Genomic DNA, 144,179 nt, shown 5'->3' with positions numbered 1-144,179 from the left:
CTTTAAAGTTTAACTTGCAGGTTGAGTCGATGATAAAGAAGGCAAATGTGGTGTTAACATTCATTTCCAAAGGACTGGAATATAAGAACAAGGATGTAATGCTGAAACTTTATAAGGCATTGGTCAGACCACATTTGGAGTATTTTGAGCACTGGAGAGGGTCCAGAGGAGGTTCACAAGAATGATTCTAGGAATGAAAGGGTTAACATATGTGGAGCACTTAATAGCTTTGGACCTGTATCTGCTGGAGCTTAGCAGAATGAGGAAGGGGGGAACCTCATTGAAACTTAGCGAATATTGAAAATCCTAGATAGAGCGGATGGAGAGCACACAGGAAGTCCTAGAGATATATTTTTTTATTATTATTGTAATTTATTTTTATACTGTATGTATTGCAATACACTGCTGTTGCAACACAACAAATTTCATGACATATGCCAGTGATGTTAAACATGATTCTGATTTTGATGGTGTTAACAATGGTCAAGTGTGTTGGCTCCTCTGGTTCTGCAGGTGCCATGTTGGTGGTAATTGGTCAGGGAGCTCTTCAGTCTGGCTAGGCTGAAATCGCCTGCAATGATTATGAAAGCATCAAGATATACTGTACTGCGACTGCTGATCACAGTGCACAGCTCCTCCAGTGCCTGCCTGACAATGGTCAGGGGTAGAATGCTACCAGGATGACAACAGAAAAGCTCCCTCGGCAGATAAACTGGCCAGTGATATTAAATTGTTCCTGGTTCTGATTCCAGGTAAATAGTAAAGAATCCTGTGTGTTTGGTGCATTGGATGGAAGCGATTAGATTGCATGGATGAGATAGAATTTAGTTAGTGGAAAGTCAAAGGCATTGATCAATCATTGTTTAGCAGGTAAGATAGCAAAGAAAGAATAAGCTCTTTCTTTGTTCTGTGCATTAAATGCACAATGCAGTAATGTATGCACTTTGAATACTGCTTCAGAAATTCAGTTCCATTGATGTTAATGAATTGAAATGTTCAAAGCAGTACGTCAGGCGCATGTAATTTTATTTGGAGCATACAAAAGAAGAATGAATTTCAATCCTCTTTTGTACCTTTTGGCCTAAGTTTTGAATCCAATTCCCTTGTTTCTGAACCTCACACTAATGAGAACAGTTTTCTTCAGTTGAACTTGTCTAAGCCTATCACAATTCTGTTCATCTCTATTCCATCTCCTTTCTGTTTTCTTTAGTCGAAGAAGAATAAACCCAGTTTCCACTCTCTAACGTTGCAACTGACGTCCTTCACACCTTACGCCATTCTTATGTGCTCCTAGCGTTTAGGGCAGCAATGAATTTCTTCTGTCTCCGTCTGTCCTTGGCCATTTTCTCTATTTGTACCCCAAGTGTGGTTCAGTGTCCTGAGTCACACATAGATTTACAAGGATTCTTCATTGCTGTTTCCATAACAATTTTCTTTTGACCAGTCAGAGATTTTACCCCTGAGCTGACACCACGCCCCCAAACCTGGAGGACTCGTGGGCTACTCTTAGTTTGGCCTCTACCCTTTGACCTGTTTGCCATGGGCGACACTACCAAGAGCCAAAGCACATGAGCCTGACTCCAGCCTACATACCTCCCCGGGTCATTGAGGCACACAAGTATCCAACCATTACAACTAGTTTGTGGTCCTCTTGGAGTTTGGACCATTCTAGGACGTTTTTTTCCTTCTCCCTGCACCATCTCTGGGACATTTATATCCTTTCTAAATAATGGTGACATGAATTAGACTCCATATCCTTGCTGTGACTTAACCAGAGAGCAGGAGTTATGAAACACCGTCTTCATCCAAACCAAATTTGAGCCCATATCTGGAAAAAGAAATGATGTCAACCTTCCTCGACAGTACAGGACGCTGCCTGGATTAGACGGCATGTGTGTAACAAGAGTTTGGATAAACTTGGGTTGTTTTCTCTGGAGGCCGGGGGAGAATCTAATAACGGTTTAAAGATTATGAGAGGTGTAGATAGAGTAGGCAGACAGTAGTTGACCCCAGGAACTAAAGGGCATGCATTGAAGGTGGGGGGTGGGATTTATTTCAAAGGAGATGTGAGGGGCAAGTTTTTTTATACAGAGGGTGGTGGGTGCCCGGAAGGCGCTGCCTGGGGAGATGGTAGATCCAGATACATTAGGAACTTAGGTAGGCACATGACGTTGAGGAAAATGGAAGGATATGGACATTGTGTAGGCAGAAGAGACTAGTTCAGTTGGTCATTTGACTACTAACTTAAATAGTTTGGTACAATATTGCGGGCCGAAGGGCCTGTTCTTGTGTTGTAGTGTTCCATGTCCCGTGCAAATACGTGTACAGCTGAAATGGAAAAACATTTTTGTAGCAGCATCACAGGCACAGATCATCATATATACATTGACAAGGAAAACATAAATTAAACATAAGCTCCACACAATGTTTACAAGAGGAACACGATGCTGTGAAATGATGGGTTGATCCAGATGGTGGGGATCTTTGATGCTGCCTTCCTGAGGCAGTACCTCCTCCACAACTGATGGTCAGGGGGAGGGATGAGCCTGTGATGCACTCAGCAGATCTGTTAGAGGTTTATAAGATTATGAGAGCCATAGGTAGAGCAGACAGACAGCATCTCTTTCTCAGTGTTGAAATGTTAATGCCTGAGGGCACGCATTTAAGGTGAGAAGGGGTCATTTCAAAGAAGGTGTAAGGGGCATGCTTTTTACACAAAGTGGTGGCTGACTGAATGCGTCACCTGCAGTGGTGGAAGAGGCTGATGGATTAGGGATTTTTAAGGTAGGTTTAGAGATGAGTACTGAGAATAGCTGAGCACCGCAACAGTTTAAAATGGGATTGGTGAAACGTAGTATGACTTGCTGGCAGCAAACAAAACTACTAACTACTTAATAATCACAATTTTCCTTGTCAACAATCACTGCAGTCCACAGCCTCTAACTTCCCTTTCGGTGGTGAGCTTTTGAACTGCCTGTACGGCCTGGCATTATTGTGGTGTGAACTGAAGTCTTGAAGGTACAGGACAGTTGCAGTGTGGTGTGTATGGACCAAATCGTGATGGCAAGGCCAGGCCCGAAAGAGGGGAATGAGCCATTGCTGGAGCGAACTTGGAGGTGATTCGAAGAAGCAGATTTGAGGCAAGGCAGAGTTGAGGTGGTGAGGCCCAGTCCTGAGAGAGAGGAACAAACCGATGTTTGACCAATTTAAGCACCGGGCCAGACTGGAGAGGTTGGGTGCGAGCTGAATCGAGGCAGCGGGTCTCAGACCTGAGAGCATATTGAGGTGGCAGAGTCTGGGTCTGAGAGCAAGGAACAATCCATTGTTTGGCTGATTCAAACTACAGGCCAGATTGAAAAGGTCAGCGTGTCAGGACAGGAGGTGAGGAATGGGCCAGAGTTCAGCTTGCTGCTCTGTGTTGTTTACTTGACCCAGTGCTGAATGAGGCTGTGGCCTGCAACTGACAGGCTCCTGGATCGGCTTCGTGGCTGTGGACTCACTTTCATGAATTCCAGTTCTCAGTGTTATTTACTTACTTACTCTGTTTGCATGATTCTTTTCTTCCCAGCCCAATGGGTGTTTGATGGTCTTCTCTTTTTAATAGTTTCTATTGGGTTTCTTTGTCTTGTGGCTGCCTGTAAGGGGATAAAGGTCAAGGTTATATATAGTATACTTGGGGTTCCCAACCTTTTTTATGCTATGAACCAATACCATTGAACAAGGGGTCTGTGCTTATTATACTTTGATAATAAATCTACTTTGAACTTTGAACATAGACACGAGGAAAATGGAAGGATGTGAACATTATGTAGGTAGAAGGGATTAGTTTAGTTGGGCATTTGACTACTAATTTAATTGGTTCAGCACAACATTGTGGGCCGAAGGGCCTGTTCCAGTGCTGTACTGTTCTATGATCTATCTCCTATCACATTTACCTCCATTTTTGTTAACTTTTTCTCCTCTCCAATGATAGTTTCCCCACCCCCAGGCGTTTTCCTTTCTTCAACAGGTTTTGAGGTCTGGGTATTACTGGCATTTACTGCCCATGCCGAATAGCCCTTCCATTGAGCAGTTTGTTAACTCTGCCACTTCCAAGGGCACTTAAGAAGCAACCACACTGTTGTGGGTCTAGACTCAAGCAGGACCAGATTTCCTCTCACAGTATCAATGAGTCACAGAAACAGGCCCTTAAACACATTACATCTGTGACAACATTTTTGATCATCTACTCTGATCTGTGCCCCTCAAAATTTGATCTACATATAATAAATGCCCATCTTAATCTTTCTTAAAGAGCGTACTTTTACCAGACTCTCAGAATTGGAATCAGGTTTATTATCATCATTCAGGAACCCCACCACCCAGGACATGCTCTCTTCTCGCTGCTGCCAACAAGAAGAAGGTGCAGGAGCCTCACCAAGTTCAGGAACAGTTAATACCCCCTAACCATCAGACTCATGACCTTCACTCAGTGCCCCATCACTGCACTGCTCCGACAACCTACGGACTCACTTTCATCTCATGTTCTCAATATTTATTGTTTCTTTACAGTATTTATTATTATTATTTCTTTATTTTGTTTGTTGTCTTTTGCACACTGGTTGATTCCCCAACTTGGTGCGGTCTTTTAATTTATCTGGTATGATTATTATTCTATTATGGATTTAGTGAGTATGCCTGCAAGAAAATTATTCTCAGGATTGTACATTGTAACATATATGTACTTTGATAATGAATTTACTTTGAACTTTAAACTTTGAACACTGACGGTATGTGGTGAAATGTGTTGTTTTGCAACAGTAGTACAGGGCAATACATAAAATATATTCATAATTGTCCTTATGTGCTGAGTCAGATGACATGAGTGATCATGGTCTTTCCATGACCATGATTGTTCTTGGCAAACTTTTCTAGAGAAGTGGTTTGCCATTGCCTCCTTCTGGGCAGCATCTTTACAGGACCAGTGACCCCAGCCATTATCAATACTCTTCAGAGATTGTCTGTCTAGCGTCAGTGGTCGCATAATCAGCACTTCTGACGTGCATCAGCTGCTCATACGACCACCCACCACCTGCTCCCATGGCTTCACGTGACCCTAATCAGGGCGGCTAGTGGGTGCTACACTTTGCACAAGGGTGACCTGCAGGTTAGCAGAGCGAATGAATGCCTTACACCTCCTTTGTTAGAAATGTAGCTCCACCCTGCCACCTGAAAATACTCTATTTATTACAGTAGTAAATCAATTTTGCAAAAAGAGAGCAAATAGTGAGGTGGTGCTCATGGGTTCATAGACCGTTCAGAACATGACGGAGGAGGGGAAGAAGCTGTTTCTAAAATGTTGAGTGTGTGTCTTCAGGCTCTTGTATCTGAAGGTGGTAATGAGAAAAGTTATGAGCTGGGTGGTGAGTGTTCTTAATAATTGATGTTGTTTTCTTGAGGCACTGTCTTTGAAGATGTCTTTGATGGTTGGGTTGGTTGTGTTTGTGATGGAAGTAGTGGAGTTTACAAAGTAGTCTACCACCTCCTCTGGCAGATATCATCCACTTTCCCAAAAAGAATCTCACCCATCCAATCCCTTTTAAAATTCCTTTTTCTCATATTGAGTCATAGAACATAACATGTAGGACAATATAACACACTTACAAGCTCAATTAACATTCAAAATACAGCAGGTCAGGCAGCATCTATGGGAAGGAATAAATAATTGATGTTTCATGCCAAGACCATTAATCAGGACTCATATGGTCCATGATGTTGTGCTGATCTTTTAAGCTATACCACAATCAGTCTAACCCTTCCCTCACATGCAAATCATAACATCTGTTTTCCTTAAATCTGTGCACCAATCTAAGTCTATCAAATGCCCTTAATGTATCAGGTACGACCACCTGCCCCATTAGTTGCAGGCACCTACCACTCACTGTGTAACAAACTACCTCTGACAAGTCCGTTAAACATTTCTCCACTCACCTTAAAAAGATGACCTCTGTTATTAGCCAATATTTCCTTGGGAAAATAGTGCTGGCCCTCCTCACTATCAATGCCTCCTATATTTTACATCTCTATCAAGTCACCTCTCATCCTCCACGTCAAGGAGATAAGCTCCATCTTGCCCAGATGAAGAAACTGAATCTTAAACTGAACATTTCCCTCCATAGATGCTAACTGACCCACTGAGTTTTTTTTTGCATCCAATTTCCAGCATCGTCTGTTCGTTGTGTCTCCATTTCAAACCTATTTCCTTTTGTTTTGAGTACCATGGGATAGGCTATTTGCCACATAATCTACCTATGCCTCTTATAATCTCACTGACTTCTATCAGTTCACCACTTGGCCTCCTTTATTGCAGAGAAGCTTGTTAGTGGACCCAATCAGTTTTTATCACAATTAGATAGTTTGATTGTCATCATTATTTACAACAAAACATTTGAAAATCCAGATTATTAACCAAATTCAAATTCCAATCCTTATTCAATTTGATGACTTTGCTTAGCTTTCATTTATTGCTTTTCACTTTGACAGAATAAATTAATTCAGTACCCAGATTCCAGAAGAGAGAAGAAATTTAAAAGAAGAGCCTCTTTGCCAGAAGAATATAGCACTTCTGTGTGATCATTTTGTAGGTTATTGAGATAGGGATGCAGTGAATCATGTGACCTTTCATCAGTAAATAAAAATTAAAAATGTAATGCAGATGCTGCAAAGGGACTATAAAATCCAGGAAACAAGCAGATCAGGCAGCACCCGTGGAAACAGAAAGAAAATCAATGTGAAAGTTCAAAGTTCAAAGCACTGTGGATTTATTATTGAAATACATACATGTGTTCATATAGTATCCTCATGTTCATTTTCTTGTATTCACAATATAACAGAGAAGTATAATAGATTCAGTGAAAAACTACACACAAAGACTAACAACCAACCAAAGTGTAAAAGCAGACAAAATGTGCAAATACCAAAAATAAATTAATAATACTGAGAACGTGAGTTGTTGAGTCCTTGAAAGTGAGTCCATAGGTTGTGGAATCAGTTCAGTGTTAGGGTGAATGAAGTTATCTACGCTGGTTCAGGAGCCTGATGGTTAAGGAATAATAACTGTTCCTGAACCTTGGTGTTGTAGGACCAAAGCTCCTGTATCTCTTTCCTGATAGCAGCAACAAGAAAAATGGATGGCCTGAATGATTGGAGGTCTTGATGATGGATGCTGCTTTCCTGTAACAGTGCTCCTTGTAGATATACTGGGAAGTGCTTTGCCCATGATAAACTGGTCTGTATCCATCATTTTCTGTAGACCTTTCCATTCCTGGGCATTGGTGTTTCCATACCGGACTGTGATACAATCGGTCAGGTTACTTTCCCCCGTGCATCTATAGAAGTTTGTCAAAGTTTTAGATGACATGCCAAATCTGTGCAAACTTCAAAGGAAGTAGAGGTGCTGCCACAACTTTGAAATGGCACTTACGAGCTGGTCCCAGGATAAATTCTCTGATATGATAACATCAAGCTGAAGTTCCTTTATCTCAACTAGTGAAGAGAAAAAGAACTTTTAAATTGTGAAGAGCAAGGGATGAGACTGTATGAGTCAAATGGAATATCTTTAACATTAAGTGAGGTTCCGCCCCAGGTTCAGCAGCTGTCAAAACTATCACTCTTGTTGAAAGTTTGTGACAATCAAAATAATTTATAATATTAAAAATGAAAATGATGTTAGAACATTAAAATATTTCAGTGTTAAAGGACTGAACCATAGAGACAAATATTCACAAGGAATTGAAAACATTCCTGACGAAGGGTCTCGGCCTGAAACGTCGACTGCACCTCTTCTTAGAGATGCTGCCTGGCCTGCTGCGTTCACCAGCAACTTTGATGTGTGTTGCTTGAATTTCCAGCATCTGTAGAATTCCTGTTGTTTGCATTGAAAACATTTACAAGGTTTCAGAAATAGAAGCAGGAGTTCACTAACGTGTCTGTAAGCTTATCCCTACATTCAGCATGGCTAGGGCTGAACTATAACAGATTTAACTCCTCTTCTGTCCCACTTCCCCAAAATCCTTCAGCTCCTCAATCTTTCTAAAATTAATCTACCCCACCTTAAATATATTTAACAATCTGGCCTCCACCACTCTCAGGGGCAGAGAGTTCTGGAGATTTGTTGCCCTGTGACAGAAGACATTTCTAAGTACCTCAATTTAAATAAGGTCCTTTATTTAGCAGTTATTGTATGTCCCCTTAACAGCTTAGGTTTAACCCATATCAGATATTCCCCTTGACCTACACATTCCTCCCCATCCTCCCTGCAGTTTAAAACAAACTTGTTCTCTCTCTTCTCCAGTTTTAATGAAAAGTCTTTGATCCGAACCATCAAGTATTTATTTTTATTTATTTAGAGATATATCATGGAACAGGCCCTTCTAGCCCAATGAGTAGCACCGCACAGCAGCCCACCTGTTTAACCCTAGGCTAATCACAGCACAATTTACAATGACCAGTTAACCTACTAACTGGTATGTCTTTGGACAGTGGGAGGAAACCGGAGATGCTGGAGGAAACCCAAGCGGTTCATGGGCAGAACATACAAACTCCAAGCAACACACACACACAAAATGCTAGAGGGACTCAGCAGGTCAGGCAGCAACGATGGAAAAGAGTACAGTTGACATTTTGGGCCAAAATCCTTTGGCAGGATGTGCAAACTCCTTATAGACAGTGCCAGAATTGAACTCCAAACTAAGAAATGCTCAAGCTGTAATAGCATTGAGCTAATTGTTACACCACACTAATGTTGGTTTGACACGTCATTAGGGTCAATAACTGATGGTAAATTCCTGGATGCTCATATATCAGATGACCTGTCCTGGCCTGGCCCATAGAACTTACCAAAAGGAGAGTACACCAGCACCTTTGTTTTCTTCAGAGGTTAAGGAGGGTCGGTTTATCATCGGACACTCTAACAAACTTCTGCACATGTATTGTTGAAGTTACCCTGACATGTTGGTCCAGCAGTTTGAACGTGGAGGAATGTCAGAAGCTACAGGGAGTCGTGGGTTCTGCTGAATATATCACTGGTGCAAGCCTCCCCCTGACCATCAGTTGTGGAGGAGGTACTGGCCTAGGAAGGCAACATCAAAGATCCCCCACCATCGGGATCAACCCATCATTTCACAGCATCGTGTTCCTCTTGTAAACATTGTGTAGAGCTTATGTTTAATTTATGTTTTCCTTGTCAATGTTGTGTATATGATGGTCTGTGCCTGTGATGCTGCTACAAGACTGTTTCCCATTTTTCCTGTACGTGCATGTGCAAAGAACATAGTGAAGTTGACTTTGAATACTATGTATTCTTAGAAGGTGAAACATACAGGTGAAACGTACAGCACAGAAACAGACCTTTCAGCCCACAATGTTGTACCAAGCCAATTAAATTAGTAATCAAATGGCCATACAAATTAAGCTTTTCTCCCTGCACAATGTCCATATCCTTCCATTTTCTTCACATTCATGTGTCTATCTAAATGTCTCTTAAAATTCCCTGATGTATCTGTCTCTACCACTACTCCGGGCACCCACCACTCTGTATATATAAAATAAATTGCCCCTCACATCTCCTTTGAAATTACCCCCTCTCACCTTAAATTACCTTCTGGTATAAGATATTTCAACCCTGGGAAGAAGAAACTGCCTACTCTAACTATGCCTCTCATAATTTTTTAAACTTTGCAGCAGTCTGAGAAGCTTGAGGATGTAAATATTAAGAAAGAGGATGTGCTGGAGCTTTTGGAAATCATCAAGTTGAATAAGTCACTGGGACTGGAAGAGATGAACCTCAGGCTACTGTGGGAGGCAAGGGAGGAGATTGCTGAGCCTCTGGCGATGATCTTTGCATCATCAGTGGGGACGGGAGAGGTTCCAGAGGATTGGAGGGTTGTGAATGTTGTTCCTTTATTCAAGAAAGGAAGTAGAGATAGCCCGGGAAATTATAGACCAGTGAGTCTTACCACAGTGGTTGGTAAATTGATAGAGAAGATCCTGAGAAGCAGGATTTATGAATATTTGGAGAGGTATAATATGATCAGGAGTAGTCAGCATGGCTTTGTCAAGGGCAGGTCATGCCTTATGAGCCTGATTGAATTTTTTGAGGATGTGACTAAACACATTGATGAAGGAAGAGCAGTAGATGTAGTGTACATGGATTTCAGCAAGGCATTTGATAAGGTACCTCATGCAAGGGTTATTGAGAAAGTAAGGAAGCATGGGATCCAAGGGGACATTGCTTCCTGGAACCAGAACTGTCTTGAGTGGTTGTAGATGGGTCATATTCTGCCTGGAGGTTCGTCACCAGTGGAGTGCCTCAGGGATCTGTTCTGGGACGGTTACTCTTCATTATTTTTATAAATGGCCTGGATGAGGAAGTGGAGGGATGGGTTAGTAAGTTTGCTGATGACACAAATGTTGGAGGTGTTGTGTTGTGGATAGTGTGGAGGGCTGTCAAAGGTTACAGCGGCACTTTGATAGGATGCAAAACTGGGCTGAGATGCGACAGATGGAGTTCAACCCAGATAAGTGTGAAGTGGTTCATTTTGGTAGGTCAAATATGATGGCAGAATATAGTATTAATGGTAAGACTCTTGGCAGTGTGGAGGATCAGAGGAATCTTGGGGTCCGAGTCCATAGGACACTCAAAGCAGCTGTGCAGGTTGACTCTGTGGTTAAGAAGGCATATGGTGCATTGGTCTTCATCAATCGTGGAATTGAACTTAGAAGCCGAGAGGTAATGTTGCAGTTATATAGGACCCTGGTCAGACCACACTTGGAGTACTGTGCTCAGTTCTGGTCGCCTCACTACAGGAAGGATGTGGAAGCCATAGAAAGGACGCAGAAGAGATTTACAAGGATGTTGCCTGGATTGGGGAGCATGCCTTATGAGAACAGGTTGAGTGAACTCGGCCTTTTCTGCTTGAAGTGACGGAGGATGAGAGGTGACCTGATAGAGGTGTATAAGATGATGAGGGGCATTGATTGTGTGGATAGTCAGAGGCTTTTCCAAGGGCTGAAATGGTTGCCGCAAGAGGACACAGGTTTAAGGTGCTGGGAAGTAGGTACGGAGCTCTTTGGCCAATCATATCTGTGTCTATCACAAACCTATCTCACCCGCTAGCATGTGGTTCATATTTCTCAATGCCCTGCCTGCTTGTGTCTCTGCCGAAGTATGTCTTCAACATTGCTATCCTATCTGACTCTACAACCTCCTCCAGGCACCTATTATTCTCTGTGTGAAAGAAATTGCCTCACAAGTCTTTAAACATTGCCCTTCTCACCCATAACCTGTGCTCACTGGTGTTCGATATTTCATTTCTGATTGAAAGATTCTATCTACCCCATCTTCACATCTCTTAATTTTGCACAGAATCAGAATCACGCTTGATTAAATATCATTGGCCTATGTCATGAAATATGCCGTTTTGCGTCAGCTGTGCATTGCAATTCTAGAAATCTATAAATTAGAGGAGAGTAAATACACAGGATATAACAATTGTAATATGTATTAGTAGTGCAAAAATAGAGCAGAACAAAAAAAAAATTACTGAGGTAGTGCACATAGGTTCATCGTCCATTGAGAAATCTATTTATTTATTGAAATACTGCATAGAATAGGCTCGTCCAGCCCTTCAAGATGTGGTGCCCAGCAATCCCTCTATTTAATTCCAACCTAATCATGGTACGTCTTTGGACAGTGGGAAGAATGTACAACCTCCTTGCAGGCAGCGGCAGGGTGATGGTCGGGGAGAAGCTGTTCCTACAATGATGAGTGTATGTCTTTCGGGTCCTGTAACGCTGCCCTGATGGTAGCAATGCAAAGCAGGCATATCCTGGGTGTTGGGGGTTCTAAATGATGGATGCCACCTTCTTGAGGCATCACCGTTTGAAGGTTTCCTCGATACTGTGGAGGCTAGTGCCCAAGATAGAGCTCGCTAAGGTTGCAACTTTTTGCAGCTTTTTCCAGTCCTCTGCAGTGGCCCCTCCATTCCAGACGATGATGCAACCAGTTAGAATGCTCTTCATGGTACGTTTGCAAGATAATCGGTGACATATCAAGTCTCCTTAAACTCCATCACAGTCCAGCATTCCAGAAAAAAACAATTTAACTTTGCTCAACTTCTCCTTATAGCTATTACAATCCAATCCAGATAACATTCTAGTGAGCCCCAGCAAAACCTCTGCACCCAAAAAGGATTGATGAGAATGGTTGAGCAGTGCGTATTGTAGTGGTTGCACAACACTTTACAGTACTGGTGACCCAGGTTCAATTCCTGCCACTGCCTTAAGGGGTTTGTACACTCTCCCCGTGACGGTGTGGGTTTCCTCCAAGTGCTATGGTTTCCTCCTATAGTCCAAAGACAGTTAACTGGTTAATTAGTAGGATAATTGGTCATTATAAATTATCCCATGATTAGGCTAGAATTAAATCAGGGGATTGCTCGGTGGTGCAGCTCGAAGGGTCAGAAGGGCCTATTCCACACTATCTCAAATAAAATAAAAATTATTTTCCAAATGTGGCCTAACTCAAGCTGCAACATCGATTCTGAACATTTATACTCAAAGCTCTGACATGCTGGAAAACAGAAGGTGTTGTCATTGGCTCCTGACCTCCCCATGATCCCACAAACCCTCACCTCCAGTGGAACCTAGCTCTCACCTTCATACAAGGGCAGTTTACAGAGTTTAGTCAAACTACTAACCCGCATGCCCTTAGGATATACAAGAGAAGTAGAATGTTCCAGTGATCCAAAGCCAATCCTAAAGATGTATTGGCTAGTAGTTCTAACTGGCCACTGTAAATTACCCATGCTGTTCATAAGTGGTAGGATTGCGGGGGTGGGGGGGGAGTCGATGGGAATTTGGAAGAAAATAAGATTGTTTTCCCCTTTCTCTCTTCTTTCATTCCCTTTTCTGGTTCATCTCATAACCCTTCCTATCTCCTTACCTGCCTTTGGTGCACTTTCTCCTTCCCTTTCTCCCATGATTCACTCTCCTCCCCTATCAGATTTCCTCCTCTTCAACCCTTTACCTTTTCCACCTATCACCTCCCAGCTTCTCAGTTCAACCGCTTCCCCCGCCCACCAACCTTCCCCCTCATATGGTTTCACCTATCACCTTCCAGCTTGTGCTCCTTTGGCTCCCTCCCACCCAATTTCTTATTCTGGCTTCTCCCCTCTTTCTGACTAGTCCTGATGAGTCATTTCTTCCCAAAATGTTAACTATTTATTCTCCTCCATAGATGCCGGCTGACCTGTACTTTGTGTGTTGCTCTGGATTTCCAGTTTTTGCCGGATATCCTGTGTTTTGGGTTAGTTTATATATATGTTCAAGTGTAAGTGTGCAGTCAGAGGTCTGAACGGCTTCGTCCCAGTCTGTGTGACACGATGAGTCAAATACCTCTGGTGGTTCTGACAGAGCTGTTGGTTGAGATAAACTTAATTCAAGCTGAAGATATTTCATAAAATGCTTAAAACAGAAACTGCAATGCAATAGCCAAGATTCAAGATTGCTTAATGTCATTTCTAGTACACGAGTGTAAAGGAGAACAAAATAATTGTTACTCCAGATCCAATGCCTCACCATAAAACAGAAAAAGATAAAGAACGTATTAATTTTAAAAAAAGACACAATAAATATAAATACATACGATAGCTTTTAAACATAGATTGATTGTGTGTCCATAAAGTGACACTAGGAGTTTCTGTACGTAAGGTGACTGACAGGAGATGATAAAGTGGTGACTGTAGGGGATGTGGAAAATGTGGAGAGATATGTTAGTGGGTGCAAGTGTTGATTGGCCTTACTGCTTTGGGAAAACATCCATTTTTTGACCCTGGCGTTCCTGGCTTGGATGCTGTGTAGCCTCCTTCCTGATGGGAGTGGCACGAGCAGTCAGTGAGCAGGGTGGATGGGATCCTTCATGACATTACTGCCCTTTTCCAACAACTTTCTGTATATAATTGTCAGGCATAAAATGTACTGTTTGGTTAATTCATTTCTGTTGACAATGCTAAGCAATAATTATTAATTCATGCATATTTGGAAATCCCATTAATAACACCAAGGCTCGATGTAATGTGTCCCCACATAAGTGTGAGCTAGGTAGTATCAGCAATAATACACACACATACACACACACACACACACACACAAACTCATCCACCCTTAAATTTGTAATGCATTATTTATAAAAAGCGATGGGTTAAGATGATGAAAAAAGCCACAAAAGCAAGCTTTAAGTGATTTATATGCACAATTTCATCCCCAAAATCTGCGTTAATGCTTTTATTTAGTTTTTTGCTTTCCATTATTTATTGTGCTTCTATTGCTTTTGCTGCCATACAGTCAAGTGAAAAACTGGTTTTGAGTTATTGGTGTAGGTTACAGGACTGCGAGATGGAATGGGTGAGATAAGTGAACACAGATTATTAAAATGTATGGGTTAACATTCATCTTTGGAACAACATCTTTTTGCAGTGGACTTCACTGGAAAATAGAATAATGGGGAGCCATTTCTCTTTGTCTCTAATTAAAAACAGGCCATCAAACCACTTGTCAAGGATACAGGACTGTGGGGAATGTGCAGGGGATTAATTACAGTAACTTCTTCCCTTCTCACCATCCTGGAACACAAACAGACCTCTCCGGCAAGACAGTGACTCACCTGTGCTTTTTCCACTGTAGTCTACGGCATTTAATGTTTCCAAGGTGGCTGTCCCTTCACTGGGGAAACCAAATGCAGACTGGGTGATCCCTTTGCAAAGAGTTGGATTCATTCTGTAGGAGTGACCGAGGAGCATGCCTGGTTGCCTGGCCTGTTAATTTCCCACTCTCAATTAGAAAAGGAATACAAGTTGGAAAGTGATAGGAGAAGCCAGGTGAGGAAGAAGGTAAACAACAAGAATTCTGCAGATGCTGGAAATTCAAGCAACACACATTAAAGCTGCTGGTGAACGCAGCAGGCCAGGCAGCATCTCTAAGAAGAGGTACAGTCAACATTTCAGGCCGAGACCCTTTGTCAGGACTAACTGAAGGAAGAGTTAGTAAGAGATTTGAAAATGGCAGGGGGAGGGGGAGATCCAAAATGATAGGAGAAGGCAGGAGGGGGAGGGATGGAGCCTAGAGCTGGGCAGGTGATTGGCAAAGGAGATATGAAAGGATCATGGGACGGGAGGCCCAGGGAGAAAGACGGGGGGGCGGGGGGGAACAAGAGGATGGGCAAGGGGTATAGTCAGAGGGACAGAGGGAGGAAAAGGAGAGTGAGAGAAAGAATGTGTGTATAAAAATAAATAACGGATGGGGTATGAGGGGGAGGTGGGGCATTAGCGGAAGTTAGAGAAGTCGATGTTCATGCCATCAGGTTGGAGGCTACCCAGACGGAATATAAGGTGTTTTCCTCCAACCTTAGTGTGGCTTCATCTTTACAGCAGAGGCGGCCGTGGATAGACATGTCAGAATGGGAATGGGATGTGGAATTAAAATGTGTGGCCACTGGGAGATCCTGCTTTCTCTGATGGACAGAGCGCAGGTGTTCAGCAAAGCGGTCTCCCAGTCTGCGTCAGGTCTCACCAATATATAGAAGGCCACATCGGGAGCACCGGACGCAGTATATCACCCCAGTCGACTCACAGGTGAAGTGTCGCCTCACCTGGAAGGACTATTTGGGGCCCTGAATGGTGGTAAGGGAGGAAGTGTAAGGGCACGTGTAGCACTTGTTCCGCTTACAAGGATAAGTGCCAGGAGGGAGATCAGTGGGGAGGGATGGGGGGGATGAATGGACAAGGGAGTTGCGTAGGGAGCGATCTCTGTGGAAAGCGGGGGGGGGAGGGAAAGATGTGCTTAGTGGTGGGATCCCTTTGGAGGTGGCGGAAGTTACGGAGAATAATATGTTGGACCCGGAGGCTGGTGGGGTGGTAGGTGAGGACCAGGGGAACCCTATTCCTAGTGGGGTGGCGGGAGGATGGAGTGAGAGCAGATGTGTGTGAAATGGGGGAGATGTGTTTGAGAGCAGAGTTGATAGTGGAGGAAGGGAAGCCCCTTTCTTTAAAAAAGGAAGACATCTCCCTCGTCCTCGAATGAAAAGCCTCATCCTGAGAGCAGATGCGGCAGAGACGGAGGAATTGCGAGAAGGGGCTGGCATTTTTGCAAGAGACAGGGTGAGAAGAGGAATAGTCCAGATAGCTGTGAGAGTCAGTAGGCTTATAGTAGACATCAGTGGATAAGCTGTCTCCAGAGACAGAGACAGAAAGATCTAGAAAGGGGAGGGAGGTGTCGGAAATGGACCAGGTAAACTTGAGGGCAGGGTGAAAGTTGGAGGCAAAGTTAATAAAGTCAACGAGCTCAGCATGCGTGCAGGAAGCAGCGCCAATGCAGTCGTCGATGTAGCAAAGGAAAAGTGGGGGACAGATACCAGAATAGGTATTGTTCCACAAAGCCAACAAAAAGGCAGGCATAGCTAGGACCCATACGGGTGCCCATAGCTACACCTTTAGTTTGGAGGAAGTGGGAGGAGTCAAAAAAGAAATTATTAAGAGTAAGGACTAATTCCGCTAGACGGAGCAGAGTGGTGGTAGAGGGGAACTGATTAGATCTGGAATCCAAAAAGAAGCATTGAGACCTTCCTGACGGGGGATGGAAGTATATAAGGACTGGACATCCATGGTGAAAATAAAGCGGTGGGGGCCAGGAAACTTAAAGTCATCGAAAAGTTTAAGAGCGTGAGAAGTGTCACGAACATAGGTCGGAAGGGATTGAACAAGGGGGGATAAAACCGTGTCGAGGTATACAGAAACGAGTTCGGTGGGGCGGGAGCAAGCTGAGACAATAGGTCTGCCAGGACAGGCAGGTTTGTGGATCTTGGGTAGGAGGTAGAAATGTGAAGTGCGAGGAGGCAGAACTGTCGGAGGCAGTACGCTCTGTTCTCAGTAAGGGCCTTACCTTTGTCTCCCTTCGCCCACACCTCAGCGAGTTCCGTGTTCGCCACGATGCGGAACTTTTCTTCCGCCATCTCCGTCTCCGAGCCTACTTCTTCGGCAAGGACTCTTCCACCCCCCCACCGATGACCCCTTCTCCCGTCTTCAACCCTCCTCAGGTTGGAGGAGCAACACCTTACTAACTCTTCCTTCAGTTAGTCCTGACGAAGGGTCTCGGCCTGAGTCGTCCACTGTACCTCTTCCTAGAGATGCTGCCTGGCCTGCTGCGTTCACCAGCAACTTTGATGTGTTTTGAGGAAGAAGGTAGGTAGGTGGGGGGCTGAGAGGATGAAGTAAGGAGCTGAAAGGTGATAGGTAGAAGAGAAAAAGGGCTAAAGAAGAAAGAATGTGATAGAACAATGAACCATGGGAGAAAGAAAAGGAGGAGGGGTTCCAAAGGGAGGTGAAAAGCAGCTGAGGAGAAGAGAAGAAAGAAGAAAGGAGACAAAATAGGGAATGGAAAAGTAGAGAAGAGAAAGGGAAGAGGGAGCAATTACCAGAAGTTGGAGAAAGCGATGTTCATGCTGTTAGGTTGAGGAGTACCCAAACAGAAAATGAGATGTTGCCCCTTTAACCTGAGAGGGGTCTCATCCTGGTGGTAGAGGAGGCCACGTGTCAGAATGGGAACGGGGAGTGGAACTGAAATGACTGGCCACCAGGTCATCCTTCTTGTTATCAGAGGTCTGCTTCAGAGCACGGCTGGTCATGTTCTCTCATCATTTCAGAAGCCAAGAGTCCATTAGCTAATTGCTTTGTTTTGCTCTCTCAGCCTCTATGAGACACTGTACCTTTCCGGTGGTTTCAATCACAGGAGCAGATTCAGCAGATAACGTATCATAGAAAATGGGAGCCAGAGCGAGCTTAAAGGGGTCCCTTGACCCCTTCAATTAGATAATTAGTGGCCTCTGCCCTCAACAACACATTCCTGCCTGATCTCCACAACCCTTGAGACTAAAATCCTATCATATTCTGTCTTGACAGCAAAGATTTCCATTAATTTAGCACCTTTCCCATCTTTGCAACATGCTTCACAGAGAAGGGTGCATTTTTGAAGTGTGGTCATGACTACAATACAACAGCCATGCAAGCAAAGCAAGTTGTCACAAGCAGCAATGTTACCAGATTACCAGCTATCCGCAGTGACATTGAGAGAGGATGAAAAGTTTGGTTGATCGCATCTCACATTGTAAATTTCTATCAATGTACCATAAAATTGTCAAAAACATAGAACGTAGCATTGTTACAGCAAGTGCACTGCCTGAGTCCACAAGAAAACCTAAGCTTATGAACACATCTCAGTGCACTCTGGAATCCAGTCACAGGTCTCCAGTCAGAGAGGCAACCGTCTACTACCACTCTCCAACTTCTCCCAGAAAGCCAATGTCTTATCATATTTTCGACCTCAATCTTAAATGCCAAGCGTCTGAATCTCCTTGAGCAACCTCCCATGTGGGACCTTGTCAAATACCTTACTAAAGTCCACGTACACAACATCCACCGCCTTGCCTTCATCCACTTTCCTGGTAACTTCCTTGAAAAACTCTATAAGATTGGTTGGACATGAATTACCATGCACAAAGCCATGCTGACTATCCTTAATTAGTCCATGTCCACCCAAATGTTTAGATATCTGATCCCTTAGAATACCTTTCAATAACTTTCCCACAACTGATGTCAGACTCACTGGCCTATAATTTCCCAGTTTCTGTTTAGAGCTTTTTTTAAGCAGTGGAAAAACATTGGCTATCCTCCAGTCCTCTGGTATCTCTCCTGTCACTGAGGATGGGTTAAATATCTCTGCTAGGGCCCAGAATTTTCTGCACTTGCCTCCAGTAGGGTCCGGGGGAACACCTTAATAGGCCCTGGGGATTTATCCACCCTGATATGCATCAGATTAGCAAACACCTCCTCCTCTGCATTGTTCTTGTTTTACCTCCTTCTGCACTGTGAAATTATTTGATCTGAATAAACAGTAAACAAGACAAGCTTTTCACTGTATCAGAGCATATGTGACAACAATAATCCAATTCCAGTACAAAAAATAAGTAGTTTCAGAAGCAAGGCCAAGACAGAGGAAATGATCAGAAATCCACCAGACTGAACAATACTGGTAGACAAGCACATGAGGAGACAGATTAAGTATGATTATGCACCAAAGCCATCAGCAAAACATATTATATCTTTCCAGAAACAAATCCATAAATTCCTGGAAAGATTCCCTGAAATCCTCGTCAGCATTTAGTTGGAGAGAATCTCATGATATACTGTAAACATTTATTTTACCGATCTTGGACCATAGCTCCAAGATCTCAATCACCTTCTTTTGATCTTTCCTAGTTCAAAACCCTTCTGCTTATAGAACATAGAACAGTACAAGCTCTTCAGCCCACAATGTTGTGTTGACTAGTTAGCCTGCTCTAAAGTCAAGCTAACACTTCACTCATACATAGACCTCCATTTTTATTTCCTCCATGTGCCTGTCTAAGAGTAACCTAACTATCCCTAATGTATCTGCTTTAACTACCACCATCAGCATGGATCCGTGCAAAAGGTGCAAACTGTTTACTCTACCTATACTTCCTTTCATCTCTTGCATCTCTCTCAAGTCACCACTCATCCTCTTTTGCTTCAAAAAGAAAAGCCCTGACTACCTCAAACTTTTCACATGAAATGCTGTCTCTAATCCAGTCAGCATCCTGGTAAACCTCCTCTGCACCCTCTCTCAAGTTACCACATCTTTCTTTCAATGAGACAACCAGAACTGAACACAACACTCCAAGTGTGGTCTAACTAGAGCGGTCATCATTGGAGTGGTCTGTGTTAGAGTGGTATGGCTTTGGCTCAACAGGGATTCAGCAATGACATCAGAAGCGAGGTAAGTAGGTAAGTTCATTCCATATTCCTTAATTCTTCTTTCTTATTTAACTCATCAGAGAATACGGGTTATGTCTACAGGGCCAATGTTCTGTTCTGGGTGTCAGACGTGGGATTTCCAGGAGACTACTAGGCTCCATGATGGCCACATCTGCACCAGATGCATTGAGATGCAGTTCCTTAGAGACCATGATAAAGAGCTGGAGCTGCAGTTCAGTGGCCTTCAGCTTGTGAGGGAAAGTGAGGCAGTGATAGACAGGAGCTGCAGGAAGGTTGTCACCCCAAGGTTACAGGAGACAGATAAATGGATGACTGTCAGGATAGGGAAGGGAGAACATCAGATAGTGGAGAACACTCCTGTCGTCATCCCACTCAACAATAAGCACTCCATTTTGAGTACTGTTGGAAGGGTGGGGTGGAGGGACAAACTACCTGAGGGAAACAACTGTGGCCGTGTCTCTGGCATTGAATTTGGCTGAGAAGGGAGAGAAACTGCAGAGGACTTCAGCAGTAATAGGGGGCTGTATAGTTATGGGGACAGATAGGTGATTCTGTGGATGCAAAAAGGAACACAGACGGCAGTTTGCCTCCTAGGTACCAGGGTCCACATTGTTTCTGAACGTGTCCACAATATCCTGAAAAGGGAGAGTGAGCAGCTAGAGGTCGTGGTGCATATCGGTACCAATGACACAGGTAGAAAAAGGGAGGATGTCCAGAAAACAGAATACAGGGAATTAGGAAGGAAGCTGAGAAGCAGGGGCTCAAGGGTAATAATCTTGGGATTGTTGCCTGTGCCACGTGACAGTGAGGATAGGAATAGAATGATATAGCAGATAAATGTGTGGCTGAAAATTGGAGCAGGAGGCAGGGATTCAGATTGCTGGATAATTGGGACCTCTTCTGGCAAGTGGGATCTGTACAAAAAGGAAGGATCGCACTTGAATATGAGAGAGACCAATGTTCTTGCGATCTGATTTACTAGAGCTATTGGGGATTGTTTAAAATAATAATGGCAGCAGGATGGGAAACATTCTGATAGAAGTGAGGAGAGCCAGTAGGTTTACAAGTAGCTGATGGATGTAACATGAATGTGAGGACGACAAACCAATAATTGGGGACAAATGCAGACAGAGCCAAGAGTGAAATTGTACCAGAGGGAAAATTCAAAAGGGCAAAGAATGTAGTACTGAAAGTGCAGTATTTAAATGCGTGTAGCATTCGGAATAAGGTGGACAAACTTGTGGCACAGTTAGAAATTAGTCGATATGACGTTGTGGGCTTCACTCCAGGGATGGCCTGTCCTGGGGTTGGACACATTGTGTGTGTGCTTGTGTGTGTGTGTGTGTGTGTGTGTGTGTTGGTGGGAGGGAGGAAAAGGAGCTCATTTTGTTTTGTTGGTGTTGTTATTTAGTTTTCTTTGCGTTGTTGTTCTTCTGTTTTGTTGTTGCATGTGTTCTGCTGAATATTAGGGCATGTTGCTTTGGGGCCGGAGTATATGGCAACACTTGTGGGCTGCCCCCAGCTCATCCTTGGGTTGTGTTGCTTGTTAACATAATCGACAGATTTCAATGTACACATAATAAAGAAATGAATCTGTATCTGAATATTGGTTTATGCAAGTGATGATAAGACTTCCCTTCTCTCTATCTTGCAGGGCTTAGTGGCTCTATCATTGGTTTAATTTGAGAAATATACACACAGTAGCCACTTTATTGGTGCCTCCTGCACCTAATAAAGTGGCCATTGAGAGTATGTTCGTGGTCGTCTGCTGCTGTAGCCCATTCACTTCAAGGTTCATTGTGTTGTGCATTCAGAGAAGATCTTCTGCACATCACTGTTGTAACATGTTGTTATTTGAGTTACTATTGCTTTCTTGTCAGCTTGAACCAGTCTGGCAATTCTCATGACTTCTCTCATTAACAAGGCATTTTTTGCCTACAGAACTGCTGCTCACTGGAATTTTTTTTTGTTTTTCACACTATTCTCTGTCAAATCTAGAGACTGTTGTGCATGAAAACTCTAGGAGATCAGCAGTTTCTGAGATACTCAAACCACCCCATCTGACACCGACAATCATTCCATATTCAAAGTCACTTAGATCACATTTCTTCCCCATTCTGATGTTTGATCTGAACAACAATTGAACCTCTTGACCATGTCTGTATGCTTTTATGCATTGAGTTGCCGGAACATGATTGGATGAAGAGATAGTTGCATTGCCAAGTAGATGTGCCGAATGGACTGAGTATAGGTAACTCCATGTACTTCCAACTGGATCTTACAAAATCGAATTGACAGAGGGGTTAAACATAGAAACATAGAAACATAGAAAATAGGTGCAGGAGTAGGCCATTCGGCCCTTCGAGCCTGCACCGCCATTTATTATGATCATGGCTGATCATCCAACTCAGAACACCGCCCCAGCCTTCCCTCCATACCCCCTGACCCCCGTAGCCACAAGGGCCATATCTAACTCCCTCTTAAATATAGCCAATGAACTGGCCTCAACTGTTTCCTGTGGCAGAGAATTCCATAGATTCACCACTCTCTGTGTGAAGAAGTTTTTCCTAATCTCGGTCCTAAAAGGCTTCCCCTCTATCCTCAAACTGTGACCCCTCGTTCTGGAACTAAGGAATCCAATATATGGGAATTTAGAACCAGTGCTTCTTGGAAACATGGGTTACAATGCCTATAGAAAGTATTCACACCCACATCCCCTCCCCCCACACACCCTGGAAGTTTTCATTTTTGTTGTTTTACAATATTGATTAACAGTGATTTAATTTAGCTTTTTTGACACTGATCAACAAAAAAACTCTTTCGTGTTAAAGTTGAAACAGGTCTCTACAAAAGGATCTAAATTAATTACAAAAGGCAGAGCTTAGGAGGGATAATGGCGGCTAACAGCAACTCCTTTGCTTGCATCTTTGGAAACAGCTCGATTTCAATCTTCAATATCTCTATTTTTCCCTTTCAGGGTTCTTTTGAAGACCCTGACCTGGAGCTACATGCTGACTACGGTTCTTTGCAGGAATGGGACCCGCTCTCAGGGTTTCATAACTGGACGTTATTTGGCACGCCAAGGGCTTGGCCTAAGAGCTTTCTTCGTCTTTGGAGGACCGAGTTTTCACGGCACTGGAGATGGGGGTATCAGAGGTCGGTGTCTGAGCAGAAGACAGGTGTGTCGTGGGAGATGGAAGACCTAAGGCTGTGTGCCCAGAGACCCGAGATCATTGGGCACAGAACTTGGAAAAAGCGACGCAACGGACTTTTAACATCGTAAACCAGTGAGTTGTTTGTTATGTATCCGCTCTCGCTGTGAAACGGAGACATCTCTTTCTCCCATATTAGGGAGAGAGAGAGCCTGTGGTATGTCGAATGCCGGGTGAACAATGTAGTCTTTGGAGTACTGCAGGTCTGTGTCTTTGCTGTTGCCTTGCTCACACTTCAGTGCACGGTGGCGGGTGCTGATGCTTTTTTTTGCCAGTGGGAGGAGGGGAGATCATTTCTTGCAGCTGCTTACGAGCAGGATGGAGGGGAGCTGGGGGGGACTTTGGAGTTCTAACATTTAACTGTCATTCATTCTTCGGGGCACTCCTCTGTTTTCGTGAATGATTGCAAAGAAAAAGCATTTCAGGATGTATATTTTATACATTTCCCTGATACTAATTGTACCCTTGAAACCTTGAAAACTTTGACAATATAAAACATAAAATAATTGATTGCATAAGTATTCACTCCCCTTTAAAATGACGCACAAGATCATCACTCAAGCAGCCAACTGGTTTTAGAAGTCACATAATTAATTAAATGGAGATCTGTTCTTGGGGACCTGTGTGCAGTCAAGGTGTTTCAATTGATTGTAGTAAAAATCCATCTGTATCTGGAAGGTCCAACTGCTGATGAGTCAATATCCTGGCAAAAGCTACAGCATGTAGACAAAAGAATGCTGCAAGCAACCCTGCAAAAAGGTTATCGAAAAACACAAGTTAGGAGATGGATACAAGACAATTTCCAAATCACTGAATATCCCATGGAGTACAGTTAAGTCAATCATCAAGAACTGGAAAGAATATGGCATAGCTGTAAATCTGCTTAGGGCAGGCCGTCCTCAAAAACTGAGTGACCATGAAGGAAGGGGACTACTGAGGGAGGCCACCAAGAGACCTATGACAACACTGGAAGAATTACAAGCTTCAGTGTTTGAGATGGTAGAGACTGTGTGTACAACAACTATTGTCCGGGTGTTTCTTCAGTCACAGCTTTATGGACGAGCGTCAAAGAGAAAGCCACTTAAAAAAAAACTCGCATGAAATATATGCCAGAGTTTGCCAGAGGCAAGTGGGAGATTCTGAAATTAGCTGGAAGAAGTTGCTATGATCTTATGAAACCAAAATCGAGCTTTTTGGCTATTGGACTAAACATTATGTTTGGCGTAAGCCAGACACCGCACGCTATCAAAAACGCACCATCCCTACTGTGAAGCACGGTGGTAGCTACATCATGCTGTGGGGATATTTCACTGCAGCAGGCCCGAGAAGGCTTGTGAAGGTAGAGGGTAAAATTAATGTGGCAAAATACAGGGGAACCCTAGAGGGAACCCTAGAGGAAACCCTAATGCAGTTTTCAAGAGAACTGCGACTTGGGAGTAGATTTGTTTTCTAGCAAGACAATGACCACAAGCACAAAGCCAAAGCTACATAGAAATGGCTTAAAAACAACAAAGTTAATGTCCTGGAAAGGTCAAGTCAGAGGCTGGACCTCAATCTAATTGAGAAATTTGTGGTTGATGTTGAAAAGAGGTGTTCTCTCACAAATCCCCACGCAATCTGACAGAGCTTAAGCAGTTTTGTAAGGAAGAATGGGGGAAAATTTACAGTATCCAGACGTGCAAAGCTGATAGAGACCTACCCACACAAATTCGAGAATGTAATTGCTGCCAAAAGTGCATCTACTAACTTCTGACTTGAAGCAGGTAAATACTTATGCAATCAATTACTTAGCATTTTATATTTGTAATTAACTTTGATCACCTTGTAGAGATCTGTTTTCACTTTTACATGAAAAAGTCTTTTTCTGTTGATCAGTGTCAAAAAATGCCAAAGCAAATATTCTGTGGTTCAATGTTGTAAAACAATAAAACCTGAAAACTTCCAAGGGGGGGTGAATACTTTTTACAGCACTGTGTATACAGAATATGCTCCAGATATTTTTCACATTACTGCATAAGACAGTAAGATGTTATGAAAAGGACTAAGACGCTTCGATAGACTAGACGGAAAGATGATTCTTCCTATTGTTGGAGTCTAAGACCAAAGGATAAAAGGACATTCCTTTAAAACAGAGATGAGGACAAATTTCTTCAGGCAGAGGGTGGTGAATCTGTGCCATATAGAGCTGGAGAGGACAAATCATTGGGGATATTTAAAATGGATGTTGTTAGGTTGTTGATTGGTAAGGACATCAAAGCTTACAGGGAGAAAACAGGAGATGAGGTAGAGATAACTCAGCCACAATTATATAGCAGGGTGGCAGGGTGGAGATATGTCTTTATCAATCGAGGTGTAAGGTACTCCTTTCCACCACTAACCTGCAGGTCACCGTTAGGAAAGGTGCAGAACCTGCTTAGGGTGGAATTCTGCTCCTGTATCTTATAGCTGAAAGCTTACTTTAATTGTAAAGAGATGAAGCGTACATTGGAAGAAACACAAATTTACAATAGATGATGAGAGGGTACTTCAACTTCTTCAAGCACAGAGGGTTTGGCACATGAAATGGACAGAGTTACAGAGAAGAAATGCTTGGAGCAACATTTGAAGTGGCTGGATGAATTACTGGGAAAACACAAAAGCCTCATTGATGTTGCACAAAATGAGGATAAGATAGTTAATCCTGAATAAAAGGTCACAAGACCATAAGATATAGGAGCAAAATTAGGCCATTTGGCCCATCGAATCTACTCCTCCATTCCATCATTTTCTTTTTCAGCCCTGGTCTCCTATTTCCCCCATATCCCTCCATACCATGACCAATCAAGAATCTATCAATCTCTGCCTTAAATATACATAAGGGAGAATTAGCCTCCACAGCTGCCTATGGCAACAGATTCTGCAGATTCACCACTCTCTGGTTAAAGAAATTCCCTCTCATTCCCATTCTATTTTGAGCCTGTGTCCACTGGTCTGAGACATTCCCATCACAGGAAACATCCTTGCCACATCCACTCTATCAGAAACTTTCATCATTCAAGAGGTTTCAGTTAAGTCACCGCCTCATTCTTCTATATTCCAGTGAATACAGGCCAAGAGCCATCAAACATTGTTCATATGACAAGCGGTTTATTCCTGGAATCATTTTTGTGAGCCATGTTTGAACCCTCTCCAGTTTCAGAACATCCTTTTTAAGAAAAGAGGCCCAAAACTGCTCACAATACTCCAAGTGAGGCCTCACCATTGCTTTATGAAATCTCAAAATTACATTCTTGCTTTTAACTTCTAGTTCTCTTGAAATGAATGCTAACTTTGCATTTGCCTTCCTCGCCACAGACTTAACTGGCAAATTAACCTTTAAGGAATACTGCACAAGGACTCCCAAATCCCTTTGCACACCATATGTTTATATTTTTTCTTCATTTAGAAAATAGTCAACCCTTTCATTTCTTCTACCAAAGTGCATGACCACACACTACCCAAAACTTCATTCCATCTGCCATTTCTTTGCATATTCTCCTAATCTGTGTAAATTCTTCTGTTGCCTTTCAACTTCCTCAACACTACCTGCCCCTCCACCTGTCATCATATTGTCTGCAAACTTTGCAACAAAGCCATCAATTCCATCATCCAAATCATTTATATATAACATAAAAAGAATCGGTCTCAATGAAGACTCCTGTGGAACACCACTAGTTACCAGCAAACAACCAGAAAACGATACCTTTATTCCCACTCTGCCTCCTGCCAGTCAGCCACTGATTCTATTCTTCAAACTTCCAGTAATGCACCCTCCCTTCACCTTTCCCCATCCCCTTTTCCCTCTTTCACATTGTCTCCTTGCCTACCCATCGCCTCCCTCTGGTGTTTCTCCCCCTTTTCTTTCTTCCATAACCTTCTGTCCTCTCCTATTAGATTCTCCCTTCTTCAGCTCTGTGTCTCTTTCACAAATCAACTTTACAGCCCTTTACTTCACCGCTTGCCCTCCCAGTTTCACCTATCACCTTGTGTTTATCCCTCCTCTCCCCTCACCTTTTAACTGTACTCCTCATCTTTTTTTTCCTCCAGTCCTGCTGAAGGGTCTCGGTCCAAAATGTTGACGGTATTCTTTTTCATAGATGCTGTCTGGCCTGCAGAGTTCCTCCAGCATTTTGTGTGTGCTGCTGCTTTACCCATGCTAAAGTATTTCCTGTAATACCATGGGCTCCTAGCTTGTTAAGTAGCCTCATGTATGGCACCTTGTCAAAGGCCTTCTGCAAATCAGAGTACACAACATCAGCTGATTCTCTTTTGTCTGTCCTATTTGTTATTCTTTGCCAGGCAAGATTTTCCTTTGAGGAAACTATGCTGATTATGGCCTATTTTATTATGTGCCTCAAAGAACCCCAAAACCACATCCTTAACAATCGACTCCAACATCTTTCCAACCACTGAGGTCAGACTAATTGGCCTATAATTTCATTCCTTCTGCCTTCCTCCCTTCTTAAAGAGTGGAGTAACATTTGTAATTTTCCACTCTTGTGGAACCATTCCTGAATCTAGTGATTCTTGAAAGATCATTACTGATGCCTCCACAATCTCCTCAGGCACCTCTTTCAGAACCCTGGGGTGTACACCACCTGGTCCAGGTGACTTATTTACCTTCAGACCTTTCAGCTTCCCAAGAACCTTCTCTCTTGTAATGGTAACTTCACACTCTTCATGACCTCTTCAAACTTCCACCATTTTGCTAGTGCTTCCCACAGTGAAGAATAGCACAAAATGCTTATTCAGTTCATCCATCATTTCCTTGTCCCCCATTACTACATCTCCAGCCTCGTTTTCCAGCAGTCCGATATCTTCCCTCTCTTTTACACTTTATGTACCTGAAGAAATTTTTGGTACCCTCTTTAATAATATTGGCTATCTTAATTAGAATATCCCAGATTATACATTGTTATTGTCAACAGGAAGGTGAGGCCTGATATTAGAGCTTGAATTCCACTCTAGGATGGGAGATAGTATAAGATGTTATGGGCCTTATGGAAACTGAGGAGGTTTTGGTCAGCAAGGATCGTTTCAGAATTTGCACTATTGCTTCCTTACTGTTGGATTGCTCTTCAGCTCTGATTGCTTTTGTAACTTTAAACAATTTGAGCGCTCAGCGGCCACTTTATTACGAAGCTGCTGTACCTAATAAAGTGGCTACTGAGTGAATATTCGTGGTCTTCTGCCTCATCCACGTCAAGGTTAGATGTGTTATGTGTTCAGTGATGTTCTTCTGTTCAACACCGTTTGTATCGTGTGGTTATTTGAGTTCCTGTCAGCTTGAACCAATCTGGTCATTCCCTGACCACCCTCAGTAACACCACATTTTTCACCCACTCGATACTTCTTGTTTTTTGCACCATTCTCTGTAAATGCTAGCGACGGTTGTGCGTGAAGATCCCAGATCAGCAGTTTCTAAAGTACTCAACCACCGCGTTTGGCACCAACAATCACTCCACAGTCAAAATCACTCAGATCACATTTCTTCCGCATTCTGATGTTTGGCCTGTACAACAATTGAACCCCTCGACCATGCCTGCATGTTTTTGTGCATTGAGTTACTGCCACATGATTGGCTGATGAGATACTTGCATTGTAGGATGTGTAGGTGTACCTAATAAAGTGGCCATTGTGTGTATACAGATGGTTGAACAACACGGAATCAAGACTTCAGTGAGGTACTGCACTCTTAATTCACATAAGAATGCCTACTATTCAAAAAATGTGCTCAGCCACAGATCTCTTTCCTCACAACCTCTCCAGTTCAAGCATTTTTTAAAATATAGATCCAATGAGTGATTAATTATTACATTCTAAGCAAGGTAAGGTATTGAAATACAAGTAAACATTGCGTGGCAGCACATTAGAACTCTTAATCACCATTAAACTTGTACAGATTTTCCTATTTTTGCTCTGAGCTTTCCTATCAATTAACTACAAATAATTATGGCTGTAGCAAGATGTCTTCCTCCAATCACTGAACTAAGACAGGTAACCCCAGTGATGTGGTCTGATTGATGCGTAAATGCCCTCATGGTGAATAGAGGAAGCTCAGCCCTCAAATGGAGTTGAAAGGTAGAAAAGATGGAGAGGTGGAGCTTTGCCATTTGCCATAGACACAAGAGATTCTGTAGATGCTGGAAATCCAGACCAACACACACAGCATGCTGGAGAAACTCAGCAGGACAGGCAGCATCTATGGAGAGGAATAAACAGTCGACGTTTCAGTCCAAAACCCTTCATCAGGACTGGGTCTCACCGTTTCCTGGTTTGAAATTGTTTATTCCTCTCCATAGATGCTGCCTGTCCTGCTGAGTCCCTGCTGCATTTTACTATCTTTGTTCTCTGTCTTCTGTTCTAAGAGCTTGTATGTCTAACACATAGTCACCGAGCAGTGTAATCCTTTGGCCCAATGAGACTACACCGAAATCTGTACCCACACAGCTGGCCCCTATATCACTCTAAGTCCGCTCCTCCATGTACCTATCGAAGTGCTTCTTAAATGATATTATTGTACCTGTCTCAACTGTATCGCCCAGCAGCTCGTTCCATATGCTCACTACCCTCCTCATGAAAAGGTTGCCCCTCTTGTCGCTCTTACCACTTTCCCTTATTGTCCTAAATCCACACCCACTAATTTTGGCCTCCCCTACCTTGGGAAAAACTGAGGGGTGACCTTTTAGGGCAGAGGTAAGGAGGATTTTTTTTATATAGCCAGAGAGTAGTGAATCTGTGGAATGCTTTGCCACAGACTGCGGTGCGAGTCAAGTCCGTGGGTATATTTATGGCAAATGTTGATCGTTTCCAGATGGATCAGGCCATCAACGAATACGGCAGGAAGGCAGGTGTATGGGGTTGAGTTGGATCCATGATCAGCCATGATGGAATAGCAGAGCAGACTTGATGGGCTAAATGGCCTAATTCTGCTCCTATGTCTTTTGGTCTAATGGTCTTATGCCTTGTTCTCATTGCTAACATCAGGGAGGAGGTACTGAAGCATGAAGGCGCTCAGTCAACTATTCAGAAACAGCTTCTTCCCCTCTGATTTCTGAATGGGCATTGAATACATGAACACTACCTCACTAGATTTTTATCTCTATTTTTGCACTAATTTAATTTAACTATATAATACACTCACTGTATTTCAGTTTTTTATTATTATGTATTACATTGTGCTGTTGTGGCAAAGTTAACAAATTTCATGATATGTGCTGATGATATTAACCCCGATTCTGAGATCTATACTACTGCATGTGCGACCTCTCCAAAATCCTCTACAGCTACATTATCATGTCCCAACCCGTGTACTCAGTGCCCTACGGGTTGAAGGCCAGTGTGATAAATGCCTTTATCATCACCCTGTCAAACTTTGACATTACTTTCAATGAACTATGCACTTGTACTCCTGGGTCCGCCTGTTCCACTGCACCCCTAGCGCTCATAGTATACGTACTGAGTTGTTTTGACTTTCCAAAATTCATCACCTCATTGAAATCAATTTTCCACTTCTTGGCCCACTTCCCTCACTCATCAAGATGACCTATGATAACTTTCTTCACTATCAACATCCCCTCATTTTGTGTCATCCACAAACAAACTGATGAAATATAGAAAATAATTACAACAAAATGAATGGTAAGAATCTTACATATTTAAAGAAGAAAGAACTATTGTATGAATTAAAATATAAGAACAGATATAATTAAAAAATAAAATGCAAGTAAAATAACTATTTAAAACAGCCTTTTGAAGCAGCCGCTGGCAAAGCCAATGCCGAATTCACAAGTCCGACCAAGTGCGTACCTTAGTGACTAATATTCAGTTTGCTGAGGAAACAGCAAGATTCATGAGGTAAGTTGGTTAAGTTGGTTTATTACAGACAAGCAGTGAAAAACGTTGATTAGTACATCATCCACACAGATTAACACACAGATCATCAGCACATCGAGGTGGTTTAAGGGAAGCTAATAACAGAGTGCAGAATATTGTGGTGGGGTGGAGATATGTCTTTACCAAAGGAGCTGTAAGACTCCTTTTCCCTCTGCTAGGCTGCAAGTCACCCTTAGACAAGGTGGAGCACCTGCTTAAACCCTCCTTCCACAATAAGGATTATGTGAAGCCATGGGGGTAGGTGGTGCATATCACAAATCCTGGTTATGTGACACTGACACCGGGCAGACAATCTCTGAAGAGTATTGATAATGGCAGAGGTCACCCATCTTGTAAAGACACTCCCCAGAAGAAAGCAACGGCATTCTGCAAAAAAACTGTACCAAGAACAATCATGGTCGTGGAAAAACCATGATCTCCTATGTCATATGACACAGTACATAATGAATGAATGACCATATTAGATTAGAAACATAGAAACATAGAAAATAGGTGCAGGAGTAGGCTATTTGGCCCTTCGAGCCTGCACCGCCATTTATTATGATCATGGCTGATCATCCAACTCAGAACACCGCCCCAGCCTTCCCTCCATACCCCCTGACCCCCGTAGCCACAAGGGCCATATCTAACTCCCTCTTAAATATAGCCAATGAACTGGCCTCAACTGTTTCCTGTGGCAGAGAATTCCACAGATTCACCACTCTCTGTGTGAAGAAGTTTTTCCTAATCTCGGTCCTAAAAGGCTTCCCCTCTATCCTCAAACTGTGACCCCTCATTCTGGACAACCCCAACATCGGGAACAATCTTCCTGCATCTAGCCTGTCCAATCCCTTTAGGATCTTATACGTTTCAATCAGATCCCCCCTCAATCTTCTAAATTCCAACGAGTACAAGCCCAGTTCATCCAGTCTTTCTTCATATGAAAGTCCTGTCATCCCAGGAATCAATGTGGTGAACCTTCTCTGTACTCCCTCTATGGCAAGGATGTCTTTCCTCAGATTAGGGGACCAAAACTGCACACAATACTCCAGATGTGGTCTCACCAAGGCCTTGTACAACTGCAGTAGTACCTCCCTGCTCCTGTACTCGAATCCTCTCGCTATAAATGCCAGCATACCATTCACCTTTTTCACCGCCTGCTGTACCTGCATGCTCACTTTCAATGACTGGTGTATAATGACACCCAGGTCACGTTGCACCTCCCCTTTTCCTAATCGGCCACCATTCAGATAATAATCTGTTTTCCTATTTTTGCCACCAAGGTGGATAACTTCACATTTATCCACATTAAACTGCATCTGCCATGAATTTGCCCACTCACCCAACCTATCCAAGTCACCCTGCATCCTCTTAGCATCCTCCTCACAGCTAACACTGCCACCCAGCTTCGTGTCATCCGCAAACTTGGAGATGCTGCATTTAATTCCCTCATCCAAGTCATTAATATATATTGTAAACAACTGGGGTCCCAGCACTGAGCCTTGCGGTACCCCACTAGTCACCGCCTGCCATTCTGAAAAGGTCCCGTTTATTCCCACTCTTTGCTTCCTGTCTGCTAACCAACTCTCCACCCACACCAATACCTTACCCCCAATACCGTGTGCTTTAAGTTTGCACACTAATCTCCTGTGTGGGACCTTATCAAAAGCCTTCTGAAAATCCAAATATACCACATCCACTGGTTCTCCCCTATCCACTCTACTAGTTACATCCTAAAAGAATTCTATGAGATTCGTCAGACATGATTTTCCTTTCACAAATCCATGCTGACTTTGTCCGATCATTTCACCACTTTCCAAATGTGCTGTTATCACATCCTTGATAACTGACTCCAGCAGTTTCCCCACCACCGACGTTAGGCTAACCGGTCTATAATTAGATTAGATTATGAGGACAATCAGTCCTCGTTTATTGTCATTTAGAAATGCATGCATTAAAAAATGATACAATATTCCTCCAGAATGATATCACAAAAAAGACAGGACAAACCAAGACTAAAACTGACAAAACTACATAATTATAACATATAGTCACAACAGTGCAAAGCAATATGATAATTTGATGAAGAGCAGACCATGGGCATGGTTAAAAAAAAGTCTCAAAGTCCTGATCGACTCATCGTCTAATGCAGGCGGCAAAAGGGAGAAACTCTCCCTGCCATGAACCTCCAAGTGCCGACAACTTGCTGATGCATTGGAAGCACCCAACCGCAGCTGACTCTGTGTCCATCCTAAAACTTTGAGCCTCCGACCAGCCCCTCCGATACAGCCTCTCCGAGCACCATCCTCTGCCGAGCACGTCGACTCCACCCCGGCCGCCGAGTAACGAGCAAAGCCGAGGACTCAGGGCCTTCTCCTCCGGAGATTCTGGACCACACAGTAGCAGCAGCAGCAAAGCAGGCATTTCAGAAGTTTCTCCAGATGTTCCTCCGTGCTCTCACGTCCGTCTCCATCAAATCAGAATTGTGCAGGGCACCCTACTTGACAAATAACAGACATCACCACCAGAGTGGCCACTGCGCACTGCGTCACGTCGCCATCTTCTCCTGTCTTAGTTTAGAGAGGAGTATATATAATGTAGAGGAGTAATATAGTCATAGTCATTGTCATAGTCATAGTCATACTTTATTGATCCCGAGGGAAATTGGTTTTCATTACAGTTGCACCATAAATAATTAAATAATAATATGTAAATTATGCCAGGATATAAGTCCAGGACCAGCCTATTGGCTCAGGATGTCTGACCCTCCAAGGGAGGAGTTGTAAAGTTTGATGGCCACAGGCAGGAATGACTTCCTGTGACGCTCTGTGTTGCATCTCGGTGGAATGAGTCTCTGGCTGAATGTACTCCTGTGCCCACCCAGTACATTATGTAGTGGATGGGAGACATTGTCCAAGATGGCATGCAATTTGGATGGCATCCTCTTTTCAGACACCACTGTGAGAGAGTCCAGTTCCATCCTCACAATATCACTGGCCTTACGGATGAGTTTGTTGATTCTGTTGGTGTCTGCTACCCTCAGCCTGCTGCCCCAGCACACAACAGCAAACATGATCGCACTGGCCACCACAGACTCGTAGAACATCCTCAGCATCGTCCGGCAGACGTTAAAGGACCTCAGTCTCCTCAGGAAATAGAGACGGCTCTGACCCTTCTTGTAGACAGCCTCAGTGTTATAATTATGGAGAAGGTGAGGTACAGGCAAATAATAACATGCCAGGGCCATGACGAGATCAAGAGCTCATCTTATTCTATTAAGGATCCGTTCAATTGTCTTAGAGATAGGAGTTGTTCTTGGGCCAGGTGGTCGTGCCGGAATGTGTGACGACACTTGTTGGCTGGCCTCAACGCATCGTTGGGGTGTGTTGGTTCCTCATGCCAGTGTCACGTCTCACTGCATGTTTCAATATATGTATGATAATTAAGTCAGACTCTGAACCTGAATCTGATGCTTTCTGTGGTACATCTATACAAACTGGAAGCAGCCACTCGACAAAGCTGTGCCACTGTGAATGAATATATTCAATGCTCAGCTTTACAGTGGTGTATCTGACACAGGTCCATTCTCTTAAATACCATCACCAGCCTTCCTTTAAAACTGTTTAGCTAAGAGTAATCTTTATTTTTCTTTATTTCAATGTATATTTATGGTTTTAGTTAATTAACAAAAATAAGACATGCAGGGAGTACATTTTTAATTACTTATTAATGTCTTATTTATTCTACTAGTACAGTTGGTTTGAGGACATTTGAAGGCATTGAAGAGGTCTTTAAATAGCACAAGCTGTCAGAAAAGAAATTATCAGGACTGAATATGGGGCCTTACTCTCTCCTGTGTTCTAATCTCCTTCCTCTGCCAACTTCGTCTTGTCGTGATGACAACACTGCCTTTTTCAAAAGTTCTCTTCTGGAAAGCGCTATAGGGCTACTAAAACAAAAACCTCACGCCATTGTAAAAGTTCTTTCCCTCCCCAAGCAGTTAATCTGATCAACTGTTTTAGTTAGAACTCCACACCTCCTCTCTATCTATTACCTTGGTCACTGAATTGCACTGTAAGCACTTTAAACCATCTTATATAATGTTGTTTAAAATGTAAATAACATGCTGGTATTTATGTATTTATGCACATTTTATTCTACAGTCATACCTTATTTTTATATACTTATTTATTCTTTAAAATGTTGAATGTTATAGTTTTTTTATTGCATGTGTAGCCCCCCTGACAAGCCTCAGGGTTGCTCAACTCACTGTCGTCTAGGGAAGCAGCCCTCGACCCCGCCAAACTGGGTAATTAAGTTTGTGTGGATGCTGTGTGATGTAAATAATAGACAATACACCATATATGATTAAACGAATTACGGTTTATAGATATTACTGGAACTATATGTACGGGGTCTTTCTTTTGTTACATTTAAAATGGCAATTTTGTTATGTTAATCTGGGGTTTGTTGTGTTTTAACGCTGCAGACAGTTTGCGCTAACAGTTTGTTTTACTTTAAGTGAGATAACAAGGCTCTATAGCCAATGGGTGGTTATGTATCGTTTTGTTTTCGGATGCCATGCTGTATGATATGACTGTGGACTGGGTTTTGGCAGGGAGTCGGAGAGACGAGGAGGACGGCGGACGTGCGGAGAGGCTCCGGTCGATCACTCCGAGTGGTCCCGAGCCGTGAGTCGACGGAATTTGGGTGGTCGTCTGACGTCGAACTGAGCTCCAACGGTAGCGCGCGAAGAACTTGGACTTTGATAAGTGTTGGCGCTTTTTTTTTCCCATTACTTTCCTCTCTGTATCAAATGTATATTAATGTCATAGAATTAGTAATATCTATAAAGTGTATGTGTTAAAATTTACTGAGTGTGCTGGCTGATGATTGATGTTTGTGATTGATTCGGGCGGCGACTGACCCTGAGGGGAGTGTTGAAGCAGGTGCTGGGCGGGATTTCCCCTAGACATACACGAGCCAATATAACGGAACGTTACATATATAATTAACAGAGATAAAATATAGAAGGAAAATAAAAGTCACCACACTTATCAAAGTTCAATCTCTTCATGCACAACAGATGGAGCTCTAGTAACGATCCTCCCTTCACCGTTGGGTCCCCTCTGACCACTTCAACCTGCCGCCTGGGACCAACCACGGTGGTCGACCTGACGCTCCACACGAGTCTGTCTTTGTCTTTGTCTCCTCTCCTCACTGAAGACCCTGGACCTCATACTCCTGTTCGGGGTCCAACCCCATTAGCCAGCTCACAAAACCTTGTCCATTCTCTCTCTCTCTCCATTGCATCTTCTGCCCAAAAACCCTCACATCACAATAACTTACAGACACACTAGAAAGAATAACATCTATCCCAATTGGTTCATTTGCTCTCTTATCAATAATATAACCCAAACAAACTGCTAGCGAGAGAACTTTCTCAGCAGTTAACGTAACAAAGAAGCCATTTTAATTAGCCTACGCAGTAACATAAAAGAAGAAACCCCTTACACATGTCACATCAACACACCACAGAAAATTCCTAATAGATGTAAATGTATATGATGAATAAAGTTAGTCCTTGATGTGGATGGAATAGATTTGAGCAGCCATAAGGCTAAAACCAGGATAGATGATGTGTGACATCTCCCAATGGGGTTAAATCTGAAAGCCAATTGTTTTGAAGGAACTGGTGACTTTGGCCCAGAAACCTACACTAAAGCTTTGTACCTGGTTAGTACATCTTCAGACATGGTTTAATGCAGCACATGACCACGCCCTTTGGCCCACCTGTTTATTAGGCAGCTACCTGATCCAGGAGAAAGGAAGTTCCAAACAGTCCATTCAGGTGAACTAAAAGCAGAAAGTTCTGGAAATACTCAGCAGGTCACCCAACATTGGCGGACAAAAAGGTGGGTTTAAGGATTGGAGTCAGAAACAGAAAATGGAGTCATAGAGAGAAATAACATGGAAAAAAGGCTTTTCCATGCCAACCAAATCTAGCTCGTCACACTTGCCTGCATTTGGGCCACATCTCTCTAAATCTTTCCTGTCTTTCCATCTTCCTACCCACTTATAGATGTTCCTTTTGCAGCTTTTTCTACAAACTCACCATATAATAGATATAAATCAAACATTTAACATTGCAGAGTAGGGGGCTGAGGTAGCAAGAGACAAAGGGAATATCTTTGATGGAATGGAAAGATCAAAATGATAGTGGGATAGAGAATTAAAGTTTTCCACAGCAGCAATCTACCAGCTGACTATTTGCGGCATTTTCTTTTACTTCATATTTCTGGACAGTGCACACTAAACACTCTGCTGAGGACAGAGTCAAAAGCACAACATTCTTTGGTGTGCACACAACAGGTGATCTAACCTGGACCCATAACACCTCCTCAGTACTCCCGAAGGCACAGCAGCATCTACACTTTCTGAGGGGATTGCGGTGTTGAATGCTCCCCACACTCTTTCTAGCAACCTTCTAGAGGAGCACCATCGAATGCATCCTCTCTGGCTGCATGTGGGGTTTGGAAGCTGCAAGTCGTTGGACCACAAGACCCTAGTGGATAGTGAAGACTGCTGAGAAGATCACTGGGGTCTCCTGCCCATCTATTTGTGACATTTATCGAGAAAGTTATACACGAGGGGTTGAAGGACTGTTGAGGATCCCTACCACCCATCCCAAAATCTCTTCAAACCATTTCCTTCAGGACGGAGGTACAGGAGCATCAGGACTAGGACTGCCAGACTGGGTAACAGCTTCTTCCCCCAGACAGTGAGACTAATGAATACCCTGTCACCACCAAGGTCTTGTCACTAGGACAGCGAACCGTTGAACGTATTGTTTGCTGTTTACCTGTGCTGCATTTATTTTGAATTATATTTTAAAAACTTATCAATAGTAATATTTAGTTTTGTGCTGTGTGTGATATATGTTTTGAGGGTGAACTGTGGTCTGCAGGGACATTGTTCCATTGGGTTGTACTTATCTCAGTACAGGAAGAGGCCACCGTCAGGGTGGAGGAGCAACACCTTATATTCCATATAGGTAACCTCCAACCCGATGGCATGAATATCAATTTGTCCTTCCGGTAAAAATATTCTCTTCCCCTCCCCTCTTCTTCTTTCTTTTCAAATCTTTTTATTGTTATATTATACAGGAAAAATAACATGAGTACATTGAAGTAACAACACTTACAATGCCTCAAAAAAGACATTATCTTAAAGACTGAAAAAAAATTTTGTGATAGCAAAAAAAACCTACTAAGCAGAAAAGTGAGAAAAAAAAAGAACCCATTAGGTGTACAACCCCGGAGTCATGCTTCATACAAAAAGCTTCTAAAAACAAACATCAAACCGCCAGCAAGAAAAAAATATATACTAAAAAACTTACAATTAGATCATGGAAAAATTATATCAGTTAACTCAAATGATGATAACGAGCAAATGAGCCCCATCTTTTCTCAAAATCAAATAATGGTTCAAAGGTTCGACTTCTAATTTTCTCCAAACTAAGACATAGCATCCCTTGAGGGAACCATTGTGACAAAGTGGGAGCTGATGTATCCCTCCACTTCAACAAAACGGCCCTCCTCCCCTCTTCTTCTATTCCCCACTCTGACTGCTTACCTCTTCTCACCTACCTATAAATTCTTCCCGGGTCCCCTCCTACTTCCCTTTCTCTTATGGCCCACTCCCCTCTCCTATCAGATTCTTTCCTCTCAAGCTCTTCACCTATCCCACCCACCGGGCTTCACCTATCATCCTCCAGCTAGTCCTCCTTTCTCGCCCCCTCCCCCACACACTTTTTATTCTGGCATCTTCCCCCCTCCCTTTCCAGTCCTGAAGAAGGGTCTCAGCCCAAAACATCAACTCTTTATTCATCTCCATAGACGCTGCCTGACCTGATTTCCTCCAGCATTTTGTAGGTGTTGCTTTGGATTTCCAGCATCTACAAAATCTCTTGTGCAAATGGTAATGAACTTGAACTTGAGTTTCAGTCCTAATTTGATTCCTCTCTTTTACATCATCACTCTCTATTTAACACATCCTCCTGACAGATTATTTGCACTTTCCAGCCTCCCCCTTGTGTCACTCACTGTTTCTTGGTCTCCATACGATCAAAGATCTCCCCAGTGAGTGGATAGCCAGAGACTTTTTCCCAGGTGGAAATGGCGAACATGGGAGGTGTGATTTTAAGGTGAAATTATAGGGGGACGTCAGAGGTAAGTTATCTACACAGAGAGAGGTGGGTGCGTGGAACGCGATACCAGGGATGGTGGCAGAGGCAGATACATCGGCAATTTTAAGAATCTCTTCGATAGGCACGTGACTGATAGAAAAGTGAAGAGCTATGTCAGAAGGAAGGGTTCTCAAGATCTATCTGATCCCCCATTTCAGAATCAGGTTTATTCTCAGTACTGAACAAAAGCCTTAGGCACATACTGTATATATACAGTAGCTAGGGTGCCTAAGACTTTTACACACTACAGTAGTAATTTTATGTATTGCGCAGTACTGCTGCTGCAACAAAAACAACAATTTCATGACATATGTGAGTGATGATAAACCTGGTTCTGATATGGGTCTCTTTTGTGGGCTAAGAGTGGGAAGGGGGCAAGGAGAGGAGTATCATGGTTGAGAAAAGAGGGGGGGTGCAGGAAGCACCAAAGAGACATTCTGTAATGATCAATAAACCTATTGCTTGTAATCAAATGACTTTGCCTGGTGTTTCAGCACTGGGAGTGTCTGCACCCACACCCACTGTCCCTGGCACTCCTTCTCTGCCATCTGGTCCACACCCTTCCAGCGGCGCTCCACCATTGCCATTCCCAACATCCTTTGCAACCTCGCTCTGCGTCCATGTTGACAAATACAGTACTGTGCAAAAGTGGGTGCATATATATATTTCAGGTACCTAAGACTTTGGCACAGTACTGTATTGCATAAAATTTACTGTTCTGCAGGAACAGTTTGGTGCAAATACATGGCAGCAGATATATTAGGGACATTTTTAAGAAACACAGATAGTCACATGAATGATAGAAAAATAAAGGATTATGTAGGAGGGAAGGGTTAAATTGATCTTAGAGTAGATTAAAAGTTTGGCATAACATTATCAACCGAAAGGATTGTACTGTGCTGTAATGTTCTATGTTCCATATTCCATCTCCTTTCACTGGAATCTAAAATGACTTTTATTTCTAGTTCTAGTGTCTGATGAAAAAACTCCTGTATAAAATATGAGGAAACAAGATGGTGCAGATGCAGTAATCTGGAGCAAAAATCAAACTGCTGCATGATCAGTGGGTTATGGCAGCATCTGTGAGGGAAAGGGACAATCAACATTTCAAGACTGATGCAGGATCTTGACCTGAAGCATTGTCCATCTCTTAGTCTCCACTGATACTACCTGATCTGCTGTGTTCCTCCAGCACTATATAAAATAAGAACTCAGTTTATTTCACTGGTGTAAAACTCTGGTTTAGCAACAAGGATGTTAGCGAATTAGAGATCAGGCCGGCATTTAGACATCTGCCCTGCGTTCAAAACCCAGAAGACCAGCGATGTGGAAGTGTGACAAGGGATGTCTGCTCTAGGATGTTGGGGGCCAACACACCAGAAAGGATGACAGCTGGTGGTCCCCACAGGTCGGTAAGTCTTTTAGCAGGTTCCAGAATCAGAGTTCCATGCAGGCAGAAGACATGAGGGCTCATGACACTCCAGACACGTGAGATCTGAGTTTGAGGTCCTGTCATCAGCAAGTCTTGAGATCAGGGCCTGGAGCGCAGAATCCTTATATGTCCTCATTTGAGAGTCTTACAGTCAATATCGAAGATCAGAGCCCGAACGTCAATCAGAAGTCCAGATTGAAGCCTGAAGATCAACTGGAATTCCAGAAGTTGAGGCCTGATAGTCAGAGTGTGTGAATTTCAGTGAGTTGGCTAGAGAAGTCAAAGACCCAATATCTGCCAATCTGCAAGTCCACTGGATGTTGGAGGCCAAAGACAGCTTGTTAAAGGAATGTGTATGTGAGTGAGTGGGAGGAGACGAGCTAGTTCTGCTGTTGTTGCTTTGTCACTTATTGTATCCTGTATTGTTCTGCTGAGCATTGTGGGCAAACTACATTGGTACCAGAACGTGTACCGACACTCGTTTGCTGCCCCCAGCACATCCTTGCGTGTGTTGGCTGTTAACACAAATGGCACATTTCACTGTATGTTTATCACAATGTACATGTGATAAATAATCCTGAATGTGAATTTGAATCTGAATTTCTTTTCTTTATTTATTTCAAAGATTCAGCAGGGTAACAGGCCCTTCTGGCCTGAGGAGCTCACATCACCCAGTTGAACACGTGTCTGATTAACCCGTGCGTCTTTGGAACGTGGGAGGAAACTGAAGCGCCCAGTGGAAAGCCACAGGGTCATGGGGCAATTGTGCAAACTCCTTACACTCAGCGGCAAGAATTGAACCCAGGTCACCTGCTCTGTAATAGTGTTACAGTCACCGCTACACCTCCGAGCCTACACAACTCTTCACGACTGTAGCCTGACCAGCTATTTCCAGAATATTTTGCTTTTATTTCAGAATATCCAGTATCGGCAGGTTTGTTATTTGCTTATTAGGTACAAGTGAGATGTGTGCAAAAGTAATTAAGGTTCAAATGCTGAAAACGGCAGACATAATCTGCAGATCAGTTATCTGGGTAAAGAGGATAAATGCAAGACATCACTGAGTACTTTGAACAAATCAAGAATTAACCTTGGCATCTAGAGTTACAACTTAAAAAAAAGAACTGTATTTAAGGCAGTGAAAATGCAGAGAAGCAGCTGATGACAGAAGATAGTGAGCATGCAAATATTTTCAGATAATTACTTCGTTAATCAACTGGGCGTCAACGGTTAATTTTTATTTTGAGTGATTTTTCAAAATTAAGCTCAAGATGGCAATTTATCACCCTTCAAGAGAAATGAGTTGCAGCACAATTTCTAGGTGTTCAGTCACAAGAATCAGGGAGGGTGGAGCCATCGGACATTTGAGAAGTCACGACTGATTAGGTCTGAACATATTATCATAAATTAGCATTTTTGTTATTGATTTTTCACATAATGACTTAACTTAGCCACAAGTCCATGACATTGATTATGTGAATGCTAGAAGGTGTTAACATATTCATTTTGCAAAGAAGAACTGCTTTAATAACTGCCTTGTCAACACAGTGTAGAAACTCTCTGCTTGTTATTCTGTAGTGTCAGTGTGCTTTTGGATTGGAAGGAATTTAGAAAATTACCAAGCAAGTTATACAGTACTGTGCGAAAGTCTTAGATATATACATCCAGGCTGCCTAAGACTAAGACTTTTGCACAATACTGTATTTGTCAACGTGGAGCAGAGAGTATGTTTGTAAATTGGGTGGGAGCAAAGGATATTAGGAATGTTGAAGGTTGAGCACCACAGGAGGGGTGTGGGACAGGTGGCAGAGAAGGAGTGCCAGGGCTGGGGGGAAGGTGGCACAGGTGCAGACACACCCAGCCCTGAGATTCCAGGCAAGGTCATTTGATCCCAAACTATTGATCTATTGATCATAACAGAATGTCTCTCTGATGCTTTCTACTCCCTCCCTTCTTGCTTCCTCTTTTCCCAACCATGATTCCCCTCTCCCTGCCCTTTTCCCACTCTCAGTCCACAGTAGAGAGACATATTAGAATCAGCTTTACCATCACTCACATATTTCACGAAATTTGTTTGTTTTTGTGACAATACAATACAATACGTAAAATTACTACACTGTTGTGCAAATGTCTTAGGCACCTTGGCTATATATATGGGCCTAAGACTTTTGCTCAGTATTGTATTTAGGAATATTCTCTCATAACTTCAGCCACGGATTAGGGAAACCTCGGTGGTTTATTCAGTGACAGGTTGGTCAAACGTGGGTTGTTTTCTCTGGAGTGGCACAGGCTGAGGGAAGATTTGACAGAGGTTTATAAGATTATGAGAGGTACAGACAGAGTGGACAGAATCTTTTTCCCAGGGTTGAAATGTTAATGCCAGAGGACATGCATTTGAGGAGAGAGGGGGTCATTTCAAAGGAGATGTGAAAGGCAAGTTTTTTTTTACACAGAGAGTTGTTGGTTCTGGGATTGTGCTGCCTGGTAGAAGCAGATACAACAGGGATTTTAAGAGACATTTAGATAGCCTCATGAATGTGAGGGAAATAGAAGGACATGCATAATGTGCAGGAAGAGGAGATTAGTTGACCATTTAATTACTCATTGAATTGGATTGGCACACCATTGTGGGCCGAATACCTGTTCCTGTGCTGTACTGCTCTATGTTCTATTCTGCATCCTCAGGCTCAGAATCGGAATCAGGTCCGTTATCACTGATTTCATTGATGATGTGGTTCATTAAGGTTGTCGTAGCATATGGTGGGGGTGGGGAGGGATAAGCTCTGGTAGGTTGGGGGGGTGGGGGATAAGCTCCCACTACCTATTAAATGATCCCAATGGCATGGGGCTCAAATAGCCTCTGACAACTAATTCCAGCCCCTGGCCTTCACATGTGGCTTAGCTACTAAACCTGGTGGAAGAGTTTCTACTGACAGGAGAAGGGCAGAAGTGGGTAACAGGCACCTTAAAGCTCATCACTTCGAACAAATGGGGCTTGACAGCCATGGTTGGCAGCTCATCTAGGAAAAGGAAAGCTCTGATCTCAAACCTCCACATACCCACTCATATGGAATGCTTCATCAGTAAACCCTGACGAAGAATCCAGAGCTGGAGTCCTGTGATGAGTTCAACTCTGACTGGCAACTCCTGCGGTGCCACTGGTGCTAAAGTGTATCGGAGTCTGCTGTTCCACTGAATCCGTCAGCTGCATGGAGAAGGGGAGCTTTCTACCTGGGTAGCAGGTTGTTCTCTATATCACACTGCCCTGGCTTGCCTACTGGCTTAAGTATCACATAGATGGTGAGGGCGCAATGCCCATGGTCAACCCCAACAAATGGAGGGCCTCCTCCTTGAATGATGGAATGATGTGAAATGTGTTGTTTTGTGGCCGCAGTACATTGGGGGTGTATGGGTGTCAAGGAGGGGTAGTACCTCTGGCGAAGGAGTTGGTCATGCCTATTCTGGGCAGCTCATTCACTTTTGATCCCCAGCAGACAATTCTCACCTTCGGCTCCAAGTAACTGTTTGCATGCGACAGCGGCCAAAAGCCAGGCGCACTGCTTTGACAGCTGGGCTAAACTAGGTGAGGGTAGCCAGCAGCCTCGTATCCCGGTGAGACAGGGACATGCCTGTCCTAGCTTGCGAAGTCAGCTCCGGTGGATTGGGCAAATGAGATCTCCAGTGAGATCTAACGACCAGGAAGGCAGAATGCAAAACTCTGTGGAGAGCAAGGGGCATGACAAGGCACAGAAGATGGCATGGTCATCCACTGGAACCCAGGAAGACTGCAGTTTGTAGTTTGTGATGTTTGTCATACCACTATTGAACACCATTGTTCATATCAAAATTTCTGAAATGCCCACTTCGCTGCCACTGTTACAGTGTGGTCCGGAATCTCTGGAGGAGAAAGCCCTGAATCCTCGACTTTGCTTGTTTCGACGACCGGGGCAAGGTCGAAGGTGCTCGGCAGAGGATGGCGCTTGGGAGGCTATATTGGAGGGGCTGGTTGGAAGCTCAAAGTTTTCGGACGGACAGACTCAGAGTCGGCTGTGGTCGGGTGCTTCCAATGCATCAGTAGTTGTCGATGCCTGCAGGTTTATGGCAGGGAGTTTCTCCTTTTGCCGCCTGCTATCAAGGACTCAGGAGTCAATTGACTCGGGACTTTGAGACTTTTTTTTACCGTGCCCATGGTTTATCAAACTTATCAAATTATGGTATTGTTTTGCACTGCTGTAACTATATGTTATAATTATTTGGTTCTATCAGTGTTAGTCTTTGGTTTGTCCTGTTTTTCTGTGATATCACTCTGGAGGAACATTGTATCATTTCTTAATGACAATTAATGAGGACTGTGTGTTCTCATAATCTAATCTAATCTGAAAGAGGTTTACACAATAATGAGGGTATAGAGAAGGTGAAAGTTTGCAAGTGTTTTCCCATCGGGTTGGGTGAGACTAAAACCAGAGGTCATAGGTTAAGGGTAATAGGTGAAATATTAATGACAGGCTTTGATGGAATGGACAGAGAGTATCTGTTTCTCAGGACTGTAACGGCTAATACCAGAGAGCATGCATTGAAGGTGAAAGGGGGTAGGTAGGTTCAAAAGCGATGTGTGGGGTAAGTTTTTCACTCAGAGAGTGGTAGATGCATGGAATGCCCAGTGTGGTGGTAGAAGCAAAGTTCTTAAGAAACGATTGAATAGGCACGTGGATATAAGGAAGATGGAGGAATATGGATATGGTGTAGTTCGGAGGCATCAGTGTTTGGGTGTTTTTGATTTTCTCTTTAGCTGGATCTGCTCAACATTGTGGGCCCAATGACCTGTCCTGTGCTGTACTCTTCCATGTTCTATGTCTTGTGAAGCGAGGACTTCTTCACTCAGGGGTGGTGTGAGTGTAATATGAACTATAGTTGTGGATGCAGATTCAGTTGTATCACTGAAGAGAAGTTTGGATAAATATATGAATGAGAGGGGAATGGAGGGCTATCGATATTAAAAGGCCAAGACCCTTCACCAGAACTTGAAAGGAAGGGAGCAGTGAAGTGTCTTGGCCTGAAATGTCGACAGTTTCTTATTCTTCAAAGCTGCTGCCTGGGGAATTCTTTCAGCATTTTGTGCGTGTTGCTCAAATACCCAGCATCTGCAGAATCTCTTATTACCATTCCTTCAACATCCCTGTGTCTAAACTCCAACTCAACAGCACTATGGGAATATCTGCACTAACACACAGCTCACAAAAAATGCCATTATAAAGAATCATCCAGAATCTCAAAATATCCTAAAGTGCCCACTTAACTACTTGTCAGAGTGTAACTACAGCTGTAATATAGGAATTTTGACAGCCAATTTGAATACAGCCAGCTCCCACAAATAGTGATGTGGGTGGTAATAATCAGAGAAGTGGCTATAGAGCCACTGAGAGAGAGGTAAGTTTCCACAAACTCATTGTCTTGATCTCATGAGATATCTTTCATTGATCTGAGAGCATAACTGGGGGTTTTTTAATGCCTGAACTATGGCATGCCTATCAATGCAAACACTTGCTCTGTACTGCAATACCGCATCAGCCTAGAGCTTTGTGTTCAGGTCCTTAGAGTGGGATCCAAACCCTTGAGAGTCTGAAACAGGTTACGGTAAATGGACAGAAGATCATCTTTGTATGCATAACACATCGAACCTTGATGTGGTTGGACTACGGCAGCAGAATATCACGAACAAGCCCTCAGTGGCCACTTTATTAGGTACGCCTGTACACCTGCTTGTTAATTAAAATATCTCATCGGCCAATCACTTGGCAGCAACTCAATAAAGCATGTAGATATGTTCAAGAGGTTCCGTTGTTTAAAAAAAGAAGGATCTAGTGTTTTCTCGGCTTATATGACCAATAAACTCTTCTTGGGCCTCCAGCCGGGTACAAGTATCGATTATAACTGACATTTCAATGTCAAACTCTGCCATCTTCTTCAAGGATGATGCCTGTGCTGGTCTAGTATGGTATTTATACCCCTATTATCTGTCCTTCCTGATTCGATGAGGAATAAACATTTAGGTTTCCGCTCTCCCACCTTGTTTACAATCAGATTCTAGTTCTTACTTATAGCGAGACCTTAGTCTTTGTTAAAGTTTGTCAAAGTCAATCCTACGGCCATTGTAAATGCAGAAGGCAGTAACAGATCAATGGCCAAAGGATTGACTTCAACGGCACAAACTTGTACCCCTTCCTATAGATGCTGCCTGGCCTGCTGTGTTCACCAGCATTTTTTGTGTGTGGTGCCATGCTGGTGGCTTTTGGGACTACCTGGTGAAGGAAGCCATTGAAGTAAAACTAGTGGAAAAGAATTTTAACAAAGGTGAAGGTCTCTCTCTAAGTAAGAACTGCAATTCAATTGTAAACAAGGTGGGAGAGTTGAAACCTGACTGAATTAGCCTAATGTTAGCCTAACGTCGGTGGTGGGGAAACTGCTGGAGTCAGTTATCAAGGATGTGATAACAGCACATTTGGAAAGCGGTGAAATGATCGGACAAAGTCAGCATGGATTTGTGAAAGGAAAATCATGTCTGACGAATCTCATAGAATTTTTTTAGGATGTAACTAGTAGAGTGGATAGGGGAGAACCAGTGGATGTGGTATATTTGGATTTTCAAAAGGCTTTTGACAAGGTCCCGCACAGGAGATTAGTGTGCAAACTTAAAGCACACGGTATTGGGGGTAAGGTATTGGTGTGGGTGGAGAATTGGTCAGCAGACAGGAAGCAAAGAGTGGGAATAAACAGGACCTTTTCAGAATGGCAGGCGGTGACTAGTGGGGTACCGCAAGGCTCAGTGCTGGGACCTCAGTTGTTTACAATATATATTAATGACTTGGATGAGGGAATTAAATGCAGCATCTCCAAGTTTGCGGATGACACGAAGCTGGGTGGCAGTGTTAGCTGTGAGGAGGATGCTAAGAGGATGCAGGGTGACTTGGATAGGTTGGGTGAGTGGGCAAATTCATGGCAGATGCAGTTTAATGTGGATAAATGTGAAGTTATCCACTTTGGTGGCAAAAATAGGAAAACAGATTATTATCTGAATGGTGGCCGATTAGGAAGAGGGGAGGTGCAACGAGACCTGGGTGTCATTATACACCAGTCATTGAAAGTGGGCATGCAGGTACAGCAGGCGGTGAAAAAGGCGAATGGTATGCTGGCATTTATAGCGAGAGGATTCGAGTACAGGAGCAGGGAGGTACTACTGCAGTTGTACAAGGCCTTGGTGAGACCACACCTGGAGTATTGTGTGCAGTTTTGGTCCCCTAATCTGAGGAAAGACATCCTTGCCATAGAGGGAGTACAAAGAAGGTTCACCAGATTGATTCCTGGGATGGCAGGACTTTCATATGAAGAAAGAATGGATGAACTGGGCTTGTACTCATTGGAATTTAGAAGATTGAGGGGGGATCTGATTGAAACGTATAAGATCCTAAAGGGATTGGACAGGCTAGATGCAGGAAGATTATTCCCGATGTTGGGGAAGTCCAGAACGAGGGGCCACAGTTTGAGGATAGAGGGGAAGCCTTTTAGGACCGAGATTAGGAAAAACTTCTTCACACAGAGAGTGGTGAATCTGTGGAATTCTCTGCCACAGGAAACAGTTGAGGCCAGTTCATTGGCTATATTTAAGAGGGAGTTAGATATGGCCCTTGTGGCTACGGGGGTAAGGGGGTATGGAGGGAAGTCTGGGGCGGGGTTCTGAGTTGGATGATCAGCCATGATCATAATGAATGGCGGTGCAGGCTCGAAGGGCCGAATGGCCTACTCCTGCACCTATTTTCTATGTTTCTATGTTTCTATGAATAAGGACTAATCAATCAGGAAGAACAGAATACAATGGTATAAATACCACTGGACTAGACATACCCAGGCCTCATCCCTGAGGAAGATGGCAGAGTTTGTTGTCAAAATGTTGGTTATAATTGATAGCTGTACCCAGCTGGAAGCACAAGAGTGTTCAGTTGTTGTTCAGATCAAATACCAGAATGGAGGAGAAATGTGATCTAAGCCACTTTGACTGTGAAATGATTGTTGGTGCCAGACCAGTGACTTGAGTATCTGAGAAACTGCTGATCTCCTCAGACTTTCATGCACAACAGTCTCTAAAATTTAGAGAGATGGTGTGAAAAACAGAATAAATCCAGTGAATGGCAGTCCTGTGGACAAAAATGCATTGTTAATGAAAGAGATCTGAGGAGAATAGCCAAACTGGTTCAAGCTGACAGGAACGTGACAGTAACTCAAGCAACCACAGGTTTATTTATTTATTTGTTGAAATAAATTGTAGAATAAGTCCTTCTGGCTCTTTGAGCCACACACCCCCTCCGACTTAATCTCAGCCTAATCACAGAACTATTTACAATGACCAATTAACCTACCAACCAGTACATCTTGGGAGGAAATTTATGCCATCATGGGGAGAAGGTACAAACTCCTTACAGGCAGCGGTGGGAATTGAACCTGGGTCGCCTACACTGTAAAGCGTTATGCTAATCACTATGTTACTGCACTGCCCCTTATAACAGTAATGTGCAGAAGAGCACCTCTGATTGCATAGCGTATCGAACCTTGAAGTGAGTGGTCACAGCAGCCGAGGACCACACAGGGTTACTGACAAAAGTGGCCCGTGATTGTATATTCTTGTAATTCAATTCCATCATTCATCCAAATCAGGGGTTCCCAACCTGGGGTCTGCAGATTAAGATAGTGGTCCATGGGATTAAAAAGTCGAGGAACCCTTGCTCTATAACATCTTTTACTGCACCAGCAGTCTCTAAAATCACTTAATATCTACAATATCTAGGTTTGCAACACCACTTCAATATCAACGCAGCACGTCAACCTCTATTGATTAGACACTTTGAATATAGCAAAGCTCTCCAAGAATTTAGAGTGCATCCACTCGACAAAAATCGACACACAACTCGATATGAGGCTGAGTGAGCAAATGCTTGTTTATAGAATTGGGTTCTGGAGTACCTCTTAAAGGAGGAAAGAGGGATAGAGAGTGAAATTACCTTTTTGGGGCGAAGGGAGTATTGGGAGACTCGACATAAAAACAGGACGTACTGGAAATACCCAGCTAGTCAGGCAGCAGCTGTGGAGAGAGAAACTGAGTTAACGATGCAGGCCAAGTCCCCTTTTTCAGAATGAGAAAAAACATCCTTCCTGAGCAAGGTGACATTTCTGGGACAGAGGAGGCAGTGAACTCAGCAGTAAATTGAAGTCAGGGCGCAGTACAGCAGCATAATGTTTAGCATAAAGCTTTACAGTGCTAGTGACACAGGTTCAATTCATGCCAGTTGTCACGTGACCGGCAACAATGAATATAGAATTGATTTGAGTCAGGTTTTATAAAAACAATCAAACATTTATTAAACTCTGATCAATATAAAAAAAATAAACAAACGAAAATCTTAACCAGAAGTAAACTGCTATGCGGCCATTTAACAAACCACCACTCAGTACTAGTTCTTAAAACGATAAATGCGAAAACAGTTCTTAAAGCGGTAAATTCAAACACAGTTCTTAGAATGGTAAATTCGAAAGTCCAAGAGATTTATACAGTCAATTAGGAGAGAATTTCCTGAAGTAAAGAATTCCTCGAAGACACGGCGTCACGCCAATCCCAGCCGGTTCCTGCCTTGTCCGCAGGATTCACGACGACGGAAATAAAACTGTTTAAAGGCGCTGACCTTTCCCTCTAGATACTAGATACTGTACAGCCTTTTCTGCCACTTTTAGCAGAGACTATCTCATGCAGATCACTCTATCTTGAACGAATTCAATAATGGTCGATTCTCTCCAAAACCGTCGAACAACTTCTTTAGGTTCCTGTTTTCACTCTCCAATATTACTGAAAAGGTACATCAACAAACTTGGCAGAAATTGGTTAAACTGCTGGTCCAGCACTTTTGTACCTTACAATAGAATGTAAAACTCCGTTTTAAATTGAAATTGCGTCATAAGGCTAATACGCAGCAGAGCGGAGTCTCTGGCTAACGTTCTAACTGGAAAACTAACTGCGTCACCCCAGGGGTCTCCCTTTATACCCATTGCGAACATGTCATCATGTGACCTCCGCAAGACCATTACATCATCCTCATAAGACAGTCACAAGGTATCCATGAGGTATGTAACACAGTGCCTGAAAGAAGTTTGTACATTCTCTCTGTGAACACATGGGTTTCCTCCAGGTACTCTGGCTTCTCCCACAGTCCAAAGGAATACCAGTTGCAAGGTTAATTGGTCATTGTAAATTGTCCTGTGATTAGACTAGACTTATATTGGGTGTTGATGGGTTACATGGCCCAAAGGGCTGGAAGGGCCAATTCTAGAATCAGAATCAGGTTTAATATCATCAGCATATGTTGTGAAATTTGTTAATCTCAATAAATATATTTTTTTAAATTGCTGATGCTGAAATCTGAAATAAAAGCAAATAAAAATGCCGTGAACACTCAGTACTTGTGGAAAGAGGAGCAGAGTCATGGTTAGATTCAGATTGACATGTACATCAAAACATATAGTGAAATACATCACTTGTGTTAACGACCAACACACCTAGGGATGTGCTGGGGGCAGCCCATAATGGTTGCCACATACCCCAGTGCCAGCTTAGCATGCCCACCATGTTCAGCCATACAATATCATCATCACCGCGTGCCATGAGGTATGTCGTGGGCAATCATGGTCTTCCATCTGCCTTTGCCAGTTGGGAAAACCCCCTTCACATTGTTGATTTTATTCTTTCCTCTCTTCATAACTATGATTGTTCTTGGCAAATTTTTCTACAGAAATGGCTTGCCATTGCCTTCTTCTGGGCAGTCTCTTTACAAGTCAAGTGACACTGGCCATTATCAATACCCATCCGAGATTGTCCGCCAGGCGTCAGTGGTCACATAACCACGACGTGTGATATGTACCAGCTGTTCATACGACCATCCACCATCTGCTCCCATGGCTTCATGGCTTTCAGCTCCTTTGGTAGGAATGTATCTCCACCCCGCCACCTGAGCAGATCAAGGTAGAAACAACAAAGCAGAACATAACAATGGATAAACAAGTCCCTTTCCTCCCTCCCACTCACCTCCTACCCCAGGACAGACTGCCTTCTGTGACGAGAGTCCTTGAAAAAGATGGCTTGGACCCAAATGCTGGAGCATCTGAGGATGGGGTTGAGACTTTAGCAAAAAACAAACGTTAGACAAAATCACTGGTAGGCTTCCGATTGATCACTGAACCTGCAATAGGTTCAAGTGTTCCTAAAATACTCAATTCTTGGTGCCCAAAATGCGATTATCAATTAATGGGAATGTCCTAAGCCCTTATTGAGACCACATCAGCTATCCATACTCCAGAGAGCCAGAGCATTTAAATCTCGGAAGCTGGCATGGTTGGGAGCATCTCGTACAGGATCTCCTCCCTTACAGCCAACTCCTGATGGCTCTGGTTACTCGGAGAGGCAGTGATGGTAATTGTGGATGAGAGAAGATCCAGGATGTCTCCTTCTGGCACCCAGCACAGTCCTCCGATCCGAATCCCTCCCAGTCCACAAGGTATTGCCAAACACCTCGAACAGTATGCGAGTCAAAAAGAAATGTTCGCGAGTGGAAGAGGGTAACAATTCTTGACCGTTATGTGATTCAGCCCTCTGTCATCAATGCAAGGTTGCAGACTCCCGTCCTTCTTCTATACAAAGAAGAAGCCAATGCCGGGCGCGGTGTTGGAGGGTTAAATGCATCCCAAGGGGAAGATGGTCATCATGATGTTTGTCGATCGGTTTTCAAAAGTCTGGAAGTTCATTGCCTTGGATAAGCTACCTTCTGCAGTGGAGATGGCAGGGACTGTCCTGGACCTGGCCTTCATGGTCCATGATTTCCTGATGGACATTGTCTTGAATCGTGGTCCACAACTGGTATCACACTTCTGGAAGACTTTCTATAAACTGATAGGACCAATAGCAAGCCTTTCCTCTGGGCTTCACCTGCAGTCCAACTCCCAGACTGAGTGGACCAACCAAGATTTAGAGCGTACCCTGAGATGTCTGGCCTCAGAAAGGCCTGATGGATGGTGTGACCATTTGATATGGGCAGAGATTGCCCACAACACCTTACAGCACTCGCTAAATAGGATGCAATCGTTCTAGTGCCAGTTTGGTTATCCTCTGCCTGACTTTCTGGAACATGAAGCCATGGTTGAGGTCCCTGCAGTAGAAGATCTTGTCCAACACTGCAAGGAGAAATAGATGAGGGCAAGTGAGGCTTTGCTGGCCTCTACTTGAAGAGCGGATACAAAGGCAAACCAAAGGAAAAGACTGGGACCTGCGTTACAGCCTAGGTAACAGGTCTAGCTGTCCACTTATGATTTTCCTCTCTGAGTGGATGAAAGACTTTGATACCCTGCTGGGGCGACACTGGTGATATGAGAGTCCTTGATGAGAATGGGTTGGACCTAAATCCTGGAGCATCTGAGGATGGGATCGAGGCACAGTCTCAAATGGTATTGTGAAACTGAGCACAAATCAAATGCTACACAATATCACTGGTAGGCTTACAACTGAGCACTGAACCTCAGTTCAAGTGCTCCTTAAATGCTCAATTCTTGGTGCCCAAATCATGATTATCAATTAGCAGGATTGTCCTAAGCCCTTTGGGTAGATGGAGCTCGTCAGCCTGGGAAGGCAGTCCATCTAAGAGAGGGAAAACTCTGATGTCAAACCTCCGCTGCCTTGCAGCCATACCCACTCATGGGAAAGGCTTCGGGAGTAAACCCTGAGGACAAATCCAGAGCTGGAGTCCCTAAGGCAGTCTGACATTGCCTTCAACCTCACTCTGGCAACTCCTGCGATGACAGTGGTGCCAAGCTGTATCTGCCTTTACCCTTCCCTTGGACAACATCGGTGTTGTGGAGAGGGGAGACTTGCAGCATGGGCAACTGCCGGTCTTCCATATAACCTTGCCCAGGCCTGCACCCTGGAGAGAACACTCCAGTAGACTTTCCAGGCACAGATTCATGGTCTTGCGAGACTAACCAATGCCACCACCTAAGCCCTTAAAGAGGCTGTGCTAGTTAAAACATTTAAATCTCAGAAGCTGGTGTGGTTGGAAGTGCCTTGTAACAGCTTTGGCCTCCAGGCTCCAGTGGACGTGCAGATTTGCAGTCATTGGGCCTTTGGCTTGCACCATCGGACTCGCAGAGATTGACAGACTTGGGGCTCCACCATCAGGTACATGATGATCAAATGGGCAGAGATGTGCTTGATGGAACTTATTCTTGATAAGTATGATGCACTTCAGAGGGCAAAATAGGGTAGAGCAGACATATGGATGGTTGCTCTAGAGATACTGAGGGACAGAAGGTTTCCTTTATAATTGTCAGCATCCCTGAAGATTGTAGGAAGGGTTAGGTAAGATGATTAAGAAGTTCAAAGTTCAAAGTAAATTTATTATCAATGCACACATGACACTATGTACCATTCTGAGATTGATTTTCTTACAGGTGTTCACAGGAACAAAGAAATACAACAGATCAATAAAAACCTACACAGAAAGACCGACAAAAAATGCAATATGCAAAAGAAGACAAACTGCAAATACAAAAAAACCCAAATAATAATGATAATAAATAAAAAAATATATAGATAGACAAACAGATAATAAATAATTAAACAATCAAATGAACATAATTACTAAGGGGTAGATCCTTGTAACAGGAGCATTGGAATTTAAAGTTGAATTCCGGCAGTGCCTGTAAGAAGTTTGTATGTTCTCCCCATGGCTAAGTGTGTTTTCTCCAGGTGCTTCAGTTTCCTTCTCCAGTCCAAAGTCATACCAGTTATTAGATTAATTGGTCTTTTGGAATTTAGAATTTATTTAAATCTTACATCCATCCCACAACATGAGGGAGTAAAAATCTTTGCATTATGACTTTGTTGCAATGTACAGACAAGTGAATTTAAAAGTCTAATGGCTTGTAGAAAGAAGCTGTCTCGTAGCGTGTTGGTCCTGGCTTTAATGCTGCGGTAGCATTTGCCAGATGGAAGCAGCTGAAACAGTTTATGGTTGGGGTGACTGGTGTCCGCTATGATCTTTCTGCACCTGCTGCTATGACTGTCCTCAACAGAGGGAAGTTCACATCCACAGATGTGCTGGGCCGTCCGTACCACTCTCTGCAGTGCCCAGCGATCAAGGTTGGTGCAGTTCCAGTACCAGGCGGTGATACAGCCAGTCAGGATGCTCTCAATGGTGCCCCAGTAGAAGCTCTTGAGGATTTGGGGGCCCATACCAAATTTCTTCAGTTGCCTGAGGTGGAAGAGATGCTGTTGTGCTCTTTTTTGCCACAAAGCCAGTGTATACAGTCCAGGTGAGATCATCGGTGATGTGTAAACCAAAGAACTTGAAACTACTCACCCTCTCATCTGCTTTCCCATTGATGTTGATTGGGCCAAGCCTGTCTCTGTTCCTCCTGTAATTCACAATCAGCTCTTTTGTTTTTTGGACATTGGGGGGGAGGTTGTTATCCTGGCACCACTGTGTCAGGACGTCATCTTCTCCTCCATAGGCTATAAATCGTCCTGTGATTAGGCTAGTGTTAAAGTCTTCTAACACTAGTCTCATCTTTTTTCCTCCAATCCTGCTGAAGGGTCTCAACCCAAAACAGTGACTGTACTCTTTTCCATAGATGCTGCCTGGCCTGCTAAGTTCCTCCAGCATTTTGTGTGTGTTGCTTGGGTTTCCAGCATCTGCAGATTTTCTCTTACTAGTGTTAAAGAGTTGTGTTGCTGGGTGATGCAGCTTGTTGGGCCAGAAGGGCTTGTTCTGTGCTGTGCCTCAACGTAAATAAGTAAGTACTGGATAAATACTGAGGATGTGAGTATCGGTGTCCTTGAAAGTGAGTCTGTGGGTTGTGGAATCAGCTCAGTGTTAAGGTGAGTGAAGTTATCTTCCCTGGTTCAGGAACCTGATGACGGACGTGTAATAATTGTTTTTGAACCTGGTGGTAAGGAACACAAAATGTTTCCTGAAAGGAGATTTTCCTAAGAAGGGACACAGGATGATTGACATAAAACATGAAACCAGAGACCATAACAACTATATAAACCACTGGAGTTAAAGACTCAGGTGCAGTACTTGGTGCATTTCGGCCTGATCTGATGAAGGATGTTATTTCAGATTTCCAGTGTCTACAATTTTTTTGGCTCTGAATAAAGGTGGCATCTTGCAGCCAGCTCTTAGAGAAGCAAACTTTTCACTCTGCCTCAATATGTGTGACAATAGTAAACAAACTGCAGGGGAATGGTAAAGTATTCTCATGCCTCCCTTTCACAGTTGAAACCTGCAGCCACAATATCCCCAGTAACAGCTGTCCTGAAGAAGGATCTCACTGCAAACTAATATCTGTTTGTTCATTTCCATGGATGCTGCCTGACCTGTTAATTTCCTCCAGCACTCTGTGTGTGTTGCTTTAGATTTTCAGCAACTGCAGAATTTCTCAAGTCTAGTAACAAACGATGTTTTAGGATCATCTATATTAATTATGTTCATGCTAACTTAGCTTTGTCAGTGCACTGTGCTGCTGCTGTTAAATGCTAATTATAACATAGAACATTATAGCACAGCACAGGTCCTTTGGTATTGTGCCAACCATTTAACGTTCAGGACATTGAACATAGAACAGTACAGCAAAGCAACAGGCCATTCAGCCCACAACATTGTGCTGAAAAAGCAAATCAAATTTTGTAACCCGGGAAAAATACACTCAGGTAAAAAAATGTACATTTTCAAGTCTTTAATTCCCTTATCTGTTTTAGATGTTTTAGTGCAAAAAGAAGGTATCAAAATTAAAACAACAAAATTAATTAAAAAAAACACAGTTCCTGCTGCTACTATCTCAGTTAATTTCAGTCCACACACTTACATACCAACTAAATAACATATGCCGAATGGAAATAAATAAAACAAAATATACAAAACCAATACGGTAGAGGTAATTCTAAAAAAACAATACAAACAAAATTAGAATCCCACCAGCCTTGTACCTTATACACAACATCAAAAATATGGATAACTAAGGTCTTAACTAAGGTAAACTCACTTTGGCACACACATGTTTAACTTCCAAACCCATACAGGCTCGAACCTGAAACAAATTTTCCTCACTCATGCTACATGAACAAATACTAATGCATTCACATTACTCCATTACATTCACATTAGGTCATGAAACAATAAAGCAAGACAAAAATAAATTTTTACAATATACTGCCTTGTAGTTAAATTACTGGAAAGACTAACCTACTCGGCCGATAAGGAACTTTGCTGATACCAGCATGATTGTGGAGCCTATACAAGATTGAGGAAAAATATCCTTGAATATCGCAAAATACAGATTTAGACAAAACTTTTGGTCCTCAGAGTATTCGTCCATTTCTATGTGTAACTTAATCATGGACTGCCATCAAAACACAGAGGCATCCTCACAAATGCCCGCTGCCCCAATGACCCTGTGATTTCCGTCCCTGAGGCCGATGTGAGAGCATCCTTCAGGAGGGTGAACCTACAGAAAGCACTCGGCACAGGAAGGGTATCTTGCCAGGTACTGAAGACCTGTGCTGATCAACTGGCTGGAGTGCTCACTCATATTTTTAACCTCTCACTTTAGCAGTCTGAGGTACCCACCTGCTTCAAGCAGGCTTCAGTTATACCAGTGCCTAAAAATAATGAGATAAATTGCCTCAATAATTATCATCCAGTAGCAGCTGAGGATGGTGAAGAAACACATCAACTGAGGAGCAACTTGGATCAATTCTAGTCTGCCTACTGTCACAACAGGTTCACAGCAGATGCAAATTCATTGGCTCTTCCCTCAACCCTGGAACATCTGGACAGTGAGGATGCGTACATTAGCATGCTCTTCATTGATAGAGCTCAGCACTCAATACTATCATCCCCTCCAAGACCTTGATCTCAATACCTCCTTGTGCAGCCGGATCCTCAAATTCCTCACTTGCAGACCCAGTCAGTTCAGATTGGCAACAAAACCCCCACAATCTCCATCAGCACAGGTGCACCACAAGGCTGTGTGCTTAGCCCCTGCTCTACTCGCTTTATAGCTGTGATCATGTGACTGAGCACAGCTCCAATTCCATATTTAAATAAGCTGATGACACCAATGCCGTTGGCCAAATCAAAGGTGGTAATGAATCAGCATATCAAAGGGAGATTGAAAATCTGGCTGAGTGCTGCTGCGAGAACAATTTCTTACTCAGTATCAGCAGGACCAAGGAGCTGTTTATTGACTTCAGGAGGAGGAAACTGGATGTCCGTGAGCCAGTCCTTATTGAGAGAAGAGAGGTGGAAGGGGTCAGGAACTTTAAATTCCTTGGTGTTATCATTTCAGAGGATCTGTCCTGGGTCCAGCACGTATAGTAAGTGCTATCGCAAAGAAAACATGACAGCGCCTCTGCTTTCTTAGAAGTCTGTGAAGATTTGGCATGTCATCTAAAACTTAGACAAACTTCTATAGATGTGTGGTGGAGAGTATATTGACTGGCTGCATCATGGCCAGGTATGCAAACACCAATGCCCTTGAATGGAAAAGCATATGAAAGGTATGGATATGGCCCAGTCCTTCACAGGTAAAACCCTCCCCACTATTGAGCTCATCTTCATAGAGCACTGTCACAGGAAAACAGCATCCATCATCAAGGACTCCCATCAGCCAGGCCATGCTGTCCTCTCACTGCTGCCTCAGGACTGACACCACCTGGTTCAGGAACAGTTATTATCCCTCAACCATCAGGCTCGTGAACCAAAGGGGATAATTTCACTCAACTCCACTAACCCCAACACTAAAATGTTCCACAACCTGTGGACTCACTTTCAAGAACTCGTCATCTCATGTTCTCTATATTTATTGCTTATTTATTTATTATTATAACCTTGCTTGTGTGATGTCCTGGTTAAGATTTCTACTGCTATGCTGTGAGGTATTTTATTTTAGCAATTTCTGTAAAAGCAGTGTGTCCTGCTGGTAAGAGTGTTTTGGTTTTGTCTAAAATTAAGAAGCCTTGTCATCCAACTTAGGAATGTTGTGTCAGCCAGTCAGAATGGTTGGACATGAGAGAAGTTTCTCGAGAGCTGGGTGGGAAGAGATTTCTGAAGGACAATAGTCTGATTTGGGGTCTTTGTGATGGGAGCTCCTGAGCAGGGCAAAGGGAAGATGCCACAGAATTCCATTTGAAGGAAAGTCCCATTGTAAGAAATGCTTTGTATTGATGAGTGGCTCCAAAGAGGAAGGGTCAACACAGATAGAGCCAGTTCTTTCAAAGATGTTCTTCAAAGGGAGTTCAGGTTGTGGTGAGTGCTTTCACACAGACCGTGAGTCCAGTTGTGAGTAAAGTGAAACACTCCGACTGCTCAAGAAATGTGCTCCAATATTTATATGCACATTGGATTGGTTTATCTGTAATGGGTCTATTTATTCCTTTTTCCTGTAACTGTAAATTTGGTAAATATGTTTCTTTATAATTTCATGGCAGTGTTCAATCTGTTAATTTTCTGTCAAATGATAACTTTACAAGGAGCAGCATTTACACGGCATTTGCAACCATCAAGTGTTAGGCATGTGGCCAAGTGGTTAAAGCATTCGTCTAGTGATCTTAAGGTCGCTAGTTCAAGCCTCAGCTGTGGCAGTGTGTTTGTGCCCTTCAGCAAGGCACTTAACCACACATTGGTCTAGTCTGTGCGAGGAGTGGCGCCCCACACAGACTTCCAATCTGCACCTTATAAGGCATGAAAATGCCCGACGCAGGCCTCTCATGGTCTGAGTCGATGTTCCCCACCTCCCCCCACAATGTTCCTTAGTCAGAACATCCGAACCTTCCTGGTAGTTGAACCCCAAATCGTACTGAGCCTGGACATATGTTGTTTATAAAAGGTGGCCTTCTCACTGCTGAGTCACATGGCTGTTAGCAGAGTTAGCTAACAAGCTAAGTTTGCATACGAGTGGCAATAAGATAGTTACACTTGTTTTCTTTTTATTGTTTCTTTTTATTTAATGTGAATGCCTGCAAGAAGATAAATCTCAGTGTTGTATATGGTGACACATATGTACTCTGATAAATAGTTTACTTTGAACTTTGAACCACCTCCAGTAGGCACATGAATATTTGGAACAATACCACCAAACCCCCTTATGAAAGATTTTGAGGCTCATCTGGAAGGACAGGCGCACTAACACCAGCATACTGGAGGAGACCAACATGAACAGCATCTCTACCATGATAAAGCAATACCAACTCCAAGATATAGGTCATGTCATCCAGATACTTAACACACATCTCCCCAAACAGATCCCTAACTCTCAGTTGAAAGAAAGTCAGCGAGCCCCTGGGTGGCCAAAGGAAATGCTTCAAAGATAACGTCAAAGTCAACCTGAAAAAATTCAACATTACATCTATAAACTGGGAAGACATTGCACTCAATTGATACACGTGGAGGAAATCTGTTCAAGAGGGAAATGTGCTACATAAGAACAATCTTTGCTGTGTCGTAGCTGCAGAAGGAGAGACTGAACAACCAGAAGACCCAACAACTAACCAGCGCCACCACTTACTCTTGTACACACTACACCAGAATATGGGGATCCCAAACCAGCCTCCACAGCCACCTAAGGACCCATCAATGGACAACCCCTTAGGAGACATATCTGTAATTTGTCAAGTACGGTGCCATACACAATCCTGATTTGATAGAGACAGACGTGGGAGAACGGAGGAACATCTGGGGAAACTTCTGAAATGCCTTTTTTGCTGCCGTTGTTACTGTGTGGTCCAGAATCTCCGGAGGGGAAGGCCCCGACTCCTCGGCTTTGCCTGTTGCTCGGCAGCCTGGATGGGGTCGAAGCGCTCGGCAGAGATGGTGCTCAGTGCTCGGTGTCGAAGGGCTGATCAGAGGCTCGAAGTTTTCGGACGGACTCAGTGTCGGCTGTGGTCGGGTGCTTTCAATGCATCGACAGTTGTTGGTGCCTGGAGGTTTATGGCAGAGAGAGTTTCTCCCTTCTGCCACCTGCTATCGGGGACTATTGGGAGTCAATCAGAACTTTGAGACTTTTTTTTACCATTCTCATGGTCTGCTCTTTATCAAATTATGGTATTGCTTTGCACTGCTGTAACTATATGTTATAATTATGTTGTCTTGTCAGTGTTAGTCTTTGGTTTGTCCTTTTTTTTGTGATATCACTTTGGAGGGCCATTGTATCATTTCTTAATGCATGCATTCATTTCTAAATGACAATAAACGAGGGCTGAGTGTCCTCATAATCTAATCTAACCATATTCAGCTTGAGTGAGTACACTACTACTAGTAACAAGCCACCAAAAATTCCTTTGTAGTCATGTTCATGGACTAGTAGACCTTTTCAAGGAATGAAAGTAGACTCCTCTGAGATAGGGAATGTGTGACCTGGTCAGTAATTACACACATTGTATTGAAGTGAATCAGCTAGTCTCATGCAGTATGCTGACATGCCAGTGATGAGCTGAGATCTGAATGGCTTGCTTGCAGAGCTTGTTTCTGGCGATGCTTTGATCTGCTTTTTTTGTGGCAAATCTCAAGTCAAGGAACAGAATCAAACACACCCTGATATCTTCATCTCATCCAGCTTCCATTAGAGCCATCAGGAGGTCAATCAGAGTAGTTAAAGAACAGTTAGAAAGGCAAGTGTTAAAGAGGATTCACAAAGATCGGCCTGACACATTGCTCAGCCAATTTCATGCTGAAATGAATGACTTCAGACACTACATCAGGGTTTACGTATTTAGACCAAGAATAAAGTCTCAACTCGAGTCTTCCTGAACTAGTTTTACGTCCCAGAGTTGAAAGAGCCAATCAAGTGAAAAATGTCATATAGTCTATCTAAAGGAACTTTGGCTTAAGAAAACTGTGTGTGTGTGTATGTGTGTGTGTGTGTGTGTGTGTGTGTGTGTGTGTGTGTGTGTGTGTGTGTGCGTGTGTGTGTGTGTGTCTGTGTGTGTGTGTGTGTGTGTCTGTTTGTCTTTGAGTTTGTATGTCTGTGCGTGTGTGTTTCTGTGTATGTGCTTCCACATGTGTGTGCAAGTACCTGCGAGCGTGAGTGTGTGTGTGTGTGTGTGTGTGTGTGTGTGTCAATGTTCTTAACCTATCTCCCAGCTGCGTCTCTCTCCCTCTTTGCTTCTGTTTGACTCTATCAAACTATGTAGCAGCTACATCTATACCTGAGATTTGCAAAACAACGGGATTGATTTTATTGAAGTTTCTGAAGCATTCAGATAAATCAAATAACACACATCAAAGTTGTTGGTACTCCAGTTGGCTTTAGGATTCGTTTTCGAGCCTCTCAATTTGGACCTCCTGGAGATAAATCAAATAATTGGTGCTTAAGATTTATAGAGTATGGCTAGTGAAGCTTTTAATCATAAAGTTGGGCCACGGCAAAACTTCAGGAACTGGGACATCAAAACCATAAAAGCTTTTATACAATAAGTTGTGGGAAATAGAAAGCAAAAATAGAGAAAAGAATATTAGTGAAGTAGTGCACACGGGCTCATTGGCCATTCAGAAATCTGATGGCAGAAGGAAGAAGATGTTCCTAAAACAATGAGTGTGTTTCTTTAGCCTTCGGTACCTTCTCCTTGATGGCAATAATGAGAAAGGGGCATGTTCTAGGTGATGAGAGGTCCTTAATGATAAATGCCGTCTTTTTTAGGCATTGCCTTTAGGTGATGGAGTCACACAGTCCAGGAAAAGTACAGCACAGAAGCAGGCCCTTCAGCCCATCTACTCCATGCCAAAAATACTTAAACTGCCGACTCCCATTGACCTGCACTGGGACCATAGCCCACCATGCTCTTACTATCCATGCACCTACCCAAACTTCCCTTAAATGTTGATACTAAGCTCGCATGCACCACTTATGCTGGCAGCTCATTCTACACTGTCACCACCCTCTGAGTGAAGAAATTCCCCTCATGTTCCCCTTAAATTTCTCACTTCTCACCCTTAAGCCATAATCTCTGGCTGTATTCTTACCAACTCAGAGGAAAAAGCCTGCTTGCATTTACCATATCCATACCTTTCCCTCTATCCAGTCTCCTCTGAATCTTCCATGTTCTGAAGAATAAAGTCCTAACCTATTCAATCTTTACTTATTACTCAGGTCCTCCAGACCTGGCAACATCTTTGTAAATTTTTTCTATACTCTTTCAAAACTTTTTTACATCTTTCTTGTAGGTAGGTGACCAAAACTGCACACAATACTCCAAATTAGGCCTTACCGATCTCTCATACAGCTTCAACATAATATCCCATCTTCTGTCCTCAATTTATGAAGGCCAGTGTGACAAAAGTTTTCATCACAACTCTATCTACCTGTGACGTCACTTTCAATGAATTATGTACCTGTATTCCCAGATCCCTTTGTTCCACCACACTCCTCTGTGCCCTGCTGTTGACTGTGAAAGACCTACCCAGGTTGACCCCACTGAAGAAAACCTTCTGTTCGTCTGCATTAGTTTCCATCTGCCATTTTTCAGCCTATTTTTCCAACTGATGCAGATACCTCTGCAAGCCATGATAACTTTCCTCACTGTCCACTACACCCCCAATCTTGGTGTCATCCACAAACTTGCTGACCCAATTCACCACATTATCATCTACATCATTGATACCGATGATGAACAACAGACCCAGCACTGATCCCTATGACACACTACTAGTCTCAGCCCCCAGTCAGAGAGGCAACCCTCTAGTACCACTCCCTGGCATCTCCCACAAAGCTAAAGTGTACCCCAATTTAATACCTCATCCTGAACGCCAAACAACTGAACCTCTTGAGCAGAGTCCCATGCGGAAGCTTGTCAAATGTCTTACTGAAGTCCATGTAGTCAAAATTCACTACCTTGCCTTCATCCACTTTCCTAGTAACTTGGGTGACTGTGAGGAGAAATGGAAATGTGAATAGGCAGTTAGCACAGAGCAGCCATGTGACAATTCTCCCCCCAATAATAAGTATACTATTTTGGATAGTGTTGTGGGGGGTGACCTCCCTGGGGAATGCCATGGAGACCAGGCTCCTGGCTCTAAACATGGGTCCGTGGTGCAGAAGGGAAAGAGGGAGAAGAGGGGAGCAATAGTGATAGGGGACTCAATAGTCAGAGGAGATTCTGTGCATGTGAACAGGGCCCCTGAATGTTATGTTGCCTCCCAGGTGCCAGGGTCAGGGATGTCTCCGGTTGTGTCCACAGCATTTCGGAGAGGGAGGGAGATCAGCAAGATCTCTTGGTGCATATTGGGACCAATGACATAGGAAAGAAAAACAAAGGGATGCTGAAGAGAAAATTTAGAGAGCTAGGTAGAAAGCAGAGAAGCAGGACCTTCAAGGTTGTAATTTCTGCATTACTGCCTGGTGTATGCGCCAGCGAGGGTAGAATCAGGATGATTCGGCAGATCAAAGCGTGGCTGAGAACTGGTGTAGGAGATTGAGCTTTGGGTTCTTGGATCATTGGGATCTCTTCTGGGGGAGGTATGATCTGTACAAAAGGGACAGATTGCACCTGAACCCATATTCTCATGAACAGTTTTGCCCGTGCTGTTGGGGAGGGTTTAAACTAATTTAGCAGGTGAGTGGGAACTGGAGTGAAGGGACTCAGGATAGGATAGATGGTTAAAAAAAAGATAGTATGCAATCAGACAGTCAGGAAGGGTGGGCAGATGATGACAAAATTGCAGTGAGTATCAGTGCATTAGGGATGCAGAATCGAAAAGAGTAGCAATTAAAATACTCAAAGTGTTATATCTCAATGCATGGAGTATAAGAAATAAGGTGGATAATCTCATTGCACTATTACAGATTGTCAGGTATGCTGTTGTGGCCATCACTGAATCGTGGCTGAAGGATGGACAACGAGAAGAGTTTAAAAGGGGTCGGTTATTTCTTCAGCAGTTTGATCGGGGCACAACTGTGCAAGCATGTAGACATCAGCCAGTTAGAACAGTGAGGACAGTTTAAAAGCGGGTATCAGAGGAGTGGGCGACAGAGTAGAGGGAGACAGAGTAGGAAGGCTTTATAATTAGGTCATGGCCAGGTAGGCTATCTGTGTAGAATACAGACAGGAAGTACGTGTGTGAGGCCAGTGTTCTGTGCTCGGTGTCAGATGTGGGATGTCCTGGAGACTCCCAGCCTCTCAGACAACCACATCTGCACCCGGTGCGTCGACCTGCAGCTCCTTAGGAACCGCGTTAGGTATCTAGAGATGCAGCTGGATGACCTTCGTCTGGTCAGGGAGAGTGAGGAGGTGATAGAGAGAGCTATGGGCAGGTGGCCACACCGGGGCCTCGGGAGACAGATAAGTGGGAAGAAGTCAGGAGAGGGAAGCACAAGAGTCAGATGCGAGAGAGCACCCCGTGGCTGTCCTCCTTAACAGTAAGTACTCCGGTTTGAGTATTGTTGGGGGGGACGGCCTACCTGGGAACGGCAACAGTGGCCATGCCTCTGGCACAGAGTCTGGCCCTGTGGCTCAGAAGGGTAGGGAAAGGAAGAGGATGGCAGCAGTGATAGGGAACTCTATAATTAGGGGGTCAGACAGGTGACTCTGTGGGCGCAGGAGAGAAACACGAATGGTAGTTTGCCTCCCGGGTGCCAGGGTCAGGGATGTTTCTGGTCGCATCCATGAAGGAGAACAGCCAGAGGTTGTGGTACATATTGGTACCAACAACATAGGTAGGAAAAGAGAGGAGGTCCCGAAAACAGATTACAGGGAGTTAGGAAGGAAGTTGAGAAGCAGGACCTCAAAGGTAGTAATTTCGGGATTACTGCCTGTGCCACGTGGCAGTTAGTATAGGAATAGAATGGGGTGAAGGATAAGTGCATGGCTGAGAGATTGGAGCAGAGGACAGGGATACAGATTTCTGGATCACTGGGACCTCTTTTGAGAGAGGCGTGACCTGTACAAAAGGGACAGGTTGCACTTGAATCCCAGGGGGACCAATATCCTGGCAGGGAGGTTTGCAAAGGCTATTGGGGAGAGTTTAAACTAGAATTGCTGAGGAGGTGGGAACCGAACTGAAAAGACAGAGGAAGAGGTGGATTGCTCACAAACAGAGAAAGCTTGGAGACAGTGCGAGAGGGAAAATAGATAGGTGATAGAGAAGGGATGGGCTCAGGCCGATGGTTTGAGATGTGTCTATTTTAATGCAAGGAGTGTGGTGATGAAAGCGGATGAGCTTAGAGTGTAGATCAGTAATTGGAGCTATGATGCTGTGGCCATTACAGAAACTTGGATGACTCAGGGGCAGGAATGGTTACTTTGAGTGTCAGGCTTTAGATGTTTCAGAAAGGGCAGGGAGGGAGGCAAAAGAGGTTGGGGCGTGGCAAAGCTGATCAGAGATAGTGTCACGGCTGCAGAAAAGTAGGAAGTCATGGAGAGATTGTCTACGGAGTCTCTGAGGGTGGAAGTTAGGAATAAGAAGGGGTCAATAACTCTAATGGGTGTTATTTATAGACCACCCAACAGTAACAGGGACATTGAGGGGTAGAAAGGGAGACAGATTCTGGAAAGGTGCAATAATATCAAGGTGGAAGATTTTAATTTCCCAAATATCAATTGGCATCTCCTTAGAGTGAGGGGTTTAGATGGGGTAGAGTTTGTTAGATGTGTTCAGAAAGGTTTCCTGACACAGTATGTAGTTAAGCCTACAAAAGAAGAGGCTGTACTTGATCTGGTATTGGAAAATGAACCTGGTCAGGTGTCAGATCTCATAGAGGGAGAGCATTTTGAAGATAGTGATCACAATTCTATCTCCATTACCATAGCTTTGGAGAGGGATAGGAACAGACAAGTTAAGAAAGCATGAGGCTATCAGTCAGGAACTTGGAAGCATAAATTAGAAACAGATGTTCTCAGGGAAACGTACAGAAGAAGTGTGGAAAATGTTCAGGGGATATTTGCGTGGGGATCTTCATAAGTAAGGTACAGGAACCATGGTGTACAAAGGCTGCTGCAAATCTCGTCAAGAAGAAAAGGAGAGCTTATGAAAATTTCCAAAAACTAGGTAATAATAGATATCTAGAAGATTATAAGGCTAGCAGGAAATTAGGAGAGCCAAAAGGGGTCATGAGAAGGCCTTGGCAGACAGGATTAAGGAAAACCCCAAAATATTCTACAAGTATGTGAAGAGCAAGAGGATAAGACATGAGAGAATAGGACCAATTAAGTGTGACAGTGGAATAGTGTGTATGGAACCAGAGGAGGTAGCAAAGGTACTTAATGAGTACTTTGCTTCAGTATTCACTACAGAAAAGGATCTTGGCAATTGTAAGGATGACAATTGAACTGAAGAGCTTGAGCTTGTAAATATTAAGGAAGAGGATGTGCTGAAGCTTTTGGAAAGCATTAAGTTGGATAAGTCACTGAGACCGGACAAGATGTACCCTAGGCTTCTGTGGGAGGCGAGGGAGGAGATTACCGAGCCTCTGGTGATGATCTTTGCATCATCAATGGGAACGGGAGAGGTTCCAGAGGATTGGAGGATTACGTATGTTGTTCCATGATTCAAGAAAGTGAGTAGAGATAGCCCAGGAAATTATAGATGAGTGAGTATTACTTCTGTGGCTGGTAAATTGATGGAGAAGATCCTGAGAGGCAGGATTTGTGAACATTTGGAGAAGCATAATTATAACTAGAAATAATCAACATGGCTTTGTCAAAGGCAGGTTGTGCATTACAAGCCTGATTGAATTTTTTGAGGATGTGACTAAGCACATTGATGAAGGTAGAGCCATAGATGTAGTGTATGTTGATTTCAGCAAGGCATTTGATAAGGTACCCCATGCAAGGCTTATTGAGAAATTAAGGAGGCAATGGATCAAGGGGACATTGCTTTGTGGATCCAGAACTGGCTTGCCCACAGAAGGCAAAGAGTGGTTGTAGACGGGTCATATTCTGCATGGAGGTCGGTGACAAGTGGTGTGCCTCTGGGATCTGTTCTGGGACCCCTACTGTTTGTGATTTTTATAAATGACCTGGATGAGGAAGTGGAGGGATGGGTTAGTAAATTGGCTGATGACACAAAGGTTGTGGGTGTTGTGGATAGTGTGGAAGGCTGTCAGAGGTTACAGCGGTACATTGATAGGATGCAAAATTGGGCTGAGAAATGGCAGATGGAGTCCAACCCAGATAAGTGTGAGGTGATTTATTTTGGTAGGTCAAATATGATGGCAGAATATAGTATTAATGGTAAGACTCTTGGCAGTGTGGAGGATCAGAGGGATCTTGGAGTCTGAGTCCATAGGACACTCAAAGCTGCTGCGCAGGTTGACTCTGTGGTTAAGAAGGCATACGGTGTATTGGCCTTCATCAATCGTGGAATTGAGTTTAAGAGCTGAGAGTTAATGTTGCAGCTACATAGGACCCTGGTCAGACCCCACTTGGAGTACTGTGCTCAATTCTGGTCTCCTTACTACAGGAAGGATGTGGAAACCATAGAAAGGGTGCAGAGATTTACAAGGATGTTGCCTGGATTGGGGAGCATGCCTTATGAGAATAGGTTGAGTGAACTTGGTCTTTTCTCCTTGGAGCGACAGAGGATGACAGGTGACCTGATAGAGGTGTATAAGATGATGAGAGACATTGATCGTGTGGATAGTCAGAGGCTTTTTCCCAGGGCTGAAATGGCTGCCACAAGAGGGCACAGCTTTAAGGTGCTTGGAAGTAGGTACAGAAGAGATGTCAGTGGTAAGTTTTTTACGCAGAGAGTGGTGATTGTGTGGATTAGGCTGCCGGCGACGGTGGTGAAGGCGGATACGATAGGATCTTTTAAGAAAGTCCTGGATAAGTACATGGACCTTAGAAAAATACAGGACTATGAGTAACTCTAGGTAATTTCTAAGGTAAGGATATGATCGGCACAGCTTTGTGGGCCAATGGGCCTGTACTGTGCTGTAGGTTTTCTATGTTTCTATGTTTCTAACTCAGTAGAAAGATGTGACATAGGATTGGAATATATTGAATCCTTGTGGGTTGAGTGAAGAAGCTGCAAGCGTGAAAGGATCCTAATGGCAGTTATATATAATCCTCCCAACAGTCACTGGGATGTCGACCATAGATAACAATGGAAAATCGACAAGGCATGTCAAAAGGGCAATATTATGATAGTCATGAGAGATTCCAACATGCAGGTCGATTGGGAAAATCAGGTTGGTAATGGATCTCAAGGCAATGAGTTTGTATATGTCTACAAGATAGCTTTTTAGAGTAGCTTGTCATTGTGACTATTAGGGGATTAGCTAAACTGGATTGGGTGTTATGTAATGAACCAGAGGCAATTCAGGAGCTAAAGATGAAGGGACCTTTAGGAGGCAGTGATCACAATATGACTGAGTTCAAATTGAAATTTGATGGAGAGTAAGTAAAGTCTAACATTGCGGTATTTCAGTGGAGTAAAGGAAATTACAGTGGTATGAGAGATGAGTTGGCCAAAATAAATTGGAAGGAGATACTGGCAGGGATGACAGCAGAGCAGCAACGGCATGTGTTTCCAGGGAAAATGAGGAAGGTGAAGGATAGATGTATTCCAAAAATGAAGAAATACTCAAATGGCAAAATATCATAACCATGGTTGACATGAGAAGTCAAAGCTAATATAAATGTAAAAGAGAGGGCATACAACAAAGCAAAAATTGGTGGGAAAATAAAGGATTGGAAAGTTTTTAAAATCCTGCAGAGAGCAACTAAAATAATCTTAGGAGGGATAAGATGAAATATGAAAACAAGCTAACAAACAATATCAAAGAAGATAGTAAATGTTTTTCAAGTATGTAAAAAATAAAAGTGAGATGAGAGTCCATATTGGACCGCTAGAAAATGAGGCTCGAGAAAAACTAACAGGTGACAAGGAGATGGCAGATAAGTGAGCATTTTGCATCAGTCATTACTGTGGAAACACCAGCAGTGTATCAGATGTTGAAGGGTGTGAGGGAAGATAATAGAGTGCAGTTATTATTACAACGGAAAAGGTTCTCAAAAAAGCTGAAAGTCCTAATGGTATTTATGCCATCTGGACCAGCTGAACTGCACCCTAGGGTTCTGAAAGAGGTGGTGCTAGAGATTGCGGAGGTATTACTAATGACACTTCAAGAATCGTTGGACTCTGGCATGGTTCCAGAGGACTGGAAAATTGCAAATGTCACTCTACGGTTTAAGAAAGGAGGGAGACTGCAGAAGGAAAATTATCGACCAGTTAGCCTGACCTCAGTGTTTGAGAAGATGTTGGAGTCAGTTGTTAATGATGAGGTGATGGAATATTTAGTGATATAGGACAAGGTAGGACAAAGTCCGCATGGTTTCCTTAAGGGAAAATCTTGCCTGAAAAACCTGTTGGAGATCTTTGAGGAGACTCCACATAGCATAGATAAAGGGGATACAGTGGAAGTTAGCAGCCGGGCAGCATCTACGGAAAAGAGTACAGTCGACTTTGCAGGCAGAGACCATACAGCAGGTCCTACCCTGAGCCATCAACTATACTTTTTTTCCATAGATGTGCCTGGCCTGCTAAGTTCCTCCAGAATTTTGTGTTTGTTGCTTGGATTTTCAGCATCTGCTCATTTTCTCCTTTGCAGTGGATGCTGTATGTTTGGATTTTCAGAAGGCCTTTGACAAGGTGCCACACATGAACCTGCTTACAAAATTAAAAGCCCATGGTATTACAGGAAGTTTACTAGCATGGTTAAAGCATTGGCTGATTGGTGGGAGGATGGAAAAGGGAATAAAAAGGTCCTTTCTGGTTGGCTGCCAGTGACTAGTGGTGTTCCGCAGGGACCGTTTCTTTTTATGCTGTATATAAATGACTTAGATAATACAATAGATGGCTTTGCTGTCAAGTTTGTAGATGATACGAAGATTGGTGGAGGGGCAGGTAGTGTTAAGGAAACAGGTAGGTTATAGAAGGACTTAGACAGATTAGGAGAATAGGCAAGAAAGTGGCAAATGAAATATAATGTTAGAAGATAGATACAGTTGCACTTTGGTAGTGGAAATAAATGTACAGTCTATTTTCTAAAAGAGGAAAAAATCCAAAAATCTAAGATGCAAAGGGACTTGGGAGTCTTTGTGCAGACCACCCCACTTTGCAGGATGAGTCGGTGGTGAGGAAGGCAAATACAACGTTAGCATTCATTTCAAAAGGTCTAAAATACAAGACCAGGGATGTGATGCTGAGGGTTTACAAGGCACTGGTGAGGCTTCACCTTGAGTATCGTGAACAGTTTTAGGCTCATCATCTGAGAAAAGATGTGCTGGCATTGGATAGGGTTCAGAGGATTTTCACAAGATTGATTCTGGGTATGAAAGGGTTATTATACGAGGAACATTTGACGGCCCTGGGTTTGTACTTGCTGGGATTTAGAAGGATGAGGGGGGATCTCATTAAAACTTTTCAAATGTTGAAAGGCCAAGACAGAGTAAATGTGGAATGGATGATTCCTATGGTGAGGAGTCTAGAACAACATCCTGTCCATGTCCATTGTATCGAGACCTTTCAATATTCAATAGGTTTCAATGAGATCCTCCTCATTCTTCTAAACTCCTTTAAATACAGGCCAAGAGCTATCAAATGCTTCTCAGAATCATTCTTGTGAACCTCCCCTGGATTCTCTCCAATGCTAGCACATCTTTTCTTACATAAGGGACCAAAGACTGCTCACAATTTTGACCCAAGACCCTTCATCAATATTCCTCTCTTTTATTTAAGTTGAACTCCAGGCCATATTCTACTGATTCTACATATTCTACGGAGCAGTGGCGGAAGCCTTGGCTAGACTGCCAGCTCAGAATGATTCACGGTACCAGAGTAAATGAAAAACAGAAGAAAAATGTTCTTTATTGCTGGAGAACCAGGAAAGGTCACTGCAGTACAATGTCGTATTGGCAGTGAGCTGTGCTTTTTAAGTCAGTGCTATTAAGAATTCAATCAGTAATATATCATGCAACCAGTTCCACAGGCTTAAGTCTGACATGAGTAGAACTCTTAAGACACAGGCTTGGGTTAATGGATAGCGCTCTTAGCTCTGAGATGCAAGATTGTCGGTTCAAGCCTTCAGGTATAAGCATTTGCCAGAGGCAACACAGCACTCTCAGAGGTCCTGCCCTTCAGATGTGGTGTTAAACAAGCACTTGTTAAGATTTTCCTCCACATGACTGTTACGTTTTGTAACTCTAAAGCATAAAAGTAAATTGAGAGAAAAAGACGAAACTGGGAGATGTGTATCTCACTTTCATTCTTTACAGTTTGCGAGACGGACTCATATGAGGTGGTGGCGTGATAACATATGCCATTCATGTACTTTTACATTGAAATGGTAATGAATTATTTAAACAACAAAGAATGCTTACTCAAACATTATATTTACAATATCACTCAAATATTATTGAAATATTAAATAGACAACAATGACCTCATTTAAATTGGAGCATTTAAAATTCTAAGTTTACTATATGATAGCAGTTAAGCATCTTTATAATCTTATTTTTCCTTACGGTTACTCTCCCAGATTGGCCCTAACTACTCTTTCACAGTTTTATAAATGGTCTATGAATGCGAAAAATGAAAGTAATTTTATTTATTATCAAAGTACATATATGTTACTTTACACAACCCTGAGTTTCATTGCAGGAAGTAAATACAAAGAAAAACAATAAAACAGATTGTACACAACATCCAATCAGAAAAAGGCAACTCTGTGTAAATCAGGCCTGCAAAGAGAAATAAAAACAATACATATTGAGAACATGAGATGAAGAGTCCTTGAAAGTGAGTTCATTGGTTGTGGGAACAGTTCATTGTTGGGGCAAGTGAAGTTGAGGGAAATTATTCCCTCTGGTTCAAGCACCTGATGGTTGGGAGTAGTAACTGTTCCTGAACCTGGTGGTGTGGGTCCTGAGGCTCCTGTACCTTCTCCTGATAGTAGCAGTGAGAAGAGGGCATTGGCTTGGATGGTGGAGGTTCCTGATGATGGATGCTGCTTTCCTGCAAGAATGCTCCATGGTGATGTGCTCAATGGTGGGGAGGGCTTTATCCATGAAGTAATGAGCCAAATACATTACCATTGGTAGACTCTTGTAGGCTAATATATCACTATTTCTTTTTCCCACTATCTATCTATCTATCTATCCATCGATGCATTTACCTCTCTGTCTATCTATTTCTTCCGTTCTTTTTGTAGCTTGTAGTTATTTTGCACTCGGTGCGGATCGAGGGTCGGTGTCATGGCAGGAGACCCATATATCATTGGGGGAGACGGAAAATCTACTGCCGTGGGCCCAAAGACTCGGGATCTTTGCGATCTTCAGGCATAGAGTGCAAAAAAAGTGACGCCACAGACTTTTAACATTGTAAACCAGTGAGTTGTTTATTATGTCTCCCTGCTCGCTCTGAAAGTGGAGATATCTCTTTCTCCCATATTAGGGAGAGAGAAAACCTGTGGTATGTCGAATGCCGGGCGAAATGCGAAGTCTTTGGGGTAACTGCAAGTCTGTGTCTTTGCAGTTGCTTTGCTCACGCTTGAGTGATAGGTGGTGGGTGCTGATGTTTTTTTTGCTGGTGGGGGGGGTTTGTTACTCGCTGCCACTTATGCACGGGGGGGAGCTGGGTGGGGGACTGTGCTTCTTACATTTAACTGTCATTCATTCTTTGAGGTACTTCTCTGTTTTCATGGATGTTTGCAAAGAAAAAGCATTTCAGGATATATATTGTATACATTTCTCTGACATTAAATTGGACCTTTGAACTTTGAAGCCTTTGAACCTTTGAACCTTTAATATCTCCTTCCCGTGGATGATCAACACAGGTGCACCTCAGGGATGTGTGCTTAACCTACTGCTCTACACTCTGAATACCCATGACTGTGTGGCTAGGTATAGTTCAAATACCATCTATAAATTTGCTGATGACACAACCATTGACAGCAAAATCTCAGATGGAGACGAGAGGGCGTACAGGAGTGAGATATACCAGCTGGTTGAGTGGTGTCGCAGCGACAACCTTGCACTCAGTGTCAGTAAGACCAAAGAGCCGATTGTGCATTTCAGAAAGAGTAAGATGAGGGAACATGAACCAGTCATCATGGAGGGATCAGAAGTGGAGAGAGTGAGAAATTTCAAGTTCCTGGATGTCAATATCCCTGAGGACCTAACCTAGTCCCAATGTATCGATGAAGCTGTAATGAAGGCGATACAGTGACTATATTTCATTAGGAGTTTGAGGAGATTCATTTGTCACCTAAGGCACTCAAAATCTTCTACAGATGTACTGTGGAGAGCATTCCGACAGGCTGCATCGCAGTCTGTGTGGGTGGTGGGTGGAGAGGAGGGGAGGAACTACTGCACAGGATCAAAAGAAGCTGCAGAAAGGTAGAAAATTAGTCAGCTCCATCTTGTGTACTAGCATCTGTTATGTAAAAGACTGCATCATCAAGGACAGTGCCTCCGAAAGGCGGCATCCATTATTAAGGACCCCCATCACCCAGGACATGCCTTCTTCTCATTGTTACCGTCAGGAAGGAAATACAGAAACTTGAAGGCATACACTTAACGATTCAGGAACGGCTTTTTCCCCTCAGCCATGTTTCCAAAAATGAACATTGAATCCATGAACACTACCTCACTTTTTTCATTATTTCTGTTTTTGCACTATTTTTAACTTGTCTATTTAATATACATGTAGATACTTACTGTAATTGATTTACTTATTTTTTTCTATATTATCATGTATTGCGTGTACTGCTACCACAAAGTTAACAAATTTTACGATATATGCCGATGATATTAAACTTGATTCTGATTCTGGTTAAGATAGCACTACTAAACATGTGCAATAGCTCTCCGGTAGTTAAAATGAAGTAATCAGACTAAAAACATCACTAAAGTACATTTTCTGAGGTAATTTGTGTTAAATTATCATCACAAACTGTAAACGGGTGAATGATGGTGAAGCGAGATTGAGGGATGAGCTGAGATGGCGTGTTGCAGAATCTTTGCAGATGGAGCTCCGATGCATATATGTCTGGCCTGTGTGCAAGGTTGGATTGCTCTGGGCACCAAGAGGAGAAGTCAGGGCTCGGGCAGAGGAGACCAATGCCTGTACAACTAGCCCGGGTGCAAGGTTGGATTGCCCTGGGTGTCGAAGTGATTTGAAGAACTTGAGAGCTGCTTCAGGCTGAGCAGCAAAATTTGGGCCCAGAGCAAGTCACTGGGCAAAGTGGTCTAGGCCTGGAGCCTTTCGCTGCAGCTGGGTCCTAGTGCGCGGTACGATTTGCTGTTTAGACTATTTAAATGCTGGCCCAGATCAGAGGCAAGAGCAGATTTTGCTCGCTATCCACAATGCTCACTCCTCTCTCCAGGGTGCTGGAGCCTTTCCTGCCTGTTGTTTGGTTAAGTTAATTGCCCACCCAGATAAACTAAAAATACAGGGTGTTGGGATCTTGATTGTTCTCCTCAATGGTCACTCCTCCCTCCATAGTGCTGAGGCTATGAAGACTGCCCAATTGTTGTGCTCCATGTCTCCTAATATGATGAACCGTAAGCAAGGCTTTAGGCCTACTCCAGGCTGCTCCGGGGTTCAGATCTGAGGACTCAGTTTTGGTTCAGAATGCTGTTGTTCACTTCAATTCTTTCCATGATTTGCATTATTTTTCTTTCTCTTGAGATCAGGTGTTGGTCTTTTTTTTCTTAATTGTGTTCTTTTGGGTTTCTTGCTTTGTAACTACCTGTGAGCAAACAGATCTTAAGGTTGCATAATTTATACATTATTTGATAATAACTGTACTTGAAATCTCGAATCTAATATATTTGCCTCTACCAGCATACGAGGCAGCACATTCTAAACACCCGTGCCTTCCTGAGTAAAAACCTTACCCCTCACATCCCCTTTGAACCTAGCTCCTTTCATCTTCAATGTAATTCCTCTGGTATTAGACATTTTTACCCTGGGGAAAAGATACTCTCTGTCTTTTCTATCGATGCTTCTCCTAATCTTATAAACTCTATCAGATCTCCTCTCAGTCTCCGTCACTCCAAAGAAAACAACCTAAGTTTGTCCAGCCTCTCATGATAGCACATGCCCTCTAAACCAGGCAGCATCCTGCTAATCCTACGAGAGGGCATGACTTAAGGATTGAAGGGCGCCCATTCGGAACAGAAATGTGAAGAAATTTTTTTTCGTCAGAGGGTGATGAATCTATGGAATTTGTTGCCACGGGCAGCAGTGGAGGCCAAGTCATTGGGTGTATTTAAGACAGAGATTGATAGGTATCTGAGTAGCCAGGGCATCAAAAGTTATGGTGAGAAGGCGGGGGAGTGGGACTAAATGGGACAATGGATCAGCTCATGACAAAATGGCGGAGCAGACTCGATGGGCCGAATGGCCGACTTCTGCTCCTTTGTCTTATGGTCTTATGGCCTAATCCTCTTCTGCACCCTCTCCAAAGCCTCAACATCTTTCTTATAGTGAGGCAATCAGAATTGTATGCAATTCTACAAATGTGGCCTAACCAGAGCTTTATAAATTTGCAACATAACCTCTTGACTTTTGAACTCAATGCCTCAACTAATAAAAGCAGACCTTCCTAACCTCCCTATCGACTTGTGTTGCTGTTTTCATGGAGCTATGAACATGGACCCCAAGATCTCTCTGCTCAGCAACACTTGTACTGTCTCCTTACATTTGCCCTGCAAGGTGCAACACCTTGTGAGGGAGAGTTATACAAACTGTAGCGGTGCTGCCTTGTGATCACCTATTTTTATACCCATAGATTAAATAAAAATCCACTCAAATTCATAGGTAAGAGTCAACCAATTAGAAAGTCCTTTTTCGAAAAATGCAGTACCAAGAGAAGCTTCTAGAATCATACCAGTATAACCACTAGGGGACACAGTGAACAATTGTATATACATACTGTTGCCACAAGGAAGTATAATCAGGTATTAGAAGTACTTAAAAGACAAGCGGATAATTAATTCTTAAGCTGCAAAGAAAATAACAATTACACATTCAGTTCCAACAATGGAGTAAAAGAGTTTGTGTGCATTTGATGGGCTGAAGGGCCTGTTTGGGTGCTGTTTGACTGTATGGGACAAAGGCAACGGCTTTGTAGACCTCCTTCCAATCTACCTTCGAAACTGCAATGCACCTGCCAGTGCACTGAAAAGTCAGGAGAACTATTTCTACCTGCAGTCTGCCAGTCTGCCCTGCTCCAGGTTATGTTATTGCTTCAGCACAGGATTCTGTGCTCTACGCACGTCTTCCATCAATGACTTTGTTCACGGGGTTAAGGGATAAATATGTGAAAGGGAAATATTCAAAAGGGAGCTGCAAAAGATTAGGGAAATAAGGTCAAGTTAAAAAGCTCAAAATTACTGTAATGAGAAGCAATAGCAGGAGACTGCTTGACTGAATAGACTTAATGCAGTGAGGCTTACAATTGTAAGTGATGAGATGACTCCATTTAATAAGTATAAGGAATGATAAAACAGAATTGCCAGGAAATAAACTGCAGGAGGAAGAAAAATTATACAATTATAAATAGGATGTGCATAACTCTTTGAAGTTGGTAGGTCAAGCTGTGAATGCAATTTATAATTTGTATGGGATAGTTGACTTTATGGGAGAGAGACATGGAGTTATGGTTAACATTGATAAATCACTGTTTATGCTCTAGCTTCTGTATTCTGTCCAATTATCCACCATCCAGGCTTGGTATGGAAACACTGTTGCCCAAGAATGGAAAAGCCCACAAAAAGGGCAGATACAGCCCAGTCCATCACAGGCAAAACCCTCCCCACCATTAAGCACACCTACAGGGAGAGCTGCCACACACAAAAATAAACAGCATCCACCATCAGGGCCATGCTCCCTTCTCACTTCTGTAATCAGGAAGGAGGTGCAAGAGTTTTAGGACCCATACCATCAGGTTCAGAAGCAGTTATTACCCTTCAACAATCAGTTCCTAAATCAGTCTGGGTAATTTCACTCATTTCAACTCTGAACTGATTCTACAACCTATGGACTCACTTACAGGGACTCTTCAACTCAAATTCTCTCATTGCACAGTGTATCTTCTTTTGACCATTGGTTGCTTGTCCGTCGTTGTATCTAGAGTTGTTATTGATTCTGTTGTATTTATTTGTTCTACTGTCAATGTCTGTGATAAAATGACTCTCATGGTTGTGCTATGGTGATAAATACATAATTGGATAATAAATCTACTTCAAGCTTTGAACTTTGAAATTTGAAATGAGGGCATCACATATCGAGGGTGTTGAGTAGGAGGATATTGGGACATAGATTATAGACATAAGTACAGAACAGTACAATACAGCACCGGCCCTTCAGTCCATGGTGTTGTGTTGACCTTTTAACTTACTTCAAAATCAATCTAACTCTTCCCTTCCACATGGTCCTCCAACTTTCATTTATCCCTGTGCCTATTTAAGAGTCTCTTAAATTTTCCTGATGTACCTGCCCCTACCATCACCCCGACAGCATGTTCCACGCACCACTGTGTATACTGAACTATCTCTGACATACCCACTATACTGTTCTGAAATCACCTTAAAATTATGTCCCCCTCATATTAACCGTTACTGCCCTGGGAGAATAGTTTCTGACTGTCCACTCTGTGACACTTATCATAGTATACACCCCCGTCGAGTCACCTCTCATCCTCCTCCTATAGAAGAGGGTTTGGATTGTTGGTTTATAATTGGCGCCTGTACCAGGCTACAGAGAAAAACATCTGGTTGTCTGCCATCCAAGCATATTATACCATGCATAAGTACATTACGATTGTGAAATGATCCCTGGGGCACTGGAGACTAAGGAGTGATTTTATCAAGGTTTCAGGAGCATTTGATGGTTCTGCGCTTACTAGTTAATAACCTATCAACCTCTGCTTTAAACATACCCAACAACTTGGCCTCCACAGTCACCTGTGACAATGAATTCCACAGATTCTCTTCCCTCTGGCTAAAGATATTCCTCTTCATCTCCTTTCATAAGCAACAGCTTTCTATTTTGAGCTTGTGCCCTCTGGTTCTAGACTCTCCAGCTATACAAAACATCCTCTTCACATCCACTCTATATAACCTTTCACTATTAGATCGGCTTCAATGGGATACCACAAAAGTTTTCTAAAATCCAGTGAGTGTCAGCCAGAGCCATCACTACTCATCCATTAACCCTTTACTCCCAAAATCATTCTTGTAAACTACCTCTGGACCCTCAACAATGCCAGCACATCCCTTCTTAAACATGAGGAAGAAAACTACTTACAATACTTCAAATGCAGTCTGGCCAATGCCTAATAATACCTCAGTATTACAAACTATTCAACTTTCTTTTGAGTATCATTTTGATCTAGAGGAGGGGTTCCCAACCTTGTTTTATGCCATGGGCCCCTTCGATTAACCGAGGAGTCCATGGACCCCAGGTTGTGAAACCCTGACCTAGAACAACCATCAGTGATATGCAGGGCAAGAGTGAATAACTCATTATAGAACATAGAACATAGAATAGTACAGCACAGTACAGGCCCTTCGGCCCACAATGTTGTGCCGACCCTCAAACCCCGCCTCCCATATAAGCCTCCACCTTAGATTCCTCCATATACCTGTCTAGTAGTCTTTTAAACTTCACTAGTGTATCTGCCTCCACCACTGACTCAGGCAGTGCATTCCACGCACCAACCACTCTCTGAGTAAAAAACCTTCCTCTAATATCCCCCTTGAACTTCCCACCCCTTACCTTAAAGCTATGTCCTCTTGTATTGAGCAGTGGTGCCCTGGGGAAGAGGCACTGGCTATCCACTCTATCTATTCCTCTTATTATCTTGTACACCTCTATCATGTCTCCTCTCATCCTCCTTCTCTCCAAAGAGTAAAGCCCTAGCTCATTTATCACATTTCTGAAATTCACTACACAGATTCATTCTCCTTACCTAAGAGAGATTATATTCCAAATGTACAAAACAATATATACAACAAACCTCATACATCAAAGTTGCTGGTGAACGCAGCAGGCCAGGCAGCATCTCTAGGAAGAGGTACAGTCGACGTTTCGGGCCGAGACCCTTCGTCAGGACTAACTGAAATAAGTACTAGCTCTTCCTTCAGTTAGTCCTGACGAAGGGTCTCGGCCTGAATCGTCAACTGTACCTCTTCCTAGAGATGCTGCCTGGCCTGCTGCGTTCACCAGCAACTTTGATGTGTGTTGCTTGAAGTTCCAGCATCTGCAGAATTTCTCGTGTTTGTGTGTGCAACAAACCTAATGGAGGTTTATAAGATTATGAAAGGCAGAGATAGAGTAGACAGTATTTTCTCACAAGAGCTGAAATGTCTAATACTAGAGGAATTGCATTCAAGGTGCAAGAAGTGAGTTTAAAGGAGACATTTTTTCTACACACTCTGGTGGATATCGGAATACACTGATAGGGTGGTGGTGGAGGAAAGTGCAATGGAGACACTCAGAAGATGCTTAAATAGGCAACGCACATAAAATGCTGGAGGAACTCAGCAAGTCTGGCAGCATTTGTGAAAATGAATAAACAGTTGATGTTTCGGGCTGAAACCATTCTTCTGAATTGGAAAGGAAGGGGGAAGATACTAGAATAAAAAGGTGGGGGGAGAAAAAGAGGTAGGAGGTCAGAGTGGGCAACAGAAAAAGAGGGAAGGGGAGGGAAAACTGTTTTAACTGGAAGGAGAATTTGATGTTCATGCCCTCAGGTTGGAGGCTACCTATATGGAATATGAGATGTTGCTCCACCCTGAGAGTGGTCTCATCATAGCAAAAGAGAAGGCCGTAGACCATCATGTCCATGAATGGGGATAGAACCTAAACTGGTTGGCCACTGGGAAATTCCACTTTTGGCACATGAGTAGAGGTGCTTTACAAAAAGTGCCCCAACTTATGCTGGGTTTCACCAACTTAGATGCCACATTGGGAGCACCAGATACAGTAGGTGACGCCAACAGATTCACAGTTGAAATGTTGTCTCACCTGGAAGGACAGTCTGAGGCCCTGAATAGAGTTAAAGGAGGTGAATAACCAGGTGAGGCCTTTCAGTCATTTACAGGAGTATGTGCTAGGAGGGAGATTAGGGCAGAGGGACGACTGGAGAAGGAATTCACTGAGGGAATGATCTCTGCAGAAAACAGAGAATGGGGGGGTGGAAGGGTTAAAGGTATATTTAGTAGTAGGATCCTGTGGCAGGTGGTGGAAGTTGTGGAGTATGATGTGTTCAATGTAGACATTCAAGGGGTGATAGTTGAGGAGAAGAGGAACTTTATCCCTGACAAGGCAGTGGGAAGATGGATGAGCGCAGATGTCTGGGAAATGGAAGAGATCTGGGGGAGAGCAGCTTCAATAGTGGACTAAGGGAAACACTGATCTTTGAAGAAAGAGGACATCTCTGATGTCCTGGAGAGGAAAGCTTCATCCTGGGAACAGATGAGGTGGAGACAAAGGAAATAACATTTTTACAGGAGATATGTTGGGAAGAGGTATAGTCACGTAGGAAGAAAATGGCACCAGTGGAAAATGCAACAATGGGAGACGTTCTCCAGATGGTTCACAAAACTATTTCTTTCACTCTTCTATATCTTCATTTTTTTTTCAAATGAGGCTTGCTACTGTTGGAGACTGTGATCCGTGTTTTCAGGCCAATTGAGTGACTTGGTGCTTTGCTGTCTCCGAGGGTATTTGTTTTGAACAAAGCATGTGACCTTGAGGCCAGAAGCCTGATGATGAGCCACTAGTTCACGACCAATTCCATTTCTCAATAATCTTGCTGATTAAAGTGTTAAGGAAGAGTAAAATCACTGAGGCAAGTGGGTGTTCATGCCCATCTATTAACCTCTCGCATGCTGGCCCCTCTCTCTCTCTCCCTCTCACTCGCTGCTCCTGAAGGAAGCTCCTTGTGTTTGAGTAGTCTCTCTCTCTCTCTCTCTCTCTCTCTCTCTCTCTCTCTCTCTCCCTCCTTTTTGCAAGGTTTATTGATTGGACTCTGTATTTCACATTGTGATGTGTTTCTGGTTTCTGATTGCTCCTTTTTTGTTGCGATTTTTCAGTGATTTGGATCAGGGCAGCCTGCAGATAATGAATGACACCATGCTAGATCACACTGAACTGAGCTCAAATGAATATGTCTGAACTCTTTCAATATTGTGTTTTATTTTCTGTGTTTTTTGCTCGCTTTTTTTGACATTTGTGCAGTTAGGTTCTTTTTTGAGCAATGGGGGTGTGGGGACAAGAGGGATTGATGTTTTTCTTTGAATGTGTTCCAGGGTTTGCTCTGTTTTATGGCTGTGTGTGAGACATATAGAGTTATATATTGTATATAAACTTCGATAATAAACGTACTTTGAATCTTAGAAGTACACCAATGCACTAGTATCAAGTATACCAATGGAGGCATTGGGTTCCTAACCTCAGAGTTTGAACAGGAGCTTGCTTGGAATTATGTTGTTGAAGGTCGAGCTGTAGTCAATAAATGCAAATATTGTCATCTATAGTGTTAAATAGGCATAGGTACAGTACGTGCAGAGAATGGAGAGATATGGACATACTATACGCAGAAGCATTAAGTTAAATTGGAAATTAGTTTATTATTGTCATATGTATTTAGGAACAGTGAAAAACACGTCTTGTATACTGTTCGGACATTAATTTGTTCTGCAGTGCCCAGAGGTAGTACAACAACAGAATGCAGAATAACATATTACAGCTACAGAGAAAGTACAATGCAGGTAAATAATGAGGTACAAGGTCAGAATGAGGTAGATGGTGATGTCAAGAGTCCATCTTATTGACCAGGGAACTGTTCAATATTTTAATGACAGCAGGATAGGAGCTGTCCTTGAGCTTGGTGGTACATTCTTTCAGGCTTTTGTATCTCCTGCCTGATGGGAGATGAGGGCAGAGAGAATGTCATGGTGAATGAAGTCTTTGATTTGTCTGACTGCTTTATCAAGGCATTAAGTTTAGACAAGAACCCAAAGAGGGAAGGCTGGCTTCCATAATTTGCAGAGCTGTGTCCACGACTCTCTGTAGTTCATTGCAGTCACGAGCAGAACAGTTGCCACACCAAGCAGTGGTGCTTCAGGATAGGATGTTTTCTTTGATGCATCATTAAAAATCGGAGAGGGTCAAAGGGGACATGCCAAATTTCTTTAACCTCTGGAAGAAGTAGAAGAACTAGTGAGCTTTCTTGACTGTACTGAATCTGGACAGGTTATTGACGATGTTAATCGTCAATCTTAAAGCTCTCAACCTTCTTGATCTCAGCACTTTTGATGTAAAAAGAGAACATGTGCACTACCACATTTCTTGAAGTCAATAGCCATCACTCTTATTGACACTGATGCTACATCCACACTACACCGGATAATTTTGAAAACGCCGGCTTTCAGTAAAAACGACAGGCGTCCACACTAAGTGTTTTTCAAAATAACTCTGTCCACATTGGACGGATATTTGGGCGAATCTCCTCCTACTGGGCATTCGCAGGACACACAGAAAACAAGCGAAGAGGAAAAGGTATACTTGGTGCACGTTTGTCCAGTTACGGAGTAGACAAAGTTAAAAGGAATTGCTCTTGGCTCTTGCGCAGGAGGACTTAAAACTAAAAACAACAAATACTGGAGCGTATGGAGGCAACCGACAGGGGGTTCACGGACAGTATGACCCAGCTGACGACGAACATTGAAAAACTGACTAACTCTGTTGCATTAATAAAGCACCTTGTTAAATGTATAAAAACATGTCTGCATCAGTGTTAGCTTGTATTTCCATACAACGTTACATTAGGCTGTTACACATCTATTGTCAGAGAAGTACTTGTATAAATAGGTAAACCACCTTGGTTCTTGGTTCTTGGTTCTTGGTTCTTGATCCTCCAAAATATTCCGCATGGAATTTAAACTGGAGGTGGTGGAGGGTGTTTTCTGTCCTTACCTTCATATAAGCAAGGATAGAAAACAGGGCAAAATGAGTATACTTATTTACTCAGTAAGCTATGGGTCAAAGTATTTGGTGAGTATATTTCTAACTCTTCTGGCTTCAGTCTCGTTGCCATCTGTTCTGAAGTTGTTAGGTTCTGCGAAGTGCAGAATCAAATATCGCTGTGATGATTGTATGCTCTAGTATCAACTGTTTGGCGACAATAAAGTAATAATAATAATAATAAAACAATGAAATGCCGGGCTGCCACCATCTGTTCCGGCATGTCATGACAGCGGTTTTAAAAAGCTCCGGTTACCCCATACACACTGCAATGGATATTAGGCGTTTTCAGATTTATTCACTCTGAAGGCCGTTTCTGAAAATCTCCATTTTCGGGGGCTGAAAATAGATAGATAGGTAGATAGATAGATAGATGTACTTTATTGATCCCGAGGGAAATTGGGTTTCGTTACAGCTGCACCAACCAAGAATAGAGCATAAATATAGCAATACAAAAAACCCCAACAATCAAACACCAAAATGCAAACTATGCCAGATGGAAAATAAGTCCAGGACCAGTCTATTGGCTCAGGGTGTTTGACCCTCCATGGGAGGAGCTGCAAAGTTCAATGGCCACAGGCAGAAACGACCTCCCGTGCCACCCAGTGTTGTATCTCGGTGAGATATGGCCGGGGTCCAACAGTAAAAAGCTCAATATCCGGTCTACAAACACGTTCCTCGATCGTAATATGACCTGGATTGCACCATCTGTTGTTAACCAGAACAGTAAGCACCCAACTCCTTTACGCTTACCGCTCTCAGTGCACTTCCGGTCAGCCCGAACAGTCTGGAAGCCGTCCATGGAAAAGTTTTGATCGGGTATGTCCTCGTGCAGCCCCGTTCCAGTGAAACACATAACACTGTACTCCCGAAATGTTCTCTGACGCCTGGCTAGTGCTGTAAACTCGTCCATTTTATTACCCACTGAACTCCTCTTCTCCATAAGTCTCTGTTGTCTCGACCCGGTCCTCTTTCCTCAACTTTGTGATCCTCCTCTGCATCCTCTGTGTGTTTTCCTCCAGATTTCAGCAGGGGTGTCCGCCGCCTTGCTCACCAAATCGGCCAGCATAAGCGCAAGCAGCTGGTCCCTAGAATACACAATGCAACTGGTCCCTGGAATAAACAATGCAACTATGCTTCTGTCCCGCTAATGAGACGTGTCAGAATGTAACTATTTCCAGCGCTAAAAACCCAAATAAAACTCTCTCTACCAGCATGTTAGAGAGGGTGCAGCTTCGACGTGTTACCGTGAAAAAAAAATACAAAAAATAACGTAAGTTAAAAAGTAAGAATACTGATCAGACCGGCAGTAACAGGCTGCATGCACGACCGGCGCATGCGCACTACCCAAAAATGCCGTTTCAGTGTGGACAGAAGGTCAAAACGAAGAGAAAAAGCTTTGTTTGTTTTCAAAATTATCCAGCGTAGTGTGGACATAGCCTGTGAGAAAGGCTGTTGTCATGACACGATGTTAACAGCTACCTATCTCCTTCCTGTACTCCAACTCATTATTATCTGATATAGGGGCTGCTATGCTGGTACTATCTAGATTTGTAGATGGCGTGAGCTTAGACTCTAGCCACACAGTAGTGAGTGTACGGAAAGCTAGGTAGGGGACTGAGGACACAACCTTGTGGGGCACCACCTTTTGGTTAAATTGCAACTGAGGCGTTTCTGTTTATCCTTGCTAAGTGCAATCTGCTGGTCAGGAAGTCAAAGATCCAGTGGATAAGAGAGGCATTGAGTCCCTAGTGTAAGAGTCTAGAGATGAATTTGCTTGGAATCACTGTCCCTTCCAAGCTGTCATGACCACACTGTAACTGAAACGCTCCCGTGCACATAGCTTTTGTTGCTGTGTAGCTGGAATTTTCTTTTATATAGTACTTTATTAAAGTGCCACACAGTTTTCAGACCATATAAAAATGTCTTGCTCAGAGAAACGGTTGATCTATGCAGCCGTAAAATAAAATTGAGGGAACATTGCTTGAAATTACAGTATTGAAGGCCAAGCTTTTATCAACAAATAATAGTCCAACATAGATGTCTCTATTGCTCAGATTCTCCAATGAGAAAAGGGCAAGGGAGATGGAAATCGCTGTAGACTTGTTTTAGTGACAGGCAAACTGCTGTGGGTCTAGTTTGTATGGGAAGCTGGAGTTAATGTATGCCATGAGCAGCTTCTTGAAGTACTTCATGACAGTGGATGTTAGAACTACTGGGTGGTTGTCACTATAACACATAAACTGGTGTTCCCTAGTTAGTGACATGATAACAATCTTATTAAAGCAAGTGGGAATCTCAGATTGAAACAGGAAACGCTTAAATATGCCAACCAGCTGATCTAAGGACATGGCCAGAGACACCATCCAGGAAAGATGGTTTTGTAGATTCATTTCAGAATCTGCATCAGAATCAGGTTTGTTACCATCGACATGTGTCATGAAATTTGTTAAACTTAGCAGCAACAGTTCAATGCAATACATAGTATAGAAGACAAAAGTAATAATAATAAATCAGTCAATCAATTACAGTATATGTAAATTGAATAGATAAAAAATCATGCAAAAACAGAAATAATATATATTAAAAAAGTGAGGCCATGTTCACGGGTTCAATGATTATTTAGGAATTGAAGAAGCTGTTCCTGAATCGCTGACTGTGTGTGTCTTCAGGCTTCTGTACCTCATATCTGATGGTAACAGTGAGAAAAGGGCATGCCCTGGGTGCTGGGGTCCTTAATAATGGACGCTGCCTTTCTGAGGCACAGCTCCTTCAAAATGTCCTGGGTACTTTATAAGCTAGTACCCAAGATGGAGCCAACTAAACTTACAACCCATTGCAGCTTCTTTTGGTCCTGTACAGTTGCCCCCCAACCCTCCCCATACCAGACAGTGATGCAGCCTGTCAGAACGTTCTCCATGATACATCGCTCGAAGTTTTTGTTAACATACCAAATCACTTCAAACTCCCAATGAAATATAGCACTGTTTTGCCTTCTTTACAGCTGCATCGATATGTTGGGACCAGGTTAGGTCCTCAGAGATCTTGACACACAATAACTTGAAACTGCTCACTCTCTCCACTTCTGATCCCTCTATGAGGATCGATATGTGTTCTTTCATCTTACCATTCCTGAATACTGATTGTAAATCAGCAATAGTGACTGTGGGTTCAGATGCACTGGAGACTGTTCACCTGGGTGGCAACTTTCCAATCTCCTTTCCATAGAATGCATTAAGCTCATCATGAATGGATATGCTGCGCTCTGTTTTATAGCTCATTATAGCATGTAAGCCCTGACACAACTGATGATTGGTCTGAGATTTGATTTTGGACTGGTATTATCCCTTGGCAGCCATAACGGCTTTACAAAGGTCATATCTCAATTTCTTGTAAAGATCTGAGTCACCTAATTTGAACAACCCATAGACACCAGTAAGAATTGGTCTCCCAGTTCATTCATGCTTCCCTGTTTGGGAAGACGTGGATGGTCTTCTTTGATGCATCATCCTCAGCACTTACTTCGGTTAAGCCTATCACCCCTACTGGGACATAGAACTGCTGACAGTAACTCGCCAAAGTCCTCTGTCCTGTGCTAGTCTTTCATAATATTTCCAACTGTAGCCACCTTCCTTCCTCAGAGATGAGATCATTGGAGCTTCTGTTGGCATTTCTGTAGCACTGACTTTTTATGGGATGGGGTTGTTAGCCCCGTGCCCAACCCTCCTCCTTTTGTAGCCGGAATTGGGACTGCCCCTGTCGGAGTTTGTGCCTATCTAATTTCCCCTAATATTTAGCCCTTTATCAACACCTCTGAAAAACAATTCCCTGGAAATTCGTCACAGATGACTTGCAATAAAATTAGGTAGTGGCTGTGCATTCCAGGTGCACAGAACTGCCACCCTACCCCTATTTTAGTGCTAACTTGGTCACTATTGCACTTCAATTTGTGGGACTTTTCAAGTAATAATGATTGAGCAACTCATCTCTTTCCTCAGGCCAGCACTGTACTAGATCCTCCCATTTCAGCTTCTGTCTTTATGCAGAGAGAAGGAACACAGCCTGGTGCCGGATTTATGGGGATTGTCTCAGTAGGTGTCTTTGATGGTTGAGAGGCTGTGATCGAGGGTGTATCTGAGCTGAACTCCCGTGGCAGGTAGAATGAGTGACACTTCATCATTAGATATTCATAAATGGGAGAGCAGGAATACAGCAGGGCTATCATATTTGAGCATCACAAGACGTTGATTAAAGCAGACCACTCTTCCTGAAAATTTCTCCACGGATGCTGTAAGAGCCATTGGCAGCACAGTAGCATAGCTGTTAGTGCAATGCTTTACAGTATCAGCTGTGAGATTGGGAGTTCGACTCCTGCTGATATTTGTACGCTCTCAACGTGACCTCACGGGTTTCCTGTGGGTGCTCCTGTGTCCTCCCACATCCCAAAGCTTAGGGTTAGTAAGTTATAGGCATGGTCTGGTGGTGTCAGAAGCATTCTGGCTCTTGCAGGCTGCCCAGCACAATCCTCACTGATTTGATTTGAATGTAAATGATGTATCTTTTGTATCTTTTAACTTACAGTACTGTGCACAGATATAGAGCTATGGTGCCTTAGATTTTTGCACAGTACTATATTTGTCAAGGTGGAGCACACAGCGAGTTTGTAAATCTGGCTGGAGCAAAGGATCCTGGGAATCGCAAGAGTGGTGCACTACGGGAGGGTTGAGGGACAGATAGCAGTAAAAGAGTGCCAAGAGCAGGAGGTTGGCATGGGTAGAGCCCAGCCCAGAGACACCAGACAAGTTCATTTGATTTCAGATAATTGTTTTATTGATCGTTACAGAATATCTCTCTGGTGTTTCTGTTCCCTCCCCTCTCCCTTCTCCTTTCCTCAACTATGATTCCCCTCTCCCTGCCGCTCCCTCCCATTCATAGACGAGAGTAAAAAGCCATATCGGAATCAGGTTTATCATCACTCACATGTGGCATGAAATCTGTTTAATTTTGCGGCAACAGCGCAGCGCAATACGTAAAATTGCTACAGTACTGTACAATAGTCTTAGGCACCCTAGCTCCTGGAGAAAAGTATTGGTGAATATGAATCCACAATATAAGATTCAGCAGGCATCATATGGAGACGCTTTGGGTGAAAAAAGGTATGTCTGTGCCTAGCACTACAAACATTTTATGTTTTTTCAAAGAAAATTCAGGACAATTCAAACAAATCCATATTTACAATCTTCCCATCATCACACCAAAAACAAGTGCTAATCAGTGTTGCATCCATGTGTGGAATGTTGATTGGTCTCATGCATATGCAGGCAATCAGATAAGTGCCTGTTTCCTGGTCTGCCAGCTCTGTCAACCTGTTGTTTAGAGCTGCACTAAAATCAAATCCACAATCCATATACAGATATGAAGACTGGTAGCTGAAGTTATCTGCTAAATGTGCTAAACCCAAAAATTGCTTTAACAGTTCCTCCTCTTGGCCCCACTGGACAAAAATAAATTTGTACCATGTCAGTCCCTGGCCTCCCTTACTGCTGCGATAAGGCTACACTCAGGTTGGAGGAGCAGCACCTTGTATTCCGTCTGGGTAGCCTCCAACCTGATGGCATGAACATCAATTTCTCGAACTTCTGGTAATTGCACCTATACCCCTCCTCCCCACCATCTTCACCATTTTCCATTCCCGGTTCGCTCCCTCACCATACTTGTCCATCACATCGCTCTGGGGCTGCACCTACTTCCCTTTCTTCCATGATCTTCGACCCTCTCCTATCAGTTTCCCCTTTATCCAACCCTTTACCTCTTTCACCTATCAATTTCCCAGCTCTTTACTTCACCATTTCCTCCTCTCCCCATTTCGCCTATCACCTACAACCTTGTACTTCTTCCTCCTCTCCCACATCTTCTTGCTCTAACTTCTCATCTTTTCTAGGGCTCATGAAGAGTCTCGGAGCCTCGGCCCAAAAAGCCGACTGATTATTCTTTTCCATAGGTGCAGCCTGACTTGTTGAGTTCCTCCAGCATTTTGTGTGTGCTGTTCGGATTTCCAGCATCTGCAGATTTTCTTGTCTTAATTGGTTAAATTGCGAAGCCTTCGGCTCATGTGGTGCAGTCAGGCGAAGCAGGTGAAAGCGATATTTCAGTGAGACATAACACACAGCAGCCCGTCAGTTCTCTTTGGGAGGAAAATCTCACCCTTAGTTCATCAGCTTTGTTCCTGATGGTCTGGACATTAGCTGGAGAGATGCTGAGGAGGGGATACATGAACCCACACTGCTTCAGCCACTCCTGCGGCCAAGCCCTCTTACCACGATTCCGAGGGAAGTGACAGAGTTTAGTCTGGCATAATATCATGGGCCAAAGGACCTTTTCTTCTGCTGCACGGTTCAGAATGAGAGTCTGGTTTATTCAGAATCAGGTTTAGTATTACTGACATAGGTCATGAGATTTGTTGTCTTGCAGCAGTAGTACAGTGCAATACATAAAAACAAACTATAAATTACAATGAGAGATATATTTAAGAAGTAAATTAAATAAGTATTACAACTAGAGAGCAACAATAGTGTTCAAAGCTCAATGTTCAAAGTAAATTTCATTACCAAATTACATATATCTCACCATAATCAATCCTGAGATTCATCTTCTTCTGGGCATACTCATTAAATCTATAGAATAATAACCACAATAACTATATTCAATTCATAAACCTGATTGTGGAGGGGAAGAAGCTGTTCCTAAAATGCTGAATATATTTTCAATATATCAAGTGTTCTTCAGATCAATTATTTGCATTGCTCCCAATACAGGAGATGGATGAATGGGGATTTATCACCTGGTATTTAAAACACAAGGATGTTTGGACTGAAATTTGAACTTCATCAAGTGTTTGGCAAGATATTTGGGGAGCAGTTCAACCCTTAGCAGGAGTTTAGAAACAGAGATGATTCAGATTTAGATTCATGTATTTATCATGTGTATATCGAAACACACGGCATTTTCATTAACAAGCAATACAACCTGTGGGTGTGCCTGAGGCAGCCCACAAGATTTGCCACAAAGCTTGGCACCACCATAGCTTGCCCACAATGCTTGGCAGGATGACCCAGAACACAAGAAGCAACAAATCAAGCCCTTGTCCTCCCTCCCACCCACACACAAATGCACACACAGTCCTCCATGGCCAGGGCAGAATTATCAAGAAATGGAGAGGTAACATATTAGAATGGGCTTCAGTTATAGCTAACTGTAATGCAAATATAAAAGATTACTTTTCTTAATCTGTAAACCCACTGCCAGAGCAGGGACATAGATGAGGAATGTCTTCCGATGGATCTTTGGAATTTTGTGTCTCAGAGCCTTGCAGATCAAAGAGGCAAGTCAGAGTATGAACGAATTTTATTTCTGTGTCAATCAAGGATTTATGCAGAGTCTTGGAAATACAATGCAGACCGGTCTGGGAATATCGTGAGCAGATTTGCACCCTTATCTAAGAAAGGATATGCTGACATTGGAGAAGTTGCAGTGGAGATTCACAAAAATGACCCCAGGAATGAGAGGGTTAATGTATGAGGGGCATATGATATCTTTGAGACTCTTTTCACTGGAATTTAGAAGAATGAGGTGGGATCTCACTGAAACCTAAAGAATACTTACGTAAATGTCTAGATGAGTAGATGTGGAGAGGATGTTTCCTGTAGTGTAAGAATTCCCAACCTTTTTTATTACATACAGTTTTACCATTAACCCCTGCACTAGTGTAGTTGGTGAGTGTAGGACAAGAGGGCACAGCCTCAGAATACAAGGATGTCCCTTTAAAACAGAGATGAAGTGCAATTTCTTTAGCCAGGGGGTGATGAATCTGTGGAATTCATTGCCACAGATGGCTGTGGTGGCCAAGTCATATGGGTCAAAAGGCTAATTCTGCTTGTATATCTTCTGGTCTTCTGGACTTCTAGACTCTGAGAGGACAATGTCCATTTGCCGTAATATTTTTCAGACTCTTGATGGTCTGTACCCCATTCAAAAGACCTGAACACAGAGCTCTAGACATGCAGTATTACAGTACTGAGGAAGGTCTGCGTTGATAAGTAAACTGTCTGTGAGGAGAAGACAGGAAGATCGGGTTGAAAGGGATGATAAATCAATCATAATGAGATTATGAGCAGACTTGATGGGCTGAATGGCCCAATTCTGCTCCTATGTTTTACGTTCTTAAAAACGTATCATGAAGTCATTGATGAAATATGTCATTAAGGCATTAAGTAAGGTGAAGAAACTTGCTGGGACAACCTGACCTATTTGTGATTTCTTTAACTTCTAATACTCTTGCAAATTCATCTAACTCTGTTATTTATCACTCGAATCCCATGTGACCATTGGAATACATATCTGAAATGCTTGATGTTTGTGTAATGTTCCACATGCATTGAACTTCCCTTCTGATTTCCTTGCCTCCTTTTTAGCAGTCAAACTAAGAGCAAGTGAGCTCTATAAATCATTGATATGCTAAGTTTCTCATCCGGATGAAAGTGGAGTCTCTCTGATTAGTTAGCGTGCAGAGAGCGGCTTTGCTGCAGCCGCGCTATTTATCACAACAAGCTGTGCTCAAGAATACGCCGCTGTCTTGACATGAAATGTAGCCAGAGAGTGTCTAAACTCATACTTGGTTGAAAAATATTTTTTTCTCACTACAGAGAGACAGCAAAGAGAGTGATTCCTCTCCACTCCTTCTTAATTATAAAGAGGATGTTATTCTTCCTTCTCATTTTCCATCCTAGAGTCACAAATTCACAGAAGCCTACATCATCAAATCTGGTCCATGATAAACTATTATTCCGCCTAGTACCATTGCAGACATCCCCCCTCTCCCGGAAGTTCCGGGAGTCTCCCCCCGCATATTGATAGCGGCTCCTTGATGCCCGCAAGTTATGTACAATATCCCGGAAATCGATTTTTTTGAGAGTGAGTGAGCGAGAGGGGGAGAGAGAGAAAGAGACAGAGGGAGAGACAGAGAGAGCGAGTGACAGACATAGCGAGAGAGTGACAGAGAGAGCATCCTGATTGATCTCTCTTTGTGCTAAGTAGACCTATCAGTTTTCTCTGCGGGCGGGCTTTACAGTCGACCTCTCTCTCTCTTTCATTGTCCATCAGTTCAGTTTAGTGTCCTGCAACGCCATGGCAAAGTGTTCCAAAAAAAGAAAATATAAAACATACTTTACCCCAGACTGCACTAAAGTGTACCCCTGTCTAATAGGGTCAAAAGTAATGACAGTGTTGCTGGCTGCACTGCTTGCAACAGTGACTTTTCTATTGCCCATGGTGGGTTAAGACTGTAAAAGACATGTTGAGGTGAGTTTAACAGGTGTCATTCGTTCATTAGCATAGCTAACGTTATTTAAACTAGCTGGCTAGCTGCTAAGGAGCTACTCTATTGATGTCCTACGTGATGAGGCCAAACTCCCTGTAGACTTGCTTACAGTTGTAAAAGAATAAAAAAATGACTCCATGATAATATAATATAATATAATTGTGAATCTTGTGAATGTGATGTCTTGCAAAATTAACAAATTCATTGAAACAGACTGCTATGAGGTTGAGACTTCTGGCAAAATGCTCAAATCTGCCAAGCAAGCCACATCACAGTACAAGGAAAGTTTGTAAAAGAAATAGAAAAGCTATTTGCATTAGCATTTAGCTATTAGCATTGAGACTGCCAACAAAATACTCAACAAGGAATATATATGTATATATATCTGTGTGTGTGTGTGTGTGTGTGTGTGCGTGTGTGTGTGTGTGTAAATAGTTTCAATATGTGATCAGATAAATCGTTGTGTTCTTTCATAATCAAATATCTTGTATACATACACCCTTGGAGGTCTATCGGGGGTGGGGGGTGTATATGGGGTTGTGGGGGGTGGGGGTGGTGGTGCTACCTCCCTGAAATGTGTTTTTGCAGGGTGGGATGTCTGCCATTGACCTGAACCTGGACCTTAGCTCTCCAAAACCCTCCCATCCATGTACCAGTCCAAATTTCGCTTAAATGTAGAGATTGAGTCTATGTGCATTACTTCAGCTGGCAGCTCATTCCACATTCTCTCTATCCTCTGAGTAAAGAAGATCCCCTTCATGTTCCCCTTAATCTTTTCACCTTTCACCATTATACTATGACCTCTAATTCAAGTCTCACTCAACCTTTGTGGAAAAAGCCTCCTTGCATTTCCCCTATCCACACCCCTCATAATTTTGTATACCTCTATCAAACCTCCCTTCATTCTTCTATGCTCCAGGGAATGAAGTCTTATCCTATTTGATATTTCCCTATAACTCAGGTCCCCATAAAATCCTTGCAAATTGTCCTTGTACTTATTCAATGTTATTGATTTCTTTCCTGTAGGTAGGCGACGAGAACTGCACACAATACTCCAAATTAGGCCTCACCACGTTTTATACAACTTCAACACAATTTCCCAACTCATGTGAATCAGTGATCTTACTTATGAAGTCCAATGTGCCAGAGCTCTCTTTATAACCCTATCTACCTGTGATGGCACTTGTAAGGAATGATGGATCTGTATTCACAGATCCCTCTGTTCTATTGCACTCCTCAGTGCCCTACCGCTCACCGTGCAAGTCCTCCCAAAGTCCAACACCTCACAGTTCTTGCTTTAAGTTCCATCAGCCATTGTTTAGCCCATTTTTCCACCTGGAAAAATGAAAGAAGCTGTTGCTTTTTGCCTTCCTTCTTTCCTCACCCTACCCTTGGTGTAGACTGAGCTGTATCTACACAAAGGTGCACGATCGTGGTCTTCTGCTGCTATAGCCCATACACTTCAAGGTTTAATGTGTTCTGTATTCTTACTGCTTATTGTGAATTTAAGCTGCACTGGATCCAGAGTAACATTCATTTTGTTCTCCTTTACACCTGTGTACTGAAGAATGACAATAAACAATCTTGATTCTTGAATAAATTCCCATTCCAAGTCAGTGCTACATGATCGTAATGATTAGCTTTCCCAGGCAGCCCTTTTTCCCATCAATACCCACTTCTATTCCTGTTAAGTCTGCACCACTTGCAGAGTAACTGGGGCCTCAGATGCATCTCAGAACTCATTGATGATAGTGCTCTTATATAGTGGTCATTTATTAGGTACATTGTTAGGCAACTATCTAATCAACCAATCACATAGCAGCAACTCAATGCATAAAAGTATGCAGACATGGTCAAGAGATTCAGTTTTGTTCAGACCAAACATCAGAATCGGGAGGAAATGTATTCTAAGTGACTTTGGCTATGTTGGTGCAAGACGGGATGGTTTGAAACCATTGATCTCCTGGGATTTTCATACATAACAGTCTCTCGAGTTTATGGAGAATGGAGCAAACAATAAAAGTCACCCACGAGGAAGTCTGCAGATGCTGGAAATTCAAGCAACACACATCAAAGTTGCTGGTGAACGCAGCAGGCCAGGCAGTCCTGACAAAGGGTCTCGGCCCGAAACGTCGACTCTACCTCTTCCTAGAGGTGCTGCCTGGCCTGCTGCGTTCACCAGCAACTTTGATGTGTGTTGCTTTAAGAAAAGTCATCCAGCAAGTTTCAGTTCTGTGGGTGAAAATGTCTTATTAATGAAAGAGGTCAGAGGAGTATGGTGAGATTTGTTCAAGCTGAGAGGAAGACTACAGTACTTCAAAATGTATACACATTACAACAGTGGTGTGCAGAAGGGCACCGATGACACATCAAACCTTGAGTGGTTGTGCTACAGCAGCAGAAGACCACGGATGTACACTCAGTGGCCACTTTATTAGGTGCAGGTAGTAACTAATAAGGTGGCCATTGAGTGTATGTAATGGTGGTGGGTATGGTGAGGTGCGTTAATGGATGGCGATTTTGATCAGCCTGATGAATTGCAGGAGGCATATGTTCTTGAGTGTAATAATGCTGGCATGGTTGATGTGAATCCTCTTCCCCGATGGGAGTGGAACAAATGGTCCATGAGCTGGGGGGTGGGATCCTTTATGATATTGCTGGCCTTTTCCCAGCACCTTTCTCTATATTTGTCCTTAAAGGTGATGGAACTGGTGCTGATGATGCAGCGATGAAACACAATTAAACTTTATTGAATAAAACTCCCGTGATTGTCACTGCTGGCGATGTGCAGGTTAATGCAATCAATTGGCTAAATGTGAGAGCAGATCGTATTTCCTGTTGAGCTGCAGAAAAGGAATTGGGTGGTGATGTAAATTGTGGCTGATGACTGTGCATTAGTGCAATCAATATACAAGCAGCCTATAGAGGCTCTTGACAAAAGAGGTGTTACTTCCGTGTCAACATTTCATTTCCAAAATGCACAATCTACTGGTGTCTTTCTGCATAACACCGATATTTTGCCAGAAGCATTGTGAGAACACAGAAACAACAGATGACGTAGTAGTAACACTTATTTACTGAACAATATTGTGATTATGACAATTCAAGTGTTTCTGTTTGTAACAGTAAAGATGCATTGATAATTGTGTGTGAGGCTAGACAGAGCAACAAACTCACAGGGTCAGAATTTTTATGTGAACATTCAGTGACTACTTTATTAGGTACAGCAGCTCGTTAATGCAAATACTTAATCAGCCAATCATGTAGCAACACCTCAATGCATAAAAGCATGCAGACATGGTCAAGAGGGTCAGTTGTTGTTCAGACCAAACATCAGAATGGGGAAGAAATGTGATCTGGGTGACTTTGACTGTGGAATAATTGTTGATACCAGATGTGGTGGTTGGAAACTGCTGAACACTTAGAAACTGCTGATCTCCTGGGATCACATGCAACACTCTCTAAAATTTAAAGAGAATGGTGCGGAAAACAAACAAAAAAAAACATCCAGTGGATGGCAGTTCTGTGGGTGTAAATGCCTTGTTAATGAGAGAGATCAGAGGAGAATGGCCAGATTGTTTTAAACTGACAGGAAGGCAACAGTAACTCAAATTACCACGCATAACCACAAAATAATCTGCAGATGCTGGGGTCAAATCAACACCTACAACACGCTGGAGGAACTCAGCAGGTCGGGCAGCATCCATGGAAAAGATCCGTGGGTTCCGGCCCGAAACGTTGACCGATCTTTTCCACGGATGCTGCCCGACCTGCTGAGTTCCTCCAGCGTGTGGTGAGTGTTACCACAGCGTGTTGTGGGTGGTGTGTGGAACATCATCTCTGAATGCACAACACATCAAACCTTGATGTGGCTGGGTTTTAGTAGCAGAAGAAAATGAACGTTCAAACTGGCAGAGAGCATTTGAACTGGCTTCATCACTGTGTGGTATGGAGGGACTAATGCACAGGATTGTAGTTAACAAATTTCACAAAGTATGGTGTTGATATTAAAACTGAATCTAACTTACATTCAGTGGCTACTTTATTAGCTACAGGATGTAACAAATAAAGTGGTCACTGAGAGTACATTGAAGGTTGAGCCAACATTTATTTATCCATCCTTAATTGCCCTTGATCAGGATGAAAAGAGGTCCCTCTCAAATCCCCTCTAAATCTCTCGAAATCTACATCACCTGGTTTTATTTGTGTCTGATCTAGGCGAAAGCTTCCTGCAGTCCACGCTGTCTATGTCTATAAAGGTGGGAAGATGTGCCTGGAGGCTGTGGAAGTGAGCGAGGTCCTCAATGAATACTTCTCTTCGGTATTCACCAATGAGTGGGAACTTGATGATGGTGAGGACAAAATGAGTGAGGTTGATGTTCTGGAGCATGTTGATATTAAGGGAGAGGAGGTATTGGAGTTGTTAAAATACATTAGGACAGATAAGTCCCTGGGGCCTGATGGAATATTCCCCAGGCTGCTCCACGAGGCGAGAGAAGAGATTGCTGAGCCTCTGGCTAGGATCTTTATGTCCTCATTGTCCACAAGAATGGTACTGGAGGATTGGAGGGAGGCGAATGTTGTCCCCTTGTTCAAAAAAGGTAGTAGGGATAGTCCGGGTATTAGTAGACCAGTGAGCCTTAGGTCTGTGGTGGGAAAGCTGTTGGAAAAGATTCTTAGAGATAGGATCTATAGGCATTTAGAGCATCATGGTCTGATCAGGGACAGTCAGCATGGCTTTGTGAAGGGCAGATCGTGTCTAACAAGCCTGGATAGAGTTCTTTCAGGAGGTGACCAGGCATATAGAACATAGAACATAGAATAGTACAGCAGAGTATAGGCCCTTTGGCCCACAATGTTGTGCCGACCCTCAAACCCTGCCTCCCATATAAGCCACCACCTTAAATTCCTCCATATACCTGTCTAGTAGTCTCTTAAACTTCACTAGTGTATCTGCCTCCACCACTGACTCAGGCAGTGCATTCCACGCACCAACCACTCTCTGAGTAAAAAACCTTCCTCTAATATCCCCCTTGAACTTCCCACCCCTTACCTTAAAGCCATGCCCTCTTGTATTGAGCAGTGGTGCCCTGGGGAAAAGGTGCTGGCTATCCACTCTATCTATTCCTCTTATTATCTTGTACACCTCTATCATGTCTCCTCTCATCCTCCTTCTCTCCAAAGAGTAAAGCCCTAGCTCTCTTAATCTCTGATCATAATACATACTTTCTAAACCAGGCAGCATCCTGGTAAATCTCCTCTGTACCCTTTCCAATGCTTCCACTTCCTTCCTATATAGATGAGGGTAGTGCAGTGGATGTGATCTATATGGATTTTCGTAAGGCATTTGACAAGGTTCCACACGGTAGGCTTATTCAGAAAGTTAGAAGGCACGGGATCCAGGGAAGTTTGGGCAGGTGGATTCAGAATTGGCTTGCCTGCAGAAGGCAGAGGGTGGTGACGGAGGGATTAAATTCAGATTGGAAGATTGTGACTAGTGGTGTCCCACAAGGATCTGTTCTGGGACCTCTACTTTTCGTGATTTTTATTAACGACCTGAATGTGGGGTAGAAGGGTGGGTTGGCAAGTTTGCAGATGATACAAAGGTTGGTGGTGTTGTAGATAGTGTAGGGGATTGTCAAAGATATTGTCAAAGAGACATTGATAGGATGCAGAAGTGGGCTGAGAAGTGGCAGATGGAGTTCAACCTGGAGAAGTGTGAGGTGGTACACTTTGGAAGGACAAACTCCAAGGCAGAGTACAAAGTAAATGGCAGGATACTTGTTAGTGTGGAGGAGCAGAGGGATCTCGGGGTACATGTCCACAGATCCCTGAAAGTTGCCTCACAGGTGGATAGGGTAGTTAAGAAAGCTTATGGGGTGTTAGCTTTCATAAGTCGAGGGATAGGGTTTAAGAGTCGCGATGTAATGATGCAGCTCTATAAAACTCTGGTTAGGCCACACTTGGAGTACTGTGTCCAGTTCTGGTCACATCACTATAGGAAGGATGTGGAAGCATTGGAAAGGGTACAGAGGAGATTTACCAGGATGCTGCCTGGTTTAGAAAGTATGTATTATGATCAGAGATTAAGAGAGCTAGGGCTTTACTCTTTGGAGAGAAGGAGGATGAGAGGAGACATGATAGAGGTGTACAAGATAATAAGAGGAATAGATAGAGTGGATAGCCAACGCCTCTTCTCCAAGGCACCACTGCTCAATACAAGAGGACATGGCTTTAAGGTAAGGGGTGGGAAGTTCAAGGGGGATAATAGAGGAAGGTTTTTTACTCAGAGAGTGGCTGGTGCGTGGAATGCACAGCCTGAGTCAGTGGTGGAGGCAGATACACTAGTGAAGGTTAAGAGACTACTAGACAGGTATATGGAGGAATTTAAGGTGAGGTCTTATATGGGAGGCAGGGTTTGAGGGTCGGCACAATATTGTGGGCCAAAGGGCCTGTACTGTGCTGTACTGTTCTATGTTCTATGTTCTATGTTCTATGCTCTATGTTCTATGTCTCTTTTAAATGTACACACCTCATTCAGAATCTGAATCAGGTTTATTATCACTGGTATGTGTCGTGAAATTTGTTAGCAGCAGTTCAATGCAATACATAAGAAAGAAGAAAAAATATTTAACAAATAAATAAATCAATGTATCAATTACAGTACCTGTATATTGAATAGATTAAAAATCGTACAAAAACAAAGATAATATATATTTAAAAAGTGAGGTAGTGCTCACGAGTTCAATGTCCATTTAGGAATCAGATAGCAGAGGGGAAGAAGCTGTTCCTGAATGGCTGAGTGTCTGTCTTCAGGTTTCTGTACCTCCTACCCGATGGTAACAGTGAGAAAAAGTCTTGCCCTGGGTGCTGGGGGTCTTTAATAATGGACTCTGCCTTTCTGAGACACAGCTCGTCGGCTGGTACTCAAGATGAAGTCACTAGCTAAATTTACGACCATCTACAGCTTCTTTTGGTCCTGTACAGTAGCACCGCCACCCCCCCCCCATACCAGACTGTGATGCAGCCTGTCAGAATGCACTTCCGAATACATCTATAGAAGTTTTTGAGTGTTTTTGTTGACATATCAAATCTCTTCAAACTCCAAATAAAGTATAGTTGCTGTCTTGCCTCCTCTGTAACTGCATTGATATGTTGGGACCAGGTTAGATCCTCAGAGAGCTTGACGCCCAGGAATTTGAAAATGCTCACTATCTCCACTTCTGATCCCTCTATGAGGATTGGTATGTATTCCTTTGTCTTAACTTCCTGAAGTCCACAATTAGCTGTTTCATCTTACTGATGTTGAGTACAAGGTTGTTGCTGTGACACCACTCCACTAGTTAGTATGCCTTGCTCCTGTATACCCTCTCGTCTCCATCTAAGATTCTACCAACGATGGTTGTATCATCAGCAAATTTATAGATGGTATTTGAGCTATGAGTAGACACACAGTCATCGGGATAAAGAGAGTAGAGCATGTCCACTCTAACCCTCCTCTGCTCCAGAGAGAGCTGACCAACTTCTCCATTCTCTCCTGATGACTAACGTGCTCCATTGTAGGCAACATCCAGGAGAGTCACTGCTGCACCCTCTCTAGCACTGTCACATCTTTCCAGTCAAGTGGTGTTCTGAACGGCATGCGGTTTTTCCAGCTGACGTCCGACCAATGTTTTAGAGTGGTTAGTCACCTAGACTCAGTTCTGTTGCTGTCTATTAGGAGATTATATGTTCTCCCTATGACCTCGTGGGTTTCCTCTCACGTTCAAAAAACATATAGGTTTGTAGGCTAGTTGGTCACGTGGGTGTAATTGGGCTGCATGGGCTTTTTGGGCCAGAAGGGACAGTTACAGTGCTGTATTTGTCAAGAAAATAAAAAATATAAAGTTGGTCACATCTCAGTTGGAGTTCTGTCATATTCTACGTTATATAACCATATAACCATATAACAATTACAGCACGGAAACAGGCCATTTCAGCCCTTCTAGTCCGTGCCGAACTCTTACTCTCAAATAGTCCCACCGACCTGCACTCAGCCCATAATCCTCCATTCCTTTCCTGTCCATATAGCTGTCCAATTTAGCTTTAAATGACAACATCAAACCTGCCTCAACCATTTCTGCTGGAAGCTCGTTCCACACAGCTACCACTCTCTGAGTAAAGAAGTTGCCCCTCATGTTACCACTAAACTTTTGGCCTTTAACTCTCAAGTCATGTCCTCTTGTTTGAATCTCCCCCACTCTCAATGGAAAAAGCCTATCCACTTCAACTCTATCTATCTCCCTCATAATTTTAAATACCTCTATCCCCCCTCAGCCTTCTACAGTCCAAAGAATAAAGGCCCAACTTGTTCAACCTTTCTCTGTAACTTAGGTGATGAAACCCAGGTAACATTCTAGTAAATCTTCTCTGTACTCTCTATATTTTGTTGACATTTTTCCTATAATTAGGTGACCAAAACTGTATACAATACTCCAAATTTGGCCTCACCAATACCTTGTACAATTTCAACATTACATCCCAACTCCTATACCCAATGCTCTGATTTATAAAGGCCAGCATACCAAAAGCTTTTTTCACTGCCCTATCCACATGAGATACCACCTTCAGGGAACTATGCACCATTATTTCTAGATCCCCCTGTTCTACCACATTCTTCAATGCCCTACCATTTACCATATATGTTCCGCTTGTAAAAGCAAATACCCCCAAATGCCTTATTGAGCTGCACTCCCTTCAGTGATCCTTGGATTTTTATGCATAATTTCTTTAGCTCCTCAATACTCCATAGGGACCTACAAATCGTTGTGTATGTCCTATCCAGACTGGCCCTTAAAAGGTAAGCTTTTTGTGGCACATGTCCGTCGAACCATTGAAGCATGCAATGAAATGTGTCACTCTGTGTCAAATGAAATCAGTGAGCATTGCGCTGGGGCAGGCCCAAAGTGTCACCACCTTTCTGGCACCATCATAGCTTGGCCACAACTCATTAACCCGAACTGTATGCCTTCAGAATGTGGGAGGAAACTGGAGCACCTGGAGGAATCCTATGTGGTCACAGGGAGAACATACAAACTTCTTACAGGCAATGGCAATACCATTTCTCTGTCTATCTCACAAGCGTGTATGTAGAGTACTGGATCCACAGTTATTCTCGTCACTATCAGCAGAACCACCAATTCCCAAGTGGCCTTTGATCTTACTAGTAATATATCTTATTATTATATAACATTATTGTATCAAGTTTATAATTATGCATGCTAATTATTTATTAAAATGTTTACTCATTGGGGAAAAAAAAACAAAATGCTTGCAATACTTCAGCCCTTCCCAAAGCACTTGGCAAAAATTGAAAATCAACAGCGTTGTGGACACAGCTCAGCATATACAGGAACCAGCCTCCCATCGATGGATTCTAAATATACTTCTCACTGTCTCAGTAAAACGGCCTATAAAATCAAAGACCCCACCCAACCCAAGCATTCTTCCTTCTCCCCTCTTCCAATGGGCAGAAGATAAAAAAAAAGCCTAAAAGCAAATCCTACAGGCTCAGTCACAGCTTCTCTCCACTGTTATAAAACTACTAAATAATTACTAAGTACAATAAGATGGACTCCTGGCCTCACAATTTACCTCTTTATGATCTTGCACTTTATCATTTGCCTTCATTACACATTTTTGGTAGCTTTGACATTTTATTCTGCATTGTTATTATTTTACCTTATTCTAGCTCAATGCACTGTGTAATGATTAGATCTATAAAAACAGTACGTTCTTCTAGAAATAAAGGAGGTGCATAGCAGGTATAGGAGGCAGGAACAAATGAGGTGCTTGAGGAGTATAAATAATCTTCTGGAAATAGTAGGGGACCGAGGGTCTAGTGAGATGTAGGAGCTGAAGGAAATACATGTTAGTAGGGAAGTGGTGTTAGGTAAATTGAAGGGATTAAAGACAGATAATTCCCCAGGGCCAGATGGTCTGCATCCCAGAGTGCTTAAGGAAGTAGCCCAAGAAATAATGGACACATTAGTGATAATTTTTCAGAACTCTTTAGATTCTGGATTAGTTCCTGAGGATTGGAGGGTGGCTAATGTAACCCCACTTTTTAAAAAAGGAGGGAGAGAGAAACCGGGGAATTATAGACCAGTTAGCCGAACATCGGTAGTGGGAAAAATGCTGGAGTCAGTTATCAAAGATGTGATAACAGCACATTTGGAAAGCAGTGAATTCATCGGACAAAGTCAACATGGATTTGTGAAAGGAAAATCGTGTCTGACGAATCTCATAGAATTTTTTGAGGATGTAACTAGTAGAGTGGGTAGGGGAGAACCAGTGGATGTATACTTGAATTTTCAAAAGGCTTTTGACAAGGTCCCACACAGGAGATTAGTATGCAAACTTAAAGCTCACGGTATGGGTATGGTATTGATCTGGATAGAGAATTGGTTGGCAGACAGGAAGCAAAGAGTGGGAATAAACGGGACCTTTTCAGAATGGCAGGCAGTGACTAGTGGGGTACCGCAAGGCTCAGTGCTGGGACTCCAGTTGTTTACAATATATATTAATGACTTAGATGAGGGAATTAAATGCAGCATCTCCCAGCTTGCGGCTGACACGAAGCTGGGCGGCAGTGTTAGCTGTGAAGAGGATGGTAAGAGGATGCAGGGTGACTTGGATAAGTTAGGTGAGTGGGCAAATTCATGACAGATACAATTTAATGTGGTTAAATGTGAGGTTATCCACTTTAGTGGCAAAAACAGGAAAACAGATTATTATCTGAATGGTGGCCGATTAGGAAAAGGGGAGGTACAACGAGACCTGGGTGTCATTATACACCAGTCATTGAAAGTGGGCATGCAGGTACAGCAGGCGGTGAAAAAGGCAAATGGTATGCTGGCATTTATAGCGAGAGGATTCGAGTACAGGAGCAGGGAGGTACTACTGCAGTTGTACAAGGCCTTGGTGAGACCACACCTGGAGAATTGTGTGCAGTTTTGATCCCCTAATCTGAGGAAAGACATTCTTGCCATAGAGGGAGTACAAAGAAGGTTCACCAGATTTATTCCTGGGATGGCAGGACTTTTATATGAAGAAAGACTGGATCAACTAGGCTTATACTCGCTGGAATTCAGAAGATTGAGGGGGGATCTTACTGAAATGTATAAAATCCTAAAAGGATTAGACAGGCTAGATACAGGAAGATTGTTCCCGATGTTGGGGAAGTCCAGAACCAGAGGTCACAGTTTAAGGATAAAGGGGAAGCCTTTTAGGACAGAGATGAGGAAAAACTTCTTCACACAGAGAGTGGTGAATCTGTGGAATTTTCTGCCACAGGAAACAGTTGAGGCCAGTTCATTGGCTATATTTAAGAGGGAGTTAGATATGGCCCTTGTGGCTGAAGAGATCAGGGGGTATGGAGAGAAGGCAGGTACAGGGTTCTGAGTTGGACGATCAGCCATGATCATACTGAATGGTGGTGCAGGCTCGAAGGGCCGAATGGCCTACTCCTGCAGCTATTCTCTATGTTTCTATGTTTCTAATGCAAGAGAACATTTGAGAAGGGAATCAAGAGGGCTAAAAGAACGCATGAGTTTGCTCTACTAGACAAGGAGGAGGAGAATCCAAGCAGCTGCTACAGGTATATTAAGAGCAAAAGGATAACAAGGGACAAAATTGGATAATTGTACTATCATATTTTCAACAATTTCACAGATTCCACCACTCATCTGTATGCTACAGGCAATTTAGAAAGGCCAATTTACCTACTAATCCACACGTTTGGCTTTTTTGACACTGATCAACAGAAAAGACTTCCAGATCAAAATGAAAAAAAAATTTCAAATTGGTTTAAGTTTATTTCAATTATTAAACACAAAATAATTGTATAATTACTCACCTCCTTCAAGTGAGTATTTAGTAGATGCACCTTTTGCAGCAATTACAGCCTTGTGTCTGTATGGATAGGTCAGTCAGCTTTGCACATCTGGACACTACAATTTTTCCCCATTCTTCTTTACAAAACTGCTCAAGCTCTGTCATATCGCATGGGGATCGTGAGTGTACAGCCTTTTCAAGTCCAGCCATAAACTTTCCATTGGATTGAGGTCTGGACTTTGACTGCGTCATTCTAGTACATAAACTTTGTTGTTTTTAAGCAATTCTTGTGTAGATTTGGCTTTATGCTTGAGGTCATTGTTTTGCTGTAAAACAAATCTTCTCCCAAGTCGCAGTTCTCCAGGATTTCCCTGTATTTTGTTGCATTAATTTTACCCTCTACCTTCACAAGCCTTCCAGGGCCTGCTGCAGTGAAGCATCCCCACAGCATGATGCAGCTACCGCCATGTTTCACAGTAGGGATGGTGTGTTTTTGATGTTGTACGATGTTTGGCTTATGCCAAACATAGTGTTTAGTCTGATAGCCAAGAAAGCTCAATTTTGGTTTCACCAGACCATAGAGCTTTCTTCCAGCTGACTTCAGAGTCTCACACATGCCTTCTGGCAAACTGTAGCCAAGGTTTCATGTGAGTTTTTTCAACAGTGGCTTTCTGTTTGCCACTCTCCCATAAAATGGCAACTGATGAAGCATCCAGACAAACTGTTGTTGTATCACAGTCTCTCCCATCTCAGCCACTGAAGCTTGTAACTCCTTCAGAATTGTCATAAGTCTCTTGGTGGCCTCCCTCACGAGTCCCCTTTTTGCACAATAACTCAGTTTTTGAGGGTAGCTTGCTTTTGGCAGATTTCCAGCTGTACCATATTCTTTCCATTTCCTGATGATCGACTTAACTGTACTCCAAGGGATATTCAATGACTTGGAAATTTTCTAGTATCCATCTCCTGACTTGTGCTTTTTAATAACATTTTCACAGAGCTGCCTGGAGATTCTTTTGTTTTCATGGTGTAGTTTTTGCCAGGATACTGACTTACCAGCAGCTGGATCTTCGAGATATAGGTGTATTTTTACAACAATCAGTTGAAACACTTTGATTGCACACAAAACTCTAAAGACATCTTCATTGAACTAATTACGTGACTTCTAAAACCAATTGGCTGCACCAGTGATAAATTGCTGTGTCATATTAAAGGGGGGGGGGGGTGAATACTTATGTAATCAATTATCTTGTGTTTTATATTTCTAATTAATTTAGATCACTTTGTAGAAATCTGTTTTCATTTTGACATGAAAGAGTCTTTTTCTGTTGATCAGTGTCAAGAAAAACCAAATTGTAAAACAATGAACCATGAAGACTTCCCAGGGAGGGTGATTACTTTTTATTGGCACTGTATGTACATATATATATATATATATCCTATATTTAATTTTAATAGTATATATTATTATCATCAGTGGTGGGGCATCTGAACATCTCGAGAGGCAATGGTGTGACACTTTTTCTGATGTTTCCTGGGGTTGTAGACTTGGGATTTTTGCACTTTCTAGAGTGGCTGTACAGCCCCACTGCAGAGTGACAGTCTCTTTCACAGAGGCTGCGGGTGAATGAGGAAGGTGCTCTGGGTGATGTATCTCTGGCTTTTCTTCGGGCTTTCTTGTTGATCAGCATGTTGGCCCTTGCTATCTCAGCACGTTGTAAACCACTTTTGACTGCGGCCCTCCATGCTGTCCTGTCTTCAGCTGTTTCCTCCCGTGTGTTGAGGTCGATACCTGCCAGCTTCATATCATGCTTGCAGACGTCCCTGTGGTGGAGATATGATCTTCCTCATGAGTGGTAACCCTCACAACAGCTCACCATGCAGCACGTCCTTAGGAATATTTCGTAGTTCATCTATTTGACAATGGCCCAACCATCTGAGGGGTCTGTGGCTGAAGAGTAGTGCGTGGATGCTGGAGGTGTCAGCCCACTGCAGCACCTCTGTGTTGGTGATTCTGTCCTGCCACCATTATCCTTGTTAGGATGTTCTTTAAAATTTGCATCTGCACAATAATGTGAGTATAGATGTGCATAGTCCAGCTCTCTTCGGCCTCCTCAGAAAGTAGAGGCATTGGTGTGTTTTCCGGATTGTGTATGCTGAGTTCTCCCCAAGGCCTTGTGGGTTTCCTCAAGGTGCTTTGCTTTCCTCCCGCATTTCAAAGACAGACAAGTTAGGGTTTATAAGTTGTCGGCATGTTATGTTGATGCCAGACACATGGAGACACTTGCTAGCTGCCCCCAACACATCTTGGAATGACATAAACAGTACAGCTCTCTGTATGTTTCAATGTACATGTGACAAATAAAGCTAATCTTTCCCTTTAAATCTTAACAAAAAAGCAAATAAGGCAAAGGAGGGAAGGAGAAGATGGCAGCGCAACGCAGTGTGCGCGGCCACTCCGAAATGATATCGTATTTGTGAAGTAGGATGCCGTGCACAATCCTGATTTGATGGAGACAGACGTGAGAAGCACGGAGGAACATCTGGAGAAACTTCTGAAATGCCTGCTTCGCTGCCACTGCTACTGTGCGATCGAGAATCTCCAGAGAGGAAGGCCCCAAGTCCATGGCTTTGCCTGTTGCCTGTTGCCAAGGCCAGGGTCGAAGCGCTCGGCAGAGATGGTGGTCGGTGCTCGGTGTCGGAGGGCTGGTGGGAGGCTCGAAGTTTTCGGACAGACTCAAGAGTCGACTGTGGTCGGGTGCTTCCAGGGGGCTGCATCGGCAAGTTTGCGGCGCTGGAAGCTCATGGCAGGGAGAGTTTTTCTTCCATCTACTGTCTGCATGAGATGATGGGACTTTCGAGAGACTTTGAGACTTTTTTTTACCATGCCCATGGTCTGTTCTTTATCAAATTACGGTATTGCTTTGCACTGTTGTAACTATACGTTATAATTATGTGGTTTTTGTCAGTTTTTCAGTCTTGGTTTGTCGTGTGTTTCTGTGATATCATTCTGGAGGAACATTGTATCATTTCTTAATGCATGCATTACTAAATGACAATAAAAGAGGACTACGTGTACTCATAATCTAATCTAAATCTGTTGACTATTAACTAAATCATTGGCATGTGTGTTTAAGGAAGTAGCAATTAACAGAGAAATAATAACAGCATTGGAAAAGGAATCAAAGGACAGCCATAAGAAGTTGCCACCGTCTTGCAGCCACCAGTGAAAAACAAAAAAAAATCTTGTGGATATTTATTTTTAATCATTTTTATTTATTGCCTGGAAAGATTTCCAAGGATTTGCCCTAGGATAAAAGAGCTGAAATTGCAGTTTACTCATGGACCGAGGCTCAAGATGAGCAAGGTTTTTATGCAGCTATTTCAGTGCGGTTCCTTGAATTAACCCTGACTACATTTCTGAGACTTCATTCCCCATAATACTGTGGATGGTTGATGATACAATCTTATGCAATCTACACCCTTCCCAGAGATTTATCTGTAAAAACCATGCCTGTATATCTGATAGAAAAAAATAGAATTCATATAAGAAGTCATGAAGCATTAATGATCATATTTATCTTAATAAATGCATGTAAATCGTCTTCTAGGTTGTTCAGCAGTAGTTATCACCTGTTCTTTGAGAGATCTATTTAGCAGCGCAGTTGTGTAGCTCTTGGTACTGTCGCCTCAAAGCTCTGCTGACGTTGGTTCAATCCTGATCTCTGGCGCTGTCCGTGTGGAGTTTGCATGTTCTGCGGATGACTGCATGGGTTTCTTGCAGATTCTCTTGTTTTCTCCCAAATCCTGTGGACCCAGAGGTGACCTGTCTTGAAGTTGGAGGCCTGTTATAGTGCGTATCAGGGGATGGTAGTAGGAGGAGGAAGGAGGGAGTTGGTCTTGCTGTTGTTGTCCTGTTTTGTTCTGTTATTATTGTTGCTACTTGTATTGTCCTGCTGAACGTTGTGGGCACCAGTATGTGTGGCCACACTTGCGGACTTCTCCCTGCACATCCTTGGGTGTTTTGGCTGTTTATGGAAGCAACAAATTTCACTGTATATTTTAAATAAATAAATCTAAATTTATGTAAATCTAAATCTACATATATCTAAATCTAAATCCCAAAACAAGCACTATAAATTTCTCCTGTGCATCTGAGTGATAAAATCGGGGGAGTTAATGTGATTTGGGGAGAAAAGTAACGGGATCAATGTAATGAGCACTTGATGACCATCTGAGATTTGATGGTCCGAAGGGCTGATTCTCATGCAATGACTTTCTATCCTCACTGTTTTAGGAACAGTTTCTTCATCTCTGTCATTATATCTCCGAACAGTCCATGAACCCATGAACACTCATTATCATTATGTGCCATGTCATATGACGTAGGTGGTCATGGTCTATCCATACTATGATTGCTCTTGACAAATTTTTATGCAGGAGTGGTTTGCCAATGTCTTTCCCTGTGCAGTGCCTTTACAAGACAGGTGACGCTAGCCATTATCAATATTCTTCAGAGATTGTCTGCCAGCTGTCAGTGGTCTCATAACAAAGGCTTACGATGTGCCCCAACTGCTCCCAAGACTTAATGTGACCCCGATCGGGGGGCTAAGCAGATGCTACACCTTGCCCAAGGGTGATTTGTTAGGCTACCGGAGAGAAGGAGTGCCTTATACCTCATTTGGGAGAGATGTATCTCCACCCCACCATCCATGAATACCACCTCCCTATTTTGCACTCTTTTTGGACTTTTCTTTATGTTTCTCCTTGTAACTTATAGTACTTTTTTGGATATTGCACCATACTGCTGTAAAACACCAAATTTCATGACATACTCTCCTGCCCAATTTATTACAGACAGATCTGGAACCTAGTGTGACCTTCAGCTGCCGTAATTCATTCCCTTCAAGGTTCGATGCGTTGTGTATTCAGAGCTGCTCTTCTGCACGCCATTATTATAACACATAGTTATTTAAGTTACCAACATCTTCCTGTCAGCTTGAACCAGTCTGGCCATTCTCCTCTGAACTCTCTGATTATCAAAGTGTTTTCACCTACAGAAATGGCACTCACTGGATGTTTTTCTCTCCTGTTTTTACACCATTCCCTGTAAACTCTACAGGCTGTTGTACGTGAAAATCCAGGTAGTTAGCATTTTCTTAGACACTCACACCACACCGTCTGGCACCAACGGTCGTTCCACTGTCAAAGTCACTTAGATCACATTTTTTCCCCATTCTGATGTTTGGTCTGAACAACTGAACCTCTTGTCCACGTCTGCATGCTTTAATGAATTGAGTTGCATAAACATGATTGGTTGATTAGATATTTGCATTAGTGAGCAGATGTACAGATGTATCTAATAAAGTGACTACTGAGTGTATATTTCTTATTGTAACTTATTATAATATCTTTGCGCCATACTGCTGCAAAACAACAAATTTCATGACATATGTCAATGATAATAAACCTGATTTGTCTGAGCCTCCAATGCTCAGAAAACAACCCGTTTTCTCATCCTCTCGTTATAGTAACACTCTTCAATTGAGACCACGTCCTGCTGAACCTCTTTTGCAGAGCTCCAAATCACCCATGCCTTTCCTTAAGTGTAGCAACCAGAACTGTACATGATAGTCCACATGCGGCCTGACTCAAATTTTATGCAGCTGTAACATGACTTTCATACTCACAGCTCCAGCTCCTGAAGGCAAGCGTGATATACACAGCCATAACCTTTGGCCATCGAGTTCAGCTTTGCAGTTTCAGAAGTTCTTAGTGTTTATTCATTAAAGTGACTACAATTAACTTCAGAATCTGAATCGGGTTTTATATCATTGATATATATTGTGAAATGTGTTGTTTTGTGCCAGCATTACAGTGTAAAGACATAAAAAATCACCATAAGTTACAATAAACACACAAATAGATAGATGGATGTGAGGAAGTCTGAAGATGGTGGAAATCCAAAGCAATGCACACAAAATGCTGGAGGAACTTAGTAGGTCGGGGAGCATTTATAGAAATGAGTAAGCAGTTGACGTTTCTGGCCAAGACCCTTATTCTGGATAGATAGATTGATAGATGAATAAATAAATAGATAAATGAATGAATGAATGGTGTGAAAGAGGAATAGAGCGGTAGTGATTATGGCTTCATAGACCATTCAGAAGTCTGATGGTGCATGTAAAGATGTCATAGTCCGGTCCATGAAGTCCATATTCCAGTTCACGGTCCAGTCCATCGACCCTTGCTCCAGGTTTTCCTATCTACCCTGTTTCTGTTCTTGTTGAACTCTAATTGAGGCAGCTGATGCTAGTTGGGGCTGGCTGCATAAATACCTTCAGAGACCAGGGTGTGGCTGCTGGATTGTTCTTGTCCTTACTCCTTGTATCCCTTCCCCTGCCTTCTGTTTCCTTGGCTGAAGCCCTGCCTTGTCTTGCCGGTAACTCTCGCCTTGTCTGAAGTTCTGTCTTGCCTTGCTTTGCCTGTAACCCTGCCTTATCTTGCCGGTAACTCTCACCTTACCTGCAGTTCTTGTCTTGCCTTGCTTTGCCTGTAGCCTTGCCTTGTCTTGCTGTCTGGTCCTGGAGCCACCCTGTAGCTAGCTCCCTTCCTGTCCCTTGCCTCTGCCCAGGTAAGCCAGACCGTCTTGCCGTTACCCGGGGTTGGTTCTGTCCCTTACCTCCGCCCAGGTAAGCCAGGCCGTCTTGCCGTTACCTGGGGTTGGTTCTGTCCCTTGCCTCTGTCGGGTGGTGATCCACACCCTGCCCAGGAGGAGCCTGCCCAGCTTTGCCTCAAGTCTCCAGCCTCCAGCCTCGCCTCTAGTCTCAAGTCTCCAGCTTCCTGCCAAGCCTCGCCTTGTCTCTTGCCTAGCAAGCTTGTAGACTCCAGCCTCTAACCTCTAGCTTCTTGCCAAGCCAAGTCTCTAGCCTCGAGCCTCTTGCCAAGCCAACTCAAGTCCCTAACCCCGAGCCTCTTGCCAAGCCAAGTCTCTAGCCTCTAGCTTCTAGCCTGAAGACTCCAGCCTCATCCTGCCTGCCTGCCAAGCCTTGTCCTTGCCTAGTTCTGGGGTCTGAGCCAGAGGCAAGACCAACGTAATGGGTCCTTGTCCAGTCTCTGGCTCGGAGTGCAAGCCCGGGCTCCTAGCTGTCTTGTTCAGTCCTGTTCCAGGTTCCTGGTTTTCCTGTCCATGTCCTTGCCATTGCCCTGTATCCTAATCCTGTCCCTAGTACTTCAGTGTCTGTGTCTTGCACTTGGGTCCGTTCCCAGCCGTGCCCTTATGACAAAAGAGGCTGTTCTTAAGGTGTTGAGTGTTGGTCTCCAGGCTCCAATATCTGCTCCCCAATGGTAATAATGAGAAGAGGACATCTCCTGCTTGGTGAGGGTCCTTAATGATGGATGCCAACTTCCTGAGGCACTGCCCTTTGAAGACATCCTCTACGGTGGGGATGGTCGTGCCTGTGATGGGGCTGACTGAGTCTACAAGCCTCTAAACCCTTTTTCAATCCAGATTATTGGAACTTCCATATCAGACAGTAATAATAACTGAAGATTAGCTTAATTTGTCACATGTACATCAAAGCATACAGTGAAATCCATCATTTGCATAAAATCAAATCAATGAGGATTGTGCTGGGTAGCATTGCAGACCAAATAGTTCACAATTTGGTAATGTGGCGATGAACCAAAATATCACATGGCGGAAGATGGTGGACAGTCAGAATCGTTTTCCCAGGGTAGAAATGTCAAACACCTGAAGTTTAAGGTTAAAAAGGATCAAAATTAGAACCAGAATCAGGTTTAATATTGTTTAATCTGTGCACAACTACATACCAATTAAATAAAAGAACGGACATGGGAGATGGCTTTAACAGGTGCATTCACATTGCAGTGAGTGAGAGAGAGAGAGAGAGAAAACTGTGCATGTGTAGACATCAGATCATGCACAGACAGCAGATTAATATGTAGTGTTAAGGGGAGGGTCTTGCTGTGAAAGAAACATATCCATACATTACAAATATCACTGACATATGTCATGATATTTGCAGCAGCAGTGCAATACATCAAAAAGCTATAAATTACAATAAGAAATATATTTTAAAAATAGTTAAGTACATAGTGTAAAAAGAGAACAAAATTAGTGAGATAGTGTTCATGGTTTAGTACATTGACCATTCAGAACTCTGATGCCAGAGGGGAAGAAGTTGTCCCTAAAACCTTGACTGTGTGTCCTGTACCTCTAAGTAAGTAAATAAGTAAATAAACAAATTAATAAATAAGTGGATTGATAGACATATAGATAAATAGATAAGAAAGTAACTTAAAAAATAACTAAACAGGAAACAAATTCATTTTTACTCTCTCTTCCTGTTCATTGATTTGAATGGACTATAGAATCTTGCATGATGGAAAAACAATGGTAGCTCGCTGCTCCTGGGTGAGGTAGTTTAACTGATTATCGTGAATCAGTTTTGAAGAATTACTCACATGACATTACCATCTGCAAAACTGTCCATACTCTGCATGTGATACAAACACTTAGAGAGTAAAGAGTAACAGCAATTGTCATTGTTGTACAACACAGAAAAAAACTGTTCACTCATTGTGAGCTTTAACCCATTTTATATTTAACCCATTTTATTCCCCCCCCACCTTTCCCACCAGCACCCCCTAGATTACCATAGAAAGAAATATTTTCTTGAAGCGTAACAGCTCGATGTGGGCAACTGCTCTGCACATAACTGCAAAAAACTGCAGGGAGTTATGGACACAGAACACGTCACAGGAACCAGCCTGCTCTCCGTGGACTTTGTCTATACTTTTTACTGGCTCAGTAAAGCAGCCTGGTTAATCAGAGACCTCACTCACACTGGATATCCTCTCTTCTCCCCTCTCCCCATTGGGCAGAGGACAGCGCGTACCACCAGGCTTCAGGATGGTTATCAGAATGGACTTCTAGCATGACAAGAAGGACTCTTTGCCTTGTGAATACCTCATTATCTTGCACTTTATCATTTACCTGCACTGAACTTTCTCTGTCGCTGTTACACTTTATTCTGCATTCTGTTGTTGTTTTACCTTGTTTTATCTCAGTGCACTGTGTAATGATTTGATCTGTATGAACAGTACGCAAGACAAGCTTTTCTGTGTATCTCGGTACATGTGTACTCTGATGTTTCAGTCCACCTAATCAATGCCCGGTAACTCAACATTCTCTGCTCTCTTCTGTCTTTTTCCCTTTATACTGCCTCAATATACTTATGTACAGAGTGATCTGTCTGCATGGCATGAAAATAAGACTTGGGTGGCACTGTAGCGTAGTGGTTAGGGCAATACTTTACATCAACAACAATCAGTGATGGGGTTCAATTCCCACCGCAGTATTGTATTGCATTGTATTTATTTTAATTCTTACATCCAAGGGAGTAAAAATCTTCATGTTGTGTCTCCGTCGCAAGGTACAGGCAATAAAGAGGGGAAATGGAGGATATTGCCCAAACACGAAGATTTTAACATAATTGTTTCATATACATGTATGTATTGTCTACATGTATGTACAGTCAGATATGCAATCAGATCCATGTGTATTGATAAACCTGATGGCCTGGTGAAAAACTGTCCCAGATCCTGTTGGTTCTGGCCTTGATGCTGCGGTACCGTTTGCCAGACAGTAGCAGCTGAAACAGTTTGTGGTTGGGGCAGCTGGAGTCCCTGATGATCTTCGGGGTCCTTGTTACACACCTGCTGCTGTAAATGTCCTGAATGGAGGAAAGTTCACATCCACAGATGTGCTGGGCGCTCCGCACCACTCTCTACAGGGCCCTGTGATTGAGGGAAGTACAGTTCCCATACCAGGCGATGATACAGCCAGTCGGGATGCTCTCAATGGTGCCCCGTTGAAAGTCCTGAGGATTTGGAGACTCATGCCAAACCTCTTCAGCCGTCTGAGGTCTGAAGTGAAGGAGGCACTGCGTTGCTTTCTAAAGAGTATGTGTGTTCTCCCCCTGAATTCCTCCCAGAACACGAGTTTCCACCTTCAATCCAAAGATGTACAGATTAGGGCTAGGGCCTATATTTCCCATTTGCGGGCTGCCCCCGGCACAATCCTCATTGATGCAGACAACAACTTTCACTGCCTGTTTTGACGTATATCCCGCATATGAAAAATAAAACCAAGCTTGTCTTAAAACGTTGCTGTTTGTTGTGTTTGGTGCTGTTGTGCTCTGTGTTCGGCCAAGTATTGTGGGCATGTTGTGTTGGTGCCGGAAGCATGGCAACCTTTGTGGGCTGCCCCCAGCGCATCCTCGGACCGTGTTGGGCGTTCATACAAGAAACATATTTCACTGTATGTTTCGATGTTTCAATGTTTGTGACAAATAAATTGTCTTATCTGAAAACCTTTCACTATATCTCAGTACAAGTAACAATAGTAAACAGGTTACCAATTACTGAAATGTTTAGCATGAGTATATGGGTTGAAAAACCTTTTTCTATCTCGTATGACTCTAAAGACTCAGGGTGCAGAGGTATTTCTTTAGAACAGGTTGATGGACTTAATTTTTATTTGTAGATCAACTTCTTGTGCCACAGCTCAGTAACAGAGGGTGAAGGTCTCACAATAGTGCAGGCAGGACAATGGCTGTTCGAAGTTCATTTCCAGCACATTCTGTAAGAAATGTGTACGTTCTCCCCGTGAACCTTGTGCATTTCCTCTGGTTTTTGCAGTTTCCTCTCACAGTCCAAAGACCTGCTGGTTAGTAGGTTAATTTGTCATTAAAAATCGTCCTCTGAGTAGGCAAGGATTAAATAGGTGGGTTGCTGGGTGGGAAGGGCTCGTTCCAGTGCGGTACCTCTAAATAAATAAATTCATTAATTCTCTGTTCTGTCTAAAAAAATCTGCATAAATAATCCAAAATAGATTATCATTGAGGATACTCACAGCTTATTAAAACTGCATTTAATATTGATGTTTCAGTGTAAATAATTAGTTCATGGCATCAATTGAACCTGATTTTCTGTTTTACTCCATAAGATCATTATAGGAGCAGTATTATGACATTCTGCCGATCTAGTCTGCTCCACTATTCCATCATGGCTGATTTATTATCCCTCTTAACCCTATTCTCCTGCCTTCTCCCCATAAATATTGAGCCCTGATCAATCAAGGGCCTGTCAACCTCCACTTTAAATATATCAAATGACTTGGCCTGCACAGCCGTCTGAGGCAATGAATTCCACAGTTTCATCACCCCCTGGCTAAAGAAATCTTTCCTTTTCTCAGTCCCCTCAATTCCGAGGCTGTATCCTCTGGTCTCAGACTTGCCCACTATAGGAAACATCCTCTACATGTCTACTCTATATAGGCCTTTCATTGTTTGATAGGTTTCAATGAGAAAACACTTCTCACACATTTACACTTTCTTTCCCAGGATAATTCTCGTAAACCTCCTTTTTCATTCAGCGTCCTGCTTACCTTGGTCTGCTTGTGTGAGCTGGATCAGACCTGACAATGTTGTCACGATTGAGCAGTTTGCCTCTCAGTGGGACTCGGGAGAAAAAGCAAGAGGTGGTGTCACAATCATGTAGGCTGGAAAGGAGAACTTCCAATACCCTGCACTGCACCTGATCTGAAATTTAGATTTACTTATCATGTGTCCATCGACACATACAATGAAATGTGCCATGTGCTCCAACAAGTAACACACCCAAGAATGTGCTAGGGGCAGCCCGCCAATGTCATCACACATTCTAGCGCCAACATAGCATGTCCACAATGCTTGGTGGAATAACACACAGAATATCTGGTAACACACATAAAAATTGCTGGTGAATGCAGCAGACCAGGCAGCATCTCTAGGAAGAGGTGTAGTTGATGTTTCGGGCCGAGACCCTTCGTCAGGACTAACTGAAAGAAGAGCTAGTAAGAGATTTGAAAGTGGGAGGGGGAGGGGGAGATCCAAAATGATAGGAGAAGACAGGAGGGGGAGGGATGGAGCCAAGAGCTGGACAGGTGATTGGCAAAAGGGATATGAGAGGATCATGGGACAGGAGGCCTAAAGGGGGAGGGGGGAGGCCCAGAGGATGGGCAAGGAGAATAGTGAGAGGGACAGAGGGAGAAAAAGAGAGAGAGAAAAAAAAATATAATAATACTAATAAATAAATAACGGATAGGGTACGAAAGGGAGGTGGGGCATTAACAGAGGTTAGAGAAGTCAATGTTCATGCCATCCGGTTGGAGGTTATCCAGACGGAATATAAGGTGTTGTTCCTCCAACCTGAGTGTGGTTTCATCTTGACAGTAGAGGAGGCCGTGAATAGACATATCAGAATGGGAATGAGACGTGGAATTAAAATGTGTGGCCACTGGGAGATCCCGCTTTCTCTGGCAGAGTGTAGGTGTTCAGCGAAACGGTCTCCCAGCCTGCGTCGGGTCTCGCCAATATATAGAAGGCTGCATCGGGAGCACTGAACGCAGTATATCACCCCAGCTGACTTACAGGTGAAGTGTCGCCTCACCTGGAAGGACTGTCTGGGGTACTGAATGGTGGTGAGGGAGGAAGTGTAAGGGCATGTGTATCTGGTGTTCTGTCTAAATTTCAGTAGTGACAACATCTCTGAAGATCTATTCTGGGCCCAGCATATCGAGACAGTTTACAAAAAGGCACAACAGCTGTTATATTTCATTAGAAGTTTGAGGAGATTTGGTGTGTCACCAATGACACTCACAAAGTCCTACAGATGTACCGCAGAGAGCACTCTAACTGGCTGCATCAGCATCTGGATTGGGGGTGATGACACCGCACAGGATCAAGATAAGCTGCAGAAGGTTGTGAACTCAGTCAGCTCCATCATGGGCACTAACCTCCCCAGCATGCAGAACATCTTCAAGGAGTGATGCCTTGAAGAAGTGCATCTATCATTAAGGACCCCCATCACCGAGGACAAGCCCTGTTCTCATTGCTGCCATCAGGGAGGAGGTACAGCAGCCTGCAAACACACTCAACAATTCAGGAACAGCTTCTTCCCCTCTAATTCCTGAATGGACATTGAACTCATGAACACTACCTCATTACTTTTTCTCTTTTTGCACTACTTCCTTAATTTACTTCTTATAGTAATGTATAGTTTTCATTATTATGAATTGCAATGTACTGCTTCCCCATATCAACAAATTTCGCAACATATGCCAGTGATACTAAATGTGATTCTGATTCTGAATACACTTCAGAAGTAATCAATTGCCTTAGAACCCCTTTGAGGATTTTTCCTTTAAGGTGTGTTTCTTTCTTTACTACAGTAAAATGCATGTACTAACACCACAGCCCCGCTTAATCCCCACTGATAACCTCTCCGAAAAGACGCACAAATCTAATCATTTATAGGTGAATGAAACAGGATGCCCAAACTGTCTTGAAAATGTTTAAAAAATGTATAAAATGGAAGGGAAGCAAAGAAAATAATGAGGCATTACAGCAAGAGGTCTCATTTACTTTTATACTTCTACTTTATACTCTCTGACAGTAACGATTCACGAAATCGGATACTAATGCCTTCACACCGTTAATTTCACTGGAGTGAAGGTCACCTCTGTTACTACGTTTAATATCACCAAGGTCTGGTTATGCTAATCGATACTCTATTGCGTCGTCCTATATTTATCCTGCTGCCAGGATAATTAAGGACACGACCCACCCAGCCAACACACTTTTCGTCCCTCTTCCCTCCGGGAGAAGGCTCAGGAGCTTGAAGACTCATACGGCCAGATTTGGGAACAGCTTCTTTCCAACTGTGATAAGACTGCTGAATGGGTCCTGACCCGGATCTGGGCCGTACCGTCCAAGTATCCGGACCTGCCTCTCGGTTTTTTTGCACTACCTTATTTCCCATTTTTCTATTTTCTATCTATGATATATAATTTAAATTTTTAGTATTTACTAATTGTAACTATTTTTAATATTTTTAATATTTAATATTTGTAATCCAGGGAGTGGGAAGCGCAGAATCAAATATCGCTGTGATGATTGTTCATTCTAGTACCAATTGTCTGGCGACAATAAAGTATAAAGTATAAAGTATTTAATTAGAAAAGATCAGAATCAAGGTGGTATTTTTTACACCTTGAGTGGTAGTTGCTTGCAGCAGGCAGCCAGGGGTAGTAGTGGAAGCAGGTATGAGAGTAGTGACTGATGGCTGTCAATTAGACACATGACTATGCAGAGAATGGAAGGATCATGTAGAAACAGTGAAATATAGTCTAATTTGTCACTATTTTTGGAGCAGACCTATGGTTTCTGTTCCTGTTCTACAGTACTATGCAAAAATCCTAGGCACTTATAATAAACAGGACAAAGTCTGTAGATGCTGGAGATTGAAAGCAACAAACACAAAATGCTGGAGGAACTCAGCAGGCCAGACAGTATCTATGGAAAAGAATAGATAGTCGATGTTTAGGGCCAAGACCCTTCATCAGGACTGAGAAGGAAGGGGGAAGACAACAGAATAAAGACCATAAAGCCATAACATATAGTAGCAGAATTAGGTTATTTGGCCCATTGAGTCTGCTCCATCATTTCTTCATACTGATCCAATTTTCCTTTCAGCCCCGTTCTCTTGCCCTCTCCTCGTATCCCTTCATGCCTTGACCCATCAGAATCTATCAACCTCTGCCATAAATATTTGTAAAGACTCGGCCTCTGCAGCTGCCCGTGGCAACGAATTCCACAGATTCACCACTCTCTGGTTAAAGCAGTTCTCCCTCACCTCCATTCTAAAAGGACATCCTTCTACTCTGACGCTGCGTCCTCTGGTCCCAGACTCTCCGACCATAGGGAGATACTCAACATCCTCTCCACATCTACTCTATCAAAGCCTTTCACCATTTGATAGGTTTTAATCAGTTTACCCTCATTCTTTTGAATTCTAATAAATACAGGCCCAGAGCCATCAAATGCTCTTCATATGACAAGCCATTCAATCCTGGTATCATTTTTATGAACCTCCTTTGAACCTTCTCCAATGACAGCATATCCTTTCTAAGATAAGGGGTCCAAAACTACTCACAATATTCCAAGTCTCACCAGTAGTGCTTCATAAAGCCTCAACATTACATCCTTGCTTTCATATTCTAGTCCTCTTGTAACGAATGGCATTTGCCTTCCTCAACACAGATTAATCTGCAAATTAATCTTTAAGGAATCCTTTACAAGGACTCCCAAGTCACTTTGTGTCTCAGGTTTTTAAACTTTTCCTCCATTTAGAAAATAGTTAACCCTTTTACTTCTTCTACCAAAGTGCATGACCATACACTTCCCAACACTATATTCAATCGGCCACTTCTTTGCCCATTCTCCTAATCTGTCTAAGTCTTTCTGCAGCCTCTCTCCTTCCTCAAAACTACCTGTCCCTCCACCCATCTCTGAATCATATGCAATCTTTGTAACAAAGCCATCACTTCTATCATCCAACTCATTGACAAAAAGAATTGGTCCGAACACAGACCCCTGTGGAACACCATTAGTGACCAGCAGGCAATCATAAAGTGCTTCCTTGGTTTCCAGTCTTTGCCAACTTCCAGTCAGCCACTGCTTTATCCATGTTAGTGCCTCAGGCTCTATTGGCTGCGTAAGTCAAGGGAAGACAATCTCTGGCCCCACCAAATGTGTGAAATTGAGGTGCAACCCCCCTGTTTAGGAGGATACTGCGTGATGTGTTCCCCTGTTACAAATCAGTACCACGACATAACAAACAGTACACCATATGCAAATAAACAATTTAGCTTTATAATTCTTAATTTATTAAAGAGTTAGTAAAGTAAAACAAAAAGAAAAGGGCCCATTTTAATAAACAGTCTACACCTGTAATATGCACAAGTTGGAGCTCATGGTTTCCCTTCCGTTGGTCCTCCATCGATTTCCCTGAGCTTCATCGACTCCTGGCCCCACTTCATATCCACTCCTTTCTGGTGTCTACGACCTCTCCTTTCTGGCATCTTCCCTCCCCATCTTCCACAGAACAAAAGACTCAGTTCACCTCATTCTCAGGCACACAACAAGAAAAAAACACTCCCTTCATTGGACGGCACACATTCCAAAGTCACCGTTATTCCTAGCCATAACCCATTTACTGCCACTACAGAAAAACCATTACTTTAGCAGTGAAACCTTTCCCAGGGTGCTACACTCGCCCCCCCACCAAATTTAGTCATGTCCTCGTGACATTGAGATAATTTCCCAACCCTTCATGCAAAGCACTAAGTCCAACCCAGGTGTAAAAGGCACTGACTTAGCTCCCCTCAAAGTGGCAGGGGCCACACACTGATCCCCCAGTTCTACATAGGCCATCCCCTCACTGGGTCTCTTTTAAGTTTTCCCAATGACTCTCTCTGCTTAGGTATCCGGACTCACTCTCTGAGGGGTTTCCCGTTGTTCATACTCCCACCTGACGTGTCCCTCTTCACCACAGTTGTAACAGACAATACCGGCCACTCCCCTTCTTGCATGACACCGGCTGCTAGCAGCATAGTCCATCCCCTTAGGGGATCCACCTCCCTATCAGCTCCATCATATAGGGGGTGGCCACACTCACTGATAACAATCTGAACATCTCAGTTCTCAACTCTGCCACAGTCTCCTCTATCTCTCCCCGGGGCAGGCTATCCGTGGTCTCTTCACCACAGGGGAACACGACTGAGGACTATACTCTGCTGACAGAGGTTTCCCGTGCCTCTGATGCATTCTCCTCCTCGTACGTCTCTGATCATCTCAACAAACTGGGGTGGGCGGGGAACGCGTTTTACAAGACAGTTGGAGACCCCAAATGATCAGATTCTGGGACTGGACGCCTTTTGCTATTGGTCCATCCTTAACTGAGCCTCCACAGCCGTCTGAATGGCCCCTCTATGCCACAAGCAATTTAGCTGTCTCTCTAGCTGAAAGATACAGACAGAACGCTTCTCCCCCTTCTCCTGACACATGTTCTGAAACCTGCCATGAGCTCCACTGGGCTTGTCGTTGCACCAAACACCTTCTCTGGTGCTTGCATGCAGGCTGTGGAAGTGGCAAGGGGGGGGGTGTTGTGCCTTTACAGCTTGCACTATGTCAGCAGCCCGCCCCCTCAAACTTTCAACCAGTCACTGTCGTTTTATGTCATCAGAGCACTCCCACTCATCTAACAACTGAGAATACACTTCAGAAGTAATCAATTGCCTTAGAACCCCTTTGAGGATTTTTCCTTTAAGGTGTGTTTCTTTCTTTACTACAGTAAAATGCATGTACTAACACCACAGCCCCGCCTCCACCTTGATCCCCACTGATAACCTCTCATACTCCTCTTCCCCTTTAGGGGTGGGCTTCATTCCTGAGAATAGGTGGAGCCTACGATAGTGGGGCTTTGAATCTGAGCTGTTTTCAATTTATTCAGCAGAGTGGTAAGGGCGGATACTAACTCAGAATTCCCATTCTTCACTGGGGGACAGGGACTCATTAGACATTCCAAATCAAACCACTCCTTCCCCTTGCTAAGCAGAAACGAGAGAACCCTGTCTTTGAAGTCTCCACCCCCCACTACCGGAAACTCAACTTGTGATTCAGCCCTCTTACCTACACTCTCCTCCTCCCAGAAGGTATGGACAGTCCATGGCCCGCCCTCTCCTGGGGCTCCAATAGTACCAGGCAGTTCCACTGCTGTTACGTCAGCGCTAGTCTGAACTAAAACAAAGTCTGTGCCCGCCATTTTATCAAATCTCCACCCCACATTCGTAACTGTGCCTACAGCTTTAGCAGTGTATTTAAAAGTCAAATTAACAATTCATCAGGAGTACGAATATCTACCCCACTCAATACACACGCGTTCCTTACTGGTAACCCCGTGGACACACACCACCACTACTCAACCCTGGCAGCACCCATACCCATGTATTGAAATTGCTTTACGGACAATAGTTCAGCACAGACTTAAATACACAACTCACTGGGTCAGTGCTCAGGGCATCACAGAGCATCCAATGAAATCAATCCCGGACGAGCCCCCACAGTTGTAACCCTCCGGTTCTATTGGCTGCGTAAGTCTAGGGAAGACAGTCTCTGTCCCCACCAAATGTATGAGATTGAGGTGCAAAACCTGCTGTTTGGGTGGATGTTGTGTGTTGTGTTACCCTGTTACAAATCAGTACCCGAAATAACAGACAGAACACCATATGCAGTTAAACGATTTAGGTTTATAATTCTTAATTTGACTAAAGTAATACAAAAAGAAAAGGGCCTATTTTAACGAAACAGTCTAATGTGCGCACGTTGGAGCTCACTGTTTCCCTTCCGCAGATCCTCCATCGATTTCCTGGGCTTGGTCCTCTCCCAGCCCCACTCCAAGTCCACTCCCGTCTGATGTCTACAACTTCTCCTTTCTGGCATCTTCTCTCCATCTTCTGCCAGACAAAAGACCCAGATCACCTCGCTCTTGGGCACACTACAAGAAAAAACACTCCCTTCATTGGATGGCGCATATTCCAAAGCCCCTGTTATCTCTAGCCATGACCCAAACACTGTTGCTACAGGAAAACTGTTACATTAGCAGTGCATCTACAGAAAGACCATTATATTAGCTGTGAAACCGTTCATAGGGTGTTACACCTGTATTACCATGGGCTCTTAAATTGTTAAGCAGCCTCATGTGTGGCACCTTGTCAAAGGCCTTCTGAAAATCCAGGTACACAACATCAAGTGATTATCTTTTGTCTATCCTGCTTGCTATTTTATCAAAGAATTTCGACAGATATTTCAGGCAAGATTTTGCCTTGTGGAAGCCATGCTGACAATGGCTTATTTTATCATGTGCCTCCAAGTACCCAAAACTACATCCTAAACAAACGATTCAAACATCTTCCCAAACACTGACATATAATTTCTTCTGCCTCTCTCCCTTCTTGAAGATTGGAGAGACAATTGCAATTTTCCAGTCTTTCCAGAACCATTTCAGAATCTAGTGATTCTTGAAAGAACTTTATAAGAAGGCAGGGGAGGGGAACAGGGCTAGCTAGAAGATGATAGGTGAAGCCAGGTAGGTGGAAAGGGTCAAGGTCAAGGGCTGGAGAAGAATTTGATACGAAGGGAGAGTGAACCATAGGAGAAAAGGAAGGGGTAGGGGACCCAGAGGTAAGTGGGGAATAGGGGAAGGGTGGGGGGTGAGAATTTGTTTACTGGAGGGAGAAATCAATATTCATGCTGTCAGTTTGCATATTGCCCAGATGGAATATAAGGTGCTGCTCCTCCACCCCGAGGCTGGCCTCGTCTTGGCACAAGGGGAGGCCATGGACCCTCATATTGGAATGAGAAGATACAGAATATATAGCTTGTGTGCCTAAGACTCCTGCACAGTGAGTGAAGCCTCTGTAAGTCAGAGTTAACCATGGCTGTTGCTTCCTAGCTATCTAGGTATGCAAACCTGGGCAGTTCAATATGGAGAGCAACCAGTTGTCCATGTAGAAGTTACTCTTCTCCATGCATCTGATAAACCCAAAGAAACAGCAGAGACCAATACAGTTTGGGACCAGTGGTGTCACAGGAATTGCCAGTCAGCATTGAACCTACTGTAAGACTTCCTTAGGGACTCCAGCTCCAGATTTTTCTCTAGGGGTTTACTCCCAAATCCTTCCCCTTCTCCTTCCTTCTCCTCCTAGCTGAGCTGCCAACCATGAGCCCCAGCCAACCCAAACAATTGGTTTTAAGGTGCCAGTAACTGGCCTTTGCCTCTTCTGTCATTGGAAACGGTTCCGCCAGGCTTGGAAAGTAAGCCACACGGGAAGGGCAGGAGCTAGAATTAGTTATCAGAGACTATCTGAGATGCACTCCATTGGGAATATTTAATAGATAGTGGGAGCTTGTCCCCTTTATCACCCCCAGCTATAACAACCTTAAGGAATCTTTTTGCACGTACTGTAGTAATCGTATGTATTGAACTGTACTGCTGTCACAATAAAAAAACAAATTTCATGATGCATCCCTCATATAATGAGTGATGATAAATCTGATTCTGATATGGGGCTGTATTGTGAACTGAGAGTGGGAAGGGTGCAGGGAAAGGGGAATCATGGTTGGGAAAAGGGGAAGGGACAGTGGAGCGCGCAGGAAGCACCAGAGAGTCATTCTGTAATGATCAAAAAGGCAATTGTTTGGAGTCAAGTAACCTTGCCTGGTGTCTCAGGGCTGGGTGTTTCTGCACCCGTGCCAACCCTGCCTCACCACTCCTTCTCTGCCACCTGTTCCGCACCCTTCCCATGGCACTCCACCCTCACCATTTCCCATATACTTTGCTGTCACCAGATTTACAAGCTCACTCTCTGCTCCATGTTGAGAAACACAGACCTGTGCAAAAGTCTTAGGCACCTTAGCTATATGTATATGTGCCTAAGAATTTTGCACAGTACTGTATATATATATATATATATATAAAAGCTATCTTTTATATTTTTGGCTATTGTGTTTTATCATTATTATTATTATTTTGTTCTTTATCTTCTGGAATTTTTTGTAATGCATCGGGCCTGGAATAACAATTATTTCAATCTCCTTTACACCAGTGTACAGGAAATAACATTAAGTAACCTCAAATCTTGAAAGCAGCTCTCACACAAGAGTCTGTTATTAATATTTCCTTTCAGCTCCTCTGACTCCTCCATGGATTCAATTTATGTGTGAAACAATGAGACTCGAAAGCGTCAAACCCAGAACAACAGTGATGCCAACAAAGAGCTGCTCCGGCATGCGTTTGTGTGATGTTCTCCAAAGATAATAGATGAAAGCAACGAAGTGAATGATGTAATGTTCAGGCTGTGTGACAATGTCTCTGATAGGGTATAATAAAAGTGCCATGGTGAGTGATGTTCGTGATGGGTGTGGGTGTTATTTGTGCTGGCACCGTGATATTGGGACTGCTTTAACAGGGTTATTGATGTTGAATGTTACTGATATTGAATAATAGGCGTACCTAAAGTATATTGAACTGATAGATAATTGGTATCAGTGTTGTCTATCAATTTCATATCAGAGTAAGATGTACAAAATGCTGAAGGAACTCAGCCGGTCAGGCAGCATCTATGGAAAGGAATAAAATGTCAACATTTTGGTCCGGGACCTTTCTTCAGGACTCTTTCTAGCATCTGCAGATTGCTTGTGTTTAAATTTCAAATCAGATTCAGATTTTCACTCTCCTATCCAATCATATTCCTTCCTCTCTCACCCTTTATCTTTCACACTCACCTGGTTTCACCTCTCACCTTCCAGCTATCCTCCTTTTCCTCCCTCCGCCTTTTGTCTTTCCCTTCCCTTTCCAGTCCTTGAGAAAGATCTTGGCCTAAAATGTCAGCTGTTTATTCATTTCCATTGATGCTGCCTGACCTGCTGAGTTCCTCCAGCATTTTTTGTGTGCGGTATTGACAGCCAAAACACCCAGAGCTGTGCTGGGGACAGCCCGCAAATGTCACCACACGTTCCAGTGCCAATATAGCTTTCCCGCAATGTTCAGCAGAACAACATAAGCAGCAAGCACAGCAACAACAGCAAAACTACCTCCTTTCCCACACTCACAGACAGGTTACCTCCAGGTACCAAGTCATTGGTCCCAGTCTGTCAAACTCGCAGACGTCAGTCCTTTAACCTCCGGTCCCTGGCCCAGACTCACAGATGCATAGACATTGGGCTTCCCACCTCCAGACAAGCGGACCCAAAGGCCTCTACTTCCAAGGTCACCAACCTCTAGTCATCAACCTTTGGATTTGCCCTCTGAACCTCAATGACCTCTGTGTATTAATCCCAGGTCTCGCCAGTTTGGGAATTGTACTTTGGGCCTGAACCCAAAGACTTGCTGATCACAGCTTTGACCTTAGTGCCTTGACTTACAGACTCGCATTGACATCCAAACCCTGGTGACCTATGGATGGGGCGAGCGGATCACAAGCCCATGTTACTCCCACACATACGGACCTCCAATCTCGGATTCGATGATCTGGAATCGTTGGTCTCCTCGGTGCCTGCTGACCTGACCTCTGCGATCTCTGACCTTTCACCATGGACAACCCTGACGATGTTTCATCCTATTGTTTGTCTCCTCAATCAAAATGATGGTATTTTAAAGTTCAAAATTCAAAGTATATTTATTATTAAAGTATGTATATGACACCATAAACTACCTTGAAATTCATTTTCTTGCAGGCATTCACAGTAGAACAAAGAATGAAAGACTAAGCACAAACAAAGACAGACAAGCAACCAGTATGCAAAAGGAGACAAAGTGTCTGCATCTTCACTGCCCAGATGTTTCTGAGTGAAACACCAATGAAGTGGCATCTGCTGTTGACCTGTTGTAAATTGGCATGGATCCAAGTCATTCCTCAGCTAGGAAGTGATATGTTTCATGACCAACCTCTCAAAGCACTTCATCACAGTGGATGCAAGTTCTATTGAGTGATCGTCACTGAGCCAGGTCACCACGTTCTTCTTGGGCTCCAGTTTGATTGAAGCCTGCTTAAACCAAGTGGTTGCCTCAGACTGCCAAAGTGAGAGGTTAGAAATATCAGTAAACACTCCAGCCATTTAATTCGCGATATTCACTATTTAGGCCAGATGATTTCTGAGAGCTCACACTCCTGAAGGACACTCTTACGTTGGCTTCAAAGTCAGAAATTATAGGGTCATCTCGGTCTGTGGGAATTTGTGAAGGTTCCTCCATATTTTGTCGGTCAAAGTGAGCGTTAAGGACATTGATCACATCTGGAAGTGAAACCTTGTTGTCACACATGTTACTTAGTCTTCTACAGAGCTATAATTTAACTGTAATATTACAATAGGCAGGACGCTCAGCAAAAGATGCAAAACAATTGCATAGAACAGTACGGCACAGGATCTCAGCCTGAAATGTCGACTGTACCTCTTCCTATAGATGCTGCCTGGCCTGCTGCGTTCACCAGCACTTTTGTGTGTGCAGCACCCGAATAGGCTCTTTTCTCCATGATATCCATGCTAAACAAGATGTCAAAATAAACTAAACTCTTCTGCCTGAACATAATCCATCTCCCTCCATTCCCCGCAAACTCATGTAACTATGTAAAAGCCTCTTTAACTCCACTGTTGTATTTGCCTACACCCCTACCTCTGGCAGTGCGTTTCATGCAGCCATTGGTCTCTGGGTAAAAATAAACACAACCTGCACATCCTCGTTAAACTGTTCCTCTCTCAGCTTCAGAATCAGGTTTATTTTCAGTGGCATTTGTCATGAAATTTGTTCTTCTACGGCAACAATACTGTGCAAATACATAATAATAAAGTAACTATAAATTACAATAAGAAATATATATTTACAGTACTATGCAATAGTCTTAGGCACATATATATAACTAAGGTGCCTTAGAGATTTGGAGAGTACTGTCAATGTGGAGTGGAGAGCAAGTCTGGAAATCTGATGGGAGCAGAGAATGCTGGGAATAGTGAGGGTGGCGCACCACAGGAGGAGTGTGGGATAGGTGGCAGAGAAGGGGTGCAGGTGCAGACACACCCAACCCTGAGACACCAGGCAAGATAATTTGATTCCATACAATTGTTTATGGATCATTACAGCACGTCTCTCTGGTGTTTCCCACTCCCTCCCCTCTCCCCTTCCACTTTTCCCAACCATGATTCCCTTTTTCCCTGCTGCTTCCCACTCCCAGTCCGTATCAGAATCAAGATTATCATCACTCACATATATCATGAAATTTGATTTTATTGTGGCAGCAGTACAGTGCAATACATAAAATTGCTACAGTAATTTTACTGTTTCTAGGCACCATCACTATATATATGTGCCTGAGCTGTTTGCACAGTACTGTATATAATTAACTTAAACAAGCAGTGCAAGAAGGGAGCACTAAAAGTGAGGTAGTGTATATGGGTTCTTGGTCCATTCAGAAATCTGAAGCCACCTTAAAGCGTTGTGGTCTAGTATTTGACATTTCTTCCATGAAAAAAAAAACATTTAGACTGTCTACTCTATCCATGTCTTTCATAACTTTATAAAATTGTATTTGTCCTTTCCCTAGCCTCTGCAGCAAGGATGAAACCTCAATGTGGATCTTGTCTCCAAAGGAGAAGCTGAAAGAAATCATACTGAAAGAGGGAAGCTTAGACAAGCAAATGGGACAGGTTAGTGAGAGTTGGGGTTGAGCAAGAAGGTAATGGAGTGGGACTCTGATACATTTAGGTAAGTGTCTTAGAGTCTCAGTCGGAGCAGAAATGTTAACTGGTCAGACTCTTTCTGGCACTGTACAGTCTGCATAGTATCAAAACTGAGATGTCGAAAGAGGTCAGGAAAGACTGAATGACACAGGATTAATTGTTTCTGAAAACCAATTAAAGCTTTCATCTGCAATCTAATAGATCCTTCCTAAAAGTAGTAAACAGATGGGCACAAATGTAAATTAGGCATCAATACATCTTCAATTAGATCACGGTTAGAGTTCGCCACAAATTGGAAGCTCAGTCCTTGGTGTTCACAGAACCCGTATATTTCTTAATCATTTCTCAGGGGATCTGAGACTCTAACTTTGGGATTGACAAACACCCATCCTGAAATCAAGTGTATAAAAATCAATCATTAAACCCTTTGGAGAGGTGTAATAATTCTGAAATGAGCAACTGACAAAAATGCCCTAGAAAGCCTCATTTAATATCAAAGGATAATTAAGTTGAAGGATGGTGTACATCTTAAAACCATGTGGAATGACTGAAGTGAATTACTCAGGCATTCCACTTCAAAAGTACTTCTTAGCATCTTCGAGATGGTTTGAATTCATAGAAGGCATTCAAGCCCTTTCTGCTTCAGAACTTAGAACGTAGAAAATATAGCACAGTATTAGGCCCTTTGGCTCAAAAGGTTGCGCTGAACTAATTAAATGGCTAACTAATCTAATCCCTCTGATTTCAAAATGTCCATATTCCTGTGTTCCCTACACATTCATGTACCTATCTTTGAGCCTCTTGAATGCCTCTTTCATATTTGCCTCTACCGCCACCCCAGGCAGTGCATTCTTGCACCTACCATTCTCTGTTTAAAAAGTTGCCCCTCTCATCTCCTTTGAAATTGCCCCCTTACATCTTAAATGTACACTGGTAATTAATAGTGTTATTCCCGTGCCACTCAGTTAGCCACTCCCACATGGGAGGAGTTCACATACTCTACAAGCAGAGTTGCCAATAAAGTTCAGTTGGAGATCCTGCATGCTGGCACCCTGGTGTGCTCTGCACTCTTCCTCAATATCAAACACAACACATATCCTCTGGTATTAGACATTTCAACCCTGGGAAAAAGATATTGTCTGTCTACTCTGCCTATGCCTTTCATAATCTTAGAAACTTCTATCAGATCTCCCCTCAACCTCCACTGCTCCAGAAAAAATAGCCCAAGTTTGTCCAACCTCTCATTATAGCACATGCCCCATTCAGGCAGCATCCTGGTAAAACTCTTCTGCACCCTCTTCAAAGCCTTGACGTCCTCCTATAATGGGGGAATCAGAACTGTATGTATTACTCCAGATGTAGCCTAGACCTTTATAAAACTGCAACATACAGTAACTTACAGACTTTCAAACACAATGCCTTGACTCATAAAGGCAAGTATGCCACATGCCTTCTTAATCACCCTATCAACCTGTAAAGCCACGTGTGCTGAAATAGTTAAATGCATAACTGAACTAATCCCTTCTGCATATATATATACAATTTCCATACCCTTCCAATCTCTGCACATTCATATCTCTATCTAAGAACCTCTTAAATGTCGCTGTCATATTTGACTTCACCACCACCCCTGGTAGCATTCTATGTGTATCACTCACCATTCTGTGTGCAAAAATCTTGTTCCATACATCTCCTTTGAATTTGCCCACTCTCATCTCAAACACATACCCCCTAGTGTTAGACGTTACTGCCCTGGAAAAAAGATACCACTGCCTATTCTATCTATGCCTCTCATAATCTTAAAAAGTTCTTTCAGTCTTCCCACTTTCAAATACTGTACATCCTTACAAATTATCTTAGATTATAAAAAAGGATCGAGTGCTATCCTGGTGTAAATGATGGATAAAGTCTTGGGCTTCCAGCCAGGTGCACGTATCGGTTTTAAACAATGTTTTGATGACAAGCTCTGCCACCTTCATCGGGGATGATTCCTGGGCATGTCTAGTTCGGTGGTATTTATACCCCCATCGTCCATCCCTCCTGATTAGTGATCCTCCCAGAAACCATGGAAATATAGGGAAGACAAATGGTAGTGATGGGTTCCTGCTCATTGTTAGGCTTCCTGTTTTTGCTCTGGGCCCTTTTAAGAGCCAGATGGATTTTATTCACCTTGTAGCCATTTTGAAGGAATGTTGTGCATAATCATCTCATATCCTCATGGAGACTCTCCAGGTCTGTCACTATCGCCTGTCGTCCCTAAATTTCCACGGTTTCTGAAAGCATCACTAGGATCCTGAAGAAATATTGGATTAATACCATCCACAAACCTGTAAGGAAGCTCAAATCACAGCTTATGCTGGTCAGAAATGAGCTGGGATTCAGGGTGGCTGGTGATGACAGGATTCCCTGGGAATGTGGAGCAGCATACATCAGCCAGAAGGGGCACGTGGTGGAAACCCACATCAATGAACATAGGAGGTGTAACGGTCTGGGTTACCCGGAGAAAGCAGAACATTGTATTCACAATGGCCATTGGATTGATTTCAACATCCGCACCAATGGCTTTTGGGACCATCTGGTGAAGGAAGCCATTGAAGTAAAACTAGAGGAAAAGAATTTTAACAAAGACAAAGATCTCGTTCTAAGTAAGAACTAGAATTTGATTGTATAAAGGTGGGACAATAGAAAACCTGATTGGATGAGGACTAAGCAATCAGGAGGGATGGACAATGGGGTTATAAATACCACCTGACTAGACATGCCCAGACATCATCCCTAATGAAGGTGGCAGGGCTTGTCATCGAAACGTCAGTTAAAATCGATACTGGTAGCCCGAGAAGAGTTTACTTATCCTCGAATATGTTAGATTTGTTCATTAAACCACTTGGATTTTGTAATTTGCATTCCAGTATGCCGTGGGCTTTTTAAAAAAAATCAAAAACTGTTTTGGGACTCATATATCTTCATTCTTTGACTATTTAAACAAAATCTATGGGTGGAAGGAAGTGCCAATCTTGTTCCAGATAATTTATCAAATTAATTAGCGTGCCATACATTTTAGCCAAACGTTCCTTGGTACATTGTTATTGATGGTAATTATCTATGTCCTGTTAAAACTTTTCACATTAAAACTAATTAAATCAAAATGTTCTCATGTAAATCTAAGGTTGAGTTTAAGGCTGCTTTTGATTGTGATCAGAAATGAATTTCTATATGACTAAAATGTGACTGCATAAATCCAGCCGACAATAATACACTAATAGAAATCAACCAATGAACTCTACCTCACTATTTTTGGCTCCCTTTTTGCACCACGTATTTAATTTATTTCGATATATACATATATATATATATATATATATATATATACATATATATAATCTGTCTATCTATCTATCTATCTATTTATTTATTTATTTATTAATTATTCCTTTCCCAGTGTAGTGATCGCCGTGTGGTCACTGTCTGGCCTGCTAGGCAGGCCACTGCAAATGGCCTCTCCTACATTACTGCATCCGTAGCAACACCTTCTCGTCAGTGTCCCCCGTTTCCACCGAGCTTACTACGTCATGGCGCGACCGGGTGTCCGGCGGTATAACTGGATGGGTCGGCTGGGCTCGTTAGCCTTGGTTGGCAGCCAGCCTAAGGGAAGGACAACTCTGAATCCAAACTCGGGCACGCGGGGCTCGTTAACCTTGTCAGGCCATCCACTCAGGAAAAGGACACTCCGACGTAAATCCTACAACCCAAGGACCCCGCTGTCACTGTCCCAGCTTGCTAGGCTATGGCAAATGAACCCCGGGTGTAAAGAGTGGGGCCAGTACCGTGCACACTGTACTCCACCTAAAATACCATAGCGCAGGCCGAAGGACACACCCACGTTTACGACCATCCTCCCCGACTATTCATCAAACCCTGCAGCGATGGGAAAGGGGCGAAAACGGCAGGTGGAAGATGACACTGGAAGCCGCAGTTCTGATCCGGCACGCAGGCGGTTCAGGTGTATGGGTTGTCTGATGTTGTCCCCGAAGGCGACGATATCATTCGGCAGCACCCTGAACGACTAAGCAGCCTTCTCTAGGGACAGCACTGCTTGCTCCACACGGAGAGGGGCCTAGAAAAGGTGGCCTAACCAAAGCTCATTTCCATTTCCTCCAGTTGGCTAGCCGCGGTCAACGGGCATCCTCAAATGTAGTCGAACAACAACAAAAAAGAAAAGGTACACACCTGCCTCACAAGCAGTGCAAGGACTAAATCTTGCATGCTGGAACATCAGAACCATGCTCGATACAGCAGACAGTGGTCGCCCAGAACAACGATCCACTCTAGTTGCACATGAACTTTCAAGACTGAATGTTGACATTGCTGCTCTCAGTGAAGTCCACTTCCCAGAGGAAGGCAACCTTCAAGAACATGGCGCCATCTACACCCTCTACTGGTCAGGCAAGCCACAGACTGAGAGACGCCTTTCTGACGTTGGCTTTATGGTCAGGAACTCCGTTGCCTCCAAACTTGAAAAATTGCCAACGGGTCACTCCGACCGCTTCATCTCCATGCGCCCCCCCCACTTCGAACCAAGCAGCATGCCACACTCTTCAGCGTGTATGCCCACACTCTTCAAGTGGATCCTGCAGAAAAGGAGAAGTTTTACACTGATTTGCGCAACCTCATATGGAACGCCCCTGCAGACGACGAGGTCTTCATCCTTGGCGACTTCAATGCCAGAGTAGGCCAAGATTCAGAAGCCTGGAAAGGAGTACTTCGCAAACATGTTATTGGAAACTGCAATGACAATGGGCGCCTTCTGTTAGAGTTTTGCGTGGAGCAGCAACTCACCATCACTAACACCATTTTCCAGCAGAAAAACAGTCTGAAGACAACCTGGATGCATCCTCAGTCCAAGCATTGGCACCTCATAGACTGCGTCTTGGTGTGCCAGAGAGATCTTCGGGACATCTTACTTACCCGAGTGATGCCCAGCGCTGAGTGTCATATGGACCATCATCTTGTCCGCTGAAAACTCAGTCTCCATTTCAAACTCAAGCCAAAGAGAGGAGGCGCTCCAAGGAGGAAGTTTCAGGTTGGCAACCTCCAGTCAGCTGAAGTAAAAGCTGACTTTCAGACGAATCTTCAGTCAAGGCTTCAGGATCCCAGTTTTCCTGCAGAATCCTCTCCAGAACTGCTTTGGGAACACCTACAAACCACCATCCTGCAAACCTCTGAAGAAGTGCTGGGGTTTTCCACAAAGAAGAACAAGAACTGCTTCGATGAAAACAATTCGATGATCCAAGAATTGCTGGCGAAGAAGAGACCCACCCACCAGGCGCGCCTTGCTCAGCCGTCTTGTCCTGATAAGAAAGCAGCCTTCCGCCTTGTATGCAGCAACCTCCAGTGCAAGTTTCGAGAGACTCAGAATGTGTGGTGGACCAACCTCGCAAAGAGAACTCAGCTTTGCGCTGATACCGGTGACTACAGAGGGTTTTATGAAGCCCTGAGAGTAGTGTACGGCCTTTCGCACCAGGTCTGGAGTCCTTTGCGCAGTGCAGACGGTCAGGCGCTCTTCACAGACAAGGCATCCATCCTGAACCGGTGGTCGGAACATTTCCAGGATCTCTTCAGCGCCAACCGCATGGTCCAAGACTCAGCAATTCATCGCATCCCACAACAGCCAGAGAAAACAGAAATGAACAAAATTCCAACCCTAGAAGAGACAGTCAAGGCCACAGAGCAGCTGAAAAGTGGCAAGGCAGCAGGAGTTGATGGAATCCCACCTGAGATTTGGAAGCATGGGGGCCCAGTGTTACACATCAAACTCCACGAGTTCTTTGACTGCTGCCAGGAACAAGGTAAACTACCACAGGCTCCATAATGCAGTCATCATCGCCCTGTATAAGAACAAGGGAGGAAAGTCCGATTGCTCCAACTACCGGGGATAACTCTTCTCTCTATCGCAGGAAAAATCCTCGCAAGAGTACTCCTGAACAGATTGGTGCCCATCATTGCGGAAGAACACCTCCCAGAGAGCCAGTGTGGCTTCAGAGCCAACAGGAGCACCACTGACATGGTATTTGTTCTCAGACAGCTCCAAGAGAAATGTAGGGAACAGAACAAGGGATTGTACGTGACGTTTGTCGACCTTACCAAAGCGTTCGACACTGTGAGCAGGAAAAGTCTGTGGCAAATCATGGAACGACTGGGATGCCCCCCAAGGTTCCTCAGCATGGTCATCCAGCTACATGAAGATCAGCGTGGCCAAGTCAGACACAACAACGACCTCTCAGAACCCTTCCCAATAGGCAACGGAGTAAAGTAAGGCTGTGTCCTCGTGCCGACTCTCTTCACCATCTTCTTCAGCATGATGCTTGAAAGGGCCACAGAAGACCTGATGACGAGGACGGTGTCTACATTCGATACCGCACCAATGGCAGCTTGTTCAACCTGAGGCGACTACAGTCCCACACCAAGACATTGGAGCAACTCATCCGAGAGCTACTCTTCGCCGACAATGCTGCCCTCGTTGCCCACACAGAGACAGCCCTGCAGCGTATAACATCCTGCTTCGCAGAGGCTACCGAACTCTTTGGACTGGAAGTCAGCTTGAAGAAGACAGAAGTTCTCCATCAGCCCGCACCTCAGGAAGATTACCACCCTCCCTGCAACACCATCAGTGAGGTAGAGCTAAAGATAGTCTACCAGTTCAGCTACCTGGGGTGCACCATCTCGTCAGATGCCAAGATCGACAAAGAGATTGACAACAGACTGGCAAAGGCAAATAGCACATTCAGCAGTCTGGAACAACAAGCATTTGAAGAAAGGCACAAAGATCAGTGTGTACAGAGCCGTTGTACTGACCACCCTCCTGTATGGCTACGAGTCGTGGGTCACCTACCGTCACCACCTACGACTCCTTGAGTGTTTCCTCCAGCGCTGCCTCCGCACCATCCACAACATCCACTGGAGTGACTTCGTCACCAACATCGAAGTCCTCGAACAGGCGGAGATCACCAGTATCGAGGCCATGCTATTGAAGACACAGCTGCGCTGGGCAGGGCACATCTCCAGGATGGAGGATCATCACCTGCTCAAGATTGTGCTGTATGGCGAAGTCTCCGCTGGCCATCGTGACAGAGGGGCACCGAAGAAGGACTCTCTGAAGAAATCCCTTGGTGCCTGTCACATTGACCATCACCAGTGGTCTAATCTAGCCTCCGATCGCGAGGCCTGGCAACACACCATTCACCAGTCTGTCTCCTCCTTTGAGAACGCATGCAGGGCTGGCATTGAGGACAAAAGGAGAAGGAGGAAGAACCGTGACACAGCAGCACCAAACCCAGAACAGAATTTCCCTTGAAGCCACTGTGGCCGGGCCTGTCTGTCCCGTATTGGTCTTGTCAGCCATCAGCGAGCCTGCAGCAGACGTGGGCAGCTCCCTTCCTAAATCTTCATTCGTGAAGCCAAGCCACGATGATGATGATATATATATTTAAGGCCTTCCATTGATTAGGGTCGACCATGGATGTTGTGTCTCACTTTCTGCATAAGTAAATACAGTATATCCACAAGGTAGCAGAGGTTTGAGATCAAAGTTTTCCTTCTCCGAGATGATCTGCCAACTACAGTCAACAAACCCCATCTGCCCAAATTGGTAAGGCTACGCATGGAATACTCTGAGCATTTTTTGTCAGCACATTACAGATGGATGTTAGAATGCTCTCCATGGTGCGTCTGTAGAAATTTGCAAGCGTCTTTGGTGAAATACCTGAAACTCCTAATATGAAATAGCTGCTGTAATTCCTTCTTTGTAATTGAATCGAAATGTTGGGCCCACGATAGATCTTCAGAGGTGCTGACGCCAAGGAACTTAAAATTGCTCACCCTTTCCACTGCTAATCCCCTGATGAGGACTGGTGTGTGTTCTCTTGACTTCCCCTTCCTGACGTCCACCATCAATTCCTTGGTCTTACTGATGGTGATTGCAAGTCTGTGTTTGCAACACCACTCAACCAGCTGGTCTATCTTACTCCTGTACGCTTCCTCATCACCATCTGCTGACAATAGCTGTGTCATCAGTAGATTTATAGACGCAGTTTGAGCTGTGCCTAGTTGTGGGTGTAAAGAGTAAATCAGCGGGCTAAGCACTTATCCTTGAGATGCACTAGTGTTGATTGTCAGTGAGGAGGAGATGTTAAATCCGATCCGTACTGACTATGTTCCCCAATGATGAAGTGAAAGATTCAGTTGCAAAGGGAGGTACAGAGGCCCACATTTTAAGACCGTAAAACCATTTGACATTGAAGCAGAATTAGGCCATTCTCCAAGTTTTGAAGCTTGTTGATGAGAATGAAGGGTATGATGGTTTTGAACGCTGAGCTGTAATCAATAAAAAGCAGCCTGATGTAGGCATTGCTATTGTCCAGATGATCCAAGGGCAAGTGGAGAGCCAATGAGGTTCCATTTGCTATAGATCTTTTATGGTGATAGACACATTGCAATGGGTCCAGGTCCTTGCTTAGGCAGGAGTTGATTCTAGTCATAACCAACCCCTCAAAATACTTCATCCCAATAGATGTGAGTGCCACTGGGCAATAGTTAATGAGGCAGCTCACCCTGCATTTCTTGGACACCGGTATGACCATTGCCCTTTTGAAGCAGATGGAAACTCCGACTGCTGCAATGAGAGATTGAAACTGTCCTTGAACACACCTGCCAGTTGTTAGTCACAGGTTTTCACCACCACGGCCTGATGCCCTGCGAGGGTTCACCCTCTTTAAGGAAGTTCTGACGTCAGCCTCCAAGACAGAGATCACAGGGTCACCAGATGCTGCAGCGATATGCATAGGCATAGTTTTATTCTCCCTTTCAAAGTGTGCATAAAAGGTGTTGAGTTCGTCTGGGAGAGAAGCATCATGACCATTCATGATGTTAAGTTTCACTTTGTAGGAAGTAATGGCCTGCAAATCCTGCCAGAGATGACGTGTATCCGATTCCATCTCCAACCTGAATCGGAATTGTTTACTCGTCCTTAATATAGCCTGCCATAGGTCGCACCTGTCTTCTTCTATATTTTTGGATCACCAAACCTGAATGCCCTCAGCAGATTATGAATCTCTGGTTCATCCATGGCTTTTGGTTTGAGTGTGTCTGGTATGTTCTTGAGGGCACACTCCAATCCACACAGGAGGTTCAGTTGTTGTTCATACCAAATATCAGAATGGGAAAGAAGCGTGATCAAAGTGACTTTGACCATGTCTATTGAAACATACAAATGATATGTGTTGTTTACGTCAATTCAAATCAGCGAGTATTATGCTGGGTAGCTCACAAGGGTCGCCATGCTTCTGACACCAACATAACATGCCTGCAACTCACTAGCCCTAACTCGTACAGTATGGAATGTGCGAGGAAACCGAAAACCTAGAAGAAGCTACATGCTCGTTCCCAGAACGTAAAGTTTCTTACAGACAGCAGCAGGTATCGAACCCCAATCTGACGGATCACACCGTAAAATGACTGTCAAAACCACTATGCTACAGTGCCTCCCTTACTTATTTATTTGTCACAGTGAAATATATCATAGGGATGTGCTGGAGCATCGTGCAAGTGTCACCACATATTCTGGTGCCAACATAGCATGCCCACAGTGTTCAGCAGGACAACAGTGGCGATGACAACAATAACATAACAAAACAATTCACGAGTAAAACAAGTTCCTTTCTCTGAGTCTAAAATCTAGTCGTCCAAAATTTGCTGACTAAATTTCTTCATTACTCAAGTAATTACGAATAAATTGGATACCGTAATCATCACTAAACACGTTATGTTACAACGGATTGGTGTACATTAGTTCTTGGACCTAGGGCAGATTGGAATATTTATTTAGTGTAACATACATTGAGATACAATGAACAAAATATTGTTTGTATGCTTTCCATTCCAAGCATAATTACATAGAGTTAGTAAAACAAATGCAGAATGGCAAATATAGGTGGCAGGGTAGTGTAGTGGTTAGCACAACACTCTCCAGTACAGGCAACCCGGGTTCAATTTCCACTGCTGCTGTAAGGAGTTGTACGTTCTCCCTGTGACCTAGTGGGTTTTCTCCGGGTGCTCCAGTTTCCTGCCACAGTCCAAAGATGTACCGGTTGGTAGGTTAATTGGTCATTGTAGATTGTCCTGTGATTAGGCTAGGATAAAATCGGGGGTTGATGTGTGGTGCAGCTTGAAGGGCCGGTAGGGCTTGTTCAGCATTGTCTCAATAATTATCGTGTATCAGCTACAGAGAGAACGTGGTGCAAGTTCACAAATAAAATGTGAGTAGATGAGGAGATCAAGAATTCATCTTTAGTCAATGAAAGGTCTGTTCAAGAGTCTGATAACAGTGGGATAGGAACTGTTCTTCAGCCTTGATGGCATTTGAGGTTTTGTACCTTCTGCTTGACAGGAGATGGAAGAAGCAAGAGTGATCATTCTGACTAGGGCAGTCCTGGAGCATGTTTTACAGTGCACCTTTCCCAATAAATTACTGTAGCATACATGAGGTTAATCAGCAACCTGAGTTGACAGAAGATGTTCTCCTGTTACATAACTTCTTGTGCCAAGAACAAAATCGTTTACCTCACATCTTGTCAAGATCCTGGGATAAAAAAATAATTGGACTCAGGGTTCGAAAACAATCCATTTCTAATCATAAAGCACAGAAGCAGGCTCTTCAACCCAAGACCCTAGAGCTAAAATATCAGTGGCCATTTACAGGTTGATTTTCAACCAAGAGCATGAAACATGCATATTTTCTCTTGAAGTATACCATAAGATATAGGAGCATAATTAGACCATTCAGTCTGTTCTGCCTTTTCATCATGGCTAATTTATTATCCCGCTCAATTCCATTTTCCTGCCTACTCTGTAACCTTTGATGCCCTGACTGACCAAGAACCTATCGACCTCTGCTTTATATATACTCAATGACTTGGTAAGCACAACCAACTGTCGCAATGAATTCCACGGATTCACCACATTCTGGCTAAAGAAATTCCTCCTCATTTCTGCTCTAAATGGATGTACCTGTATTCTGAGTCTGTGCCCTCCAGTCCTAGACTCCCCTACTATGGGAAACATCCTCTCCACGTCCACATTTTGATATTCAATAGCTTTCAATGAGATCACCCCTCATTCTTTTAAACTCCCGCAAGTACAGGCTCAGAGCCATCAAACACACCTCATACAGTAACCCTTTCATTCCCGGAATCATTGATTGGCAAAAAGGATATGAGAGGAAAGGATATATGGCTGTGATAGCGAGTCTGAGTCAAAATATGGTCGAAAAGTTGAAGAGCCGAAGAAATTACAGATGGGGAGCAGTGAGAGATGGTCTCACTGAACTCCCGTCGAAGAGAAGGTTTAAACTTCAGTGTTTGCATCACTGGAAGAGGCTTCGCAGTAGTGAATTTAAAAATGCAAACACGACGAATTCTGCAGATGCTGGGAATTCAAGCAACACACATCCAAGTTGCTGGTGAATGCAGCAGGACAGGCAGCATCTCTAGGAAGAGGTACAGTCGACGTTTCAGGCCGAGACCCTTCGTCAGGACTAACTGAAGGAAGAGCTAGTAAGAGATTTGAAAGTGGGAGGAGGAGGGGGAGATCCAAAATGATAGGGAAGACAGGAGGGGGAGGGATGGAGTCAAGAGCTGGACAGGTGGTTGGCAAAAGGGATATAAGAGGAAAGGATATATGGCTGTGATAGCAAGTCTGAGTCAAAATGTGGTCGATAAATTGAACAGCCAAAGAAATTACAGATGGGGAGCAGTGAGAGATGCTTTCACTGAACTCCCGTCAAGGAGAAGATTTAAACTTCTTCAATGTAGTCATCACTGAAGAAGCTTCGCAGTAATGAATTTAAAAACGCAAACACGAGCAATTCTGTAGTTGCTGGAAATTCAAGCAACACACATCCAAGTTGCTGGTGAATCAAATTTCTTACTAGCTCTTCTTTCAGTTAGTCCTGACGAAGGGTCTCGGCCCAAAACGTTGACTGTACCTCTTCCTAGAGATGCTGCCGGGCCCGTTGCGTTCACCAGCAACTTGGATGAGCAATCAACAATTAGCAGAACGGTCACATGTGCAACTGTCAATAATCAAACTGAAATAAATGTGAATATATGTACAGACTCAATAATTATCAACAGAACAAGGAGAGCAGGAAAGACCATTTAACGGAGGGGACAGTCGGGGTATTACACGTGACTGAGTGTTGTTGAGAAGCTGGATAGCTACAGGAAAGAAGTTTCGGAGATGACTTGTAGTCCTGGTGGTGATGGACTTGTAACGTCTCCCTGATGGCAATTTGGTGAATATGTGACTGCTATGGTGGGTGAATAAGTGAGATGAGGAATAGTAAATGGAGTTTATTTCATATATATGTGAGGTGCTGTGTCTGGAGAGTCCATTTAACTGCTTATCTTCTCCATGGTTGCTTCCTGACCTGCTGAGTTCCTCCAGCATTTTGTGTGCCCACCCCCACCCCCCGCCAAGAATCACTGGGTTCAGTGTAGAATTTGTTATAATGCTGTGTGGCACCATTAAAATATTACAAGTATATTTGGGAACTAATATTGAATAATATCCAACAAGCCAGAAAATCCTCCAGTCAGACAACACCATAAACTCTGATAATTGGAATTGTACTGCTCTGTATCTCAGGGGCAACAGAAAAATAGAAAATAGGTGCAAGAGTAGGCTATTCGGCCCTTCGAGCCTGCACCGCCATTCAGTATGATTATGGCTGATCATCCAACTCAGAACCCTGTACCTGCTTTCTCTTCATACCCCCGATCCCTTTAGTCACAAGGGCCATTTCTAATTCCCTCTTAAATATAGCCAAATGAACTGGCCTCAAATGTTTCCTGTGGCAGAGAATTTCACAGATTCACCACTCTCTGTGTGAAGAAGTATTTCCTCATCTCTGTCCTAAAAGACTTCCGCTTTATCCTTAAACTGTGACCCCTCGTTCTGGACTTCCCCAACATCGGGAACAATCTTCCTGCATCTAGCCTGTCCAATCCCTTTAGAATTTTATACGTTTCAATAAGATCCCCGCTCAATCTTCTAAATTCCAACGAGTATAAGCCTAGTCGATCCAGTCTTTCATCATATGAAAGTCCTGCCATCCCAGGAATCAATCTGGTGAACCTTCTTTGTACTCCCTCTATTGCAAGAATGTCTTTCCTCAGATTAGGGGACCAAAACTGCACACAATACTCCAGGTGTGGTCTCACCAAGGCCTTGTACAACTGCAGTAGAACCTCCCTGCTCCTGTACTTGAATCCTCTTGCTATGAATGACAGCATACCATTCGCCTTTTTCACCGCCTGCTGTACCTGCATGCCCACTTTCAATGACTGGTGTATAATGACACCCAGGTCTCATTGCACCTCCCCTTTTCCTAATCGGCCATCATTTAGATAATAATCTGTTTTCTTATTCTTGCCACCAAAGTAGATAACCTCACATTTATCCACATTAAATAGCATCTGCCATGAATTTGCCCACTCATCTAACCTATCCAAGTCACCCTGCATCCTCTTAGCATCCTCCTCACAGCTAACACTGCCGCCCAGCTTCGTGTCATCCGCAAACTTGGAGATGCTGCATTTAATTCCCTCATCCAAGTCATTAATATATATTGTAAACAACTGGGGTCCCAGCACTGAGCCTTGCAGTACCCCACTAGTCACTGCCTGCCATTCTGAAAAGGTACCGTTTATTCCCACTCTTTGCTTCCTGTCTGCCAACCAATTCTCTATCCACATCAATACCATATCCCCAATACGGTGCGCTTTAAATTTGCACACTAATCTCAAATCAGAGACAAGCAGAGAATGGTAATTGGTTGGCTATTGTACTATTGTCACATATACCAAGATACTGAGAGAAGCTTTTATTTGCAAATGTTGGCACAGAATTACTACCACTCTGCAGTCCATTCTTTCCACAGATTGATATCTTAAATCAAGGAAGACTGCCCAGTACATTAGAAATTAGAAATGTGTGCAATAAAGGAACAGCAGTTATAATGGGTGACTTCAATCTACATGTAGATTGGGTGAACCAAATTGGTAAAGGTGCTGTGGAAGAGAATTTCTTGGAATGTATGCGGGATGGTTTTTTGAACCAACATGTCGAGGAACCGACTAGAGAGCAGGCTATTCTAGACTGGGTTTTGAGCAATGAGGAAGGGTTAATTAGCAATCTTGTCGTGAGAGGCCCCTTGGGTAAGAGTGACCATAATATGGTGGAATTCTTCATTAAGATGGAGAGTGACATAGTTAATTCAGAAACAAAGGTTCTGAACTTAAAGAGGGGTAACTTTGAAGGTATGAGACGTGAATTAGCTAAGATAGACTGGCAAATGACACTTAAAGGATTGACGGTGGATATGCAATGGCAAGCATTTAAGGATTGCATGGATGAACTACAACAATTGTTCATCCCAGTTTGGCAAAAGAATAAATCAAGGAAGGTAGTGCACCCGTGGCTGACAAGAGAAATTAGGGATAGTATCAAGTCCAAAGAAGAAGCATACAAATTAGCCAGAGAAAGTGGCTCACCTGAGGACTGGGAGAAATTCAGAGTTCAGCAGAGGAGGGCAAAGGGCTTAATTAGGAAGGGGAAAAAAGATTATGAGAGAAAACTGGCAGGCAACATAAGAACTGACTGTAAAAGCTTTTATAGATATGTAAAAAGGAAAAGACTGGTAAAGACAAATGTAGGTCCCCCACAGACAGAAACAGGTGAATTGATTATGGGGAGCAAGGACATGGCAGACCAATTGAATAATTACTTTGGTTCTGTCTTCACTAAGGAGGACATAAATAATCTTCCAGAAATAGTAGGGGACAGAGGGTCCAGTGAGATGGAGGAACTGAGTGAAACACATGTTAGTAGGGA

The sequence above is a fragment of the Mobula birostris genome, chromosome 7, assembly GCF_030028105.1.
Source record: "Mobula birostris isolate sMobBir1 chromosome 7, sMobBir1.hap1, whole genome shotgun sequence".
Lineage (NCBI taxonomy): Eukaryota > Metazoa > Chordata > Chondrichthyes > Myliobatiformes > Myliobatidae > Mobula > Mobula birostris.
This window is presented reverse-complemented; position numbering follows the sequence as displayed.